Here is a 144,179-nt window from a genome sequence, read left to right on the forward strand (position 1 = left end):
TGGTCAGAGAGACTGCCCCGCAGATGAGAGACGATCAAACAACCTTTTTAAATATTATGATTAAAGTCGTCCATAATAAAAGATGTGTGGGAAAAAAAATGAAAAGTCAATCTCCTCATGTGTTTATAACCCTGAATTGATAACGAGGGATTATCCAGGTATTAACAGGAAGTCTTGGTAAAAGTGCATGTCCTTACACGCAGCGTGTTGCTTTTGATAAATAAAGCCTGCTGCTGCCCATGTGGGATTTTACCATCACTGCTACTGGCAGTAACACCAGACTCCCAAGTCAATGCTTTCCGCTTCTGTTGCTTGGAATGAGGATTTTATTACACATTATGCAGCTTAATGAGGTGAGAGATTAAGACGTTGCCCTCTCATTGCAAAGGCTGTATTTGAAAATGACTCTGCTCTGCGGCTATACCTCTCACGCCATTGTTTGGGGTGAGAGTGATGGAGCGCTTGGTGATTACTCTGCAAATCTTTAATTTGGATGTAATTTCTAGCTGTGGAATTTGGAGTTAGCAGACAAGGATTTCTGTTGGCCTCTATGGTCGGCCAGACAGTTTTCATTTGATTTAAATCAGGGGTTATTGCATGATGTAATTATACTATGATGATCTGCTGCTACTTTCAAAACAATCTGTATTCAACCTTGTTGTAGTGCTAGAAGAGTTTTCCTCTAAAATGGCATGTCCCATATAAAAGCTTTCCTTTGGTTTATTGATGTATTCTTCTTCTGTTGAACAAAAACAATAATATCACCGAAGCCATGTTACGATCTTGAAGATTTCAAAAAAGTAACACCTAATTTTTCGATAATATTTATGGCCTTTCCCAGACCATTCTCACTCCCAAGTTATGAAATAAGGCAGCTTGGTCAAATACAAATAGACTCTCCATCTTTGAATAAAAGAGATGCCAATCATGTTGAAATATGAGTTTTAATAATGGTCCCACGGACTGTCCTTTCACTGTTTTTCCTTCACATTGGAACGGTGCAGTGCAGAAGGGTTTCACAGAGCTGTGGCTGCAGACGGAAGAAAACCATTTATTTCAGCTTCTATATTAACCTGGGAGGTAAAGGCCTCTGCCTCCACAGGTCAGGAGGCTATCCAGTGTCTGTGTTGCATCACAGCGCTGCAGGGTTGTTATGGGTGGGAGGTATCGATCGGGGTGGGTGTATAGGCAACTAGTTCACAACCGAGATGCTGTAATTCTCCAATCTTGATCCGCATGCTCTCTGTAGAGGGCCTCCGGGTTTAAAGTGTGAAGGCTGGAGGTCTGAGTGTCTTGGAGGAGTGGGGGGAGCATGACACTTCCTCGGGTGAGAGGTTGACTCTTGATCTTTCTGGCAGTCTGAAGAGTGACCTTTTAGATTATCTGCTAGAGCTGCCGTCTTTTGTGTAAAGCAAGGGTAGCGTTTGACCTTATAAACTATCGCAGTGATTACGTGTTATTAAATGTTTGCAGCCCTTGTGAGTGAACCACATATGTTTAGATTTATGGAATTCCCAAAGGGTCAACTGGAAATGTAAAGGTTTGGAGAGAATACTCTACATGTATGTTTACTCAAAGGATATTCATAAATCTACTGTTTGGACCAACCAGCAAGGCCAGAATCAGCGACCTGACTTACAAACACTGCTTGTTACGGGGTTTGAGAAGCTTATCCCGCAGGATTCTCGCTGCCATTCTGCAGCACGCCGGCTGGAGGCCGTATTTAGCAGCAGACGCTGACATGCTTGACCTCTGCCAGCGAGACACACAAGCTGGATTACCTGGTGATACGCTCCCGATTCTCTAATCCCAGATCTGTCTCGCAAAGATTAGCACTGAGGAAATCAACCACATGCAAGTCTAAGAAGTGACACGCCTTAACTGCCACCCCGCTGTTTGTTCATATTATTTACTTCTTGAACCGCACTCAAACTAGCTCTTAGTAAATAGCTACTGGAGCCAGAGGCTTTAAAATATTCATTGAGCTATTTCCAGCTTCCCTAAACATTGCACTCATTAGATAATGATTTTCCCCACAAGCAAGGGGAAGGAGGGAAGTTGTTTGTCGGGTTTCATCAGAACAATAACACCACGAATATGTTGTTTTTAAATCGACGCTTCAGTTGGTTCAGTTTGATCTATGCCCGGACAGTATATCTTACTTTAGAGTAACTTTAGAAAATATTCATTTGGCATTTTCACATATACGTACAAATTTAGAACTGTACATCTTTGTTGAGTAAGGCTGAGATAAGACTACCCAATTTTTCTTCCCTTTGAAATGTTTGCCTTGAGATGATAACTGTGATGAAGCCATTATTTTTTGCCATGACTTGGCAGAGGGACATAGCAGACGGCACATTGAACCCTGACAAATCAAAGTCTTTTATGACATGTACAAAGGTGATGGTGATGGCCGCACCTGCTGCCACAGAGCTGATTTAAATGTCAGTAACCCCTCTGCCCAGACCTTGGTTCTCTTCATAGTTTGCACTTAATAGTTCATTTTTACCTCATAGAGTTGTTTGACCTTCTGACCTTATGCATGTTGCACATACAGATAAATGATGACACTTTTGTTTTTTAGTGGATATATTATTGGCAGTATATTTAAAAAAGGAAAAGGAAGTGTTGCATTGTCTTGCCGTTTTCTTAAATACCACTCAGTCGTGGTTTATGTGTTGATTTTGCTTGTGACACATGTTCCATGAATTTAGAGTGTTCTTTGGAGTTATAGAACATACGTAATGAGGGCAGCCTCAACACACTGTGTGGGAGATGAGAACTAAAGCGGGACCCGAACAGATGAAGAAGCTTGAAACAATTGTGAACAGTCTCACTTCTCAGTGGGAGAGCATCTTGTTGCTCCAAGATTATGTAGCCTCACTCTCAAAGGAAAAGACTGAAGTATTGTGCCAAAGCAGCCATGAGTGAAGGAGAAAGGGATTCTTTGTGCAGTTGCAGTTACATTGCAGATTTTAAACCATGGCTGATCTGCACAGCAAATGTTTCAGCGTGAAGAAAACATTTTTTAAAAGATAACTTTTGTGCATGACGTTCTCTTGGAGTCAGACCTTTCCTCAAAATGCTAATCGTCTTCGCTAAATGAAGACAAAGAGGTATTGCTTTATTGTTTAAATATGTGTATGTTTTTTTCATAAAAAAAGGCTTCTATTTAGTAAAAATGCTCTTTTCTCTGCATTTAGTGTAATTGCATGTTGACACAATTAGGTTTCTAATCCGCTGAGCACTCTGTCTCATGCAAACAGCCTACAAATGGTAGTAATATTGGCTACACGTCAGGAGAGCCATATATCCCAGTTACATTTGTATTTTTACTCATGTGTTTGAGGTGATACAGGGCTGATCTTGCTGATCTTGATTCGGCAGGTGTCGAGGGGTTAACCTCGGGTACAGAACGACTCTCACACTTATAGCTCTTTCACAGACGCAGTGGTGTGCAAGTGAAAGGTGTTAATTAGCAGGCGTGTGAAACATACGTTTATGGAGGAGCAAGGATGTGTTCTATAGTTGTCTTTGATGGGCAGTCATTATGTCTGACATCTCAACTTCTTTCATAGCTTCAATGTACTCTTGACATCCGTTATTACAGTCAGAGCTCATTATGTTTACCGGCTGCAACAGCGCGTGGCTGGTATTGTTTTTACCTTGTGCGTCTGTGCGCACGTCATCGTGGGTGTCAGTGCGGTCCTGGAGACACCTACTGTAACTACCACGGAAGCGTGAGTAGTTTGTATGTGTGTCCGTCTCTCTGTATGTCCGTGGACAGAATTTGTCACCGCGATAGTGTTACAACTTTTGCAAGATGCAGTCACGACATCTTACAGGTGAGTTTCTGAGATCAACAAGTTAAAAGATTGGTGTGGTACAGACAGCTAGCAGCGAGCGACCTGAGACGACACCCACTTGTAAGTTAAAGCCCTCAATTGCACATAAATTCAAGCCTTAATGCAATTTAAACAGGTGAGTTGTATAAAAAGTAATCCCCCGTACAGATATCAGGAAAAGGGATATGAGCTACGGACACCAAGACCGTTTTCAGACCAGACTGTAAACATGTTTATTTCTGATGATAAGTGGGGATTGACTCGCTTTTGGAGGCAGCCTCAGACCCACCATGTGAAAAGAACGCCTGTCTCGGTTGGTAATGAGTCTTGATTGTTTGGGCCAAACCCTTTGTGTTCTGTGAATATAGACGTCTACAGTATGTCCCACTTACTTGCTGCTTATTTCTGTTCAAGGTCATGTGTGTGCTGGATTCTACCCCACCAAGCAGCAGACAAAATATCTCTGTACAAACACAAGGTAACCTAGTTCTTTTACTGGTACGATGTGTACCCCAAATGAGGCAGGCTGGATTTATATGAACACAGAGGCAGAGCTGCTCTGTTGGTGGAAATAACCTAATTAGTTGAGTTTGCTATTCAACAAATTTGAAAGCAGGAACTCTCGTAAACATATTAATTAGAATATAAATGTGTATTTTTTCTGTTCAATCATGACTTACGGCAGCAGTGGGTCCAACAGCAAACTTAATAGCTATTTCTACAGTCAGTTCTTATTCCTCTTTAGTGTTTTTACATTCGGCTTCGGTCCAACATTCTTAAGTCAGAACATTGTGGCTCTTCAAAATGTAACACTGTATATAAGTAAAACTCCAGTCTGCTGAGAGTATTCCAGTGTGAGATTCCGCATGATCACATCCTGTCACCGTTTTCCCTCTGTGGCCCCTGTAGTCCTGGAGTTGAGTGACGCAGGTGTCTCTACAGTTCCTCCCCTTCATGTGAATGACATCTGACAGTGTCGATTTCCTCCGAACGGCGTGGCTCGGGCTGCAGGCACCTTTCTGCTCGTCTCGTCTGCAGCAAATCCCTTCCAGACATTTAGGGTGGTGTCGCGGTAGCAAACACGCTTGTCACTTCGTGTCTCATCAAATGCCGTTGACTCAGCATAATGAGAGGATCTCTTAAAGCCACTACCGAAATGTAACTTGTATCCATGCCAGTGATGCCTTCGAACTGACTGTGTTTGAGCGGGTGTAAGGGATATTGAAAATGGTCTACCTACCAGCGTTCATATTAGTTTGTTGCTGTGTGTTGGGACACAAGCAGAGGCAGAGGCTGACTGGGACTTCAGCGGTAAAAGGACATTATTCGAATTGGTCCCTCGAATGTAATTTTAAGAAGGAATTGCAAATTCAACTGTCACTAAACATTACCTTGATTTTGTAATGGTGCACAACATCCACTCAAAGCTTGGATGTTGCATCAGAGTGCTTATAGCAAGGGGAACGTACCCTATTCTGTAATAAATGTGAAGAAAACTACTACTCTCTGCATGCTCTCCCTTCTAAAACGAGGTATGTTTTATTGTAATGATTGACAGGATACAGTATAGTAAGTGTTGGATATCCTTGCCTAACATCGGCCGTATTCTATATTGTTTAACCATGAGTTAAAGCATGTTTCATGAGCAATTAAATGCTCTATAATGTTAGCTGCCGTATGAGATGTAAGTCACTAAGCTTATATATCTATAGAGTAGGGTTAAGGGTTAAGAAAGAGCATAGCCTTGTAAAGCTGATCTGCAGACAGAGCCTTTGGCGGACACTGCCTGCCAGAGAGTGAAACCTTTTGACCCATGACTTTCAACCAGCCGTAAATCCATCTATAAATATTGCTGGACCTTTTTCTCACATGGGTCCCTGAAGATCTTTCTTCCTCCCAACTTAAAGTCTGAAAGATGTAGGACGACATTTTAAACACTTATGGTCCGGCATAACATCCTAAATATCGTGTTCTTTGAATCGACGCATGCAATACCAATTAGTTAAGTCTTTTTTTTTGTATTATGTTGATTGAATAAGAGTACAGTTGAGAAGCAAAAGGAAATGAGGAGAGGATCATCTGAATCAACACAGCCTCTAACTGATTCTACTATCTAGTGTCTATGCAGGCACATTGCTGAGCATATTTAAATCACAACTAGCTACATTTATGCACTTAGACATCTTAATTTGATATTGTAGGTGGCAGAACCATTTTACACTTGCAGTCCCCAATTACATAAAGTGTCGGTGTTAGTTAAAAGATTGATCTTTAATAAAATTCTATTACTGTATTAATACTCCAACCAAATCTCAATAACTAAAGAACTCGACATCTTCGCTATATTCTAAGTATGTTACAAACAGCCACATTTTTATCAACTTATGCATAAATGGTTACTTTATTGACTTAATTGACCCTTCGCTTAGTCTCGCCCCTCAAATGCAGACTGGCCAATCACAGCGTAGCATCGGCTAGCTCAGAATCATTTCAGATTTTTCTTCATTCTCAGGCTGTGAATAAAAGTCATGGTTAAACGTTGGGTAATGTTCTTTAATGAGACTGATTAAATAATGAGGAAATAAAAAATTGTAATAAAACACAGATGTTGTTTAGGTGATGTATAACTCCATCTTGTTTAATGTGCAACCTCTGCAGTTCTAAAAGTGTAAATCTGTCACCTTCATCCCTCTGAGTTCATGATTTGGATGTCTGATTCAATCCTCACACACAATCCTCTTAAACAAACAGAAATGCTCTTTTCCACCCTGCTCATTGGTCAGCACTAACCCCTGTGCTGTTATAGAAGTGCAGCGTCAATTTAAGCAATCAGTGAGTTATGACAGAGCTTTTCACACACACAGTAATGCGCGTGTGGAGTCACCTCTCGTGCATGTGCATTCCAACAATGTGGAGTCAATTATTCATGGTTATCCAATGATATTGGCTGTAACACGAGGTTGTTGACCCGAGAAGACGTAATGAATCTGTGTTTCCAGCCCTAACTTCTAGTGCGGCATCCTTCCTAATGCATCACATGTTGACCATCATCCGCCATGCAGTCTCTCATCCGGCTATTATTATGGATGATTCAATGCCTTGTGGTCTCTGTGCCTGCCCTGATATTAAAGTTCCGACTTGGATTTCACACGCTGCTGCAGTGCTCGGACCCAGTATTGATCACATCAATGATTCAAAGGGCAAAGTGAGTCACCAGCAGCCATGCAATGACAATAACAAGTAAACATACAATTACTAATATTATTTATATTTAGGGAGCCATTGTATTTCCATTTGGAGCTGTCAGCAATGACAAAATAACTATAGCCTATACTGTCTTACTTCCCCTCGTCTCTCGGTTAAAGTTTTTTTTGAATGGGTTTTTCGTGCCTGAAACATAGTCTGTAGCGCTTTAACATTTTGTTCTGCGATATTAAATACATTAGTAAATGTGTCTTAAGAAAGGCGCATGCTAACAAGTGGCTAAATGAGACTGCAAACCGGGCAGACTTCTTAAAAAAAAGTAAGCTTTTTACAGGTGGCGATTGCATTCACGCTTAAATCATAAGAGGGAAGTTGATTTAAGAAGATTATCTTCCTGAACAAAAAGTGTGAATGTTATGAATGCTTGTTTGCCACAGAGCTTATTTTCTGCAATAATCCAAAATCCAAGTGAAAAATCCAATTGGCTTACAAAAACACAATACAATCTCTGCAGCGCTCTTATGAAATTGGATATAGTTAAGATTGTGAAGCTGTGACACAAAGTGTTGCTTACATTTTTGGTCTTTTACAAGGTCCTTTATTGCCGTCTTTGGACCACTGCGTCTTTGTGCAAAGAAACAATGACATGAAAAAAGGATACACAATTAGGACAATGCCAATAAGAGATCAGTGACACCCTCATGAGAGACTGATTCATATGTAATTTTGCATTGTAATATCCATATAATTAGTTAGTTTTTTAATCTTTATAATGCAAAACAGGTTGGCTAAGCGTGCATGCTCTTTTATAATAACGTTATGTAACGGTTTAATGAATAACAGAAACACAATAACAAGAACAGAGTCATTAATAAAACAGAAAACAGGCAATAAACAAGGTACAAGCTCATGGAAAGCATCACAGTTAGGTGGAGAAACGATCTTCAAGTTACAGATCAAATATGTTTCATTGCATAAAATATTTTCTGTACATTCAATTGATAAAACATTTAATAATTTCTTGGCTAATCAAGTGAATTAGCTGCCAAATGAAGGTGCTTATGTTACCATAAAACATTAAATATATACGTACAAAAACTATGAATCTAGGACATTTTGTCAAAAAAGCACATAAATTGCCATGTGCCACCCTAAACTTTATGGAATTTGATTACATTTTTTTTGTGAGTGTCTCAGTGGGAACCAAAACTCTTTGAGTCAGCCCTGATTGGTTACTGTGTCTGTAAATGAGATCTCTATGCATGGGAGGACAGAGATCCTCTGGGCGCTGCCAGAGGCGGGAACACACAGCGGTGGAGAGTTTTCAACATTAACCTGCAAAACACAAATACTTTGTGACATATCCTCATAATCGTATCATCCGAATGCAAATGTGCCATTATCCTCCCTCCTGTAACCACGACTACAAGAAAGCATGTCGTCCCCACCTGCAATGTTGCACATGCTTCACACAACAGTGCATATCTAATGGTGTATACCTCACCATGTGAAATGTTGAATAATTCATTCACGGCTACATTTCGGTCTTGTCAGAAAGAAACCATAACTGAAGCGGGTAAGTTTTTCAAAAAGAATCAATGGGTCAGGGTTTTGGATAGCATGTTACAGAAATAACAATGTGACCTTTCAATCGGAGTAAGAGCCAGGCTTTGATGCTGTATATTATATTATTGTATAAGTATTCCTTTGGCATTAGTGGGAAGCATTTTAGTGTTGCATGGTGGAGCTCCTACTGTTGGAAAGGAGAGCTAAAAGAGAAGATGGCGCACGGCATATCATGGGGGTATGGACACCAAGACAAAGTAAGAATATTTCACCCGAAAGTGATTGTTGAACGTGCCATTCCAAAATGATGCGTTCACATGCCAGCAGGGAAGTCTTTCAACAACACTTTTGGATCCTGTCTGCAGGGATTAGCTTCCATTCAGCCACGAGTTAAAGTTAGTGAGGTCAGTCACTGCTGTCGGGCCATAAGGTCTTCCTTGCCGCCTGCGTTCCAGTTCATCCCAAACGTGTTTGAGGGAGTTGAGGTTAACGTTCTATGTAAGCCAGTGAGGTTGGACGCACACTCTTGTCTACATTATATGCTATATCATTGGAATGAAGGGGATAAGGGTGTCCACTTATTTGGGCCATAATTGTCAAATTAATGTATTTAAGAAAAGGTACAATAGTTCACTTTTGAAGTAGCATGAAAGTACCTCAAAATTGTATTTAGCACAGCACTTGTGGATATGATTTCAGTTCTCATGTAAATGTCAGCATCTCCTTTCCCATTCCTATTCCTGCAGCCACCACGGTAATTGTAGATCTTCACATGTCGATATTTTACTCCACTGATTGAAGCTTCATAAGATACGAAAAAGCTCCCACTCCCACCAGCCTTCCTGGAGTACAATATCTGCTGTTCTTTCACAGCTGAAAAAAAGTCATCAAGGTTGCCATAGTATTTCTGAAGTAAGGATGACGGTATCCTACAGAGAGACAACTCTGTTAAACCTGTGATGGGAATGTGTGTGCTGGAGCCGATTTATTACTGTGCATTATAAAAGGTTTTAAAGGACATAATAAATGGTCCATAGATGACTGAAGAACCAACACTTTAGTAAATGCACAATGTATCTTTGACAAACAAATACTCATCATGAATCACTTATATGTGATCTATCTGTGCATAGTACTTTAGGACTGCAGACTAGTTTTCATTGCTTATTCAAGCCATTCATGATGCAACACATGCAAAATATTGGCCTCTTACTAAAATGAGTAAAACATAAATGTGATTTTCTTATTTGTCAGTTTATTACTCTATTAAATTGAATTACTTTGGTTATTGGAGTGTTGCTTCGACAAAACAAGCAATTTGAAGGTGCCACCTTTTTGTTGGGCATTTTTCCTAAAAATAATGTTTTTGTGGCATTTAATGCTTTCGGCTGTTACATTTTCAGGAAAACATAATTGCTGAATGGATTATGTTCACTGGCAATGTTTCTCTCTAGTCCACAAAGTGCTATGTTCTTGTACCACACAGAGTTCATAAGGAGTCTGTGCTGGTGAACAAATGGTGGGCATATGGCATATGTATGTAGAACTACTGAATGGAGCGCTGACTACAGCGGGGCAGGTCTTTTGTTGGTAGCTAGTTAGCTGTTAGCTGCCGGTGGGAGTCCTACGGTGTGTTTGGCTGACGGAACTATACACACAGCAGGACTGGTAGTTTTTCTTTGGTCAGTTGTTCAAGATGTCATATTTCCAATTACACAGCTATTACTTCGTGTCAGATATGATTTGCAGTTACTTTCAGTTACTCCAACGGTTTCACTCTTTCCCTTCTGTGTTTGAGCTGGATGTAAATAAGCTGTGTGTAAACTTCCCCCTGTGTAAAACAGATTGACTCTTGACATTCTCCCCCTCCTTCCCAACAGGCACTGCCTGTGTTTGTATTGTAAATCAGATCTTGTGAATTCATAATTACTCCGAGCATAAAACGTGGGTTGGGAATATGAAAAACCCTCGTCTTTTAAAGACCATAAAATATATTCATCTGCTGTTTTCGTTCACGTATCTGGTTACAAAAGCTGTCAGTTTACTATTCAAAACTATATGCTCACCAATATCTGCATCACAGTAAATTTCATAAAATGTTAACTGTATAGAAATACAGTGTTCATATCTCACTGTAACTATTGCATAAACCAATGTGCATTAGAGAGACTACTTCCTGTTGGGAGGCTGTATATTCTTCAGCAGGACCTTTCGGGCTGCATGTTTTCAGAGTTGGCAGCAAATACAACAATTTGTTTGATTCCTGAGCAGCAAGTTGTGTTGGCAGGGTAAGTGCTCAGGGGTAACCGTACCACAGTATTCTGTACTGAGGAAAGAGTATATGTTTTTTTAATGGCGGTGTGCGGTGTAACCTTGATGCTCGTCAGCCGTATCTGAATTAGAAGTGTTGCGGGAGGCAAACAAATGTCCAGTCCTACCCTGCTGATGTGTGTCTCCCAGCTCCAGCAGAGTCCGCTGCCTCCACCATTTGTCTGTGTCCACAGACATTCCCGTGCACACACCCACCCGAACCAGCAGCTTGAAATGAGATTCACTCAAGTGCGTAATCCCTCAGTTCTGCTTAGCTGTGATTAATTGACCAAATATCTCTTATATATGGAGGGTTTACAGAACCAGTTTGCACCATTTATAAAAGAGAAGGAAAAAAAAGACACTGGCTATTCTGTACGCAGCAAACAAATATGTCCTGATGCAAGTTAAAAAGCTCGTAAACTTGTCCGCAGAACACATTGTAATCTCAGTGTAACGTTAAAAGCTCTCCAGCAATTAGCCCCCCTGGCAAAATGATCCACTGACCTGTCGTTAAAAACACGTCAAGGAAATAGACATCCTGCAGAGAAATGGCTCTTTGGATCGATACCCGAGTAACCCTTGTGCAGCTTGTCGTTAGGGAGAGGCGTTTGTGCTTACAGACTTTCACACTCATACACTGTATGTGCAAGAAGGCTCTCCTGGCCCTCATTAATAACAAACCCTCGGTGAAATCTATGCACTTTGCACAAATGTCACATTGGTTTGCAGCCTGTTTGCTACTATTTTACTGTTATTTTTTCCTAGAAAATTGTTTCGAAATTCATACACCATGTTTTAAAACGAACAGCATCAAGCATGAGATGCTGTTTCAGCAAGTAAAGACACGTGCACAGGTGAGAGTTTTTAAGGTGATATTGTCAGGTTATTGAACCGACAGCTATTACTGCAAGCTCCCTATATGGGATGTTTCCGCTGTGACACATGCATCTCCGCATTGTTAGTGAATGATGTCCAGAGTCTGCTAAGCCTTCCTCGATTGGCATACAGAACAGGAAGGAGCTGGGGCTCACATACCTAATGTGAGATTCTAGGCACTTGGAAATCTCTCTTTTGAAATAAACAGTCTATGCCTCACTTGTGTGCAGGTAACCACAGGCGAGAAATGTTCAAAATCCAGAACCAATCAAAACTCTTGCACAGTGGCTGGCAGAATACTGATTGAGACTTCCCAGACGGTGAGGATACAGCTTGCATCATTAGTCAGAGAAACACACCCCAACCTTGCTCTTCCAATAAAATATGGTATTATTTTTAATTTGTCAGGACTCTCACCAAGGGGGCTCCTGTTTGTGTCCTGTGTGAAACCTAAAGTAAACATTGAGTTTACGCTTGTTATGTAGAGGCGCTTGTTATTTATAGTTGTGGTGTCACGCTATTTCGTTGCTGTGCCGTTATTTTGTTACTATATTAACACAAACCATGACCTTCTTTCTAACCTAAAATAACAAATTGTTTCATAACCTCAACCAAGCGGTATTGTGCGTTTCTGCAAGCGTGATACGAGGCTGACATGACACGTATTCAAGAAATGTGTTTTTGCTTTTCAACGTTATCCTGTGGTTTGCAATGTTTTTGCAAAACACAATGGCAAACCCTGAACAGAACATGCCCATCTACCACTAACAGTCCCATTTGGCAGTAATGTAACATCTACATTTCAGGAAGTGTGATCTATTTTTTTCTGTCAGTGACAAAAATGAAAAATACCGATCTACAGTTTCAAGTAGAGTCATTACTTATAATTTAATATACTGAGCACGTCCACTTTAGAGCCCGTTTGAAGCTGTATGCCAACTCTGGATGTGGACCAGAGACACAGTTGTGTTGGCAGGAAGAACTGGGCCTGGATGATAGATGAAGCTGGAGGCAGTATGCTGAGTAGCCTCTGACGTCTTCGAGACCCCTGCCTCTCCATGTCCACTTCCCTCTCCCTCTCATCCCACTGCTCGCCTCCTCGTCTCTGATGCCTAATCTGTCTCCTCAGCAAGCACACTCTTTAGTTTATAGACCTTCACCCCCTCCCCTCCCCTCCTCCACTTGTCCATGACGCATCACCTTCCATTCTCTTCATGTCTCCTCTGCAGCCTAATTGATGAGTGAACACTAACAAGTTACCCTCCCTCCATCTCTCCATCGTGTCCTGGGTTCTCTCTCTCTCTCTCTCTCTCTCTCTCTTGTGCTGTCCATCTCCTCATCCTACACCCACGCCCATCGCTTTCACTGCTCTGTTCATTATTCATTAAGTTTCCCTTTGGATCCAGAGAGAGCAAAAGCACGGCTGAATTCATGGGCAGACTCAACAGCCGGCCCAAGGGTACCTGAGCAAAATTTGTGTGTGTGTGTGTGTGTGTGGAAAAGAGAGTGGAGGAGTGGGAGGTAGAACGAGACGGTTTGACTGATTGACAAACAGACCAATTGATTGACAGAAATGAATAGAGAGGAAAAAGAAAGAGTGAAAGTCAAAGCATAAGAGTGTTCTACCCAAAAAAAGAAAAAATAGAGCAGCCAGGCTGAGAAGTGTTCGTAGCAGGATGTGATTGTATTTTGAAACCCCAAAAAATGCAAGCAAGTGCAACTATACGGAGAAGTATACAGGAGGTCTCAAGGTTGAAAATGGTCGGAGACTTAGAATCTGAATGTGTTTCAAAAGCAGCTTTCTGTGGACGAGTGGATAAGTGAGGCATATCTGAGTTTGTGCGATTAAAGGGCAGAACAGGTTATCTTAGTTGTGTTGGATTTTGTTATTATTCTGTAAAGGGGATAAAGGAGGGGTTATGTTGACATCATGAAGTCAGCCATCCCACACACGGAGAAAATGACACTGAACACATTAGAACGGTATTTTTCTCTTCATGTCCTCATCCATTGTTTTGATTTGTAAAAAGTATGGAAGCTGAAAAGAGAACACACGTTAGTGGATGTCATGGCAGCAGTGTGGGAGCAGCTGCACACATTTGTTTTACATTCAATGGCATTATCCTGTACTCCAGAATATGCAGTGTATTTACAATGTGCAGCAAAGCCAAGCTGCTGTGACAAAAGAAGGAATGCCTTACGTATAGGGTATAGAGGTTTACTTCTGCACCTCAAAGGCAACAGCCAACTACTGATGCACCCTGTTGTCTGTAGACAGAAGCTATGTATTGTGGGCAGAGGTGTACATTTAATGGGATGAGTGGTTGTAAGGATACAGGATACTGACAGTCTGTCCATTGTTTCAGCCCATTAAAAGCCCACAATGTTCTTCTTAACTATTGAAAAGCTACACACTTTCTTTCTTAGGCAAGGCCATACAAGCTAATTAAACTCCATGAATCGTCAGAATATTTTTCCCAAAATCCACTGCTTCGATGTTGACCTCACTCTCCTAACTCTTCTGCACTAACTGGAGTAATTGGTAGCCGTGCTTTGCTGATGGCGCTATCGAGATTCTGGGGGATGAAAGTAACTCTCAACTCTTGATGATTGCCAAATCTCAAGCAGAAAGCCTAAACGACTCTTCATGTTTTCTTTATGAAATATTGGACTGCTAGACTGTTTATGTCTGAAAACCGCCAAGGACGTCAGCTGACATTACGGTCTTTCAAGGGTTGAAGCAGTTGCAAAGCGAGAGTGAAGGTACTGTGTGGAAATGACTGGACGACTGAGAGAACTGAGTCATGGAGCCAATGAGCTAGATTGTATTGTGTGAGCATGTTGGTCCCCGTCGTAGCCTTTTAATTGTAATGAGACCATTTTTCTTTTGAAACTATGTCCTCACTTACAAGAACAAAGTACAGGCCGCGGGCATTCAGAGGATGTATGGCTTTCCAAGATATATTGACAATAAGAGGAAGCGCTCACCATCCAAACGCAGGAAAATACAATTCTTGCAGAAACCTCCAAATGTGAAAAGTTTTGATGCCAAATCACAGCACATTATGTTTTTTATGATGTTCCTACAGGTCTTTCGGCAATTTTTATCAATTCTCTATGGTCGAAAAAGGTTAAATTTGCCACCAAATCTGTGTTATAAATGGTATCAATGCAAACAACAATTTATAAGCCCCTGAAAAATGCACCCAGGTCCGGGGTACTCAGTCAGAATATCGGTGAAATCTACTTAGCGGAGGTATTATTTTCCATAGGCATACTAGTCGCTTGCTTTGACATAACCACTGTGGTAATAAAGTTGAGCTTGGAGGTAATGAACGGAAGTATTTTGCCCGTGGTGAAGTTAAAAGTTAGTATGGCAAAAAACGTACACAATTTGAGCTGCAATGGCAGAGTGGTGCTTTTCCTGTAGGCTCTCCTCTGCTCGTGCTCGTTGACTCCAGGGAAGTGAGGAAATGTTCGGGTTATCCAGCATTCATGCGGCATTAGCGGGCTATATTCAGCAGCCAAAGTGGACTGCAGTCAATGAGTCGCTGTCTTCCCGCCGCGGATGACATGTTGGACTGCAGAGCCCTGAAGCTCTGCCCCTGAGGCTACACAGAGTCTCTGCTTTTGTTGTTTTGTGAAGACATGTTCAATAACAATAAATGTATTGTTATTGAACATGTCTTGTGTCCAAATTGCACCAAATTCGACAAAGCACCTCATGGGCCCCCCCAGCAATACAAACACCAAGTTCTATGCAATGCTATAAAGGTATTACTAAATAGTTGCCTATGTTTTCTAACTGTTTTAATGCTTTTGTTAACATTTCACATAGATGTTGACCATATGAAGTCAGAGAGACATGACATCGTGAATCTTGAATGCAATACGTCACAAAAACTATTTCTTCATTTTGATCTTACGCTGAGGTTTTGGCATGGGAGTTTTAAACACTTATTTCCTGTTTAAAAAAAAAGATATAATAAATCAGTGCAACATTTAGTCTGCAGCCCCCACAAGTCTGGCCAGAGTTTGAGCCAGCATGGGTGCAGTTTTCTTGATCGCTGAAGCTCTCTATCCTACTGGGACAGTCTAGGAAGGTAGGCTGTGTCTGGCACTAGGTGTGTGCGTGTGTTTGTGTGTAAGAAAATAAGACGGGGAGAACGTATCGCTTCCTGATCACTATCTTATATAATCACGTGTTAACAGAGTAGCAGAGGATGAGAGGGAGATAATGGAGAGAGAGGTAGTGGGGGAGGCACGGGGAGGCCGGTCCGAGCCTGATAGCTACGGATTGATGTGAAAACCGACCAATCGGATGCCTCCCTCGGCCTGAGCCGCCGCAGTAGCCGGGCAGGATTGGAGGATGCTTCGGAGGAGAGATGCCCACACACACATACACACGCACACTCGCACGGAAGGAGAGGGAGAGTATCGGCTCTCCGCAAGCCGTGCAGTCAAGCTCTGCTCTGGAGAGGATGGCAGCATTACTTTGCAACTGAAGGAGAGAGAAATGAGGAACAAACTCAAACTCGTGCATCTTTTTCGCCGTTAATCAGTTGCCATGCGTGTTCACGCGGACAGGTAAGAGAGACAAATAAGTTTGTGTGGCTTTGAGCTGTTATCTGTATTAGAGTGTAAGTTTTGCCTTTGCACCTGTGCGCGTGACAGAGGCGCGGGCGTGTGCCCCCGCCTATAGCCCTAATGCGTTGCGGTTGACAGAGCTGGCAAATGAATAGGAGTATTGTGCGCGAGGGAGCATGTGCGCGCGCTCGTAAGCAGCGAGTTTGACTGTGTGCGTATTTGCAAATACATTTTTGGCAAAGAGCAGAAAGAAGCAGAAGAGCGCGCACTTTTCTCGCACTCATTTTTCCGGCTACAAGGAGTGGACGTGGCTCTCGCCTCAATTTTTACTCCCTGGGGTGTCGTTGCGCACAGCGCCTCGGTGGAGTTATGAATGATAGACAGGCTTCCGTAACAGAGTGGGAGTTGGAGGCTATCCGATTCTCTCCAATACGTGTGCCGCACCAGTGTAGCCAGACTGACATTTACGCGCACTGCAGGAAACAGGAGTCCACTCTGACTGCAGCCTCTCTAGAAGTCGAGCTCTCTCTCCGCGCCAGATCCCATCTTTTACTGGGAGAAACACATAAAGACGCCTCAGTCATCTGAATGCCCTGACAGTCGTGTGTGTGTGTGTGTGTGTGTGTGCGTGTGTGCGTGTGTGTGTGTGTGTAGAGAAAGATGCGTGAGCCAAGTGCCAGATGCTTGGCTGTCCCTGTTAATGTTGCATTGATTGGCTTCTGGTGAGCTGCATGGTTGCCAATCTTCAGCACTGCATCTTTTTCTTTCTTTTTTTTTGCAAGGTGATCACCTCTCTGATGTGTTTGCAAATGTTTGGGGAAAATATGGTGTCATGTCATTGCAGTTGGGCTACAGTCTGTTGGGAGAAAAAAAAAAAGCTGTGGATTGATGTGTTTCCCGTATTCCCATTTCCCATAATGATATTGATGCAGATAACATGCGAATGTTATGTACATGTATGATCAGAACCACTGTGCTGAGGGAGAAGTTTTAATGATTTGTTTTTTCTTTAGATGGGCCCTGGGGACATAATATAGCAGTTTCTATTTAACCATGAGGACGGGGCTAGGGCTACAATAAATTCATATTTTCATGATCACTTCACTCCGTTAATTATCCCGCTGATAATTGGTTAATTTCTTGCTCTATACCATCGGAAATTAGTAAAACATGTCCATCACTAGAATCCATTTGCAATCATGCAAACCGAAGAAATTCAGATAACCCCTACATTTGAGAAGCTTTTATCCAGCAACGGTTGACATTTTTGCTCATTAATCATTGGCGATTGTGCAACAGAATGGCATACAATATGTAATCACAAAGACTTCTGTGGCTTGCACTGAAGGCAACAGACTCAGAAGGCCCCCTGCCGCATCTTCCGAACCTTTCAGTGGTACTTCATTCCCACGTAAAAGCTATTATCACTCACTTTTCCCGCATTTGAGATGTGCAGGGCAAGACTTACTGTAACAGGAGCGCTACATAACAGCTCACCTAAACTTTGAATTAACCATCGCAACAGCTGACACATCAACAGAGAGAAGTCATGTAAAATGTGGAATTTAAAGCCACCACGCAGTAAATGTTCAGTTCTATGGAAGCAAAATGAAGCAGCTGACCGAGTTCCGAAGAAGCCTTTTAGTTGGTGCTTGAATTTGAGATTAACTGGTCATACAATTGGTCGATTTAATCTGGCAAGTGGAACACTCTGGAATTGCATGGCAACATATGAAAAGCATAGCCTGCCAGCTGCACTGGCTGTAAGTAATGATTTGTTACATACATACAGCATACGTTTACAATGATACAACTCTACTCAGAGAGAAATCCTGCACCTAACTGGTCATTTTGACCTGAATGTTTGATTTTCTGGATAACCAGCTAATCTAATGTTTAATTGGCTCCACAGTGAGGCGGGTTTCCTCAACAACACATACAAAATGCTTGTTGTCCCTGCAATGACCGGACCAAATGATCATTTAACCTATTGTTAGTCTATCCCACTACACTAGACCAACACCTGTGTGAAAGCCATTCTAAAGCGAACTGCAAATGTTCTGAGAGGACAAAGGTGGCCTCACTACCCTTTATTAGATACTCTTTGTTGATATAATAGTATGTGTTTCTCCAGCCCGTGGGTGTTTCCTTGTTTGAAAAGGGCACCAAGCTAATTACACCATTATTAACCTAACTGAAGACAAGCAACGTAGGGAAATGTCTGTTTTACTTACGGGCAAACTCCAGTGTTTGAATATCAAACTGTGTGTGATGTCGACATCATGATAACTGCATGAAGCTCACTTACGTTGATCACTCAAATCCCCCATTTGATGCCTGTTACACAAACTCTACCCCTGAAGAAGTGTTGTGAACTCAAGTGTGAACAATTGTGCAATAATCAGTCACTGACGACAGCGTGCCTGCAGCAGAGCAGACATTTTAAACAGTGTGTGTTGCTCAACATGGTGGCAAGGTGCAAACCATCAAATAATTACGTCAAACTTTACTCAATTTAAGATCGCACATTAATGATTGTTTACTCACTCACTGCTGCTGTTTGGATTCTGAATAAGGAAGTAATGGTATCAGATTTTCACAGTACAATTATTCAAGGATGAGAACAGAACATTTTAGATAACTGAAGCATGTTAGTTTACCTGCTAACAGCACTATGACATGTTAAAATAACTAGCTTAAAATAATCAGCTTTTTAAAATAATGTCCTATAATTACTAACAATTAACACATAGTGAAGGTTCATCACAGACTGGTCCTGTCTGCACATTTCCTCCCAATACCATAGATAAGCAAATGTACATGCATGATAACTATCAATTTTGATACCCCGGTATGCCGTGATACCAGTAAAACCTAATTATGAAAAGCCAATTTTGGGCTGTTTATCCTGGCCACGATAATTGCGATTCACAATATTAACCCCGGAAAGTAATAAATCATAAGGTCCTCTTGCATAAATGGAATTATCCTGATAATGGAAATTCACCATTATCGACTCATTGTGAGTGTATTTGATGGCAATCCGCGGTAAAATTCTTTATCTTCCCATCCCTACATGGGTTCATATATACATGAATATATACATTAAAATCACTTTCCCGTGACTCTGGAGGGGTCTAAGAAAAAAGACCTGATGATGTCATCAGGCTTATTTTCCATCTTGCCTTCGGCTTGGTGACTAATAGAAATCCTCTGTTGCAAACTGGAGGTGTGGAGTGGAGAAAGGCTTTAACAAAAGATTCTATGAAGTTGCGTTATGGGAATTGCATGTAGGACCCAGTATTTTTGGAGACGGATCCATACATGGGATTAAATGCCAGGGCACACTGTATCTGCATCTGATGCTTGGATTTCTCTCACACGTAACATCACGGAAGTGGAATTTTAAGTAGCGGCAGCACGTACTTACCTTTTCTCTCGATCATGCCAAATCAATCCTAAGAGCGAGAGCAAGATGCATCAAGAGTTCACGGTCCACCCAGAAACGATTCACCCCAGGTGGCTACAGTGTGATGGCCGCCATAGTGTTTACAATGATATCGCCAGCAGACAGGAGAAAGAACTGCAGATTATTGTTCCAAGAGCACAGTCGAAGGGCCATTCAAAAGATGAATCATGCCTTCCTCCAAACATTAACAGTCTCTTTGCAGATAGTGAACAAAGAATGGTCATTCACCGTCTCTGCCTGCCAACCAAGACTGACAATGTAGGGGCTTTCTGCAAGTAAGAATTATAGCTTTGACAAGTTAAGTGATTGGTCTTGTCAGCGATGCAATCTGCTTCTAAATCCAGGGTGCGACAAGGTAAAAATAATCCCTTGCTTTTAATGCTGCAGTGTGATGTTATTGTCTGGTTTACTAAAATAAATAACGGATGAGCTTTGACATTTGGTTTCTTATCAGACATGCTTCCTTTTTGGGAATGCATAGGCCGTTTTACAGCCGACGTCATCAACAATGTGAGTGTGTATGTTGGCAGCCCCAGCCATCCAGACGAGTTAGCAACATTTAAACATTGAAATAAAACTGTTGCCAGCATCAAAATGTCAGATTTTTGTGTTTTCTACAGAATTCCGACAAGATCATGACCGTTTTCGAGCAACAAGTGTTTCAGTTTAAAGAGTGACCGTGTTAACTGGTGAGTCTCAGCCGAATGCGTCTGTGGTTGCTTGTAGTAATGGCAGCAGATGGAAACATGAATCAAGTATGAAAGTATCCTCATTAAAGCCTTCAATAAATTGAAAACACATTCTCATCTGTGTTCATTATCGACCCCAACCATTTACGTAACTAGCTAAGAGCAACAACGGACACATTTGGCTGAAAGTCACCAATTAAACCGCAACACCGGCAGCATCTATGGCTACATAATGTTAACCACGTTGACTCCCACTGGACTGAACAAAGATGCTCCCGTTTGTAGAACCCATTTTGATCTAGCATCTTGTGACTTGTATGCTTCTACTTTCTCGCCGGTGTAACATCAGGCGCTAGGTCTCTCCACCAAGTACATGTATATATCTGGTCACTAAATATTGGGCCACTTGCTAATGTATTCTCCCCACTCACTAAAATCAAACAGGTCTGGAAAGTCAGTTTGTTTATGTTGTTTATAATGTTAACCTATTACATGTACTTCCAAACTGTGTGCGAAAACCTAATGTACGCAAAAACAAAAACAAAGGCGTTTGAACGTTAAGTGAAAGCTTTGGTCATCGGACCATCATCGGCACGACTTACAGACCATGTGCTTCTGGAGACTTAAATAGGCCTTAAACAATGCAAGCAATGGCCAGTCTTGTGACAGGTGGTAAGAGACAGAAGGTGTTCTCCATGAACTCATCAGCTAGGTAGGTGTGATCAAAAGATTTGGTGCTAATCATGCAGAAAGGGAGAACACCTTGGATGCATTTGGCTTCTCTTACTTTGGGGAAAACAAAAGTCATCCAGGAAAAGAGTTTTTATTTCTTAATGGAAACCAAAAGATTGACTCATCAATAGCACCGGGAGGAGAAAACATCAGGGTCCTGTACCTTTAACTCACCATTTCTGGCCTGCTGTCATCTAGCTTGTCCTTTTTTAAAATTTATTTAGACTTTCATTTCTTACTGTGGGACACAGAGCAGTCTGCCTCATGCTGACATTATTGCACTGTGAGTTTCGTCAGTATGGCTGAAAGCAACATTAGAATGATTCATCTGCTGCTCTCACCGTCAGTGACGAATAGGCAGCAAAGCGTTTCCTTAAAGAACACTCAGCAGAGTGAGAGGAAGTCTGAGTTTGATCGTGACAGAGCACATTTATGTGATTTTGACCTCAGGAAAACTAACGATAAAGTTGTCCCTAATTGGCAAAATGAAATGCTTTTGAGGATTTGAATGTGTCACAAGCGTTCATTTTTTTGGCAGCCTTTCATTATATGATTATGATATTCTATTTGTGTTTTTTCAAGACAGGTTAGATTTATCCAAAAACATCATTCCTGCTAAGTGGACGCTAATAATATCTATTTGCGCTCCTCCTAACTTCCAGAAGGGTACAGGCAGTGAAACAGCTAGCATCACAATGTCCTACGCGTCAGCAAAGTTTCCAACACATTGCTGTTTGAGGATTTAGATGTGAATTACATAAAAATACAAACCAAGCGATTAAACTCTGCTGGATGCTTGATTTAAATGTATAAAATAAAAGTGTGATGTAGCATAAAAAATGTGTGATGCACTTAAAACGTCTTTGCAAACCATGAAAACGGAGTCATTTGATTGCCAATATGCTGCATGAATAGTTAATGTACTATTCAGGGTTTGGATTTCCATTTCACATTTGCAAATGTTTGCTCAGAGACTTTCCCTTTTTAAACAGCTCTTAAGGATGAACTGTCATTATGTAATCTCTGCTCGTTTCTGCCTGGGATGCTCGGGGCTGTCTCCAAGTATTTTATTTTGTTCTCCGCTCAAAAGCATCAGGGTTGTGGGTTTGCCTTCGGTCACGTTCGGGAGGTTTCAGCTTCTTAAAGGGAAAGCCTGTGTTTTATTCACCTGGGCACATTCTTTCTCATACCTATCCCCTATTGATTTATATTTTAACCTTAAGGCATTTCACAAACGCTTTTATACTCGGCAGTGAGCACATAATATAGCGGTAGATATTCGGCAACTTGCTGAAGGAGAGCTCAGCAGAATGTAAGCATGTTGGTCGAAAAGACTGAGATTCAATTTCAGGTGACGAGGCAGTTTCCACTAGATTCCAAAATGGTACAAAAAAATAAACGGAAGAAAGTAAGCCATAGTGTGCAACATATTTCAAAGTACGGGACTAAAACAAATTACTTGTCCATACATAATAATCTCAATGAGAAAGTAAAATGTAATTTCTCTTTATTTTTTGTGGAATTGAATGGGTCGTGTTGAGATAATGTAGAATCTTGAAGTGAAACCCTGCAGTGTTTTTCACATTGTTCCCATTCAGGGCTGCAAAGTATCACCTCAACTGCCTGAAAATATTATCTTGAAATGGACTCTAACTGAAAAACCGTGTAGTGTCGTGATGGAGAGAAAAGGGGAGTCACGTCAGTTGGTCATCTGTCTCGGGACAATGGGAAAGCCTGATGTGTGGCGCTGATAAAACATTTGTGTGCTGTGCAGCCTGTCAGACCCGCTCACCTTTCACATCCAACGCTGGGACGTTGAAATGTGAGAGAGATGTTAATTGGACCGGCGCTTTGTGAGAGCGAGAGTGGGATGGGGGAGCTGGACAGGGCGTCCCTACTGAATCACTGATCTGAGGTGGATCAGAGGCGAGCCACGGGGGATGGGGGTGCGGGGGAAAACTGGAATTCTAATGCTGCTTGAATACGAAGACGAGAACGTATGCCTTGGCTTCTATTTTAATACATGCATACAATATTGCTCAAGGATTGGAAAATATCGCCTAATTCCTCCTGTCAGTCAACACTGACTACTCTGTCGCTACCTTTTTTGCGGTGGTGTGTGAGCAGATTTTCTTAGGACCGTCTCCAGAACTGTGCTTGAACCATTCACTTTGTAGCAACATCTGCCCGCTCCCTCGCCCACGAGGACTGTGCTTGTAAGCTAGTTGCCAAACCGTCAAAGCGTCAGACAGCTCTCCATGTGTTGAAATGAATCTGAATGCTCCTAAAGTTGAGGACCAATTTCAAGCTTAACATCCAGCTATTACCAGAAAAGTTGTATAAAAAAGTGACTGAACATAAATAGTGACTCACCAATTAAACAAAGGGTAAGGCTTCAAGTTGACTTTATGACAAACTGCTTTACACCATTAACGAAACGTATCTGTCCAATCTGCCAAATAAATCTCTCAAAGTAACACAGTGAAAGAAAAAGAGCAACACAATGAACTAAACGCACACCCATCTACAGACTCATAATAACATGACATATCCAGGACCACATTTTGCCACTCACATTGTAAAAACAATACCAGTGAAACGATATCAGAATCAAGGAAACCCTGTTGGTGATTTAGAGAAAGAGGAAACAAAGGGGTGAGAGGAAGTCATCATTCCTATTTTGCCCACAAATGTGCTCTTTAAATTGATGATTTCCCTTGTTTTTTCATGTTACTGCACTCGATTTAACTTTTAACAGCCTTTCTAATGATGTAAAAAGAAAAAAAAATGTCAGCGTGAAAGCTCTAGTGTGCTGCCAGCCCACATAACATACTGCACACCTCCCTCCTCACACCGACCCTCCGACTCTGCAGTCTACATCACCAGCTTATTCTTTGTTTGGATGGCGAGGCGGCGTAGTTCTCTGTTGCGGCTCCTGACACCCCCCCACGAGTCTCCGCGGGAACTTGAAAAGCAGTGTGGCGAGCATCTGCGAAACCCCCCCAAATCTCTCGCACTTCACCCTCTCATGAGGGAATCTACCTGGCAGCGAGAAAGCAAGCTTATCTGTGTATGAAATGCTAATGCGAATAGCCCCAGCCCTCCATCGTGGATGAGAACACATGGGGCTCTCTCCTCGTAAATCCCACCTGCTCTGTGTGTTTTAGCATGTTGGGAAACGGCGAAGTCTGCCAAACCCCGGTAGCCTCAACCTGAATTTAGACTTCTCAGACATAAAGCGAAGCAAGTGCTGTAGGGGATATGAATATATTTCCTCGCTGAATCCTACCTTGTGTCTATTTCTCTTGTTCTATTTGGCAGAGGATGACTTGAATCCCAAAAGCATTAGACGCTCATCCAGGTAGGGCTGAAATGATTAGCCAATTCATTGATAAGTCGACTGTCGGAGGGGAATTTTTTATCAAGCCAATATCCGAAACAATAAATTGGTTTATTAGTAAAAACAATAAACAAATGAATCAATAAATAATAAATAATCATGAGCCCTGCAGCAAAGCATTTGTCATGTGCATAATGCTGATGGAACCTTGTCTGGATGTTGTGCAGCAGTGGTTGCAGTGGGAGAAGAGCGAGATGATGATGATGGTGGTGCGCGCTGAAAAACTGTGTTTTTTTCCCTGCAGTGGCCAGCAGATGGGGGCTGTCTGCTCCATCCTGGCACTCGGCTGTACGATTAGAGCTCAAGAATCCGGCCATTAAACATACGACAGATGGGACATTTTCCATCTTCCACCCAGCTCTCATTAAGCAGCCAAACAACATATAGTTGGGTTGACGAGTGCAGACATGTTTCCTAATTTGACACCAGCTGAAAAAAAAGCCTCTCGAAAGATCTCCTCCTTCACAGATATAATTACGGTTGTTTAACTTGGCATGTAAACACGAAGGGACAAAACCATCAGAGGCCTCCCGCTCTCATCTCGGCCGAGCCGTGCGAGGAGTGGTGCGTTTGGGTTTGAGGTAATCAAAGCCGAGGGTTAGGACAGATGGTGTTTGGAGGGTAGTGTAGTGGAAGGACAAGTCGCTGTTGACTCTGGGAGACATGGTGGGAGGGGGTGACTGACACACCATCCAGCCCACATGACTCAGTGGAGTCATTACTGCAATGGGCCTAATTACCTTCAGGCCTAATCTGTGGTTGAAAACCTGCTGCTTATTGCGTTTAATTACCCACAAGTGTTGGAAAAAGATTGAAATGCAAGGTTGGAGCATTTGTTTTGTTTTGTTTATACTTTTGTATGTGCATGAGGGAGAGAAAATAGATGCAGGGATTGTTACAACATGTCATATTTCCAAGCTTCAGATGGCTAATTGCAGCGTCACTGTCGCCCTATACTTCCTGGACTGTTTACACGGAGGGCTTTTACTGTCCTCGTGCTCTACAGGACGAGTGTGTTTGACAGCCAATTTATTTTCTTTCTGTTTCTTTCACAGCTTACACCTTCATTTAAGATGTAACCCAGACAGATTTACTATCTGTAGCCTGGAAACTAAATTACTCTTAGCCGTGTCACGATTATCAGATGATTTTAAGGTTGTCTTCTGATGACCATCTGTAATGTGATCTCGGAGGCGATAGCCTTTTTGCTCTCAACATGGACTGTTTACCTGAATTCAACCAAAACCTGTTTGGATGTGATTGGTCAACGCTACTCAGACTACAATAAATCATCCGACACCACAATCTTTTTCGGTCTGCTTATGAATGTAGAATCTGTATAAAGAGATTATATTCTGGCAGGTGTTGAAATATGTGCTGAAAAAATAACCAATCATCTCAATTTTGTGGAAAATCCTCAAATTGCTGGGATTGGGCTTAATAGGCGGAAGGTTAGGGAAGTTGTGACCATGCCATGTCGGAATGCTCCAGCAGAGAAACTGTGATATTCCAGACAGCTTACATCTGTTCTGTGGCTATGTGGACAAAACCCTCATCACATCAAGCTAATTTGCAAAAAAAAAAGCATGATGTAAAATGCTGACGTGTCTCACAAACCCTAAGCTAGACCAGAGTGGAAAAAAGCTCCGAGGCAGTTATTGTAGAACAACAAACCACGAAACCAATTCATTCAGCCATGATCCACGGTGTGTTTTCTAGTAAGATGACACTGTGGAAATACTACAGTCTGCTTGGCTAAACCCCTGAATCCTTGGCACGTCTCTCCAGCCTATTTGTTTCCTCCAGTTCCGTTGAACCTCCAGGGTGTGCCGCACACACAGAGGATTGCCCCGCTTGTGAAGCTGATCAGACTAATTTGCATCCTTTCACAAACAATGAATCTTTTGGCAAAATCTTTTGTTTTTACAACGTGTAAAGATCAATCAAATATGCGAGTCATGATTGCAGTTTGTTTTCTGACGTCACTTTTGTTAATTAATTAATTTTCAAAGTAAATTCGGTAATGCATGCAGTCCACGAGTTCCACATCTGAGGTATACGACAGGTATAGCTGCTTTTGTGTTTGATGGGCTGTAACATAGAATTATTTTTGATGTGACTAATAAGAGCCAAACCAAGATGGTAGTTTTACCAAATTTACCAAGTCTCAAATTACTCTGAGACTCTACTGTGTCTTACACTACACAGCTCTGGTATATATTTAGGTTTGCACACTGGCATCTGCAAATAACTCTTAAGTCAAAGTATTTCCTCATAGGAGTATGTTATATGGATCAAATACACGTACGGTATTGTTTTGTCAGTGTTTATACTTGGCTAATCCTGAAACACACCAGGAAATGGGAGGTGCTTCCATCACATTCATGCAGAAATCATATAGACATCACATGTTTTCCATAAAGCAATCTTGCTCTTTGATTGGCAACATTGCCCGCAATATCAAAATACATCTAGAGAAATAACAGCCACCAACATTTGATCTGAGAAAAAACTATACTGCCTCAACTCACTGTTGGTATTGTTGTGTCACCCAAACCTTCACATTGACACAGTTGCCTTTAAGTCCAATGCAGTCAGATCCTGTGGCCTTTCCCTCTTACAGTACATTCAGTGTAAAGCTACACGTCATAAGCAATGACATCTTATTATTGGTTTTAGACAAGATGCTAGTGCACATACTGCATCGATTGGTGCAGAGGATGTGTTTTGGCTCGCCTTCCATTTTGCAGGTTCATGGAGAGCTCCTTTCTGTTCAGCAGAAACAACAAAGAAGAAATAAATAAATTCATGCTCAGGCCTGAGGAACATTTCACAGCAGCGTTACAGTCTGACTTCACATAAGCACATTGCTGTGTCACTAATTTCCTCCTGTGCCGTTTGTATCTGCCTGTACTTACTTTAGCCCTCTTGTTTATTTACAGCCGCTTAGTAAAACACTGCCTAAGATCACAGGCAGCATACAGGTGCTGTAAATGGGCGGGGAATGTTTGTACTTGTTCCTCTCATAGGTGAGGTGAAAAGTCAAGAGTGTCTTTCGCTGTGGTCTATCTCTGCCCGGCCCTCTTTTGTTGTGAGGACAGAACAGTGCTTCAGTAATATGTGTTGTGACCCGCCCTAGTCTTCTGCTATCTGGTGTTTGACACCGGCAGAAGGCTGATGCTGTGAAATCGAATGCAGTGGGCGAGCTCTCAGCGGGGAGCCCAAAATATTAGCTATTAGCGGCAGGCGACAGATGCCTGTTCTCTGGATTGAGGTGTATCTCTGTTGCTCTCCCATTGCCTGTCTCTCTCATCGCTGTTTTTTCATTATACTTTATCTTTCTGCCATTTTAAGCGTTCGGTCTCCTGCGGGGTCATTAGTGGTTTGGGTTACATGCAAGAGCTGTGGGCTGTACTCCGGCTAAGGTGTTACTCAGCTGTTTTCGTGACCAGTTGATTCCCTGTTATTGTGTTTTTCTGTTTACATGAATAAATAAGGAGACAGAGACGGAGTATTTCTGTCTGCCTATGGTGTCCTAGCCACATGTCGAACAGTTCACCAGCAAAACAATATGAAGTATGAAAGGTTCAACATACAGTAGCAGTGGGGGTGACGGGAAGAGGGCAGAAAGAGGAAAGATGCTGGCAAGGGATCTCCGGGAAAAATCTCAAAAGCTGGTTATAGGTGTTCTTCTGAAAATGTGCAAATGAACGGACACGTGATAGATCATGTGGTGTAACCTTTCTCAAAGATATTGAATAGTTCAGTACATACAAAACCTGTACGGTGGGTTCTGGGAGACAAATGATCCGGCAGCTCTGCAGTGGAAGTCATGAGTTGCATCAAATTAACATTTTCATAATTGATTAGTTTATATTGAGGAGTTGATTAATCATTTAGTTATTGAAATATAAAAACAAAGTCAGAATTGTACTTCAAGAGTTCCCACAGCACAACATCTTTGAATTGATTGCTTTTGACGGATCAGCAGTCCGTGAAAGCAAAGGTGTGTGATTGATGACTGATGACTTGCGACAATGATGAAAAACAATGACTATAAAAGAGACACAAGTTTGACCGTCCCTCAATATTGAATCTATGAAAACGCGTCACAAACATATTGTTTCAGTTTGAAAAAAGATTGATTTTAAAAACAACTGGGCACAGTAGTTTTTAGAAAACATTGCACAAACAGCAGTAAATAGTGCATATGTTGGACTGTTTCAAGCAGCGGATTAATTCACATGCGGTGCTGAAACACATACGGGCCATTGTGTGGCATGTCATCGGATGAAACGACGTGGGCTGTGAACACACAGAAGACAGAAACAGAATTGCATGTGCGTGTAAACAGAGCCAGTTTTGCATGCATCCTGCCAAAATCTCTGTGGCTGCCGCTGTGCATAACCCATCCTGTTAAACGCTGCACATTATTAAACATGCCATGAGCAGAAGGCCACACAAAACAATATCATCATCATAGGAATGGAGGAATTATTTCCAATGACAGAGCCAGATGCTGTTGGTTTCGTGGCTCCCTGTCATTTATTTTGCTCTTGCTTAGAATCAGCATGATAATCAGAAAATGAAGAGACTGACAGGAGAGAGCCCCAGCAGGTGAAAGTGAAAGCACTCATTCTGACAGAGTCTGACTCACTCACACACGACTGTCTCAGCGATGCGTCGACTGTGGGAAGATTTGCTAGAGTGTGGTTCAATCGGGATGTTATTGAATCACACTGAACCAAGAAGGAACAAAAAACAACCTTAAAATCTCTCTCTGAAACAGCTTCTGGAAAGAACTCCATCAGTATTCTTTGCAGGGCTTGATATCCTTTTCTCCGTTATTGGAAGAGAGCAGGGGAAGCAGGATTTGGGCGTTGCTCTACCTATGCAGATGAGAATCTTTTCCCAGATTACACGTGTTTAGTGTGCGGCTGAGTATTTATCCTCAGCTCCTTTAATCCAAGTCGATGTGGAACAGACTTTGCCTTCCCTTTCACTGTCGGGGCTGGCAGTAGGAATTAGCCGTTACAGCCACTGCACTTAGTCAACATCACCAACAACGATAGTCGAGCTGCGCAATTTGCATGTAGAGATGTTTGAAACATGGGGATTAGTCAGGGGTTCTAAGCAAATCTTAATCCATATGCATGTAAAAAAAAATATTTATATTCATAAAAAACTTCAGTGGTTATCCTTCAAAGTGTGTGCCAGTCATAAGTTGCATTAATGTCTCGTTTTAGCGCTGTGCTCTAATGTTGTCACATGCATTGTGGGAGATAGAGAGTAGCAGCCTTTGAAGTCTGTCAGCTCCTATATCCCATTTAATATCAACATATGTTTATCCGCTCGATAATCCCGACAAAGCTGCTATTCTACTGGAACACACAATGTTGGACCAGCTGTCCTGCTTTAAGTCAGTTGTTGAGACTTTGGTGTATCTTATTATTATTATCATAACTTATATATAACTTCTTTTTACTTTTTTGTAATTGTTTTACGGTGTTTCACTTAATGCATGCAGTTTCATTTAGAAGGATTTTCCCATTTTTGTGACAACTTGGTGGGATTACTGCGTAGCACGTCGGTGAAAGTTATTTTACCAAAACTCAAAGAGTTCCACACCAGCCTCCACTTCCAGGGTCATCGGCCCATTTGTATAAAGTTGTTCACAATGGACAGAACTCCTGCCTCTGGGTACCTCTGGCTGGACAGATCTTCCCACGCTTTGATTAAAAATCGGAAAACAAACAACAGCAGTTCTGTGTTTATCAAATTTAGTGTTATTTCAAATGTACTTTGCAGTGGGTACATGCAGTGGTATGATATCTGTTGACCATGTCAACCTGTTCTCACTTCAAACTCATCAATACTGCAGCTCTGTCAGTGCCCGTCGGTGTCTTGTACTGAGACACAGAGGCACCCTTTAGTGTCTGTATGAGATGCTCCAGGCCTTCAACTAACTTCATTATAAACCCATCAGCGTTATTATTAAAGGGTCAGAGCAACTGTTGTAGTATAGGCTATACAGTGTGCAATGACAGGTGGGACAAACAGACCCAGGGCTTTCACCGAGGAGACTGCTGTTCATGTTCTATGTGAAACTAGAAGTCAACATTGATTTATTTAGACTCGTAAGTCATTAGTCACATGACTCCTTAGTCATGCTAGTCATGTGAGTTGTTAGTCAGTCCTGTTCAACATCAACCACACTCTTTTCATAAACCTAACTTCCCATGAAGACGTGCATTGAAAGGTCATTCTTGCCACGTCCAAAACGGACGCAAGAAGGGTACGTAGAGCATCGCAGTATAAAGACTAGCGACACTTACCAAGCGTCGGTATGTGACGAACTGGGAGTGAGAATGTGTTGACCAACAGGGTTGAAAGCTCCAGAGAGAGCTAGCTAAGTCGACCCTGAGAATATTTTGTCACACAGCAGGTGTACAATGGGGTGTTTTAATGTAATCACCAGAGCCTGGCAGAGCTGGCGATGTCAGCAAGAATGCTTTTTGTCTCGTTTGCAAATTGAGCATTCTGCCCCCCCCCCCCCGCGTTCTCCCGGTGCAAGCTCGAACTTGACGCACTCCGTTTGAGAGACGCCTCGTATCTCACTGTATAGAACCCTAAATGAGATTCCGGAATCGGTTATTTGCTTTAGTTGTGGCATCAAAAAAGGTCATCTCAGAACAGCAAGGTCAAACTCTGCAGTGAGCAGCGAGGACCCATTTCATGCTTCAGCAGCATTTAAATAATGTATCTAACTTTAAAATCCACCCCAAGACGAGATGATTCTCAATAATATCTCCTCTTTAAAGAACACAGAGTTGCACATGCAGGTGTAATGCACATTCTTGTCAAGAGATTAGCAGAGCCTCACTGGAATGCTTCGTAAGAAATTCAACAAACCTTGCAGTTATTTTTTTTACTGCTTCAAGGCCATCTTCAATATATAGTTTTGATATAAAAAAAGAACAGTTTCTCTTTGTCTTTTCCATTCCCTCTTAAGAATCCCTCTCTGCCTTTCTTCTGAGTGGCCTGATGTCTCTCATTATCATAGCAAATGTATTTCTTCCTGCCACACTTATTATTCACCGCGCTGAGAAACAGTAAGCCCCACAGAAAGCCTTGGTTGTGTTAAAACAGTCGAATCAAACCTTCTCTCCAATGTTTTTTAACTAAGCCTACTCATCCTGCTCTGCTCTGATACGCGACTTTGACCTCACAGGGCGGTATCACTCACCACACGTCGCTCTGACCTCATAGGCACGGACAGATTTTTAATAGCACTGTAACTCCTCAAGTCTAAACTAGTTTGTATCATCTGCATAATGGCACAAATAGCCGGCAGAGTCTTTGTTGCCTGTTTGTATTTTTTCACAGTCGACCAGTTTGAAGAGCATGTCCTCATCTGTAAGGATTTATGAGTTTCAATTTAATTGGAGGGAATTAGTGGACATTTAGCTTCTAATATCCATCAAATTAATCTCTAACTCTGTGTTTCTCTTCCCCCTCCTCTCTCTCGCAGGAAATCCAGAATGGGTTCCGGGATTAACCTCTGCACTTGGTAGAGCGACCCAGAAGTTCACGTCCGTTTGCACAGCATCTCACAGCCTGGGAAATTCCATAATGTAAATGTATCTTGGCCTTTTTTCTTTTCATTAAACCTTCAGCTTTGGGCCATGAACCTTAGAGGATCTACCCGGACTGCTATTTCCTCAATTTGGATTTAGATTCTTCTTTTGCTGGGACTACTCCACGGGCCTGCAGCGGTGGCTAGTTGTGGCGGCTGCCGCGGCGGGAGCGGGAGGACCTTACAACTTTGGAACACGGGGATAACTTTGCAAAAGCACGCGCCACCATGAGGATATCTACCACCTCCTGCCTCTGTCCCTTTCTGGTCTGCCTCTGTTTCATCCAGAGGTGCTGCGGGACGAGCCACCACGGCCCCGCCAAAGTGCCCTCCAAGAACCAGACCAAACTGGCCAACGGGGAGACGGAGGTGCACCACAGGCCGAAGCGAGGCTGGATCTGGAACCAGTTCTTTGTTTTAGAAGAACACTTGGGACCAGAAGCACAGTATGTGGGAAAGGTAGGATTGTTCTTTTTATTGAAAAAAAAATCATTTTATCCCAGGGAACTGGTTTTTGAACATCTCACTTGGCATTTTCCTCTCCCCTCTTGTTTATTGAGGAATAGGTTACAGCAGGACAAAGCTGTTCGATTGAGGTAGATTGCCACGTCGGCATTGTACGCGCGCTTTTTTTATCTTCTGATGTGGAAATTCAGCGCTCATTTGTGAAGGTGTGTAGGTGTTTGTCAGTACAATGTTGGACTGATTTCCTCTCATGATAATGTCCAAAAAAGGTTTTATTATCTGTAATTAGGGAGTGGCTCTCTGCATGTCTGCCACTCTCTACATCAAGCTATCTCTGAACTGGAATATCAGATTTGCTCTCTCTGTGGGAATTGAACCCAGATTTGATCTCTTGTTGGAACATGAACCACCACAGTTGGAAATCGGGCAGTTCTGCAATGGGGACATAGTAATCGGGGGCCCCTCATAGCTAGAACATTTTATGAATGGAATTTCAGAGTGACCGATGTGCCTTACAGAGGAAACGATAGTGGTGGGTATTCTTTCTGCTTGTGCATGGCCCGGTTGTTGGTGGTGACTTTTCTGTTAGCTCCACAATAAGCCACAGGGAGCTGGTTAAGTCCTCTGCTTGCAGATTGCCTGCCCTTATCTCCTGAAATGTTAAAATGTGTTTCTCCACTGCAGTGATCATTATTCTAGGCACTCAGGCATACACTAATCCCCTCAACTGCACTCAGAGAGAAAGAGAATGAGAAAGGCAGAACGCTCCTCTGACTGCACATATGTCTGTATTTCAACAACGGGTGCCATTTGGAAGGGAAAATAGAAGAAAAGAGGGATGACATGCTTGGAAAAAAAGGTGAAAGGAAAAAAAAAAAAAACAACAGTAAATATCGCTTTCCAATACTGTTTATTGAAAAAAACCTGGGGTTTTAATCACAAATGTCCTTGCGAAGCAGGGAAGAAAGGTTATTTATTGGTGAAACATGTTTTAGGTAATATTATTTGACGGATGAATGAACCATAAAATCCCACAGTGCCAACAAAAAGAATCCCTCAGCATTCACGAGGCATTGTGTCCCCAGTGTCAGACAATAGCAAAGAGATTTGCAGCATATTCAAAGGTTCATTTTGTCGATGCGCTAACTGCACCGAGACGTGGTTACTCACTTACACGTTAGATTCGTCCGCTGCCTTAAAGTTCATGATTGTTTGGTTGGCTCATAGTGCTAGTTCTACTCCTACCTTAAGGCTGTTGTTTTTCTGTGTGTGTGTGTGTGAGTGTGTGTGTGGCAGGTGCCGCTGATGAAAGCAAAACAAACAAACAGCTAATCCTGGATGATGATAAAGCACTGAGAAGACACATAAACATTATTAAGGAATCAATTTGACATGCATGTTTAAAGAGATGAGGTCTCCAGATGGTTAGCACAAAAAAACCATTTAATTATGTGGGTTGGGACTTGAGTGCAGTGTCCTAATGTGGCCAGGAGACAGAATGACCCTTAATTAGATGAAGACAGGAGAGGAGGATTAACGCATTCAGCACGTACAGCGCTGTATTGTGTGTTTTTTTTCTCTCCCCCTCCTTCCCTTGCTTGATTAAAAACTCTGGACATTAGCGAGCAGCAAATGAGCAGTTCCACTCGGGAATTGCCAACACAGTCTCTGTCGGTTATTGCTCTCATTGAAAAATGGGACGTTTTGAAACAGACGTTTTGCACGCAGAAATTCTAATAATCGTGTGGTCAACATACAACGCAGACGTGTGCTCAGAAACCTGCACGGTCAAACATCACACAAGCATGCCGTTATGTAAGACTCGGCCTTGGCAGTTGGTGATGTTATGTGTGCTTTTTCTTCTAGTCTCACATAAAGGACAGCATAGAGTGACTTCTGTGAATAAGTGAAGCAGCCAGTCTGTCAAGAACAGTTTTAATCCCCTTGAGGTATCCCATAATCCCCAGTGACACCTTTCTGGGGAGGCTGAAGCATTTTGGGGAAATGACAGCTTTGTGCATGAGTGAGGCGCAAATGCTTGCTTGGGGACAGGGCTTGTCCAGATACGAGACAGGAGACAACCCGTTCTCCCAATGGGAGGTGTGAATGTCTCCACGTCAATCTCCTCAGCGTGGGGCCTTGAAGTTGTCGGGCAGGTTACGGTCTGCATGGTAATTTCTCGAAGACTTTGCAAATCCCCAGACCCTGAATGATGTGTGTTGCGGTGAACGGTCTGATGCAACTTGGTTTGAGGACATGGTGCTTTTATGATGAAAAATATCAGTCAGGTATCCTTGAATTGATCCATGTTTGCCCACTGCTAAAATATACAGTAAATAAAGTGAGATTTGACGTAACCCCCCGGTCGTATCTTGTGTTCATTTGCAGGGCAGAGTAGCAACCTCTAAGAAAGGTGCCTAAATGTTTTATTCATACATCTAAAAATGGATTGTGCTGTGACAGAATCAGGCAACTGTCTTGTTGTATGTACAGTAATAGCTCAACAGTGGAAAGAAAAAAAAAAAGCGAGGTCTTAACATAAAAAAAATTGCTTTTCACGCACTCTTTGCAATGCAGGAAACGAATGCATGCAGATTGGAATGTTTTCAGTATTAAACCAGTGAGGTGTTACATGAAATAACAAGGAACATTTCACGGTCGATGTCACATTATTAGTATGCAGAGTTGGAAAGAGAAACATCCTGAAAATGGCAGATATAATACTCATCAACCACGGATACATTTTTCTGACACTGAGGCATGTACACATGAGTGTGGAGGTGGGTCTATGTCTCTATGTGTAGCAGGGCTTCAACTAAAGGTTTTTATGCCTCAACGACAGCTGCAACCGGAGACATTGCGTTTGTTGGTTGTCCATCCATTCGTCTGTCCCCGTCTTGAGAAAACAATAGCTTAGGAACAGCTTGAGGGAATTTCTTCAAATTTGGCATGAAAATACACTTAGACTCAAGGATGAAGGGATTAGAATTTGGTGGTGAAAGATCTTGGTCATTGTGACATTTTGCACAGACAAGGACGTTAACTGCTTGGTGGGGGATGCAGACAACCGCTTGGCGGCAATAATATTATTTATTTTTTATTATTGAGCACTAGACAGACTGTATAGCTGGACAGTTCCAAAATATGTGAAAGTAACCAGCTATTTAGTTGATACATCTTCTCGCACAGTGCCCAGATTCTGGTCTACCCGGGTTTTATCTATCCGTCAGTCCTAAACTCAAAGATATTCTACTTCCTTCATTTCATTGTCTGCTGTCTGGATCGCAGGTGATTTCGGTTAACTTTTACAAATGTGATCTGTAGGCTTTAGCTTCTATCTTTATATTTTACCTGCTGCTGAATCTGTTTGACATCCTGGATTTGTCCTTCAAACTCATACTGTAGACCCTTCCATCTGTTTCTCTCTGAAATCGCTTTCTTTAAAAAAAAAGAATGGATAATATCTATGCAGGGACTGTAGTTAGTGACAGTGTGGGCTCCATGGTAGCTCTGACAGTTGAGGAAGTACCAGCGGGAGGCGGGGCTTAGCAAAGGGTCAATCGTACACTCGGTGCATGCACCAACATGTACATTCAGTACGAGTTGTGTGTGTGTGTGCACTCATGATTCATTGATTTTTCGAGGCAATTTGGATCAACAGTCTCTGTTTGGGGAGGCTCTTTATTATCTGGTCAGGCATTGAAATGCATCTGCTGTGCCGTGTGCTTGATACAGTCACACTTTCACCAAAAAAATGATGGTGAACAAATTAAGCGAACCCAGTGAACAGTTCCGCTTCCATGGAGTCACCAACTGCAGAAAATAACACTTGAAGAGTCTGCTGTCTATGCAGGCATGCTTAATATATCCTAAGTGCATTCCCCTGTCCTCTGGCTGAGACGTTCAAACGTATTAGCACCATTTAGACACTTGAGGCTAAAGCCATTTGCCCTCACTCGCTGCCAGAACACGAGGCAGAAACTTTCTCGAGCTGATCTGCTGACGGTTTCATTTCTGTCTCGTACCAAATATCACATTTTTAGCAGCAGTTAGAGAGAGAGCCACTAAATGAGTGTCAGAGTTGCTTCCGGGACTCTAATAATCTCATTACTGTACATCGAGAAGTCAACCATCCTTCTGGGAAGACAACGATTCATTCTGTTTCTCCCCGCAGATGTCAGAATAGAGGACAACTATCGGGGCGGATTCTCCGTGATGTGCATCGGTAGCACGTCTTCGTCACACCCCTCATCACTGTCTCTTGATGTATGGTCATTAGGCGGGCCCTCCATCATCAGGGCTTACTGTGACTGTTACAAATCAATCGAAGAGAAGGGGGGCGCTCGGAGGAGTTGATTGGGAGGGACCACGGTCAAAATGTGGTGATAATCAGACAATCAAGCACGCCCACATAGAAAGTGATTAAGTCCTCTTGAGTGAAGTATAAGAAGAGCCGAGATTTAATCAAAAATGAACCCCCCCCCCCCCCCCCTTCACTAATTGCAAATATGAAGCCAAGGCACGGATCATCAGCTAGGGAGCGCAGCCTGCTTATTTCTCCTCCCCCCCCCACCACCACCACCACCATCATGCACATTGTTGATGGAATAAATGCCCAAACAACCTGACTCCCACCTTCAACTCCCGTTTCTGCATCAGCAAGGCTTTCAACATCAAAGCGATGCAGTTTTAATGAATCTCTCCAAAAGCAACATGAAGTAAATGTTACGGCTGTTTGTCCAGTGCTAGCCTGATTACTAGAGCTGTGAAATCACGACAAAGAGCACGCAGATAAAACAAAGATGCTGCGCTGGCTGTAGGGCTGCGCAATGAATCGATTATTAATCATGAGTTCGGCTTCCGACGATCAAATCAAGTAATCGGCTGCGATGTAAATGCATCTAAACTTCGCGGCATATCAAATCAAGAGCTTCCTAACTAACAGCCAGCCACCGAGGGGCGACCGAGAGGTTTTGGCTTCACTTTCAGGGAGCCGTCATGCTGCTGCGCACCACTATGCAGCTGCAGTCCAGAGTAGAAGACTAGTAACAGATAGCTGAAGAAAACATTTTAAAGTCTTATCTTGATGCAAATATTTGTACATCTGCAGGAATGTAGCACAACACGAAAGTGAAAGCATTGCTCTGTTTTTTTAAATGTAAGTGCAATATCAAGATATAATGATCCTAAAAACATTGATCAAAATAATTAGGATTCATCATTCTGGCCCTAGCAGGCAGTGATGCATGAACTGGGTGCGTCTTAGTTGAACTCGCTGGAAAATGATTTATAAATCAGCTGGATGCAGCTACCCTGGTTGTACTTTCACATATGTTATGTGTTTAGCCTGGTATAGAATTTGATCCTGGATTTCATCTAATTAATCGTCACATCCAGAGTTTCATGTCGTTCTCCTTGTTTGCCTTCTTGTTCTCTACCCTACAGTTCATAATGACTGCGAATAACAGCAGCAAAGCGATGCCCTTTTGTACAAGCAGATAGCCAAACAAGGCTGGCTTGGCACATACATTATGTGGATCTGTACACTGAATAAGACCAAGACATTATCAGTGGCATTCACCAAATCCAACCAGGCACATACATTATCAGGATTTGCACGATGGAAAAGGACAAAAGCTGTTTCAGAAGAGAAAAGACGCGTAGGAGCAAAATAGACAGGTCGAGCTCAACAGAGCCTTCCCTCAGCCGGGGCAATGCAATTGTGAACATTGTGTTACATGTCATGTACTCCTTTTCCAAAAGAAGTTGATATATTCCATGCTTCATTCAACTTACATGGAAAGATTGAGTTTTTTTGACTCAACCTTAAATGGGACATGAGTTATTTATGTATGTTTAAATTGCAGCATTTTTGGCCAGTCAGCAGAGAAATTGGCAGGAATAGAGTAATTGGCTACTGGAGATCTAAACCACGGTCATCGTGCACGATGTTCTATTGGTCCCAGAAATGGAGCATTTGCTTCTTCTTTTATCTCACCAGGTTTTTCTGTGGTGGTCGGGCATCATTATAGCAGTTTTGTGCAAATCCATTCATCAATGTTTGTAAGTTATTATGTTGGTTGTAAGGTAGGACTAACTAGCTGCTGGCTAACAGGGCTACGGATCACAAAAGTCACGGTTCAGATTGGATCACGGATTGGATCAGAAGAAGAAAACAAAAGAGCGCCAACTATTACTTTTAGAGATGCCATGATCGCGTCTTTTCAGCCAGCAACAAATGGAGAAACAAACCAATGTGATTCCAGTATTAGATCCAGCTCTACTTGTAAAAAATCTGCTTGTAAAACTGCTGTTGTAGTGGCAGATATCTGTCAGGTTAGGAGGGCTTTGTTCCCCTTTTCTCCCCTTAAGTGACTGAGACACCGTACAAGCGGTACGACGGAGTCAAAAGTACGCTGTTTGACTGCGAGCACCAATTAGCTTGTGAACACAAACAATTCATGAGTATGCACAGCCCAAACAGTGGAAACATGCAACTTGTTGACAAAAGAAAGTGAAGATCCACTCTCTCTCTCGGGTTGCTCCTCTGGGCATATGATGAAATTATAAGTGAGGTTCTCCTTGAGATGGGAGTGTCTTTCGCCGGCGGCTTCGGAGCCCCAGACTCCGTTGATCTTTTTAAACTCCTCAGAAATGCATTGCCAGCTGCCAGCCGCCAGCCGCATGCCAGTCGTCTCTTCCACTAGTCTTTAATAAAGTCGGCCGTAGAGACAGAGAGATAAACGCAATCCCTTGTTTTGATGACCTGCGGAGGAAAAGGATTCATCTACAGCACCGCGAGTCTTTGTAGGAAGACCACAAGACAACAGATGGCAGAGGTCTGAATTTCACCTCTCTCGTCTCCCCGGACTTCACTGATCCGTCTGTATGAGATATTTCCATTCATTTCCATTCATTATATATTGCATGCACTAGACATCACTGCCATTTTCCCCCTCTCTCGTCCAGATTGCCACACATAAATCGGAGGCATGTTGAGCTCATTTCAGCCTTTTTACACTAATTACATAAAAGGCGAGTTGTCATGAAATTTTCTGTGTGATCAAAATGAATGAAGCATGAATAAAATAGCCCAGCGCTGTAGTCGAAAAGGCAGTATAGCAGCACCCTCTGCAGAGAAATGGAGCCTTGTTTGTCTTTTCTTTTTTTGTTAATCATGTGACAGAGCTTTGCCCCGAGCCCAGTTTTGTACAATCAGCTTTGACTAAGAAGGGGAGTATGTGAAATACAAACTGAACTAAACGGCAATGAGGGAGGTCTCTGTCCAGAGGAACTCAAACAGTCTTTTCTTTGCGTCTCACAGATGGTTAGTAAGCCAACTTAAAGCCAGGAGATAAACAGTATCAGTGTAAGATCTATCAATAGTGGTTGTTATATATATATTTTTTTTTTTGGGTCTCAATGATGCAGTTAACTTTAATTATTTGAATTTACTTTACTGTTCCAATAGAAATTAACAGTGAACAATTTTACCTGATTGATCAACGTAATACTGATCCTTTTTAACTTACCATAGAAACCCTTTATACCCCAAAGGTTGTAAGTTTAATTCATGTGATAGATTCAAATATTTGTGTTTCGCTGGAAATCAAAACAAGGATTTGATAGAAACTTATTATTATTTTCTTATTCTGATGATATGTTACATATTGAAGAATAAAGATGAATTCATACAGTGTGTAGGACACATCTGTCATGAGTACACAATGGACCATGATGGGGGTATTTTGGGAGGTGAGGGTGATTTTTATAGCAATCAAGACCACCTAACATACCGAGAACACCTGGAAATAGTCCCATTCAATCCTTATCGCTCGTTTGGGATTTGAATGTTGAGCATCCTCTTATTGTCTTATTGTCTCCCAGCTGGCCCGACGCTGCTGTACTTTTAGCTTGTGATGTTTGTGTAATGGCCCGCAACCTGTTGACACCTTTATCACCTATAGATTTTGGAAGGCAGTAGTCGCCATATGCATCATTGGTTTGCACTTCAACGAGCATGATTCATTGGCTCCTGCAAAGGAAGTCAATGGCTAAATTAGCACTCTGACTGGAGGCGACATTACATTTATGAGCTGGAGTTGTGGAGTGCTGCTGGACAGAAGTGGATCTGTCCTTGTAGTAGTTATAGAAGTGGTCCGTCTGGTTCCGTCTGCTGCATTTAAATGATATAAATTGATGATCAAACTAGAGTCAGTACTGCAATCTACTGTTTGAAAATGTCTACCTATAAAGAGTGCAGAAATGAGCCAAACAATGTCAACAAAGTAATTGTTCCCGTCCACACTGCCTCCGATGTGTAAACGTAGTTGGATTTCTTGCTGCGGAGGTTGTGTTTCATATTAGTACAATCTAGCAACTGATTAACTACCTGATTCAACAGCATCTTTGACTCCTTATCTAATTACAGGCCTGGTATTTACCACGGGAAGTACAGGCGGCTCTCATCAAGAGTCAGGTCTACAATCGACAGCGGCTTTCTAATTAGTAAGTTAATTGCTCGTCCAGGTTTTGATGAGATGTGGCCTCAGGATCTCCGCCGTTCTACTTGTTAAATAACTTGTGTCTGTTTATGGTTCAGCATTTATACAAGTAGTACTGCATTTCTATCTCTGTGGTTGTACTCACACGTCATGCTCGATTTCAGGCAAATATGAATTTTGGTTTCCTGCTAGAACGTTTATTTGCTTTAAAGTAAAAAAAATAAAAGAATCATTTTTCTCATGCTGTTGGTCTGAATATACCTGTTTTCACCCTCTGTCTCTTTAAGCCCCCCATCACAAATAAGGCCAGTCTGCTCTGATGGGCTTGTGAGAAAGATCGTGTGCACCTCTGTAAAGGTTATCTTATTTCAGTTTGTGGGTTGGTAGGCACTCCATAAACCTAACTGTGTGTGCACAAGCACTGAAAAAGTGGGTTTTCCATGATATGCCCCCTTTAAAAGGTGTACTCTGGGGAGTTTCAACCACAAATGGTGCTGTAAAGCAGGTCCTCATATCAAATAATTTACCAGCATATGAGGACACTCATGCATACACAATGCTGCCATATGCAGAGAGTGGTAACAGTTGGTGGGAGCACTGCACTTTAAAAGGTAGCTGTGCTCCAATAAAAGAGTAGAAGAAGAAGAATGCCAGCTAATGTACACTGTTCCAAAAGTTACAAATACGATTCTAATGAACCTGAATGTGACAAATGGAGAGCCAAATCTGATTGGCTTGTTAAATCAAATGTTTTCTGATCTAGACAGCCAGTAAAAAATAAAAACAATTCCCCAGTTTGTAGGTTGTGAGGCACTTTAGACACTCAAATGTACTTGCACATGATGTGTCCCCTTTAATCGATTGGAAAATACACGCAGGTTGGTTTAACTGGGCTTCGGCGTCAATAAGGTAACACTGAACATGTGTCCTGATGCACTTTGCAGGTATACGGGCTGTTCATGTCGTATGTATCTCCCGGCAGAGATCTCCGATGGACATCCAGTAGAGGAATTAGCAGTGCTGAACTAGTAAATCATTATGTAACGGACAATTAATCAATGAATCCGTCAATAATGCGAAGTTGAATGACCTTAATAAAATTGAACAGTATGACGATTGATCGTTTCTAAATCTGGGTCACTGCCAAAGTAGGCGGTCTTTTCTCAGCTCTGGTCTGTACTCCAAAACAATTTAGCTGTGTCCTAATTCAGGGACTGCAGCAGTTAAATGTGTTTACAACTAAATCAATGCAGCTGGTTGGCGAGTTATTTTTGCCAGCTTTGAGGGGGACCTTATATAAATCCTTATGTAGAGCTGGGCGATATGGCAAACCAATTCTTCCTGATATATATACTTTTGTTCTCGTCAGTTGATATCACTATACTCTTCAAGATTCACTGTAACTTATACTTCCTAAGTCGTATATCCAGAATCTAGTCAGATAAGCAAATTATACAAAAAGAAAGTTCTTATTCAATCTTGTCTAAACCCTGAGATATTGACAGCCAGGGTCAGTTATGTGCTTCTGTAATGTTACAGTTTGTTGAATGGTGATGTTTCATGCGATGAACTTAGGCTTAGTTAATGTCCATACATCATCGTCTAAGTTTCATGTCAGACATGAAGCAGCCTAGCCTTGCTTGGGGGTGTTTCATCTTCGACGCCAAACGGGGCTATACTTTACCAAAGTGTCACTGATGTGTTGCTGCCTCATTATTCCACAACAGCTCCTTACATTTAAGGATTTTGTGAATGTTGAGTTGTCGCTGGCACGGCACAGAATGCAGTGAAAGCAGCCGCCTGCCAAAACCCAACAACCCACAACAACCCGTCACGATCGCTTTCACTTTCATGAAGGATGCCAGAGAGTTGGCATTTGTGCGCCGTCGGAATAATCGCGAAAATGTAGTTTCCGTCTGGAAAAATTCACATGAACGCCCCCTCAAGTCGGAACAACAACTCCAGAACAGCTAATGTGTTGGTCTAGCAATAAATTGCAACACATCTTCTCTGTGGCGTCCATGTTGTTTCCACATTCTGACGTGAAGCTCATGAACACACCGAAGTTGAAAGAGTGACTTTACTACTCAGGAAATTGTCCGCCCTCTCTGAGTGCCATTCTATTGTTATAACAAATCGCCTCTAAATTGTTCCACTGGCAGTGAGTTTGTGCCCAGCGCCGACCTGCGGCTTTTCAATCCGTGCTCGCCGTCTTTCCAAAAGTGTTTGGTTAGCCTACTGCTGGCAAACAACAAACTCTGCTGCAGCTGACTGTCTGATATTGAGTGCTGCAGATTGTGTGGCGGACATTCATTTCTTGCCAAAATCCCCCAAGTAATATGACTTGATGTATCATGATGTTCAGTCTGTTTCCAACAACATGGACAGCAGGTCAAACAAGCTATGCAGATAACTAACTGTTTAACACACACAGTGCCTATAAACTGTGCAGCTGTGCTGGATGGAGTTAGTTTTAGGCCCTAATATTCTATTCATTTAAAAGAAAACTAATCTTAGGGTTTTCAAAGTTTTCATCAACATTCATAAATGTTTCTCCTGCACTTTTAAATAATAATAATACATGTATAATTGCTATACATGATGGTGTGTTTCTCATGTCTTTGGTGCGTTGATGGGAGGAGAACATGAAGCAATGACGGTTTTAGATGAACTAATCTATCATCTCCAGCGTCTAACTATCCAACTTTTGCTACCAAATAGCTTTTCTTTCTCTGATGTGATTCGTTTCAAGTACATTATCAAGCAATGGAACTTATCAACGGTATATTGGAGTTTCTTATTCTCCTATTGAAGACATTTTCTGTTACAATTGTATCTTGTTTGGTTTAGATCTCACTGCTGATACATCCCTAATCAGATGTATCAGCAGTGAGATCACAGAATACTAATTATTCCCCATCAAAGACAACGCAGAAGTTACATGCGTTTGCTGAATGATAGGTTGAGTAGGCCTGTAACAATAACGACCTCATCGACTCATCATACGGTATATGGACATGACCTCGATATTGCCTGTTGTGTTTACATGCATGTTTGTTTACATAAGATGTGATTTATCTTGATAAGGACATATTATAATTTTCGCCAGTAGAGTCAGAGCACATCCCTTTTGATTGGTTGTGACTGCTGGTCCTATTTATCTGCGTAATTATTCTTCTTCTTTTTTTAACTACTCAACTTGAAATATCTTTTTTAATCTGTTTATTATTTGTTTTGACAGCTGCACCTACAGATCAGGTTTGTTTCTGTTGTTGTTGTGATAACTCGCATATAAAAGTGCTGAGCTCTGCTATATCTGACAGATGTTGCTAATTGGCATCAAACAGACAATGACCCACCTAGTAATTGTGACTTTATCACTTCAAAGTCCGTTTTCATGACATTATATATGGTGTTGTTATTTTGTCTCTCCTTTACATTTTGGTATTTTGCAAACAGGTTTTCTATAATATCCATTCTTATCCAGAATGTGAATGTATGTATGTGTATATATAATAATGTGTGGGAGAGTAACAAACAGGGCATGAATTATTCATTGTCTGTGTGTGTGTGTGTGTGTGTGTCTTATATTCTCCAAAGACATGCATTAATCTTGTTTGCGGCGAAACTGACTTGGAATTCAAAGGTTGTGTTCACAGTTCATTGATGAGAAGTATGATATACAAAACCACCACCAGTACCACCAGTTTATGAAACGTTGCCGATGCATAATGGAAACGGATTGTTCTGTTATGTTCAGCTGTGACACTTCCCCGAGGAAAAAAAGGCAACAAAAAAAGCGTCTTTCATTCTGAACATGTTTTATTCATGGCTGAGATCAAGTTCTTTAAATGATGATGTTACTGGTTTGGAAATTCAGTGGTATTGTAAAATATATTTCTAAAGTCTAAAACTACAAACCCAGCTGAGCAGTTGGCATGAAAGTCTTCATCCTCTTGGTATCAATTATGGCTGAAAAGTCTTCCCTTATTCCCCCTTCTACTCCCGCCTTTAACAGTCTTGTAGGGATTTCACCCAAAGATGAATTTCTTCAGCAATGCTTGGGTACAGTCGAGGCTGAGCGGGAATTTGTAATAATGTTGGGAGTTGTCTGAATCTAAAACGTGGGCCGTGGACCACCATGCAGTGCATATAAAGCACATGCTTTTAAATGGCCTTGGTAAAGTGTAGTACTTCAGACGTGAATCATAGAACCCATTTTAAGTAATCTTGAAAATGTCAAGTAGAAGTGAAAAATGCCCAACACTATTTCCAAGATCCAAAGCTAACAATTGACTTGCTTTTCTCCATCCAATACCCAACATTTATTTAATATACATTGATATAAAACAGAGAAATATAGAAAATCCTCTCATTTCAGAGGATGAAATTAGATAATATGTAGTGTTTCTTTCTTGAAAAATGATTAACTACTTACCAGCATTGACAGTTATGTGTTAATTGACTAATCAATTATAATCATTCAATCATTTCTGCACTAATTTGGGCATCACAGTGGTCCTTCTCATGGATTTATCCTGCAGATATTCTACAGCATTGTACTGTGGATATTGTGAATCATATTTTGAAACCGTGAATCACAAACCATACTATCGGAAGGGATTTTGGCAATGCTCTATTCTCTGTATTCACACACCCTGTGTCTGGTTTGCCTTGCAGCTTCACTCAAACTCAGATAAAGGCGATGGATCTGTCCGGTACATTCTGAGCGGGGACGGAGCTGGGAATATATTTATCATCGACGAAGTGACAGGAGATATTCATGCCACTAAGAGTCTGGATCGCGAGAGGAAAGCACATTATGTCCTGCATGCACAAGCCTTGGACCGCAACACAGAGGAGGCGCTGGAACCAAAGTCGGAATTCATCATCAAAGTACAAGACATCAATGACAATGCACCCAAATTTCCAGATGGACCCTTTGTAGCGACGGTGCCTGAGATGTCTGAACTGGGTGAGTAGTGCTACAACATAAACTGGACTAACACATGATTATCTGCAGCAGTGAGTGTTGAATGGGTTGAGAGATGAGAATAAATGTCTAAACCTGAGTGTTTTTTTTAGTTGGGTTTTAGATTCTTCATGTTTATAATCCCTCTCATCCATGCGGTAAAAATAAATTACATTTCATTCACAGTCATGACCAAGTATTGCTCCATGATGTCTCACTCCAACATGTTATGACCCAGTGCAGCATTCTGGTTTGTTCTCTCTGTGATGTTCTGCAGAATGTTTGATCTCTTGTAAGCCAGCCGAGTCCTCTTTTTCATCTTTGTTTGCTGGTTGCTGTGATGGTTTCCCGGGTGGGCAGGTCTTTATAAAGCACTCAATAGTGCTTCCACAGCAATCCCCACCATCGGGGCGGTGGAGTCCTCCGCATCATGGAGGAAAGAAAAGCCTCTATACCTCCTCTGAGACAGCTGCTCCTGCCCAGAATCATGTGGCAAACATCTATGTTTTGCTGTTTTATTCGCATTATGTTTTGTCTTTTTGCACGGGCAAAACCCCCACCCCCTCTTTTCTCAGTCCAGTGGATTCTGCCTCTCAGCACAATAGCTCAAAAATATGGTGCTCAGAAATTTCACAGCACTCCTTCAAAACATATGTAGGTTGTGGCCAAACATAAACGGTGGCCAAGCTGCTGTCAGAGCGATTTTCTTTCTAAAGCACTATAAGGTAGTGAATCTGTGGTGCTGACACTTTGTTGAAAACATTCCATTTATATCTGTCCGTCGAAAATCATTCCTTCAGCTGCTGAAAAGAAGTAGAAGTACTTCTAAGTAGAGTGTCTGTATGTATATATGTCTGTATGTCGGTTTTCTTGTTGGATTTTGCACCCATATGACGCGTATACGTGAGCGTCCGTAGGGGATGCCGCTCTGTCATAGCAGGTGTATTTCTCAGGACCAAAGGAAGCTCAGGGTTGAGTGTGAAATTGTTTGGATGAGAGGTTCTCGAGAAAGCTGCAAGCAGCAAATACCGTGGGCCCGTTTACGAACAGGACCGTTTTTCTCTTCTGAACGGGCACTGCACTAGTGTGAAAAAAAAAAAATACCTCCAAAGAGAAAAATGAATAGAATCATCAGCTTCTTGCAGCGAGAAGATGGAAATGTGCAAAACTGATTAAATATGCTAACCCCAATAGACCTGTGGACGCCCTCTGTATAAACAGTCAATATCTCCCTGGTTGCCTTCATGAATATTCAGGAACAGACAGGCCTGACACACATACTACTTTGCCAGTCAGTATGTTGGTACCTAAATTGGATGTGTCAAGTACATGTCCTAATCTCTGCTGAGAGAGCTGCACTGCGCAGTATGTTCTGATGCTTGGTATTTGGACTCATATTTATTGGCACGTACTGATAAAGATGCTGTTGCTATTGTAAGACAACAAAAAAAGTCCACCATAAAATGCTCGTTAGATAAATCAGTTGCTGTAATCTTTATCTCTGAATGAGTGCATAATAAGGTGATGAGAATACACTCACAGCCCTGATCTGTGTATCGGCATCCTTCGTTTAGCCCTAACGAGACTACTCATTTCTAAAGTTTCAGCGCTCGCTGGAAACTTCATCATCTATTGCACAAAAAGAATCAATCACCATTGATGACCCAAGGGAGGAAATCAAGGACTGTGAAGGGGAAAATAATTAGCCCTTTTTTTGCCGCCCCCTCTTTTGCTCGTGCCCATTAAAGTAATTCCTCGTTGATTCGGCATCTGCGGCATCAAATCGGCTGTAACAATCAACTGTCCTCGCACTCCAAAGCACTAATCCCCCTAGCGTTCGTCAATACCGGCGCTCCCAAGTGCAGGAAGGGGCTGTCTGGGAGTGTGGCAACTAATTGGCCGTGATGTTCTTTTCTTCCTGTCTAAATTGATTGGCTGGGCAGGTGCCAGGTAGTCCGACGTTACCGTTTCATACCTCCGATTCAATGGTGCAATAATATTTTTTTAGAGTGCCAGATGAAAGGAGTATCATCTTCCAACTGCTGTATATCTCCCAGTTGAGATGTCTCTAAATGGACGTACTGGAGATGGTATCGCTTTCCTGTCGACCATTTCACTTCTGGGAAAATCACTGGTTAATAGTGGTTAGAAAACTCAGACAGATGTGACTGCTTGTTTAGATGAGTTATAATTAAATGAGTGTTATTGTAACCTCTGTTTGGAAATTGAGCCGAATAGCACACACATGTAAGCGTCAAACCCTTTTATAAACCAAACAAAATGCATTCAGGGTTGCATACTGAACTCGTACTTTTGATTTATTTTCAGCGTTCTGTCTCTCTAAGGTGTTGTTTCCGGTAAATGTTGCTATCCGTCATAAAACACAGATCAATTGTTGTTTTTGAATCAGTTTCCTTCCTGAAAAAACACACTTGGCTGTGTATTGTATTTGTTACCCCATTAAGGTGACATATTACTTCCACCCATTAAGTCTCAACAACATCTTGCTTTTTTTCATTTCATGTAAGTGGGGATGAAGGCAATAGCACAAGACCTCTGACTCACACTTAGGGAGGATGAAGGGAACCTTGTGGTTGTAATCCACCTTCAGACACCAACCTTGATCTTTTAAAAGTACATTAAGTCTTGCGTTCGCAGCAATGAGTCCAGCGAGGTCTGTAGATGTTGAAACCCAAAGGAGGTGATGAAAGTAGAGGTAAAAACGGGAAAACAGTACGTGACTGGGTTCATAATGGATAGGATGATCTGTATACGTTGAACTGAATACAAGTTTCACATTTTTTCTAGCATGGTGTATTTCTGATTATCCTCAACTTTGTTCCAGCCTATTTTTCATTCCCAGGGCGTCAAAAACCAACACTTTGTCACATCTGATATCATAGCTCAAGGCACCCTTTACTGCTATATGAGACGCACCGAGCTTCTAAGCAACAGTGCCAACCCATCCACATCATTCTTAGACGCTCAGAAAGAATTCTCAGAATTCTTGTACTTAACTTACGTAGTTATTTTAAGCCCAACCATGATGTTTTTCCTAAATGTATCGAAGTGTTTTTGTTTGAATTCACAATGTTGACCACGTGTTTGCGACTGGAGTGGAGCGTCGGCTGTTCTTACTGCGGGATGCCATTACTTACATTTTCTAAAAGAGCCGCCATTTTAAAAATAATCAAGGTGCAATGCAAAGCGGAGGATACTGTACATCTGAAACCGTCAATAGATGATGCTTCTCTGTCTTCAAAGCAGCCTCGCGTCCAACAATGTCATATATCCTTGAGGACTTCAGGACTTAACTATCAAAAATAATCCATTTTTTTCAATTTAGGGGTACCACCTGGAAAAGTGGTTTGGTTTTAAAGAGATAAAACCAACAACTGAAACAAAATCCTACACACTGGACCTTTAAGTGGGATGAGTCCTAGTTTTGAAAACTTGCTCAGCACTTACAGAGATTTACAGAGAGCACTTACAGACTCCTGCTTACAAGGCGGACTAAACAAGGCCTGTTGGTCCTGTTGGTTGTCCCTCTGTTAGAACCGTTAAGAGTAGCTGTATTGGTAAGTGTTTCTCACTCTCCAGGACACTTCTAACAGGACTAAAAAGCTACTGTGGAAACCTGACCTGTTGGTGAGTTTTACTGTGTTCGTGCAACTGATTTTTCAAAATGAATGTTCAGCAAACACGTGCACACTGACTCTTGAGTGTTCACTCTGTATCAGGAGTCAGACCTTTTAATGCTGCACTCGTTACCTTAATAGTTCCAGATACATAGTGAGACTCCAGCACTCGGGTTGAAGTGCATTGTGAACGATAGAAAGCACATTGTAGAGTCTTTTAAGAGTGCTTTATGCAACGATATGAATATGTGATCTGTGATGAAGTTATAAGACCATTCTGCAGTCAGATTCATCGCCATGCTATGTAGAAATATTAATCATACAAGGTCACAGATGAGCATTGTATTTACTCAAGCCATTAACACAGGTCAATTCAAGGTTCATCAATTAAATCATGTACTCACTAATATGTTTTCTTAGCCGGATGATTTGGAACAGCTTCCAAAGCCATTCCACGATTGATTGAGTCAAAATATTACGAGTGCAATTTGTGCAGCACGGCTGACAGACATTTAGAGTGCCCGAGCATACTGTGGAGAACACGGCTCATTATGGGTGGCATTTCACTCGCTCCTTCAGGTTTCCAAGAAAGAAAAACACTCACATCTGTTGGTTTAGTGGTTTTTCACTTGTATAATTGAGTTTTATTCCCAGAGGAAAAGAATAATGCAACTATCCACAAGATCTACAGGCCTTACTATGTATCATGTCATACTGTGATTCATACATATTCTCATGCATCATATAAGCTTGTAGTGCAATTGCAATGCACTCATCATGCAATTATGATGGGTTAATGAAGCCTGTAATGCTGTTTGAGCAACACTTCAACTGTTAAATTGAACCACAGTGGCTTTCACGCAGGATATTTTTAAATAACTGTTAATAATGACCTTCCCTCCAAGTTTTGATATCATTTGTCTTTGTTTTTGTCATCTTATACAATGAAAAATGCTTGAAAACTAAGTAGAGAGCTTGTACTCATATTCCCCATTCCCTAAGGTTTGACAGCTGAAAAATACAATGTGACGTGACTCACACCCAATGCAGTCTGCTTTTGTGCTGGTGAATAAGTGAATACACATTGAATTACATTATATATACAATTAATTTATCATATTGTTTCTGACTTATTTTGTGTTTACATAATGGCAACCTGTTAACTTGGTGGCTAACCACAATATCTGCCCAGATAACTTCAACTTCATTTGTTTAGAGAGGTTTTCTGCAGTTGGCAACATATCATGAAATATTGTGTTAGTATTTTCTCCAGCTAAATCAGAATGTTTGTTAGTTTGCTAGTTTGCTAGCTGTTTCTTTGGGTTAAATGAGGTGTTCCTCTAAAGGCTACAACCCAGCATTTAAGCATCTCTCTCTTTGTAGTCCTGTGTGCTCATGAACCATTTTTCCTTCGGCCGAGGGGGTGAACGAGAGTCTCGTTAAAAGAGAGTCTGGAGCAGCAGCTCTCGGATGTTAACTGGCTCTCGAGCAGAACTGTGCATTCACCATACTTAAGCAACGTTTCGAATTCAGTCCTGCTTGCGAATCCAGTTAACCGCTAAGAGTTGTTTGATTGGTTCGTGAATCTAAACATCACTTCTAAAAAGGTACCAGACATGGTTGCGAGTTGATTTTCAGCACAGAGCCAACAACTCACATCAAAACGCTTCCGTTAACATTTGTAAACCTGTACAAGAGACAGGAAATACCAGGAAATAATCTTGCTGTGTTCTCTTTTTTTTAGGCACTTCTGTGTTGCAAATCACAGCATCTGATGCAGACGACCCCACCTATGGAAACAGTGCCAGAATAGTCTACAGTATTCTACAAGGACAGCCATATTTCTCCGTCGACCCCAAAACAGGTGTGGTATTGCTGCATGCTTGGGTGCGCATGCTATTTCAAGCCTGGTAACTATAACAACAAATGGATGTCATAACTTAGTTATAATCTCTGTTGTTGATCTCCTAAAGAGATGCGTATGTCACGCAGTGAAATATGTGCACCGTGCTCCTCTTTCTGTGAATCTCCTGTTCTGTTATTGCAGCACGTCTGACGCCATAAAAGCTAAAGCATCCACAGTAGAGTTATGGACTACTTGCACGACTGCTATATTGTTGAACACGCAAACCGCTCTTTGTGGGCCATAACTAACTCCTCGGGGGTCAAAGAAGACATTTGTAGAGATGCCTTCAGAAAGCCATTGTTTGCAACCTTTTTAAAAGGAGGGAAAAAAAAAAAACGGCTGCAGTGCTCAGTGTTTTAAAATTCCATCCTTTGTCTGAAAGGCTGGAATCTATGAAATCTTTATAAACCCTCTAAAGTGCGAGACATATAACTTTTATATGATGTGAAAAGTGTGTTGTGAGTGTGTGCGTGTCTGTTTATTTCGGATCCCTCTTTGTCTTCCAAACGAGTGCGTGCGTGCACGTTTGTATCTGAAGTCTTGCTGCTGCTGCTGCTGGTTAAACTGAACAACGATCCACTTGTTCCAGACTGCAATGAATCAATTCATACAACTACTGGCCCCTTTGAGACTATACCGCCCATGTAAAACATGAATTCTTTGCTGAATGAGCAACACAAATGAATTGCTGAATATTTTGACTTCACCTCGAGGGAAAACGGCGGTGCGGTGGGGATTGATGGAGCAATTTCACAGCGGCGTCGTGAGGCAGAAGCAATGCCAACTTTTTGAATGAAAACCGGGCTCTCTCACAACAGCTCATACATTGTTCCGTCAAATATTTCAGCTGAAATCTATTTTATATCACGTTTTGACTGTAAAAATGATTATCCTGCGGTAATTTCCTCTCCATTTCCCATATGTACTGGGCTGTTGGACACATCAGATGGCTTGTTTTGCTCGAGCTGACTCGGCATCTTGTCTGCATTGTAATTCAGCGCGGGGCGTGCAGAGGAGTAGGAGGGTGATCGAAAGGCCTAGCCAGCTGCACTCTCTGCAGCACATGTATTCATTTATACAAGTCGTCGGTTGTTTTTGCCGCTGGCAATCCACCCTCCTCCCTTAAATTAGGACAAGGAACTCCAGCGGTCAGTGGGAAATGTGCACATGGTGGAAGCTGCACTCGCATGTGATCTGTAATATGCTAAGCCCGAGTCTTAGAGTAGTTGTGTTGGCATGCTGCCACGTTTGAGTGCCACACTGGGGAGCCGAAGCTGCTCCTGCACATGTCTCACAGCGCTCCCACCTCCTTATATCCACATGTACCTGGCTCCCACCTCGATTAAACTGAAAAGACATCATCTTGGGGAATTCATATATTATTAGCAGGATTAAACACAGACGACAGATGCATGCAAACACACACACACGGACAAACCCACCTCTTTTCATTTGACCTTGGTCTGGTGGCCTGTGACAGATTTGTACAAGACCCACGAGGTAGAAGGAGAAATCGTTTAAGGACAGAGGGTAATGATAGCAGTTGGCCTGCACATATGGTGCTGAAGAAATCCCCAAAGGACCATCTCAGGCTTGAACCAAATCCTCAGCAAGCCACAAAGTGAACAATTTTACCTTTTTCTTCCCCCTGGCTTAGTGGGTTTTGATAACATCATCTCATACCTACCAGCAACTGAAATGGCCGAGAAATGGCCGAGACACAGTTACAGAAGATCTCCCTTTTCAACCTTAACAGGACTTATTAAACGCCTACTTATGCAAGATCCATATCATTTGGTCTAAGGTTATTATTAGATAGTGAAGACTTGCAATATGATAAACCGTGTTCATCAAGACAAAAGCTGCGAAATATCATCATTATATTTTGCGAAGCACTTTGTATCGCTACACGATACATCGTTTCAGCATCGACATTGCGATGTGCACATGTGCAATAGTCACATTGCAGGACGTGCAATGTTGGCAAATAACTCAAACAGATAATGCTTTTTTGCTGCTTGACACGAAAGGAAAACTCGCACGGTTCTCATTTTCAACAGCTATTATTAAAGTCCTGGGCGAGTCGCTGGATGGTGGTTTAGGCTCTGCATCTCCTTCTCCACAGCTCTTCTCCATGTGTTTCTTGGTCGGCCTCTTTTTCTTTTCCCTTCTGGTGTCCAATGTAATATCAGCAGGTTCTTTTCTCAACACATGTCCTATCCATCTCCATCTCCTTCTTCTCTTGTTGCTATTTGTTCATACAGTTCTTCATTTGAAATGGCGTTTGGCCTGAAAGTGTGAAGTATTCGCCTTAAACTCTTGGTGTGGAGGGTTGATAGTCTGTCGAGATCTTGTGTGGATAAAACACAGCTCTGATACAATTTGAGTTTGGTCTTGATGGTGTCCTGCTGTGATACAATATATGTTATTTAGTACTTTGAAAGCATTCCTTGCCTTATTAAGACGGTTCTTGATGTTGTTATCTGTGCCCCCATTGTGTCTGACAGCGCTGCCCAAATATGTGAACTCGTCAGTTTTGGGGAGATCTTCTCCGTTGACCTGAATTGCTGAGGGATTTTGAATGTTCAGAGTCATCACTTCTGTTTTCTTTTTGCTGATCTTCAGGCCAATCCTCTGAACAAAACCACTGATCACTGATTATTAAAGCCTAGTTTCATATAATGAACCATATACATGTTTACAGCTCTCAGCGGGTGGGGTCCGGGTCTGACCCCTGTCCCACATTGATGCTTTTTACAAATAAAATGCAGCCCTAAAGCACATAGTTTGCGCATCATCTCACACCAATATTCAACCAAACCAAAGGCAAATTATATTAGACATTCCGAATTTAAAGTTGGATAACGAAGGCAGACATGCTAATTGCTCAGTGCAAAAATAACTGAGTTCATACTTCCTAACTGACTAATTAACTCGGAGAGCAGCATTAAGGTGGCTTCTCGTCTCCGCTGGAAATGAGATTCAATCATGGATGTAAAATTGTAATTGATGCATCTAAGGTGGTGTCATGCCGCATGCAAACAAGGAGAGATAGGGATTTCGGATTAGATTTACTTGGCTGAAGAAATAAATGAGCATGACACAGACTTTGTAAATACAGAAATGTAACTGATAATGATGGAAGGCCTGAGGGGGGAGATGTGGGCAGAAGAACACAAATGTGTCAGCTTTGCACTGCGTTATAATAATTTGACATTATTCGCAGTTCTTTTTCATGAATAATCTCTTCCAAACTGTAAATAGAATGACAGAGTTGTCTGCAAGTATGTGTGATTGACATTTGGATAGCTAATGGCAATATGAGGTGCAATTCCAATGATTCACTGTGTCACTACACATTATGTGGTGCTGGGAGAGATTTACACTTCTATCTTAACCGCTCCAGTGTACCAGTGGTGAGTGTGGCTGGCCACTGGTCTTGTTCATTGAATTAATGAAAAAGTAATTTATTCATGAAGAGAGTAAGTAAAAAAGAACAAATGCCAAAATATAAGGCTGAGGAAAAAAACTCTGCATTTAAATGAAGTAGCTGTTTACTATGTCACGATTTATTTACTAAACCAATATTCCAGCAATGAGCGTTAAGTGTGTTTGATCTATCAAAGCAATTAGATCATTAAATCATAAACAGTATGTACGCCACACAATGTAGACGTAAATATTACGCTCAAAAATGTCAAAAAACACCAACACAAACCTCTTAAATCAAGGGTAGATTTGTGCAAATGTATAATAAGATGGTGTCTATAGCATTATAAGCACAGCTATGTTATTTAGAGGTGTGTCTACATTAATCACATGTTTACTTGTGAAGCACAGAGACTCTGCAGGCTTCCAGTCCGACTGCACGCTACAGCTACTGATGATCACACATTCAAAAAGAGTGGAGACCTTAATCAGTGAACCAGGTGCAGTGTTTGTGGCAGGAGTGGAAACTTCCAGACGCATACTTCAATACCATTTGCTCCCCCTTTCTACCTGGAGTTACTGCATATGGAGGCAGCCGCTTGGTCCAGTTTTATTTATATTCATCACCAATAAATGGATTTAGAGGAAGACATTTGGGGAAATAAGGTTATTCATTCTGTTGCCAAGAGCTCGATGAGAAGATTGAGAACCCTCTCATGTTTGTATGCTCGATACGAAGCTAGAGCCAGCAGGTGATTAGCGTAGTGTAGCAGAACGACCGGAAACAGGTGGAAACAGCTGGCTTTGCTCTGTCCAAAGGCTAAAACAAATGTCTGCCAGCAAAGTGAATAGGTGGATGTCCCAAAATGTCAAACTGTTCCGTTACATCGTTAACATGTGTTGCATTTTGCAAAGAAGCTAGATGTCGAATGAGGTTTGCTACAGGAGGGAGTTTCCAAGAACAGCAACCCGTTCTCCCAACTCCCAACATCATCAATAACCGCAGCTTGGTCGGTGCCCCTCGGCGTCCGATACCGATCCACGGAGGCGCCCTTTAGCATCTGTATGTGACGCACCAGGCTTTCAACTAACTCCATGCACCTCATTATTAGACACTCAGAGCAAGTGACATGACACAACATGCGCGATAGTCTGTTTTGGCCAGTTGGGTTGGGTGGTCGATGGGACAAACAAACACTGGACTTATAACCCGAAGGCGCTGCTTACGTCAGTTAATAGTAATGTGACTGATTAGTCCCATTGTTGCATGAACATAACTTCCTTCGAAAAGTTACTTTGCATGAAAAGGGCATCTATTGAAGCTTTGTCCCTGATCCAACATCCAACTGTTGCTAGAGGGGTACCTTTTTGAAGCTTGAAGCTAGTTTGAAGCTTAGGGCCGCTGACCCAGCCGTGGTATTTGACGAGTCTGCAGTGAGAACGTGTTGACAACAGCTACAAATCCTGACAAGTTATCCTTTAAGAAGGACCCTGAACACCCTACCTGCTGCTTGTGCTGTGACTTGTCTGGGGATTTTGGTCAATAACAAGAGCGGATACACAAGGACAACGGGGTATTAGACAGACTGACTGAACCTCTGTCTGCTCACTGAGTGTAAATCCCACAGTATAACAGTTACACATGGTGGCTGGATGTACATTTGACAGGTTCACTTTTTAATAGCGCTTACATTTTTTTTGTCTGACAGCTCTTACAATATTAACTAGTTAGCTAAGTGACATGCTAACTGTGTTATGAGCATCCGCTGCAATGGATTAACTTGATCACATGGTTTGCAAATCTCAAAACTGCAAGCCGGCAGTTATAATAAGCACCTTCCATATCTCAGCAAAAGTACACCTTAGACTGGCTGCATTTATCCTTTTTATTGTCGGGTCGTAACTCCTGTCTTTCCCATCACTACCGTGCATCTGTCACTTGCCCGCAGAGACATTAGGGTTTTCCCTCTCGAGTCTCATCGTCGAATGCTCTCACCAACCCCACCTCGCACCGGCACTGGCTCACACACAAAGACACGCGACACCGCAGAACCCCTAAGTCCCTTTTGCATTCTAAATAGGCTAATTTCTCTGCTGATCTGGGATTTTGGAGTGTTCGAGTTTATTGAAGGAGCTGACACAGATCAAGACATTTGTGGTTCATGGATTAAGCCTTACCTCTGGTATAAATCAAGGAATACAGTGCCACTTTTGCAATCAGTGTAGACTCTTGAGCAGACCAACCAATTATTCTCGATCAGATATGTACTCCGATACATAAGTAAAAAGAAGAGGTTTCCTGTTATGATTTCTGAGATTTTTATAGCTGCTGTTGTTCGTGTTATCTACTATTTCTCCAGGAATGCTGTCAGAGTGCAGGGCACGCAGGGATAACATCGTATTGGATGAGCCAAAAAAGATTCCTGAAGCTGGAGATTGAAGAGTGCTTGAGTAATCTCCTATAATCCTTTTTGTTCACCCAGGAGATTGTCCTCCTTTAGAAGTTTGCAGCCAGACAAAGAGGTGGATCGCGCGATGGTATCAACTCTAATAGACTGGGGAGGTTGAGGAAAAGGCTAGCCACCTCACTGTGTCAAATGGGCCCAGGTTCAAGGAAGTCAGCTCTTTCTCAATTATTTTCTAAATGAACTCACAAGCTCCATAGAGATTTAGCGAAGACTATCTGAGGTATTACGGTTCAGAAGTGGTCAGGAAAGGTAGTTCAGGGGTGTGATCCTCATGTCAAAGTACTGGCATACCTCTCAGATACCAAAGAATACCCTTGTGGCATTTTCTATAGTGTTAAAGAATTTAATTCAAGACTGAATGCAGTTCAGTGATCAGTTCAGTGATGAGTTTGTCATGTAGCTGCATTGCATGAGCTGTGAATGTGTTACTCACAAATCTCTCCTCCTGTTGAGTGCTTGCTTCTGTTTTCTTTATTTGTCTGAAACAGCAGAGCTTCTCATTTGGTTGTTTGACGACAAATGATTGACAGGAGATCATCCCCATTGGTGTGGGCAACAGTAGAATTCCCAGAGCCCAGAGAAGAAGACCTCATACTTTTAGTGTGTGCTCATCGTTCCTAAATCTGGCGCAGTGAAATATTGCTCAGGAGCGCTGCGCCTTCACGAGTAAAGGCGTAATAAGAGACTCGAAAGGTCAGATCATCTGTCTTCCTGTTGTTTAATGGAAAGTGTGGCCACTCGCCAAGGTCTGGTGTGTCTCAAGGACCCCAGGTTAAGTAATGCTAAGACTCCAGTTAATAACAGAGGGCTTCAAATAGAGTCTGCAGAGCTCGCATCATTACAGGGAAGTGGCTGCGAGCACTTTGATTAGTTTAAAAACCACGGAAAGAAGGGGATCCATGCTGAGAGCTGACATTTAAGACATTTAAAAACAAGAAATAACAGCTTGGCTCAAAAAAAAAAGAGAAGTTCTTGGGCTCTGTTTCCTGGAACTGTTTTAATACATATGTGGATTTTTTGCAGTGAAAATCTCTATGACAGTACATGTTTTATTATTGTCTCATCACATTTAGATTTTTATTTGTGATAAGGCAGTTTTGTAGGGTCCAATAAAAGCTTTTGGGATGACCCAATCAAGTACTCTTCTCCCTCGATCCCGATCAGGGTCATGTAATGTTGAGTATCTGCCGATGCTCCTGACTCGATACTTGTATTTTCCTAAATAATACAGCTGCAGAGTGCACACTTCAAGAACATTGAAGTTATTCAAATCAATCCAATGCATGTGCTTAACAACTGAATAGCTCTGCATTGCATTAATCTGTTCCGTCAACTCAGTCCGAGTTCAGACAGATGATGTCATGTTCTCGTTAGCATTTGAAAGGCAGAATGTACCAAAGTATTATTCGCCGTCAACGCACACGTCAGTCCTCTCCCATTTAATTAAGCTAATCACTCAACGAGAACTAGAGTTACAATATATAATCACTATCATTACTTTTCAAGGAAGAACCGATATGAATGCTGTGAAATATATTTTTGATATCGTGTCAGAGAAGAATCTACCTGGCAGTCAAAGTAAATGAATTTGCTTTGATGTCTCCTGGAATAAAGCCCTGCGACACATTAGTGTCTGCGTAGCTTGCTGCCCCACTTAACGGTTGTTCTTTTGCAAGCAGAACTAAGACGCATTAAATCACACCACACGAGGAGTAGACGCTATCAGAGCTGCTGCACAAAACGCACTGAATCACCACAATATGTTTGAAAGTACCTCACAAAGAAAGTGGCTTAATCTTGTTTTGCTTTATCTCCCAACATCCAACAATTCGCACATCTGTGTAGCCTTAAAGAGGAATCTGAGGACGTGCAGTATACTGATGTCATACATTGAAAACCCCTTTTTTTTTAACCGGCAGATTCTGTCTATTTTTTATGGAAAAGAAGTCGACAAGCATCAGCCACTAGAGGAATATGAACAAGAGGAATCGATAAGTTAGAGTTTAACCACACCACTGTGGATGCAGAAGTGGAGAGTCTATTCACAACTCATTCATGAGAGCGCCATCACCATCTCAGGGTCATTTTGTAAAGGTTACATTGTGAAGATTACGAAATAATCGGACAGTAGGTCACCTCTCAAATGCAAATTTCACCGGAACTTTAACTCCTACAACAACTTCTGCTCATATAACTGTTCTTTTATTTATATTGCCTGTGATAGTTAGATTTTACTATTTCATTCTGGTCTATGAAGCTTTATCATAATTCCCTTTTTTGTTGATTTGCTGCTGATCGGTTCAGGTTCACAAGTCTACGGGACCTCAGCAGCAGCAGCTCAGTGTGACAGATGATGTGTGACCTAAGATCCCCTGGATCTTAATACCGTTGGCTGCCTTGCTCCTTGACCCACTTTTAATGATTTTTCTGCCTTAGTCCAGTGGATTAATTCTGTCTAGAGAGCCTTGAACAAACAAAGAGGAAATGTACCTATTGTATAATGCAGCTATAGGTGACTCTTTGGTAAAATTAGGAAATCATGAAACTGCATTAATTCACTCAAAAATGTTTTTTTCATTCTGTGAAATTCAAGTTTTAAGGTTTAAACTGGGAACCGAGCACTGACAGAATATTTGGTATGAATGATAATTGTCATCTGAGTCGGTTAACGATGTAGTTCAAATGCATTTTTGCTGTTGTGATTTCCACTCCCAACATGAAGCAACAGAAATCCATTTACTGTCGTGATCAACATCGTCCCTTTTCCTGCCAGGTCTCACTGCTCCCTGTCAGCCACTATGTATTATTGAAGGGTTCACAAGTACAATGGTTGCCGGGGGGGTCTTGTCTCTAGGGAAAAGCGAGATGTCCGAGGAACACTGATGTTTCTGGTAGAACATATTAAATCAGGCCCCATGTGGTGATGTGGTTTCAGGAGCTAAGATGGCAAATTAACCCTCCAGCACAGATATAGACACAAACGGAAAACTAACACAGACAGACGTGATAAGACTCCACACAAAGACACACACACACAGACAAAAAATGTGTGCAATACATGCATTATATTCTATAAATCACCTACACAAACAAAATACTCCGCATGACTTTTTGGCTTATTTCTGTTGTTGCAATTTACCTGTGTACAGAATCTCTCTGTAGCGGGCAGAGGGGCAGTCATATATCACTGAGTTAGCATTGTGAAAGTTCATGGTTGCGTTTGCTCCGTTATTGTTGTAATGAACGTGATCGAGGTTGTGCCTTAGAAAGTTGCATTCTGCCCCGATCCAAGGTTGCATAGTCATTTCCAATGTAATGAAAAGTGAGGAAGGACTAACCTTCACAATAAAAGAAGCACAGTTTCATGGTGTTAGTCTTTAAAGGAAAGTGTGATACGGTGCTGTACCGGTAGTCCATAACTGAAAGAATATACTAGGACAATGATTGTAACATCTTGACAATAGCAACAGTGGTATCTTCACTCTCTCAACAGTGATCTCTTTTTGCGTTGTCATCCCGAAATTGATTTTTATTTTCGTCCGTTTTACTTTGCCAGTGTTGTTTTTATTCTCAAAATACCCAACTATATATATTCTGTGGTGGCACATGTATCTTTATGAGTTGGTGTTAACTGCAACCTGATTATTAAAATGTCCGGTGCCATTGGAGAGCTCATCCGTCCCTATTTTAGCTCAAATGTGTTTCTCTCCATCTGTTCAGGAATCATCAGGACTGCCTTATCTGAAATGGACCGGGAAGCCAGAGAACACTACACCGTTGTTATCCAAGCCAAAGACATGGCGGGCCAGGTCGGAGGCCTCTCCGGCTCCACCACCATCAACATCACTCTGACAGACGTCAACGACAACCCGCCCATGTTTCCCCAAAGTGCGTATTCATTGTTACCTGAAAACAACAAACAAAAAGCAGGACAAACTTTATTATTTTGCAGAACAATCAGTAGAAAACCACAGTTAAGTGAATAATGATTAGGTTGGCAAGACGCTAAATTGTCTTTGGCCATAGCTTCTTTTTGGAAACTCTACCGCAAACTAGCCACAAGGCTAATATAGCAAAATAACCAATGGTAAAGTTAATGTGTTACTATGAACCTACATATACAGTATATACACAACTTATGTTACATTAAATGGAGTAGCTTTGGTGGGAAATTGGAAAAACATTTTAAGCAGAGGACCTCCATTACAGAGGCCTGAGGCAGAACCTGAACAGCAAGAGTTGTGTGTTGTATTTCCCTTGTGAAAGTGGACGAGAAGACATGCTATTTTTAAAATCACTCACGCGATACATCTGCACACAAGACAACCAGATTATTGCTGTTTTTGCTGCTTGAATGAAAATAAGAAACATCAACTGTTCAGTATTTGCAGGGACAAGATTCCTTTAATTATAATTTATTCATGCGTGCAACGATTAACCATATATCAATCCAAGAGGGTCTTAGAGAGCAGATCATGGATTATTGAAGCTTCCCCTCATAGACCTCTTTAGCATTCCTCACTGTGATGTATTATACTTCATTACTGTGTCACTCAGTAGTCTAATATTGCAGTTAAATGTTTCCATAATTAGCTGTATTAGACTAGCATTTATCAAAACCCTTTGTTTTGCAGTCTGAATTTCCTCCATTTTAATAATGAATATAAGTAATGATAAAGTTGTGATATGTTGTCTTTGAAAGTGCCCCATCAAGCACAATCACCCAGGACTTGGAGATTTTCATTTTGTGCTGCAGTGAAGACCATCAACATTGTCTGAATTATCATCCACGATGATCCACTCTATTGCAGTACGACAGCATGCACCTCTGTTTAGCATTTAATGTCATTTGAGGCACTGCAGACTATCTGTAATGACATTCCCTCAGGAACAAATGGTGACAGAATCAAACTGCTTAGCTAAGCCCTGTTAGAAGGACATTCAGACAATGATGTGGGGCTAGTCAGCTTCTGTTTTTAAATATATATATATATCTTTTTATTTTTTTTCCCATCTCTAAATGGGTACGCATTAATGTTTATCCACAGAAAATTACCAGCTGTACGTCCCTGAATCAGCTCAAGTAGGGAAACCGGTGGGGAAGATCAAAGCCAATGATGAGGACCTTGGCATCAATGCAGACATCAAGTACAACATCATTAACTCAGAGGGGGCCAACACGTTCTCCATAGCCACGGAAAGGGACACGAGAGAGGGCATCATCAGCCTCAAAAAGGTAAGAACATGATTCCTGCGACACAGAAATGTGAACCCTCTGGAAAATATATGAAGAAAGAGCCCTGTGTAGCAGTCTTACTTTAACACTGACTTAAAGGGGACATATCACACTAATTTCCAGGTTCATACTTGTATTTTGGGTTTTAATTAGAGCATGTTTACATGCTTTGATGTTCAAAAAACACATTCTTTTTCTTATACTGTTTGCCTGAATATACCTGCATTCACGCTCTGTCGGAAAGGCTCCGTTTTAATGCCTGTCTCTTTAAGACCTTAAACCTTCCTGAAACAAGCCCAGTCTACTCTGATTGGCTTCCGGGAAAATATGGTGTACCTTTGCAAAGGTTGTCTTTTTGCAGTTTGTGGGTTTGTGGGCACTGAGGATACCCAACTGTATGTGCGCAAGAAAAAAAAGTGTGTTCCATGATATTCCCCCTTTAAAAGGTGTATTCTGGAGAGTTTTTGACCATAAGTGCTACCATAAAACAGGTCCTCATATCAAATAATTAACCAGCATATGAGGACACTCATGCATACACAAAGCTGCCATATGCAGAGAGTGGTAACAGTTGTAGTGGTAACAATGCCTTTCCCCCCGACAGCCTCTGAACTACGAGAGAAAGAAGACCTACACTATCCACATCGAGGGCACCAATACACATGTGGATCCTCGTTTTTCCTATCTTGGCTCTTTCAAAGACACTGCCACCCTTAAAATCACCGTTGGGGATGTGGACGAAGCCCCAGTCTTTTCTATAGACCATTACATCATGGACGTATATGAGAACTCTCCTAGTGGCACAGAGGTGGGCGTTGTAACGGCTCGAGACCCTGACAGCAGGAACAGTCCTGTCAGGTAAGACTCTTTAACTCCTACAATCTGCTGAGAAGATTACAAATATTCAGAGGCAGAGCAGCTCTGTAGGCATACTGTCTTATTAGTTGTGCACCAATGGATATAATTGAAGATCTACCGTTTCTCGTGTTAAGAAATGTCAGACAAGCCCACTGCAAGAGCAAAGGGTAAGAGTGGAGGTTACTTATATTATGAGGCTTATTTTGAGGCTCAATGCTCTTGCAGATGTGACTGGCAGCCAATGTAGTCCTCTCACTTTGTCAACTAATTAGTTGCCAAATCTTTTTTTAGAAACCAGTCTTATGAAGTCCCATAAAGAACGGTTACCATATCTACTTAAATAGTTGGTAAAGCGTACGTTTGCCTCGCAAGATTGCTGATGAGAATCAAGACCATTTTTTGCCAAATTGCTCACAGCTTCATTGGGAATTACTTGCTTATGTATTCATGTATTCATCTCTTGATCAGAGTTTCTTCTCTGGCATTCAGGTTTACCAGTGAGATATCTTTTGCTGCAAAAAAAGTGAGGTGCTGTAGATCCGCCCCTCGAGGTTTAGGTCTAACTAATACAATTATTTCTGCCTCCAAGAAATGTTTGTCTAACTAAAACCCCAATTTGCATGTCATATCTCTGCCCCATATAATTGTACTTTTTTGTGGATGAGCATTTGAAGCTATGACACTGTAGTTTGCACATGTATATGTCAAAATGCACTCATCATGCATGTTCAACATGCAGTGGCCTGTGGTTTTTTGTCTTTAAGCACCATATGACAATTCTGATTCAGGCAAATTGAGGATTTTTCAGATGGCTTTGAACCACCACTACAGAGCATAATGTTAAATAGATGTACTGCATTTTCTTTAGTAGCCCCTTGTTTGTTCCTTTAATGTTCCACATACCCTCTAAAAATCAACAACATGCATTGTGTATCCTTCTCTTTTCTTTGCATCATCGTTAGTTATTTTGTCTGCTAGTCTGTAGAGTAACCCGAAGCGGTACAACTGCTTCCTACATTAGTATGCACTCTAAACACATGCTTGTGAGCTGTTGAAACAGATTGATACTACCCTGAGGCAGGGGGCTAATCCTAGGTTTTTAGCTCTGCAAGGTACCTTTGCTCTGTGACATTGCACTCAAGCAGCTCTGCACTGCTTGTATTCATTTGAATTCCCTCTTTAGCGTAAATGATGGAGTATCTGTAAACATGGACGTCCTCATGAGATTAGCTCTTGCTGATATATCGTTAAGACACAATTATATGTTATAGGATCACAGGAAAAAGCTTTGCCATAGGCTGCAGAGCCCAGGGGTGTTCTTAGCAGCGTTAAGCACAGTGACTCATGACCATGCTACCATCCTCCCTGTTTTGGACAGGCGAGCTCTGGGGTCCTTGATGACTGATGTTCAATTTTAAATGTGAGGACGACATGGGGGAAAAGATATTCTTAGGAATCTTAAGACTGTGAATGATTTGCTGGAACAAGAAGATAATCTGCATATGAAAGAGTTCCCTTGCTCTCCGTGTGGGATACGTCCTCCTCGACCATTCCTGAGTTACATCGCTCCCAACGTTCACCAAATAGAGACAAAGGCAGTATTTCCACGACAGCCACTTGAACCTAGAGAAGAAGAAGAAAGCTTTACAACTGTGCCACTGCTCCCTGTGTTGACATCAGAATGCAGGAGGGATCTGGCTCCCTTTGATCGTCAGAAGTCCGCCCATGCGTGCAATGAAATAAACATGTTGTTGAAGTGACATTTTAAATGTTGGTCTAAAATTGACATCTAAATAGCCAAAGAACTCCTTGATGGCTCATTACCTCTGGTTGACATTCTCATCAGAGCAGTCGTGAAAACATCTTGGTTGGCCTGGTTTCTTTTAAGTCAGCCTTCTATTAACTTATCATGCATTTTCCTTTAAGTGGAAACAGCTGTAATATCATAACTGAGGAAAGTTGTGCATTTTGAAAATATGAAGATGAAATGCAAAGAATTGGAAATACCCCGGCGTCACTGCTGTTTGCAACAGTTGCAGCACTTTTTCAATAACAGGTTTGAATAGAGTTGCGTAGGCAGAGAACCACCTACTGGGATGCTTTTGAACCAGAGCAGCGTCTGGCAGTCTGTCTGAGCTAAGTTGTTGTACAGCCAGAGCTACTCTAAGCTATTTTATTGAGTTTCCTGTGGGTGAAATGCTCTGACTGACTTTTAGTTTCCTCTGGTAAACAGCTATGCGTTGTGTACTTTATATGTCGGGCTTTTTGTGTGAAAGGATGAACGTAAACAGTGGATCTGGTCTGCGCTGCCTTTGTAAATGTTAAAAGGAGTACAAAACGTTGCTGTCCCAGTTTGGACTACGGAGCCTCCGGGTTGTTGTACACTAGTGTACGTCCTGAATACTCACAACCTGATTTGTTGTTGCCTTTATTCACGGTGCGAAAGCTCAGAAAAATCCACCTGGCTCTGAAAAGGCAGCTTTTTTTGTTACGTTATTTTGGCATTCTATGTGAAAGTACTTAGTACTAAAGCAATAGTTCGAAAAATACATTGGTGTGCCAATTAATGGCACAAAAAAGCCCACCCCTGATGTGTAAGGGCATTAAAGAGAAAGTCCACCTGAACACAAATATTAATGATTCCAAGTTTAACATTTTAACCTTAAAATGACAAAGAGATGGAGGCTAAAACATGCTACTCCAGTGAACACTTGTACAAGAGTACAAATAGTTTGTTATATTTCCGTCTTACACACCTCTTAACTGCAGGTTAGATTGACCAGTCAGCTTGTTTGATGCGAGGGCTGCATGGCGTGTTGAGAATTGTAAAAGGTACCAAAAAGTTGCTTTTCCTATTTGTGTCCAGCTAACAAGTTTGTTTTTGTGTTGTGTATGAAGCATTACCACCTCGCTGGGCTGCAGTACTGGAGGCTTTTAGTCCTGTTGATGTTCAGTGCACTCCAAGGCTACAATGAAAACAAAACAAATATTGTATTTCAGTTTGAATTCTTTATACTGTATTTCCCAGAATGCCAGAGTAAGGGGCTATTAGCTACGGAAGAAATGTTTGATTCAGGGCATCTGATGCCAAAAGCTGACGTTAACTGAAGAAAAGAAAAGATATTTCTGGAAAGTAATCATTACACGATACAACACATCTTGTACTTGTTCTAGTTTCCTACAGAAATAGGAAAATAAATCACTAAATAATCTTACTTTAAAACAAGTACGTTTCATCACCAGAAGCAGTAATTAAAGTGTTGTTGTTTTTTTCCCCTACAAGCCAAAAAAAAACAAGTTTTTCATCTTGACAAAGCAAATGCTTAGCACCTAAACTCTCTTACTGCTGGAAAGCCTTCACGCTCTTATGAGCCTGAGCTTTTAATAAATCATGACAGCATTTCTACTGAGGCTGCTGGGTACACTTGTAAGCAATCCAAGCTAAAAAGAAAATAGTTTATTATTTCAAATAAATGCAATCCTGGCATTAATACCCCTATACCATTTCCGTCTCTCATGCCAATTGAAAATTGTCGACTTAACTATATTACACAGGAGAATGAGTGAATGCCGGATTAAAGGTGTAAATAGGTCATTAGGAGATAAATTAGGGAATACACAGTCAATGCTCATTTCGTGCTTGAACTCATGAGGGGAGCAGCTGAGCCCATTTCTGCTTTGTATGCCACAGGCTGCTCTGCTTCTAGTTGGATAACAGCGTTGCTAGAAAGCCATTACAACAGTGCAAACACTGCCAGCAGAACATCGCCTTTTGTCATTATTAAAAATTGAAGATAATTGCTCTTGACTTAGAAATATGTATTTTCGGAACATTATTTCAAGACCTAGAGTCCATTTAAAAGCAGCGGGAATTATTCTCTCCGTGTGCTGCAGGACTTTGAGAAATTAAAGCAGCGTAAGAACATCCCCCTTCGACTTGTGCTGTGTCTGCACTTTATTCATTTCACTGCACGCTTTTGGTCTTCTGGATCTCTTGTCCTCAATGTAAGGTTTTGTTTTCTGGTTTGATATACATTTAGTAAAGTAAGTGAATATGTGATTTCTAAGGCCTCAGTGCAATTGGTAAACTAAAGCCATGGGTTAAAGAACCTGCACCGGAGGCATTTAACCAAGTACTATTGGACTTAAAGGGGCCCTCCACCACAGTCCTCTGTGGCTCTAAAGTGGGTCAAAAGACCTGAAGAAGTTATTGTTCAAAGTGGGCATAAAGCAGTTGTAAAGGTACACGTAATCGCTGTTGCAACTGCATCACAGTTACTGTATGATTCAATGTGAAGCAGTGCAGTCAAATCAATGGTACATATTGTATAAAACTAAATAAAAATATAGTAAAAAACACAACTTCTCAAGCATTGTAGCTCAGTCTAACCTGAAAATCTTGAAATATTTCAACCAGTAAATCAAGAAAAATCTGCGTACTGGAGACCACCACCTGCCTACACTGAAATCTTGATGACCTCTTGTGTTTACTTTTAAAGAATGCTTCTGGAGTGGATACATACGATCATGTTTTCCTTTCCTAATAGGTACATCCTGGACAGCAAAGAGGAAGGACTGAGGTACTTCAGAATCGATGAAAGCAGTGGACTTATACGGACGACGCAGCCTCTGGACAGAGAAGACATAGCTTGGCACAACATCACTGTGATGGCCTCGGAGGTTGGTAGGTACCCCGGTTGCTTTCCATAAACACAATGTTTACAACGTGATGCCGCGTCTGTTTGCTCTCGTGTGAGTGTTCATGAGTGAGCAGACGATGGTTTTCCTGAATGTCTTGCCATGTCGACATGCTTCTTCTTACTCCCTGTTGAACAAACAGATTTATTTTTTCATTTTGCATAGTTTAGGAAAGTCTTGAGACTTGGAAAAAGGTTCTGGTTCTTCCCTTAGTGCTTTTATGAAATCCCAATTTGAATGTAATTGTAGACACAATTTCATCATGTTTAGAGGATCTGTATCTTTGAATAATCTATATATTTTGGAATTAAAAATTGCTGTGCATACCTTCTAACATATACATATTTAAAAATCCAGGATATGCAGTATGTTTGACACCTTCGGGCACTGCAGTAAACGCACAAATTGCTATTATCCAGTTGCCTAAAAGAAGCAGTTAAAATAGATTGCTCTTGCTTCCCACACTCATCTTGTTTAGCCCCGAGCTAATGGAAGACATTGTAAATCATTATCAGAATTGCATTGAAAATGGGTGAGCTTTGTGCTACGACAGCATGATTTAAAGACTAGAAAGTCAAAAGCAATGATAGGTGCTATAGTTCTACCCAGAGGCTTTTTTGTCCACCTTCCCCACAAGATAACAAGACACCCTGAGGGGATCGTAGAGTCAGAGCAGTCCGGCTTCAAAATCATAGTGTGTAAAATTGGAGTCAAAATCAATATCAACAAAAGGAGCGATCCATAGAAAGGAATGGCTTAATGAATCTCCACTGCACACTGTTCCGCTACCAACATAATAAAACCACCAGCACAGTTTAGATATTCCCTGCACTGGTTTGATCAAACTCACTTCGACAGGAAACCGTGTTAACGGACACACATCCACTGCAGGACCCTCGTAGGCGAATTCACAAAGACTGGATTGCGGCCGCTGATAGGACCATGTGTTGTGCATCACTCACCGCAAAATATATTGCGCTAGTGATATAACGTCACGCTCTCAGTTTTGCAGCTGATTGCAATTGCCCATGTCGCCTTCGCGGCAAGTACACAATGGCAGAACAATGGCAGAACAATGGCAGAGAGAAGAAGAAAAAGGCATTTTTTAGGGCCTGGCCGACGAGGCAATCCTCAAAACTTCAGACAAGGAATGTAAACGTGACAGAGAGATTCAATTAATGTGCTTCAGTTAACGGAATGTTTTTGTAAAGAGGCTAATTTGCATAACAAAATTAGACAATTTTGGGGCAAAAGTATTAAATACGGAGCAGCATGGAATTCCATTTTGATTGGCAGCAAAGTTAAGGATGCATTTCACCCTTCCTTTTTGTCTTACTTGTGCAGGTTTAGTGTTTGAGGGGCGAATCACTAAATGATTGAGAGGCTTTTTCAGTCGTTCCACATTTGGAAAGAATGCAGAAAAACAAGGGGCATAAGCGTTCGAACCCTTACAACTGCAATAACTGCTGTTGCCTGCAGCTATTCAGCTAACCAGTTCAGTGTCTCTACTTTCTTTTTGCTCATTCCTCTGACTCTAACTAGTCTGCTAAATTGTATGTAAGGATCACAGTGAAGAGACAAAAAGCATGGTGCAGTTCAGTGCACTTTTCCTATACTTGTCCCGTTTTTTGGAGCTGCAAGATGTTTCAATAGCATTTTGAACACTAATACTCTGTGAAGGTATTTAAACACAGCCCAATAACAGATGAGTTAGTAGCTAAAGTAACAATTAAAGTCTGGAGAAAACAAGGATGAAGGAGTTAATTTGCATATTGATTAGAATGTATACAAATTCCATTAGTGTATTTTTCTTATAATTAACTCCAAAATCAAATTAGTCCCAATTGTTTCAATGTCCTTCTCTACATTGAAAATTAATTAAATCAATGCAGGCCCGGCTAAATTCAACAATTGTTATCGGGTGACTTGGGTAATTTGTAATCACAATTAGGCAAATGTCTTGCCGACCGACAGAGGTGCTGCATGCTAATGGTTCTTTATCTCCTCTCCTTAGTATTCAGGGATACAGTTACAGGCCAAGACATTGTCAGAAATGGAACAATACATTTATACAACTCTGAATGAGCAAGGACACACAGTGTTACCTTCTGATGTAGATCGACTGTAGGGAATGAGTGAATTAAAAGTATGAATATGTGACTGAATTGTATTGTTGATTTATTGGTGCAATGTGAGACCTTCAGGCGCTGAAAATATACCACCTATGGAAAATGTTATGCAAAAGATAAAGCAAACAGAAGCTAGAGGAAAATCAGGGGAAACCTTTACCACGCCGAGGGGCAAATTCAAGGATTGTGCAGCTTTTGCAAATAAGACAAAAAGAAACCGTGTGAGTCTCAAATGGCAAAATGCATCCTTAACTGCACTGCCAAGCACAACTTGCCTGCTCCTGTGCTATATGCACGTATTTATTTCAGGTAATATTCATAAATTTGGCGCAAAATCCCCCTCCTTTCTATGAAAATGAGTCTTGTTGCAAAAACAGTTCAGCGCTGATAGCCAACCGCTTTTACAGTGATATTATTTGCGTCTTCAGTGGGTTGGTGGCAACTGAAGCGCATGAAGGGTGTCTGCTCACCGTCATTGATTTTGGGAAGCAGTGACAGTTGTGTCATAACAAATTTATGAATAAAGCTCCCTTACATGTAATTTTTGGAAATAGTAGCGAAAAAAAAGAGATTTGAATAATGACTGTAGCTACTCTGCTGTGCTCCGTGCGTTAATGCGCACATCATCTCTCTGAACACCCACATCGTCTCCGCTGCCGTGGGACCGCTGCAGGTATTTTATAAACTCAAAAAATGTCTCAAACAACTCTTAAATAACAAAAAGTATTTAATCATCTTCTCATTAATGATGTATTATTTCACCCAGCGACGCAGAGGTGCATATGGGCACAAATGCAGAAGATAACTCAAAGTAGGCTGAAGCCTCCTATGAGGCTGAGTCTCACCCCTCCCAGCCGACTCGTCGGCCTCAAGGGCATTTATACTTCATTGTATTCAAACGCAGAATAACCTAAACATTTCTCTCCCACTTCTAGGAGCACTTTCGCTTGACATTACTGCCCTCGTGGCACTGCAATGCTTTACGGATATAAGTGTCCACCGCATGGCATATACCGCAATAAAAACCGTAATCCAAGAGTGCAAATCATAATTCAAACTACATTCACGTACCTCAGTGAATTAGTGGGCTATTTTGTTGCCATTAAGGCTGCCACTTTATGTTAAAATGAAGGAAGGTAGGTCGTTTGATTTACATGCCTCATGAGTTGCTCATGCAGCGCAAGGGGCAAATAATGCATCACAACCCAGCACACCAACTGGGACACGAAAATGCTGCATGAAGACGATCAGATGTGCTTTAATATACAAAATTGCCTTCTGCAACGTTGCGTCCCTCAGTTATTTTATAGTGGCAGAGTCTAAGACAAAACCCATAAGCAGCCTAAGAAGAAGAGCACAGCGTGTCCCAGTTTGGAATCGCAGTGTCGATGCTCTACTTTGTCATTAAGGCTTACATTTGACTTTCATCTTCTTTGTCGCTTGTTCTCTCCCTCTGCTACAGACAACCCCAGCCTTCTCAGCCACGTTCCCGTTACAGTCCAGGTGCTGGACGTGAACGACAATCCGCCAGAAATAGCCACAGACGAGGAGGTCATCGTGTGCGAGAGCTCAAGGCCGGGACAGGTGAGCGTCTCTGATTCGCCTAGAAAAATATGCTCCACCTATCTCTGGTCTCTTTCTCGCCCTCTATCCGCTCGCACGTTCACATCTCTCTACACCGCTCGCACGCCTCAAAGTTCCACCTCGGATGCACTGACTACATGCATTCTGCACTCAGCTATTGTTTCCCTCAGCAGTTTTGGGTGGCTCACTGAGAGCTGAGCAGTAAGCATTGGGGGAGAGCTGCTCGATCATCCCTCATTCAAAATGAGTATCTCAGCGGCAAACCATGACAGCTCTAAATCGAAGCTCATTCCAACTTGTTCTCAGTAGTCTTTGACTCATTCAAATTAAGAAGGTTTTTGAGATATAGAGCAATCCGCAGCATGGAAATGGCTGAAAGGGCAGTTCGGCAAAGGATGATGGAGTAAAGAGCGGGAAGACACAACTAAATACATTTTTAATAGTTTTTAGCCAGTGGAAGAAACGTTTGAATTAAGGTTTGCATTAAATTTGAATTAAGGCTGCGTTACAGCCTCAGGGTTTCTCGGCGCAGGGGATTAAGTGGGGATGATTGTAATGTGTCGAATGAGACAGTGGCACACCAACATTCAAATGACAACTTATGTGAAAGAAAAGAGCTGCTCATTAATGTTTTGGATCCAAATTTTCATACCATATATTTCCTATTGGTTGGCAGGTGTCCATCAAAACACCTCGTTCCAATTAAGAGTTAAATCTCTGCAGTAAATCAGGGCTCAAGATATATTAAACTGTGGGCAGCCATAGCAACAGGACTCCAGTAAAATGGAACTATTAATTAATTAAATGACCTCTAACACAGCTTCCCTTCGTCTTTGATTGCCGGCCTCGGCGATACACATGAACACACTCCAGGGTGCTCTGTTATCGATTGTGGCTAAGTGGATAGCAGGGCCGTCTTTCAATCAGAGGGTCGGCGGTTCGAACCCCGCCTCCGGCTCTGCTAGTCGCATGTCGATGTGTCCTTGAGCAAGACACTTAACCCCGAAATTGCTCCCGTAGCTGTGCCTACGGTGTAGAAATGTGATAGACTCTGAATTGTAAGTCGCTTTGGATAAAAGCGTCTGCTAAATGACTGTAATGTAATGTAATGTAATGAAATTAACACACATCATTATTATCATTATAAGGCCATCATTATAAATCCACATAAACATAGCTTCAGTGTTTAAAGCAACTCTAACCTTATACGTATAACTTGCAGGGGTATAATGATTTACAATATTCACATTCTGACTTAATTCAGATTCTAAAAATTTGGAAATCAAGGTTCAAGATTTGTCAACATTGAGATTGACGTGTTTGCAGGTAAATGATGAAAAGAACTGATTTAGGGTCAGATTTGTTGATCTATTCAGCCAGACCTTTGATGCATAATGGATGATGGAAACACACTCGTTCTTACATTATTCTGTTTCAGTTGTATATTTGTATTCTATTTTATTATTAATCTAGTTTTTATTTTACGCTGTTTTACTACTGTTACTGTTATCAAAGTGTTATCATTTTATTCTTCTGAGTGCATTGTTGTTTTCACTTTCCACACTTGTTCCGTCTTTATCTCCCGCTTCTCAGTAACCTGTGAAGCACTTTTAAATGCACTGACCTATATGTGAGAGGAGGAATCAACAACTACAGCCCTGTACCGCTCAACAGTTTGCAACTGTTAATTACTTAATGCAAATACTAGATGTGTGCTACAGCACGTTTACACCCACCACCAGCAGCCAGACGAGCTCACACGTTTCTTAAGACATCTGTTATCATTGTCCTCTAAACCTAAAATTTGCATTATGGAAAACCACTTTGCACCCACTCAGGAAACAATCATGTGGTGATGTTTCCTCAGGCAGCCATTTACAAGCAAACAGACAATTGCATTGCTTACTCTGGTTTTCTAGACGTCCCGCTATCCTGGTTTTTAAGACTAATCAAGTGGCAGTTAGCTGCTATTTCACATTGATGGAAAACAAATTGATCACAACTTAACTTTGTCGCCAGTATTACCTGAAAGATAGAGAACTCTGACCTTCTCAGACACAAAGCTCCCACCAGTGGCACCACGTCAACCTTCGACATCCACATAAGGAACCTCAAGCACCCAACAAAGCACATCCTGATACTGCACAGTTAAAGTCAGAGGCTTGTGCGAGTACACCAGGAGCACAACCACAAGGCCACTTGGTGTTCTTTGAGGGAACAAAGGCCAAATACCAGCGCAGCAAGGCCATCAAATATAACAATGACTTCACGTCCATGGAAGAAATGCATTTAACTTAAAAGGTTATGGATGATTTTGTTTTTAATACTAAAATTCAGTTTATTCCACATATCAGATTTCTAAAATATATTTACAAATGACCAATATTTGCAAGTTGTTTATTGTTGTTATTTACTACTTTATTGTGCTGTAGCCGCCTGAAAGTCCAGATATGAAAGATTCCAGTTCGTAAGAACACATTCATCCTCCTAATTATATACTTCATATACAGTGCGTGTGCAACAGGGGTGAATGCTTGCATTTCTTCTCCTAGAGATTAGCGGATTAGCTTCTGAGATGCACTGTGGCTCGTCTGGTTTGTCTATAGAACTTGAACATAATTACAATAATCTTATATACACACTAGAGGTACATACATGAAATGTGACCTTTTGCATTTAATCCATCCAGCAGTAGGCTGCTGTAAAGCATCCAAGGAGCAACTTGGGGTTCAGTGTCTCTTTCAAGGACACTACGACATGCAGACAGTAGGAGCTGGGGATCGATCTTTGAGGTGCTAGAGCAGGTCGTGTTTTGTGTTGAAAGGACAACCCTCTCTACCCACAGAGCGGCTGTGATCAGCTCCAGCGGCACACGTTAAACTGTCATAAATTGCCCGGTTTTCCTGTGGTTCACACCAGGCTCAGAATCTCAACAAAAGACACTTGGTGTCTACAAACAGTATTGACAGGAAAGAGGCAGAGGAGCAGGCGGGGCATCAAGGCCACTGGCCGATGGGCATACGTTTTTCAGAAGGACATCAGGACCACGGCGCCGGTGACATTCCTGTCCTGAGCACAACACCCCCCCAAATCTCACATTGCAGATAAGAACTCCCTGTGGTGACAGAGCCATCGGGTCGTTTTTCTCTCAAGGCCATCTCTCTACCTGCTCTCACTGTGTCTTTTACCAATTAGGTGGAGCAAGCTGACAAAAGTGGCAGTGAGGTTGCCCTGAGAGTGTTTAGGTAGGAGGAGAAAATGTTGCAAGACCAGTTGTCTGTAGGTCAGAGGAACTGGACTCTGACGAATTATGATCAACCAATCATAAGACATGCATGATAAACTACATCAGCTCCTTGTCCTGCCTGTAACTAGAGCGAAAGATGATTCTGCCGAATGGTGCAGCGACTGATTGAATGCGTGTTGTCTTCTGAACAACAGGTGATCCAGACCGTCACAGCGGTGGATAAGGACGACTTTGCCAACGGACAGCGGTTTTCCTTCGCTTTGCCGAGCCTGCTACCAGTTAATCCCAACTTCACCCTGAAGGACAACGAAGGTAATTAAAGTGATCGATATTGTTTGTTTGCATTTCTTATGAGTATTGCACACCGCCTTCGGGGCAGGACTCCATCCTCATTGGTCACATTCTAAAGTCCAATAAGCCGTACGGATTTCCTCATACCGAGGAGGCGCGATGAAAATATGCGTTATGTCAACCTGGGGCCACCAGGATCTCCTCTGAGTCGGTTCTCATAAAACACAAGAGCAATGGAGGTTTGGCATGTTTGCGCATCATGTTGTCAAATGGATAAACCGCTCTAGCATCCCCCCCCACCCTCTTTCCCCTCCTCCATCTCAGTCTCAGGTGAATTCTGAGCGCCGGGGTCGGTCTGCAATCACAGGGCTTTTTAAAAGCTCTCAGCCCGAAGATCTCACAGTTGCCCACTGAGAGGGGGAGTTCACTGCACTCCAGATGAATCTCTGCGCCATGAGAGAGGCAAGAAAACAGAGAGGAAGAGAGATCACAAAAATCAATGTGATAATAGGAGATAAGTCTGTTTAGCCCCTGGTCCAGTTGCTTCCCACCACAAGCCACAAGCCTTGCCTACATTGAGTTACAGTGGAAAGTTTTGCTGCGTTCATGTAAGTGGCACTTAGAGACATCCCTCACCTCCTGCCCACCTCCGCTCCTGAGGGGTGGATGAATCAAACAAAGCAGGCTTTTAGATTGAAAACGTAGAACTAGTTGGATCAGCAGTTTGCTTCTGTTTTACACACGTTAAACCTGGTCGAGCAGCTCTGAAGAAGTGGAAGTGTGATGATATTTGTCGGGTGTAGATGATGAAATATTAAGTATAATATTTTTCTGTTATTATACTCATTACCTACTGCAGAAGCCCTCGTTCCCCGTGGGGAATTGAAAAAATGAGAACGCCGCGCTGTTATTTTAACACCTCTTTTTGGGTGTGACTTTTTTTGTAAATGTGAAAAAAATAGGAATTTTTCCTCGCTTTGTCACTTCGTCTGTCTAGAATGTTCCTGAGAAACATGAGGAGGAACACCTCCACTGTTGCCTGCAAAACATTTTCTCGCTGATTTGCCGTATGCCGTGTTCACAGAATCACAGTGTGGACTTGAAGGAACACGAATAGATGCCAATACCGAAAAAGAAGACACTCAACCAACAACAATTGCCACAGTGATGAAGTCATTCGGTGCTTCTGTTGCCCCCTCTTTCATTCTTTAGAATTAATAATAGATTTTAACATAATAAATTGCAGAACTCGCGATCCCGGCAGGTTTTTTGATGGCAGCTTCTGCTCGGATCTTCCAGGACAAATATGTGGGACCAGAGTCCATTGATCAGTGTCTTGCAAAGGTCCGCTTGGTTCATGAAAACCAGGGCACCCTCCTGGAGCCAGGCCTTCCAGACAAGCGCCTGGTGGTCAGGTTATACATTTTGGACAGGTTGGGCCGGTCTACTTTGAGTGCACGGAGCAAATACAACTCTTAAAACAGATTTTCAACCCAAATACCGGCATTTGAAAACGTTCCCCACTCTTGCAGAGTGATTCTCTCAAAAGCTGTTGGATTTATTTCAGCGTAGTCATCTGCAGCAAAATATTCCCAAAGCAATTCTGGAAGGAAAGCCTTCTTTCTTGAAGGATTGATCGCAGTTTCTTGGTTCATGCTGTTTGAGTAATGGTGCTTTTCAATTTGGATTTAGCTCCTGCTGCATAACATCCCACAGGATCTTGGTTTTTTTTTGTTTTCTTTCCTCATCTGTGATGTAATCCCGTGTGGGATGGGCCGATTATGTATCACGACATGGAAATAAGAAACGATTCATATTAAAATAATTTGTCAGTGAGAAGTGTGAAGAAAAGAGAACTTTATGAAGGCCATGGTGTTAAAGATGATGATCCCTCTGGAATAAAAAGGTCATGTCACTTACAGATCCTGAGATAATTATGTTTCCTCCCACGGCTTCCTTTCTTTAACCAGGAAAGCTGTTAAAGAGCATGATCTGATTCAGACGGTTAGTTGACCAGATGAAAGGGAGGCGGCTGCCCAGTAAAGCCTCCAACTTGTTCTGTTGACCACAGAGTAGCTGCACTGGAGCAGTTCAATGCCTTGATCAAGTGCACTCTTTAACCTAACTTTCCTGGACATTTTTCTTGTTTCTGCCCGACAGAGACAGTATTACAGCATTTAGCCTATTTGCTACATGTCTGACTTGTTGGGCTGTGTAATTTGCTTGCCTACTCATGTCTTGCATGTATAATTCCTTGTCCACCTAGAATGGTTCATATCACTTTTTTTTCCCCTTTTAATTCCTCTTGGCTCATCCGCACTTTCGAAACACCAAACTCCCTCTTAATGTTAAGCCGCTGAACTCCTGAGTTCTCACTACTTCAGTCATCTTCAGTCCCTTGGATCCTGCATTTGAACTCCCACTCAACAGAGGTGTCGGAGTCATGCTGCGTCCTACAGCCGCTGTGTATTAGAAGTTATTTGCTGTCTTCACAATATCCGGGTGAGAGAGAGAGAGAGGCACAATGCACCATGCTGTCGACTGCTGTGTCTGATAATTAAAGTAAGCCCTTCGCACTCCAAGCAGCTTCTTTCATTGCTGTTGCAGCCGACCAACTGTTGGTAGCTGCTCCGTGCCAGCCCCTAATACCTCCCTCTGTTGTTGTGCAACTGACGAAAATCCCTCTCAGTCACTCACACAACTAACTCTCTCATGACCTCCTTTCCTCCTCACTTACAGATTGCTCACAATGGATCTTAATGAAAGTTGGATTACTTTTTTTTTGTGACTCTGTGTGCATTTTCTTGCTGTAGGAAAAAAAAGGATTTAGTTTAAAACACTCCGATATGTTTAACGAGGACCATTTTTTTCTTTGTTAACTAACAAATTGATTCCTCATTTAATTCAGGTAATTTAACAATCACGACTTTTAAAAGAAACCATTAACTAAAGCATCATTTGCAGGAAGCTATTTTCCGCACTTCCAACCATATCAGATGTGTTAAAAGCTAACATCTTGTTATAATTGGTGCTTTTCCTACAAAGACCTGTAACAGCTCCAGCTGTTTAGCAGAGTCAGATCAATATAGCCGTCGAGTGTCAATTCTGAGCTAAAAGAAGAAAAGACAGATTCAGTCCTTCGATTTAGATCACGGCCTTTCTCTTCATGTGATCTTTGTTTGCGGAGATGACGCCAAGGCTCCCGAGTAGTCTTGAAGATGCGTTGATGCATTTGAAGTGCTGGATGTGCTACGTTAAACGCAGGTCAAACTCCTACAGCATATTAGGCACCATTAAAGCTGCAAAACAAGGGGGGTGCTTCTGCTCAGCTGCTCCAGGAAAGCACTTTGTGACAAACCTGTTCTGTTAAAAGCCTTTTAAATATATTCAACTTGACTATGCCTACTTTACAACGAATGCTGCTTTGATCTCGTTATCTGTCACATTGAGATGACATTTGCTTCTAAAAAGGCAATTAAACGGAGGCTATGATCTCTAAATGAGCCAAGTAGATCAATTGATATCTGAAGGCATCTTCCTCCAGTGTGCATACAGAGGAACTTATAATATCACAGTTAATCAGCTGTGTTAAAAGAAGCGCTGCCAAGACATGGATATGCGGGACGTTTAATTAGCTTTTATGTCATTCAACCTTCACATGCAATGGGTGGTGTACTTCTTGATTCCCAAACACCCATTATCTGCTGAAGCAGCATCATTTGTGCAAAGAGGGCAGAGCAGCTTGTCTCGTGCTGCTTTTGTCAAACGTTGAAGAACAAACAGCTGGCAATTGTCAGAATTTCACATATATGATAAGCTCTCCTCTTATTATTCAAGCAAAGGTCAGATATTTCTCTAATTACTGTTTATGATTTTAAGTTAAACCTATATAAATTGTATTCACGTGTGTGCAGTAAAGCCTCGGCAGCCGTTGTGAAGCCATTTGTTCCTGCGTAACAGAGCAGCATAATAGGACTCTGCAGCCCTCTTTTAATTGTTACTGCAGAAATGTACAGGCCGACCCCGAATTAACTCAAATGCACAAAACACAACCTTATGGAACAACCGTGTCATGCTGTGACAGTGTGAATATGCTGTAAAACAATGCAGTGGGCAAACAAAGTGTTTTTATTTAAAAAAGCAGCCCGTCACTGCCGGCATGTTTTGTTAAGTTAAGCCTTACTGAGTCGGACTAATCCGTATTGAACGCAGGGGCTTCTTTTAAAGGAGATTGTTATGTTTGTCTCTTGATCTGCTGTTTGTAATTTTCTGCATGAAAGGCCTTTTTATTTCGGCACACAATGATATTAATGTTTGAACAACACTGAGCCGTTAATCAATATTCAGAGCCGTCTTATAATAATACCTAGACTTATGACGGTATATGTATTTGCCCTGTTCTGTGTGGTATCAACCAACTTATGTATAACTTATGTATTATCAATGTTATTATTCTACTGTATATAATTAGTCTAATACAGACTTGCAAACTACATCTTTAGCTAGAAAGCTTGGTCAGTATGATAGTGGGTAACTCTTGGCTAGCAGGTGCTGATCTTGGGCGGTTCTGTAATAGTTTCTGTCACCACTACACTCAGTCAACAGCCAGTTTCAACTTTGAAACAGGATTTAGGGAAAAGTTAGTGCTTTAGAGCTGCAAAGATCGACTGGTCAGTTAGCCATCCCCAAACATTAACGACACCACCTTTAGAATTTGGTCTGCCCCAAAATAGTGCCATTCCGTCGTGCTCCGACTGGCAGCTGGAGAGAAGATTCGTGCTGAATCCCGTAAGCGGCACCTACACACACACCCACCAAAGTTCACAAGGAATCCAGCTAAGTGCATGCGTAGGCAAGTGTGAAGTCCGTAGAGACGTGGTTGCATCGCGTGTCCATTGTCGATATATATTTTTGGTTGTCTGTTTTACAGTGAGTCAGCTCCTCAACAAAGATATCTGCATTCACTATATAGCAAATGTCTTAAATCTCAATGTAATTGGGCATTTTATTCTATCAATTCATACTGTAACTCAGATATTTTATGTTTCTACATGCACGTTCCTCAGGGTAAAGTTTAAATGTCACTAAAGTTTAGTGACAACAGATACATACTCCATACAGATAGTATTCCTCTAAAATTGTCACATTTTTGCATTTCCGACAACTTTTTTATCTGCTGCTGTGAAATCTCACTGAACTTTATACCTTGAGATGGAGAGACACGAATCCATGTGTGAATGCATGCAAGTGCATTGGGAAAAGTAAAAAATAAAACATGAACCATGAACATATTACGAATATTAATATATATCTTTTTATATGTGATAGAAACCAGATAAAAAAGGAAAATTGCTTGCTAGTGATGTGCAAAATAGCACAGATCTAAATGTTCAGGATAATTCCCAACGAAGTGTGAAATGCTCTTTAAAGCATACGTTCCCTCACTTCCTGGGCGGTCACCTGGCGCCGCGGGTAACGTCACGTAGCGAGAGCTGTCACAACAAACGGTTAGCCTGTTGCTGTGCTAACTCCTGCAGTCTCTCCTCACATGTGGGCACCACGTGGCTGCTGATGGTCCATCTCACTGCGGCGTTAATCAGCGAACACTGCAGCTCTACCCGCTCCCACCTGCGACGAAGAGGCGGTTTAGTGTGAAGTTTGCATGACATAATTGATGTGCACTTCCTCGCTGTGGTCTGTACAAGGACCCGCGCTGCCTCGGGTCTGTGTGAAAGCAGTGACAGCCGACTCCACACGTATACATGGCTTGTTTGTCTCTCTCTGTCTCAGCCTCTCGTCTTCTCTGCTCTCTTTGGCACTTTCTCACACACACACACACACACACACACCCTCCTCCGTTCACCCCACTCTCCTCTCCCCATCTCTCTTCCTTGTTATTTGCATCTCTCACATTCCACTCTCTCACCACCACCCCCCCCCCCCCCCCACCACCACCCACCCATCTGCTTGCTGATACGGTGATACTGCGAGTCTGACTTAATAAAGCTTGAAGTACGTGTTGTCATTCCAGCTGTCGATCATTGTAATTATTCATAGATGGAGCAGAGATTGGAGTGGGAGGCGAGGTCTCTGAGCAGCAGTGCGAAAGTACAGCACGACGGAGGTGTTTTCGCTGGATGGAAAGGGAAAAGGTTACCCTGTGCACGATTCAGCATTTTTTCGGAAGTTATATATCAACGTGTCATATGCAAGTTTCTAGTGAGTCAGTCATGGGAAGCGCAAGTTAGTCATCCAGGTTCCTTGAATCACCTAGGCATACGTTTCAATTAACAGGGATGATTTGAATTCTGTGCTGTGTTAGTGCTCGATGTAGTCCATCAGGCTAAAGCTATTTGGACGCCCTGCAGATACAGACTGCTGATCTCCTGCTGAGATAACCCCTTTCAAAAGAGCGTACACGTAGCAGTGAGCGTTGCATGTTAGATTCTTAAACGGTAAACCCTCAGTCCAGCCCGGCGTGTGAAGTGGTGGTGTGATGGCCTACGTGTTGGTGTAAGCTACTTAGCAAGTGTTGAACGATCCTAACATGTGCAAAATGAGCTTAGTCTGTGCTGTTATAAAAAGGAAAGAACTGAGCAGGGGCTATTTTTGTGCAGGTTAAATAATGAACATCCTTAGCTAATGTTGGAAAAGAGACATTTTAAAATCAGCAGATCTTTTTGCAGCTTTGTTAGTTGTTAGTTGCTCGAGGAAGAGCGACGTTCTTTAAAGCTATTTCGACATAGTGGCCAAACAATGAAATAACAACTTCCGGTTCCATCACATGACGCCATTGGGCCCAAAAAGACTATTTCCCACAGACGTACAGTGGAAAAGAGACGTGAGACTGTGAGATGCTCCAGGCTTCCAAGAACTCCGTTGTAAATCCATATGCGTCATTATCAGACGCTCAGAGGGACCTAGTATGCAACGTAGGGGAGAGACTTGACACCGAGTCAAATGAAGGCATGTCAACCTAACCGAGTAGTTTTGGTGCCTAAACCTAACCGCTACCGTTTCACAACGTTAGCCAGCGCAACCCTTTAGCATCAAGATGTTATGCAAATGGCATAACGCTGGGGGCTTCTGCCATAGCAGCAAAATATACAGTAAGTAGGTATGAGATCATGTTATATAGCTACATGATACATAAGTAGTTCCTGCAGTTGTAAAGTAGTTCCTGAAATCAACTGTTAGAATATTAAATCCCCATCTTTTACTTTGTAATATCAGTAAAGTAAATATCTTCTAACGTTCTCCTCAATTGAAATGGCCTCTTTTCAAGCTCCAAAAAATAAATTCCGTCTTTGATTCATTTATATTGCTGTTTGTGTACAAACACAGATTTGAGTTCCAGGTGCACTGAATGAGTAGTCAGCTGTTCTCCCGTATCCTGTTGGCATTGGTCATGTCTGTGGTTTGTCCTTGAAGAAAGTTTCTCTGCTGGCACTCATGTGGTGCTGGTGAACAAAACAGTCTACGGTGGAAGTGGTTTGAATCGGTGGGCAACTGGACGATATATATGCCACCAGGTGGCTAATGGCAGCTGTGTTGTTACCCCTGTTCCTGAACATACAGAAGCTCGATATGCTCCTCACTGTTGGATGTTTTTTTTTAGCATATACACAATTAATATACATAAATATGTATTGAGACCCTTATTTATACAATCTCTCTGTAGTTCCACAATGTACTGATGTCAAAATACATTTGGCTGTTTCAATACAGCTACAGCAGTATGTAGGACATTGGAAAGTAGAGTGCTGTGCAGACATCCCAACATAAACACATGTAAACAAGAATCCCTGTGGTGGCATACATTCATTCTGAAGGAATCAGAACATTTTTCATCGAGAATATTGATATGAGCTCAAGCCAATTAGAGTTGTTTCATCACATTCATTGCTGTGGTTCTGTCATTCAGGGGTTAAAGTGAACACCCGGGAGAGAGTACAGACATAACAAGTAACACAACCGGCCCCTGTGTTGCAGCTGTGTACTCATTTGCTTCCTCCTCTTTTCATCGTACCTTCCCCTCGACGTCCCTCTTGTTTGCTTTTACTTCTCTACAAATTCAGCCCTTTTTATTTCTGTTTATCTACACGACAAGTTTCATTAACAGACGTGTTTCTGCAGAGGCCAAGGTGAACTGCTGTTTTCCAGCACATTTAAATAGTAAACGAACACCTTTGATAATAATTAGCCTCGGCACACATGGAAGCCACAGTCAGACACGGGAAGAAATCCACCAGCTTGAGATACTTCAAAAGCAAAAGATCCAATTCAAAATGGAATATATTGTGGGTTGGATTTTGTTATTTTTTCACCCTTAACCCTAAATGTCTGTCTCTATAAATAGGTAATTGCAGGCTTCGCTGAGAAGACAAAGCAAACCATCAATTAGTCTTTTTAGCCAAGGGGTCTAATTATCCTAAACAAGTTGTTTTCTTTTCATTTTAGACAGCACAGCCAGCATCATTGCCAGGCGGCGGCGTTTCAACCACCTGACCCAGGATCTGTATGAACTGCCCATTATGGTGTGGGACGGCGGGGAGCCGTCGTTGAGCGGCACCAGCACCCTGACCCTGCGGGTGTGCCCGTGCCAGAGCCACGGGAGGATCCGGATGTGCCAAGGCGAGGCGTTCCTCTCCTCGGCGGGTCTCAGCACGGGGGCTCTGATAGCCATCCTGCTGTGCATCGTCATCCTGCTGGGTAAGTTGGAAAAGCCGCTGCAGGGACTGCAGCAGGGGGGAGCCGCCCGGGGGCAAATATCCTGAGGGCATGGACGGAGGAGATGAACCATAGAGAAGGGCGGAAGGGTCTGACAAGGGCAGAGGAGGAGAGAGGGATGAAAAGACACGCGAGGACACAGGTAGAATGAAGAATGAGGGTAGAACAAGTTGAAGAGGGCAGAGGTGGAAGAAAGAGAAAAGCTTGTGAAGGACAGAAGAGAAGGAGGACACAGAGGAGGCTGGAGGAGAGGTGACTAGAAAGAAGATGGGAAGGACAAAGATGAGTGGAATGGAGATTGCAGGGTCAGTATGATTCAGAGAGGAGTTGTTTTCAACAAAAAAATACTGAGAGAAAAAACCTACAGTGGTCGGGGAGTCGGCCGTGAATCCTAGAGCAGCTTGGATTCATGTGCAGGCAGGCAGCTCCAATCAGAAACTCACATTAGACCTGAATCACATCTGTTGAAATTCAATTAAAATCTGCTCTTTTGCAATTCAACTGAATCTTCTTCCCCGTCGCTCCCTGCCCGGCACATGTTTGTCATCGCATAGTTGTGACTAGAGGGCGTGGAGCAACGTGGTGACAGCCGACACAGATGCCGCTGTACGTCGAGTTCATGTGTGACGGACATGAATATATGATTCCATCAGAAATACTGTGGAAAAAAATAAACGGGGTGGCATCCATGTTGCCAGCTCGTTGCGGCAGCCGGAGCACACGTCCCTGAATCGATGAATGTGCGTGCCTTGTTGCTATAGCAACCAGTATATTTGCAGCAACAGCTATTATGATTATATATAAACTTGCGAATTTGATCTCGGACACTTTAAAGTTGGGACGGTCGGCTTTACGGGTGGAAAACGTCTGGAAGGTGGCGCAAAATCCAAGATCAAAGAAACCAAAGTCAACAAACCTTCCTGTCAAATTACACTGAGAGACGTCGCGCACTAATTTCTTCCTCTGCAAACCACACTGCAGGAGGACATGATTGCACAAAACTGTCTAATAACACGGCTTCACCGTCGCCGCTCTCCCCTCCTCTCCTCGGTGATTGTCTGTGGACGTTAGTGCGTGAAGGTTATGCATATTCATACTGCCTGTCTTCCTCCTCTACGCCAAAGCCTCTGGCTGAGGCGAACAAAAGGCCATCACCACTGTTTGGAACGAACGCTTGAGTGAGAGACACACGCTGAATCCCTAATCATCAGCACACGGCAGATACTAGAGAGAGCGAGAGAGAGAGAGTAATAGAAACAGGGAGAGACAGATCACCTATTTTTTTTTTGTGTGTGTTGCATTTTAGATTCACACTTTCCAGTTACAAGGGAAGTGTCTCACACATAGCTCAGCTGCTGGACAGAGGTCTGGTAACCCGTCACCTCAAGAGATAAGAGATTGTCAGTTGGTCGTGTTCAAAATACATCAGATTCAAATAGTGATCTAAGGTTGTGGTTACACTTGTCTCGTCTTTTGTAATGAGATGCACCAGATCGTGTTCAAAGGAGCGGCTATAAAACGGTGGATAAACACATTCCTCATTTGTTTTTGCTGCATGCTCTTCCTCCTTGCAGTCTTAGTCGACTTGATGTTATTGATGAATAGCCGCTAACAAAGCTCCGCTGATTCAAGACAGATTGACTTAAAATATTGTAATTGTGACTTTTCAGTGTTTACCTTGTGTTATTTAAGTTTGGCTCTCCTTGAACTGAGGTTTGTGCCTCGGGAAGTTCAAATGGAATGGCCTCTTGTTTGGATTAGAGACATCCTTTGACGATACACTCCTCCATAACCAGGATAAATGCAGCATAAATGAGACTCCTGCAACGGCTTCTGCTGCAGCAAATCGGTATCTGTAGACTGAGATAATGCCCCAGATGCTATAAGTGGTGTACCGAGCAACAGCTAGACCTCAACTGGCCTTGGCGAGGCAAATTAAATGACCTGAATGGACCATTGAGGGAGCATTAATGTAGAGAGTGTAATATAGTGTGTACAGTGGATGGGAATATTCAAATAAAAGTAGATTATGAACTGTGGAAAGTGCAGTTTAATATACAAGAGGCTGGTAAATAATAAAAGGTGCATTAACTGAGTCTTTATATTCAGGCCGTTTACCTCCAAACAGTGAGGTATTGAACTGTACATAGTGGGAGGAGGAAGTGGACAAAGACTTTGCAGCACGAGAAGAACGCAATTCTTTATTTCCTAGTTCTGCTCACTGCGATTGACCCAGCTCACACTGCACGTGCTCACATCCTGCATTGTGTAATTGGTCGCTTTAAACAAGCCGAGCGATAAACACCGTCCCAGACAAATTGCGTTTTCACCCTCTCTAACCCCAATCGGGCAGTGCCAGTGCACCAGGTGGAGTGAAGAGAATTTGTTTTGTTTCTTACGTCGATTAATCACGTGCAGGTTTCATTAAAACCACAGGCAAGGAACCGCACTGAACAATGAAATATATGTAGATAGATAAATCTGCGCATAATTACTTAAGTCATACGGGGTGTCTTAGGGTACAGTCAAACAAATTGTAGTCCATAATGGAAAAGTGTACTTTGTTGCATTTTACATTTAGTTTCCTATTATAACCAAGTTCAACTCAATCAGGGCTTGAGAAAAAAAGCCCCGTGGCCTCACAGGTAGGTCAGGAGTTGCAGTGATCTGCCCTGCAGTTAAACTATTAAAACGAAATAGCTGTAAAAGTATGAATCCAGACTACGTTAATTCATTTTATTATTAACATAACTGCTGGCTATCTGTGTGCTCATACCTAGGGCTGGATTATCAGATGGACAAAGAGGGCATATGCCCTGTGGTCACAGAACTTATTAACTTCCCTATTTGGTTAAAGGTACGCTGATTAATTGTATCTTTCTTGGGGAAAATATGCACCAATACTGCACAAAATCATTAGAAATTGAAAGATAGTCATTGTGACATCACCCGTTGGTTTGTGGACTGCCGTACTGAAGCCTTGAGTTCGACGTTTTGGCCGTTGCCATCTTGGATTACGGCCGCCGCCATCTTGGCTTTTTGCAACCAATGAATGGAAGTGACCATATTTGGACAGCGGAGGACTGACGTGGAGACACCATACACGGCTCGATTAGGGTAGCGACTGGTCAATCTCAACGTGGCCCCGCCCTAAAGCATACTCCGACTTCATCTGTCCATGATTAGCCTCATGAATGGGGGTATTTCTTTCACTGTAGTTGGTTTAGGTTCCTTAGTTGTGTCAAAACTAGGGCAAGTTTTTGCATTATCAATCTTGTCTGGTCCACTCATGCAGTACTACCAGAGTTTGTGTGGGATTATTCTCACCTGAAGGTGAACTGAAGGAGTAAAGGCTTCAGTGTTGGACTAAACAGCTGAAGCTTGGTGTCAATGCACCTTTAATCTAAGTCTGCTCTGAAGCTTACTTCTTCTCTTTGATATCGCTTTATAGTCTGTTTAATATGCCATAGTCACCACAATATATATATTTATATAGAAAATGTAATGCTTGAGTGAATACAGTAGATTAGCCAAATGCTTCATTGCATCCTTGACATTATAAAAATCTGAAACTTCCCCCTTCTCTTAATCCACCACCTTGTATGGAGTACTCGCTATAGGGAGTCTCATCCCGAGAGGCTGATCTCACACAGTAGGGTGTTGCTGGTTAGATAAAAATAGCACATTTATAACGGTTTGATGTGGAGCGCCAAGATGCCGAAAACATTCAAATCACCTTCTGCTAATAATCAATGCAATGTGATGATGATGGTGGAGCAACGATGCCTCAGCAGGAGCACTGATCTAGCTTGCTCGTCTCTCTTAATGCAGCATAATGAACTCCTTTAAGATATCGCACTACTCTACAAATGCACTTCCCTCGCTAACGCCATTTTATTAAACAGATGTTAGTGTTAACATCTTGCAGAGAGGTCATCATTAACCCAGAGAAGTATCAGTGTCATTAGTTGTGGGAACAAGTTCCAAGCTGTAGCATGTCATCAAATATTACTCGGCTTCACGACTTCATGAACAGTTGGAAGAGATATTTCACTCTGTAAGCTACTTATCTGCTATATGTTATATTTTCTTTAATGTGGCACAACCGGCGCATTCTTTCTATCGCCGGTTTCACATTTAACTAAAAGATAATTACACGAGACGTACCTCCATATGCTGACACACGCTTGCTTTATACTTACAGGCTGTTTTGCATTTTGGCTGGATGCGAGTTTTAAATTTGCTCAGCAGATGATGATAATGTGTACACTGTCATCATCTCCAACAGCTTGCATTCAGACAATCATCACAGCCAATGCTAATGTCGGCTAATGCGTATTATTGATTTACAACTCTTCAGCGCTTGGTTAGTTTTATTGTCCTGATGTAAAATCGGATAAATATTCACATTGTGTTCATTCGGTTGGCTGTTTATGAAAACACGGCTGATCACTGTAACCACATTGAGCTGATCTGTGTTATGGGATGTTCTTCTGCTGAGCGGTTTGTATATTGAATTGTTGGGAAAAGCAATTTTCTTTCTGTCCGACTTTTGTCGACAACTATTAAATAAGTCAGTTTATACTCATATTTCTTGTTAAATGTTTTTGTTTTTGCGTCTCATCATCAGCACTTCCCTTTCTCTTAAATGTAAGCATTAATACAAAGTTCCTTTTCTGTTTTGCAGTCATCGTGGTTCTCTTCATCACACTGAGGCGGAGCAAGAAAGAGCCCCTTATTATCTCCGAGGAGGACATCCGAGAGAACGTGGTCACCTACGATGACGAGGGCGGAGGCGAGGAGGACACCGAGGCCTTCGACATCATCGCCCTCCGCAACCCGGCCGCCGCCGAGGAGCTCAAGTTCCGACGGGACATTCGCCCGGATTCGAGAAAACACTGCGCCCGGCCCCGCAGCCGCCGGACTGCGTCGGTGGAGCTGGACGAGGTGGACGTGCACGAGTTCATCAAGCAGAGACTGGTGGAGGCCGACATGGACACCAGCGGGCCGCCCTACGACTCCCTCCAGACCTACGCTTACGAGGGGCAGGGCTCACCCACGGGATCCATCAGCCCTTTAGACACTCCCGCCACGCAATCAGAGCAGGATTATAACTACCTGGACAACTGGGGGCCCGAGTTCCAGAAACTGGCAGAACTCTACGCAGAGGCAGACTCGGATGCGACGACCTAGTCTGTGATTTCACTGCTGTTCAAACCAAATCAGTTTGAAGTCCGTTTTTTCAAATTTCCAGTGAACAATATAAACAGAGATGCTTTCAAACTGTCCCCGTGGTTTATAGCTGTTGAACTAAAATGACTACGCTACAATTATTTTGTTTGTTTTGTTTTTCTTTTCATTCCGTCACTTTGGATCATGGGTAAGTGTTTAATCAGATTTTGAGATGGAAGAACGACATTTTGGGGAAAAGGGAAAATGATATTTTCCTTGGTGTATATTTTTTATTGCTCAATAAAGTCCTGAAATCCATATGAGTGGATATGTGAAAAAAAAAATTTGTACATTTGTCTTCTTCATCCAAGAATGGATATAGCGTACAGCACGCAGTCAAGATGATCATGGTGGGAGGCATCGCCAAAGGTGTTTATGGTTCACTAAGCAGAGGGTGACGCTCAGCCATCCACATACACAATAATGACACCTACAGTGTTGCAATGTGTTTTGTGTCATTTCTTCCATGTTGACATTATCTATGAAACACACATTGAATTCAGCCATATTTCTTAACATATGCACATTTTTCCAAGCTTCTGTAACTGAAGGGAGGCAAGGTAACTTTAGCATTACATACTGTACATCAGCTAAAGCGACCAGTGGGTATGATATGAAATCTTTTAGCTCATACGTTAACCTGTGATCCTTTCAAAACATTTTTGCTCCCCACAAAAACAGCAGACTTTTCTGGAGCCACAGAACCAGGAAATGCAGCCCTTGGTGTCCCGAAGTTTCCCCAGGATCTCCTCATGGTCAGCTTTCCAATTCATTAGGTGTCTGTGGGTTCCCTTTATAGGAGCCACTCTCTGTGCATCGGTTCATTAAATTGTCTGTGCGTGATGCTTTTTGCAATGGGACCGCTGAGGGATGTATACGTACACACTCTTAACAAGGTTACAGAGGAATTTGTGTGCACCTCTATACCAAACAGATTAGTGCATCAGACTTTACCAGGAAGTAGCACACTTATTGTCTTACTGTAATGGCTAAGTTAAGCTACCTTCACACCGCAAGCCATTAAAATGTGGATTATATCACATTACATCACGTATCAGATTCCAGTGTGAACTGCTCACGGTCCTGAACTGACCCCCCATGCACGAAGTCAGCGTTTACGGTTTCATTTATAGGGTGATGTGCAGTAGAAGCAGGTGAATTTGTGAGCAGGACAAGGATAAAGAGAGCTACGTATGTATTTATGGCTTGTTGTTCTGCAATTTCTGTTCGGAGGTTTGTGCAGATGCAGAGTCTAAGCCAGGAATGGTGTGATCGTAATGTGAATGGCTTCACAGCGGAATTTAAGAGATCGGATTGATTTGTGCTGTTCAGACTGTTCTAAAAAAACAACAACAGATGAGCCACATATGCACAAAAATAAATCTGATTTGAGCCACTTTTGCAGTGTTTGTTAAATCACTTGTTTCATTGATGTTAAAACTGCATTTACTGATTTGGAACGAGCTGAAACACAAAACTGATATTTTGTCTCGTCTTGATATGACAAACATGTTAACAAACGGTTCCCCATTTACACATATTGGAGATTCAGAGCAACATAACTAATTTGAAGTCATGTCTCTTGCATACTGTATGTCAGGCCAATGTCCAAGCTCTTTGTTAGAAAAATATTACTCGACACCGGGTGTAAAAATCATTAAACAGGCATTTATTCTTGCAAGAAGGAAACAGAGTTGAAACACAAACAGGTTATGCGTCAAGTTGCTGCTCAAAGGTCTGTCTCTGGGTATCTGATATATATACTGAGGATAACACACAAGTGCGTTGGAACACAATGATTTGCATAAAGTCTGGACATCGTTTGGACCCGTTTCCTTGATAATTCGTTCTGTTTACGGTCATCTTATCCTAATCACAAGACGTCATGGTTGCAAATCAGCCTGCGTAAATACTGACATGCTCAACTGATGTATTATCCCCTCTTTGACGCCAGGTCACAAGTAGTTAGTAGCCTAAGACAACCAGCTGAAATACTGATTTAAGAAAGATAGCTGTGATACCTAATCAAAAAAACAGCTGAGACAGTTTGTGTGAAAAGAGTTTCACACAAAGTTTCACACGAGGGCACAGACCTTATGGAGGCACAGCACATTCTTTAGTTTTCCCAACACTCTTTTAGCTCTGTTTTGGTCTCCACCAACTCCTGATTGAACTGTGTGACTTTTTAGCTCCTAAATGATCGACTATGTTTACAAGCTAGTTGCTAGCTTTGTTTGCCCTCCATGTCGTCCTGTGAAGGTAGCACCCAGTGGGTTTTCAAAACTTTTTCACTAAAAACAGCAAAGTTTTAGGTCGTAATAAAAAAACAATGTGCTGAAAGATGCTATAAAGCGCAGGTGACATTATGTGGTTTCAAGACCTTTTTCGCATACAGAAAAGATGATCCATTGTTAATATATACTGTAGTTGAAGTATGGCTTTATCCATAAGAGATCTTGTCTGAGATGTCCCATTTAAAGTACCATCAGTGACATCTTTGATAATACTTTGACATCAAATGGAAGGAACATCACCTTCCTTTACATCCATTAGGGAACAAAGAATGATCTCACATTCATTACGCAATACTTCTATGAGACAAGAAAACTAAAACTTCAAAGTGCTGTCATTTTCTCAACGGGGAGCTAAAGTAGCCAGTTCACCAACAAAATGGTACGATTTGCTCTCATTTTGTGCTATTAAGGATTTTTTAAAAACGAGGCCACGTCTGGGAAGTTCAGCAGCTGCCACGAATGGTGAATGTCATTTTGCAACTAGACTCCCCAGTTCTCTGAGTAACAATGTGCTGGGGCAGTAACACCAGCACTAACGTACAGGACTTGTATCACTTGTATGCTGCTTTTGTGCAGGGTGATTAGTTATCTTCAACCGGCCCTGACTGACTCCTCCGTCCTGTCATGCTCTTGTTCAGCGTTGGTTTGCGTCAGAAACGCGGACGATGGTCGTAAGAAAGACGAAGTGAAGATGATGAATATTTTACAACCTCCACTTGTACCTCCCGACATAACAACCGTCTTCTCTACATAACAATCCTCCGTCTCATTCCTCCTTCCTCGTTTTCTTGCTCATTAATTCCTTCTGCTCGCAGAATGACTGTGTTTTTCTCTTTTTCACGATTGGATCGAAAACAGCAGAGAAATTCGTTCCAACATTTGTGAGGAGCCCGAGGGCCGGCCCACGGCAAAGGTCGTATAAGGCAGCCAAAGGCAAGCAAGGAAGTTCTCATACTGGAATTCAGGAGTTATTTCTTTGCTTCCGTTTCTATTTGAGGTTTTGTGTATTTGCATTTTTAAAGTGCATGGATTATGTTAGATTTGAACCTCAATTAATGAATCATCAGATGAATGCAGCAGCAATCATTCAAACTCTCAGAATCTATCGTCCATCTGCCTCAGTATTTAGTCCCCGGTCTTCACAAAGTAAGTCTCTCTTAGTGTGGCTGTCAAGGGAAACATCAACTTTCTAATGACTCCCAGGCTCCTAAAGTGTCTCTTTTTCCTACGGCAACAAATATTCGAGTACATGCCCTGGAGGGCTGTGTGTGTAAACACGTGGAAACTGGGCAGTTTTGGACAAAGCGAGCCTTACTTTGGGAGATGGATAGCTGCCTCCATACAGGACAGTGCTCTAAACCAGTGATTCTCAAAGTGGGGTCAGGGGACCCCCGGGGTTTATTACAAAAAGCCTCACAGTTCAACAGATAATATTTAGATCTTTAAATATATAATGTAATTGTTCATAGATTACGTTCTCATCTATAACTCTTAGAATCTGCAAATGTGTTGAATTTATGTCTAATTTATTTCTAATACATTTATTACAATGTACGAAATAGGCTACATCAAATTATTATAGGGGACATTCATGAAGGGGTTGTGAACTGCTGCATGGACAAACCCAAGTAATGTCAAGACATTATCTTAAAGGACCCGTGTAGGATATAGGGGGGGGGGGGGGGGGGGATCTATTGGCAGAAATTGAAAATAATATTAATAACTATCTTTGTCTTTAGTTGGTTGCAATGTGCAACCTCACTGCTGGATGCCGTTAAATCCTGCAAACCGGACCTTTACGTCTTGAGCACTTGTGGAATGTGGCATCACTCACCCCGGATGTTATTGAAAAAACAAAAATGATCAACAGATCAATCAATCATTTAATTAATCAGTATTATCCGGGCTAATTTTCTTAAGTATTATATAAAGTTTCTGTATTTTTAATAGGTTTTTTTTTTGTTAGCTTTTTTTTAATAATCCATCCTCAAGTATCCAACAGTAATTTCAATATTGTAGCTCATCATTTTATAAACCCAGCATGACTTTTATACAGCTGATGGTGTTCAAGTCAATAAACAGCCCTGCAGCAGGAAGCCATTAACTACCTCCAACTGATTTAGTTGCACGATTATTTAATTTGACTATGTGTAAGTAAGCATCCTATGTTATGTGAAGGCACTGAATTTGACCCCGAATGGACACCGCGGTCTGTCGACTACACTGCGTCAGACTAATGACATGAAATCAACATAATTTCCTCAGCCGATGAGGTGGCGTTCTATTGTACAGAGCATGTTCTTATCATCATCTATAGGCATGCAATCTGTAGAAGATAAATCTAAAGCTTTTTTAAAAAGAGGGAAAGAAGGAGATTTTTCATCAAAGACTGAAAAAACTAATCTCGACGCAATTAGTGACTTGTTGTTAGGTATTAAGCATACGTTAGACTCAAAGAAGAGGTTTCAGCTGAGAAACAAACTCAAATATTAATTAATTTAAAAAGTGGTGTAAAGTTTCCAGAGTGCCAAATTGCGCTTTTGTACAGAAAATGAATGGGGAGATAAGTGTTAAGACACCGAGAGGGGTTTACATGGATTAAACCGTCACTCCCTGAATAAAGATGTCTTCCTTTTAGAGCCACAATCTATCAAAGCTCTGCCCATATGTTTCCCAGATAAGGCGAGGGGTAATATCTCACAGGCGCGTGAGGATACGTGTTGGGGAAATGGCTCCCGAGGTTTTATCTTTTGTCAAAAGAACCAGAATGGATTATCTAAGAAAACACCAGCACCGTTGCAAGTGGTGATGGCTCTTATGATGTTTTACTGCCTCCTTCACCCTTAACACCCTCATATCTTTTAGATGAGCAGCCATGCATCATACAGTAGACTTTGTTTACAGAACATGCTTGCATACTAAAAACAGCTTTAATTGCACTTTGCATATCAGGTCAAGGATGGATGTGCATTCGTGTGTCTGAGTGCCTGAAAGGTAAGGGTGTGTGTGTGTTTTCCACTTTTTTTTTGTTTTTCAGTGGGTTGTGTAAGCTAAGACCTCAGGGCCGGCAGAGCCAGCCGGTGCTTCTTTTCATACTGTTTGAGGTCAGAGGCTTCTAAGAAGGTTTGAAGCTTTCACATAGAGTATGATTTAATGGTGGAGAGCTTTGCATATTATAAATGCTCATGACTCTGGAGTATGTGAAGGTGAATTGGAAATAAAAGATCAAAGAGACTAAAAATCCTTTCAAATTCAAGCGCGCGATCATTAAAGTTGTTTTACCCCAAAGTTTAGGGGGCTGCAGAGGTTTGTTTTCTGTTGGAAAAGTTCTTTGTAGAAGTTGGAATTTCAACTTTAAGATGCAAGATGGCTTCATCAGTGCCACATCTTCTTACACTGATGTGTATGACGGCTGAGAGGCCATAATGGAGGAACTGTAAGCCTGTGAATCCAGGCTTTGAAAACGAGTCCATTTAGAAAGCACAATTACATAATTCTGATTGCTGGAGTTTGTACATGCCTCCACTGCTTCCACAGGAAAGGGGAAATAAGGCTACCAATGTGCTGATTAGCATTTGTCTCCCCAACACGTCACCTCTGTGGTAATACATAAATTCCAAAGACATGAGAGAATAAACAATGAAAAATTTGAAAATCATGGTTCAAAGCAGCACCATTCAGTGAGATAGCTGACCTACATAGCCTTGAAAAGTTATGCAGGGGAGGAGTGGGGACAGGCTGCAGCAGACTTTCCTCCCCAGCGTGTGACTAATATAAAGCTACATCATGAAATTGAAACCTCTTCATGAATATGAGACGGCTCCATGTGCTGTTTAATGCACATGGAATGAACCACAAGTTCTCTGTCTCAACACATGATACAGTCATTAAGTTAGCTAGAATTAGTACATTGCATTTGCCTAAAGAATTGTATTAATTTATTTTAGAAAACTTTATAAGTTAAATGAAGAGTGGACATCCTTTTCACCCATTTTGTCTTTTTTGATGTTTGCCTTGAATAATTTCCCAACATACTTATGCAGTGTTAAAGATAACAAGCTATGCCAAAGCAGCCTAGAAATTCCGTCTTAGCATGTTTCACATTCACCATTTTCCTTCATTGAAGCTTGAAAACTGTCTGGTGTCTTGCTGCACAGAGACGGCTGCAGACCACCGTGCCCCTCCTCTGATACGCAGCAAGTCTTTTAATCTGAGTTCGAGGACTTTTCAGCATGAAGGTAACATCTTCAAAGATTCATGTTTCACCCACTCTAGTTACCGTCCCTCACCCTACGGGTGCCCGGGAGATTTGTTAAGGTTGCATCGAGTGCCTTCACACCCACCAACACTGCCAGCCTGTTCTGATGCAGCACTGAGCCCAAAGCAACATAGCTGAGGGTTGAACCACGTGGCGGTGGAGTGTTTTTATTCTCCCAGGCACAGTTAGTTATTATACATTGGCTTGACCATGGTCCCCAAGATACATCCAACAAGAAAGCTTTGCCAGTCAGAGCTTCCAACTCTCTTCATACATGTGTTACGACTTTGGTACAAGTTTACACTCACTGTCCTGAGAATGAGTTTTCTTTCACACAGCTTTATGCCTCAGGGGATGGTGTGCCACTGCTGAAAAGGCAACACATTCAGATACCTGAGTCCTTACACCAACATTTGGGTTTAATGCACTAATTAGTCCCTGATGTGGATTTCTCCTCGCATAAGCGCTCCAATTGAAATTGAAAAGTTCAAACTTCGATTCATCTACACAAACAGAGGACCTTCTATTGCTTCTCAGCAGTGAAGTGTTGTTTTCTCATTGAAGAAGTAGTTTGGAAACTGTTGAGGATGCAGTTAGCTAATATTTTCTTCTTACTACCTGAATTATGATGCGCTTTGTTAATTTATAGACTGACTTTTGACCCCTGCTGTGTCACTATATATACGTGTATTGAAGCATTAAAGATTAAGTCTACTAATGACTAAATTCCCTCCCCACATTAACATTTTATTTTGACGAGAATTTCCAAAATCTTATCCGATACCCTTTAAGTGTAGTTCTGGAGTTACTCCATGAGTTTATAAGATAGAGCATGCTAGATATGAAAATTGCCAATACACGTGTGATGGCAGCTACACATAATTTTCAAAGCTCTTCGCCAACAAGAGTGTGGTGATATCTCCCCTACTGTCAACAACCCCATAAACAAAACAAATGATTACTGCGGATAAATTACGAACATTCACAATTCATCTCGGTGCTGCGGTACTGCCCGCTGTTCTGACAGTCGGAAGTCATAACCGTTTAAATGATTGAGTGTGAAATAAGCCGCATGCACTGCACACATGGCATTACTAATGGAACAGTATTCCCAGTGCTCAGCGGGTAGAATCATGCTTTACTGCACTGATTTCAAATGAGGAGTGTTCTTAACTTGATACTGATAATTTGGCTTGATTCAATTAAACATCTGTGATGGGAGGTTCCCACTACATACCCACAAGCCATCTCCTTAAAAGCAACACCAGATAAAATGTTAACCAACATACTGAATAAATAATGTACGCAGGGAATCATGCAAAAAAAAAAGAGAAGAAGATTTAGGCAGTAGGTAATCTGTGACATCACTCCAACGTTTCTGAAAGTCGTTTTGAAGCCTGGGGTTCAGCCAGGAATTACTTATTTGAAAGAAAGAATTACTAATCTGCACGCTGGCGTGATGAAAGAAAAAATGACCTGCTGGGCTCCATACTCTTATGCCCCACAGGCAGTAACATATCAAGACTTTATCAAATATGAATAACGCCCAAACCGAGCAAAATAACGCCTCATCTAAGGAAAACATGGTATGAGATTTAGGTTTACAGCTTATAGCGTACTCACTATATCTTGTGATTCCACTCCATCAATATATTCTGAGGCAACAAACAGGAAGAATTGTTGCCAATTTGATCCATCACCTCAGTGTTCAACATAAAAATACTCCAAATCAGAATACATTTCCAAGCCAGTCAATTCACAAGTATAACATCGCTGTAGAAACCTTGTCTCTCTATATTTTGTCTCTTTTCTTTTTTCCTTCCATAAATTAAAACCATTGGTGATCCTTTACCTCCGTCTTTGGGTTTTACAAATGTTCAACCGATGCAAAGCATCAAAAGGAGACTGTGACTAGACCTCGTAACTCCGTTGGATATTCAAAACCTCATAGCTCTTGAGTGAAGTGATGAGGCAGTTTCATCCGACCCTGCCTGGGGCAGTGTTTCACAATGAACTGAGGATTCAACTCGGCGGGTCAGGGACCGCCACTAGGTGTGGGAGGATCCCCTCGTGGGACTCTAGAGCGGCTTGGAACAGCACGTGGTGAGGTGGTTAGCCGCTCCGGCTGTGAGCTTTGCAGCAGCCCTCATCCAGACCGGGGAACTGGACTTAGTGCGGGGAGAGAGGGTGAGCTATGATGTTATAGTTTTCTATAGATGGAACCGTTTGCTGAAGCGACTATCAAAGCTTGCTAGCTAAAGTAATGCACTTACTGCCTCAGATGCGACCGTTCTAATCAATAACGGACCAAACACAGATCTCGACATTCGCGACATGCAAGTATCTGACCATAGCCCCAAACAGCTGAGCCACAAGGACGCCTGTGCACGCTAGGAAACACAGGGGAGACCCTCTTTCAATGTCGACCACGAACGAGCTGCACCACAACATCAAGGCAGGAGACGACGGATAGCATGGAATCCACGAGAAGGAAGTCCTCCTTGAATTCCAGCCTAGTTGAGATATGAAAAAAAAGAAGAACTAATTAAAAAAAGGTTTGATCATCAGCCCATTTATCTCCAGTGAGAGAAGCAAGGATGGCACAATCTCCAGTGTTCATCATTGACAGGTTTGCTTGGATGCCAGGTGTACTCATTTGTCTTTGAAATAATTGGAAATTAAGAGGATAATGAGGTCTTTGGGGAGACACTGATGAGTGTTTCTGACATTCAGCTGAATGAGGGACAGAATATATACCCCACTTTGATTTGCCTTCACAAGAGACAAAACCGGTGAGTTTCCTCAAGCTGATGCTTGTGAAAGGAGAGCACTGCGGCATTTCACATGTGATAACAGATTATAACTGAACGGTCAAGTAATTCAGTGCTCTGTAATGTTGGATGTGAATGGAATAGCTTCTCTTTTATCAGGCCTGGTTGGAACAAAATTGGTTGATGTAAAAACATCAGTAATCATTTGTATTTCCTTTTGCCTTTCTAAATCTGCGTTGAAGTATGACATTTCCCACATCAAGGTGCAGATGCTTGTGAAACGGTAGAACAGAGGCTGCTCCTCCTGCTGCGTTCCTGTCCTACCAGCTAGTTAACAGTTAATTGCCTTCACCTGGTGTCCCGAGTGCAAATCAGCCACAGATGAGAACATAAACCAAAAGGCCCCTGAGCCTTGCAGCTTGTCGGTCTTTAAGGGTGGAAACGCACCAATTGCTTTGAGGAGGGTGGAGCCAGCAGCTCATCGTATGTGCAGTAGCATAATACATAAACTAGTATGGGATATCTGGCTGCGACAAGGCCAGATATTGCAAATTAATACTTTAAAAAAAAGGAAATGTGACCTGCAAGGGACAGGAAAAGTCAGCTATCAATTCTCAATTAATTATCTATTGAAAATAATTACAAAATCTTTTTTTTATCTTCCTTAAAACTCCATAGATGCAGCTCCTACACTGGTGTGCTTTGTTTGTGCACAACAACGGCAGAAACCGCAGTAATCTGCATTTGGTTTGACAGTTTCTGGCGGCCTCAGTGCAGATGTGTCTCCATCCGAATGCTACTTTTCCTCTTGACAGGAAAATTACAGGTGGAACTAATCAAATACATAATTTCTCCACTTCATTTCAAGTGTCCCAGTAAGCCATGCCAGTGAGCAGCAGGGAGGCACAGCAGTGGAGAGCTAGTATAAGGTCATCTTTAATGTCATAAATTACAACTGAGCTTCTGTTGTGTCAAAAATGCTGCTGTAAAAACAAAAAAAAGGAGAAATACATTTCTAAAACATTAGAGTATGTTAGCACATCATTAGCTTATATGCTATGCCAGCTACGGTAAGTACACTGAATGTATTCACATTTTTACAGCAAGTTTTGTTCCTTCATTTCATTGATTTCTATCTTAATCGCCAGGCGATGTGATGGTTCACACTGTGTATTGTAGGCTTTATCTTTATCTGTTGAACCTTAAAATGATTTATCATTTATCATTAAATATATAATCAGGGATTGGAGTTATTTAGTGACAGTGTGGCCTCCATGGCAGCTCAAAACATTTGACGGAGTAGCAGCGGCTACTTCGTGGCTTAGTGAAGGGTCAATTATATGCTACCGGAGGGGCTAATTACAGAAATTAAACAAATTGTGGATGGTGATGAAAAGATCAGTAAACTCTTTTCAAAGTAAAATTCAATATTGTGTCGTTCATAAAGTTAATTGATTTCTTGTATACTAATTATACAGCCAGTATATATGTTTACCGTATAGTAGTATGGGATTAAGGCAGGGCTATTGGCAACCACCATGCAACAACACTGTTTGTGCAAGAACACAGTGTTCCATATAATGTCTGTTATTTGTAGAGTTGAGAAGAGCAGCAGGGGCATGAAGAGTGATCTGTGAGAACCTGCTGGGGGTAACAACATGCCATAGGTAATGCAAAGGACCTTTTTTCATCGCTGTTTGCATCTCATGATTATGTATAATTGCGTTGGGTTCTTGTGATTATCCCACATTATTATGGATCTGGAGATAATAAAGTCTAGGGATGTCCGTGCTTCGCGTGACATTTGCGTGCTACCATCCAACAGCACTCGCACGCTCCGTGAGCTTGATACCTGCTAACTCCGAAATGAGCAAGAACCTCACGAGATGAAAGCATAACATATACAGAGATTAAGAAGAAATGGGCTATTGTTGAAAAGCTTTGAATTTTTTTTTCATATGGCTTTTTCTTCTTTTGCCTGAGGCCTCCGTCATGGGAACATCACACAAACAATGCTCTCACATCTACTTCAAGTGCTCATCTCTCAGAATATTTAACAAAAACTTACAAAGAAAGAAACTAAAAACAATGTTCAAAAATAAACAGACTTGGTCAAGGAATTATTAGCTTTAAGGGAGATTCCCCCGCGGAGAACAAGGCAAGATCATTTCCATTTGCATGTGTGTTGTGTGAGGAACACACAACACATGTCCTGACACTACAATTCCACCTCTGGGAAATGTCTGCAACCCACGTGTGTAGATGACATATTGTCATATATGGCAGTGTTGAATCTTGGCTGAGCTACTCAAAAGCTAATATATGGAGCCTGCAAGGCGACTGCCTCGTAGCACAGTCCTGCAGCTCACAAGGCTAATCTCCAAGGGAAGTATATTTAGAGACGGAATAAACAAATAAATGAAACCCGGCTATACAACACTTTTATTATCATTCCCACTGAATTGTATTCCCCGAGTGATGACAGTGTTTGCGACCAAAAGAAAAAAGGTGCGAAATAAACAAGTAGCCGACTGATGATAAGAGCAGCCTAAGTCTCCAGATTGTCTTTGATATTTTCTCCCCAAAAAAATTACATTTCTCAGAGTGCAACTGCTTCAATGTGACCGTTTAACTTTTGAGTCTTTGAAAATGTGAATAAGGACCGTTAGAAGGGTTGGCTCTACGCTCATTAAACACGGCAAAGTTTGCAGCAAAATGGAAAAAGAAGAATTTAAACGTATTATTAACCTTTGGGGACAATATATAGAACAACTTACAGCTCCACAACTCCACCACCTCCTGTTTCTTTCTCTGCTAATTTGATTGCTTCAGTATTTGATAAAATGCACCATATAAACACAATACATATTGAAATAATAAAGGCTTTAAAACAACATTTTCCTTATGGGCTTCAAGACAAAGTGATGCGTTAAGGCCTTTATCATTTCAGTATGTCGGTGGTAAATGTACCCTCAACGGCTCCCTTGATATCTGTGCTTTTTCCTCATGTTCAGCAAAACGTGTTCATTTACAATTGTTACATGCAGTCTTTTTTAAAATAAACTTCCATCTTAACAGAAAACCGAAAACACAAGTCACAAGACTAAAAACTCAACGTTTCAGTTGAAACAACTATGACAGTTACCGAACAAAGAAATCGACGTTGTGACTTCTGGCTACACCCAGTACACAAACAGCAGTCTCCTCGACGAAAGTCTGATGTTTGACCCACCAATCCACACTGACCTTCTCTCTATGAGGAGTTTGTTGATCTTTATACTTCCTAGGTAGTGATTACGTGGATTACACACGAATTGTGTCACGGGAGTTCAGGATCAGGACCCAACAGCAACCACAGGACTCAGAATACGGTACAGATGATAGAACTGGCTGTGTGGAGCCCGTGGTCCGACACAGGATTGCATGACGGATCGACGGTGTGATGTCCCGCGGATCGACACAGGAGGGCGGGCAGATCGAAGGTGTGATTCCCGCGGATCGACACCGGAGGGCGGGCAGATCGACGGTGTGATTCCCGCGGATCGACACCGGAGGGCGGGCAGATCGACGGTGTGATTCCCGCGGATCGACACCGGAGGGCGGGCAGATCGACGGTGTGATTCCCGCGGATCGACACCGAGAGGGCAGGCAGATCAATGGTGTGATTCCCGCGGATCGACACAGGAGGGCCGGCAGATCGACGGTGTGATGTCCCGTGGATCGACACCGTAGGGCACTCAGATTAACAGGTACACTCTACACCCGTAGCAGAGAGCAGAGAGATTAACACAGGAATTGTCAACGGGAATTTACGGACGGCGGTAGCGGAATACCAAGGCAAAAGATGGTACGGACTGACAACCCAGGACCAGGGTTGAAAAACTTGTCCCAGAGAGGCACTCGTTTTGGCAGCAAAGTATTTGTTTAAAGCAAGCATGTAGAAAAAGCCCTGAGACATGCAGGACTGATGAAAAGCTGCCAGAAAAAGTTAATCTATGTAACTCATCTAGCTGTCTTTCAGTGGATTTCAAACTGCGTGATTGCTGGACTGATAAACATCATCCCTGGTCTGATTACTTCATTAGGAAGCTAAGTCATTTCCTCTGCTGCATGATACCTCAACTGCAGAACGGAGAGGCCTCTCACTCAGAATCCTTCACAGCTCTACGTGTCTGAGAAACTAATCGCTCATCGAGCCTCATCAAAAATACGCACCGAGGCAGTGCATTCAGTTCCATTCAAAGACTAAATTGAGGCGGAATGAGTCTGAATATGAGCACAAACTGAAATACCACCTCAAAGTCTTGAAATATGATTGGGCCATGTCTCTGTAGCACTTCCAGTGAACCTGTTTTGGCTGCGTCGCCTTCATCAGTTTCATTCAGTGGAGAAAAACAGATGTTCAGTATCACCAACAGGGAAACACCTGGTTTGTGGAGAAGTCTATCCACCATTTTAAGGATGAAATGTGTTGCATTCATCTCAGAGAGTAGAATCAAGCCAATGTGAGCCAACTGAAGATAAAACATCTTGCAAGATACAAGAAACTGTTCGGTCTGTGAAAGTTATTTCTTTCTAAATATTGACAATCAAATACATTTATTGCCTGAACTCACCGATGCTCTGGCCAAATAGGAGCCAGTCCCTGCAGCCAGGGCCTAGAGGAGCGGATGCTGTTATGGCAGCAGATTAATGCCCATGAGTTTTGAATGAGCTGTCCAAGAATAATAAATGTGTGTAATGCTTGGGCGTCCACATACTTTTGGCAATGTCGTATACCTGACGCTTGTAAAATCTCCTTGAAATATGTTTAAACCCTCTGAAAATCATTAAAATCATTTTAATACCTGCTAAAATGCCTTAGAATATATTACAGCCTGTTAGAGAATAATCACGCGGGCTGCCAACTCACACAGGGCAAATAAAACATCCCCAGCATGCACCTGAGTTACCAATAAACTGAGCCCTGGGCTTCATATGACTCCTCACAGCAGGCTGAATCCATACCATGTTTTTTTTGCTCTATAATGATCCCCAACTGGGTTTTATTTTTTACACATCTTATCATGACTGATCACAGTATTGAGATGAGTATATTTATGTTTTTCTCATCTTTTCGGTGACATGTCAGTTCCTTAGGAATATTGACACACTTCCCCGTTGGCTGAGAACATGAAGAATTGACTCATTTATTACTGCCAACATTCATTAAGCAAGACCGGTAGCGTTCTATGCCTTGCCATCTGTGCTATGAAAATAACGTCCACATTTCACAGCTGGTGTTCAGTGGTGACAGCTATACTGTAAGTATGGTTGGGTGAACGCATCAGAGAAACAAACAAACCAAGAAAACACAAAACCTCTATTTCATCTACAACAGAGTAGAAACATTCCGGAGAAGCTTTATATAGGGCTGCAAAGCTGGATATACATCAGTGCACTCAGCTTCTACTGTTGTGTTTCCTCAGTCGTCCATCGTTAGTGCACATCAGGAAGATCCTTTTTTTTTTTTTTCGAGTGGGTACTTTAAAAACACAAATCCTGGTTTGACTTCCATCCAAAAGAATGTCCTTATTGTATATAATCGTACTGTAGTTTACTTTGGATTAAAATGTAACTCCGTGATTTGTTGGGGGTTCTCGCCTCCATTCGAATGCTTCAGACTAGCCAAACTGCACCTGGTTTAGAAAATGAAAATGAAAGTTGTGAATTGAATCAAAACAACTTTAGGTTTGGGCAGCACAACTATATATATATATATTTCCTCCCTGAGATGACACCAATAGAGGACGGGGAAAACTGTGATGCCCATGAATGTTTCCAGAAAACCAAGGAGGTCAAATGCCCAGCTCTACCTCAACTGTTACTTGTCCATTCCTTGTAATCTGTCTTTTTGTATCTCCTTTGTAACTAATCAAAGGTGTAATCACATCTATGCCTATGCACATAAAAAAAAAAAAAAACAATAAGAAAAACCTCTACAATCCTAACACATTGGGACTACACTTGTACCTTGAGATGAGGATCCTTGTAGAAGCTTTTAGTTACGGGTTCTGCAGCAGTTTCCTGTGGAAGTCAGTAAGAAGTCACTGATCGTAAGTCACTCTGATGATTGATGTTAAAGCCTGAGATCTACTATTTATCTTATCCAATGGCTGTTTCTGTGAATGACAGACCTACAGTACATTAATGCAAAATAGTGTTTTATATCCTAAGCTCTGACACTAAACTCTTTCCCGCTGACTGTATTAAACCTGACCCTTACATTCCATCATACCTCTTTGAAGCCATCAAAGCTTGGCGAAGTCCAGAAATATTACCATATGTGCAAAAAAAATAAAAAAAATGGATCCAATAATGACTACAGAAAGAAATAACTTATGTTGAGTTCAAACACAGTGGCATGGTAACGACTTCAAGCTACCCTCGAAAGCACTAATGTGTTCAAATACCCATGGGCCCTCATTGCAGCAAGATTGAAAATACCAGCAGTGACTCTTAGCCCAGCACTTCAATAGAAAAAGGCCTTTGGTCACACTTTGTGACATGTAGCATCGTAATGGTGCTGTTATGATGAGAGCTATGGGAGGAGCACATTTGAGCCCCTGTTGCCAGACTCATCTTTGCATGACAGATCACCTACAGCCACGAGTTTCCTATGAAAAATATGGATCATGCTGCTAAAAGAACCCTGTTCACAAACACACAAATAATCCACTCAGTTAACTATTTATGCTGGCTATACAGAAACACATCATACAACCTACATGCATAATATATTTGTAATTCCGCCCACGTGAGTGTTGTCAATGAAACATTGCTCAATAAAGAAGGTTACGATGTTGTAACCTTAGTTCTGTGAACCTTATTCACCTGGTAACCTTTAGTTTGGTGATTAGCTGGTCTAGATGTTCAGGGTAAAACAATTTGGATGTCTTTTTATGACATAAGCATCGTTATAAATTTAAAAGAAAGCCCCGTCTTGCTCAATGAAATTATGTGCATACATGCTCCAAAGTGAATGTTACCCAAGTGTGCTGGATGTTATTGAACTCGACTTGCCATTTAAAAAAATGAAGAAAAAACTAAACAAAGCAATAGCTTTGTGTCAGATTGCAAAACAATGGCCGACAATACACTTGGCAGCACAGGCCGTATTACGCGGGAATGGTAACAAACTGACAATAGCGATGGGTTGAGTTATGTGAATCCAAACCCCCATAATGCGCTCATAACAGCTTGGTTTGCCAACACTACAATACGGCAGCATGTGAATCCACTCTGCTCATAACACACATTTGGACATGCATGCAAACACCACCAAGACAAAAACAAGGAAGGAGATCTGTCAGTTTTTTTGTAGATTGTTTTCATGCTATCGTTATTTATGTCCGAGGACAGAGGTTTTCACACTCCATTATTTCCAACAGGCTGTTCAATTTCTGCAGGCCGTGCAACTGCAGCGATCAGGTGGCCACATTGTAGTGTATTTATGTGTGATTGTGGAACACGATGCCTCATTAGACCTTTAGTGCCCTGGCTCGCCTCAGTCCCATCCAAACACAATAGCCCATCTTATTATATCTATCTCTCGCCCACCTGACCACTCCATGGAGAGCCCTGGCAGCCATAGTCAAGCTGTTGGAGATCATGGGGGACTGGGACCTTTTGTACATTGTAACATCTGCACACTGGCTGTCTGTGACGAGGTCTGGTGCTGTGATCTCATCCAAAACAGCTTTTTTTTTTTTCTGTCTCACCTGCCTCCCTGAACTCTCTCTGCTCTCTCTTTCCCTCTCATGTCCCTGCTTCATTTTTTGCCTTACTCTCAACAACCATAGATGGGCTATATATATAACCACTGCCACTGACCTTAGTTGAAATTACTCAACATTATCATTTCTTTCCCACAGACCATCTCTATATAGTCCCTCTGGGTTTTGCAGGCTCTTATTTTTGCCTCTTTGCTTTTCTCCCCCAATTCACTGCCGGACCTGCTGTCTGGAAATACCCTCCTCTTCTACCCTCCCCTCTGCAAGTGTGTCTCTCATCTCCTAAGTACTTCCTCCCTCCCTCTCTCTAACACACACACATACACTCCTCTGTCTCCTCCATCACCCTGCCTGCGAAGCTAAAGCTGCCTGGCTCCCCACCTGCACAGTGCTGGGAGATTGCTGACTTACAGTACAGTATATTCTGCCATGGAATGCAGCATGGGCAGATACTTTTATACAAAAATGGAAAAAGGCAGTAACAGTATTACACCTTTTTTCTATGTGACAACCTTAAGTGATGGAACAACTGTAAAGATATCAGGCTATCATGCATGTCTGTGTCATCTGGTATGCTATTGAACAGCTTGTGGTAATCAACTAATCCTTCAGCAAAACTAAACTGCATCCTTTTATTGGTGTAGATATTTTTTTATGATTAAAATAAGTCAATAAAAAGTGCCAAATGAAAAATTGAAAGGAAAGGATTTTAAGGTTATAAGACAGACATCTGATGTAGATCACCTACTCATGACTGGAAAGACGACACAACGAAATCCGCTAAGGTCAGAGATAGTTTTGATAAATGTGTTCTTAATTGGTGTGAGCACCACAGAAGGTAAATTACAGCAAAGAGCGCAGACACTCCATCACGCTTAGCTGAAGTTACGGAGGCTGCGATCACATTTGTTGTGACACACCCCCGCCGACAACAACCTGCAACCGGTCAGGATGACTGATTACCAAGATAGACCCGGCAACTTGTGAATCCTTAGATTGTTTTTACTCAATACTTTTAGTCATAATTAATGAGAGTGAATCACATCAAGCCAAATTTAAATAAGAACAGAAGCCACAAAAGCTATAGACAGCAATGGTATTATGATGCGTGCAATTCTACAACATGCTCTAAGTGATATCATGTCCGTGGTGGATGGAATGTAGATCGTTTTATTGTGTCAATTAACCTTCACCTGAGTCTACTGTCTCCTCCACTTGGATCCTCATCTAGACTGCTGTTTAGAAGTATCACCACACTTACATGGGGTTATTAACAAGAGAACACTGTTTTTTTCTTTATTTCACACTGTAAAGTGTCACTGAGCTTTCAGCTACGTGAACACAATCACATAATTAGTGAGAGTGCGACCTGATACTGATGTCAGGGCTGACTGTTATCGTCAAGTAGATTTCAGCTTGTTTACACTTGAGCTGCTTCATCATCAACCAGAACATATAATAGCGAGGCTTTCCTGTGGAATCCATGTCATGTGAACACTCTTAGCTGCCTGGCATCCCACTTTTTCAGCACACACTCTTATGATTAATGAGTCATTCTCTCCGTGGGGCCATCTGCAGCTCATGTCAACGACACTGACTGCGTGTGCTCTCGCTCCATCACACATTACCCCCGTCTACGCTGGCCGCACAGTCCAAACATCACAGTCCAGCGGATGAACTCGTCTGTGGTAGATTGAAGGGGGGGGGTTGTTAGAAAAACACACCACTCCCACATGCAAGGGCCCAAATTAATACGATTAAGCATGAATAGTGTGAGAACAAAGCTCTATCCATCTCACTTTCTTCGGTCTGGTAATGGCACCTAGTGTCGGGCAGTAATGGCCTCTCTCTGCTACGCAAGGAGCAGTCACATACTAATGAATGCTGCCATTTGCATGCACAAGCAGCTTCGGAGGGTCTATCAAAGCAAATTGATTTATCTGGAATGAACGTAACCCCACCAGTGACTGGGTTTTGTAAATAAACCATTATCCATCTAAGGAATAATTACATCGTTAATGTCAGCATGTTGCAGGGCCTTTCTGGCCCCGTCTAGACAGCTACCTGAGCCTGATAAACTTAGCATACCTTATAATGTGCACAGACTGGTGGTTGTAGAGGTTACTGTGCCGGAAATTAGTCAAGCGTTCTACTCCTGGATAACAAGGATAGGTTATGGGGGAGGTGTAGAAATGATGCTTCCATGGCTTTTCTAGTTTATACAAATATCCAAGCTGACAGAGCTTGGATATGGACTTTATTATGGGATGATACCTTTTTCTTTTTGTATTGTACACACTGCCCAATTTAGTTTGATTGACATCAAAAGTACTGTAAAGCACACATTATATTATGTTGATTTTGTGTTTACTATCCTGCCTGTTTGAAACTCAGTGCTTTTATTGTGAAGGAATTTTGTAAGTGCATTTTTGGATCATAAATTAATTATAAATAAGGTTTCACTATGTATATGATATGCACATACCAGTGTAACTTTGGTGGAAGGCATAGTATACTAAAAATGGTCAATTGTAGTGTTTGTATAAAAGAAAAGCAGTACCATTGTGTGTAAAAGAGACTGGGCAGGCAGCAGTGAGAGACGTTTACACGGGTGGCCTTCACGTATTACCATGCAGGGAACTATAGCAAACACAGCCTCCAGATCACATGCACAGGGTGAGAAACTGTCTGTGTGTGATGGAACCGCTCCTTTGAACTACGGATTTTCTTTTCTCTCTTAGTCAGGCAGAGACAAAATATGGCCCCGGATGTGTTCAGACAGGCTGGGGATTATACATGAGTTCGGTTACATTTTTCCTGACTTTTGAAACAACAACATATTTTGCAGCCAAGTCAGCAACAACTGACGGCATCATTCACTTGGACTGGGAGATGTAGTCGTACATAATCTCTTATTCTGTGTTCTGTATTCCACTGACGGGGGAGAAAGGAGAATGGTGATGATTGAATAGGAGGACAAGAAGGCAAAAAGGAGGATAAAGAAAATAATTGACAGAACTGTCCAACAGACATCAGCCTCTGAAGTCCAGAATCCAATGCAGCCACTGCTTTTTATTCGTATTGTGTGACATGCAATATCCAGCAACCTGGCCCATCATATGTTTGCTTTCTTTCCATTGACACTTTTTCTCGCCTTGAACAGATACAGAATACAACGTGCTCTCTGGGATTTGTTCATTTCATTTAACATCACACATTCCTATATGGAAAAATCCCAAGGTGGGATTTATTTTTGACATCACATACAGCAACTCGTCCAATTAAATTTTACTTCCAGTAAATGCATTACGAGAAAATGTTATCCCTTTCTTTATCCAGCATTATCCGTAAGAGGATTTGCTGAGTTCCGCCCTGTTTCATACAAGCGAAGAGCTAACGGTGTTCATCCAGATGCCCTCCCAGATGCTATCGTAAGCCTTTAGCTTCTCAACAACCCCTTGGTGGATAAACCTGTGTGAAACCTGTCTGAGTGAGGATGAAGAAGCGTGTGGTGATGGCCTGGTGTTTACATGTGTTAGCAGGCGTTACTGATGAATGAATGACTCATCGCATCGTGAGGTAAGTGTCAAAGCGAGGGAACGCAGCAGGCAGAGAGGAGCCTGACTGCACTACGTCGATGGCGTGTTAATCAGCAAGCAACCACACAGTCGGTGTGTTTAGAGGTCTCACCAATAATTTGATATTTCCAGCTTTGATCGTTGGTATATTCTGACTACCACCGCTGTAAATGTCCTCGTCATACTGCTGACGTTGTGAATGTGTGTTGGTTTTAAGGAGGCAGAAGAAAGACGTTTCTCTTCTTTTCTTTTAGTACTATTCCTTACTTTGCTGGCAATGTAATTAGATCGCTGCATGATATGAAATTGTTATCCATAATGCACCTACCATTTCTCCACGCTTGTGATGTGTTATTCAATTCCTGTCCTTGGTCTCTTTGTTGTGCCCGGAGGTCATTTTCCAACTGTCAAATTAACCATTTGCCTCTTTGAGCCAATACACTGAACATTGCCGTCTCTTTTCCCCGTTGCAGGTACAATTTGGCAGCGTTTTTGATTTCGGCAGTGGTCATGCAAATTCCTGCAATTAAATAAATATCCAGGAAACATTCCCTGGAGGTGTTACTTATTGTCTCTTTATACAATTGCTGTTTTGGTATAACGTCGTCATTGTTGCTGGTTTTGTGCTCGTGATGAAAGACGTGTTGGATATAGTTTCCACGTACCACCATTAACGCTGTTCATCACACATTCAATTCCATTGACTTCAGCGTGATACACTGGCACATACACATCTCTATTCATCGTGCTGATGGTGTTCCTGCGAAGGCTTTGATGAGCAAGAGCAAAACACATCTATATAAAAGGCAGCACAAAAGAAAAAGAAAAAGGCCTACAAGCAGCGGAGAACAGAGATTATGGGTCAGAATCAGAATCCTAGCAGGAAATTAAAAAAACAAGTATGCAAAGCATGCCGCATGATGTTGTCTGTGGGAAATGAAGTGAGGGGAAGAGCACGTGCACACTGCCTTTGTGTTATAAACAAAGTGATAATACCCTGGTTGTGCTTCACCTGTATTTAATGTCTGTGCAGGGAGCCAGATATGCTAATGTGACACGTATGTGAGGAGTATGAACAATTGCTCAGCCAAGCCCTTCTCCCTTGGGGAGTGTGTGCTGCAGAGTGGTAGTCCTAGGTTTTGCAAACAGTTCTGCAGCCAGGGTGCAGTGAGCATTCTGAAATAGTGGGTGATTAAATGCAAAAAAACGGGATTAGCGCAGTGCACTCCATTCCTTGTTCTCCATGTGATTCTGACAACACGATATGGGCCTGCTAAAGCCGGGGATAAAGAGAACCGCTGTGTAGCACTGCAGTGTAGATTACATAGGATTAGGACACACACACACACACACTTTTGCAAATAATTACCGCCCACTACTCTCAATAGATTCCTCAAGGTTTTTGTCACTGCACCTTATTGTATATATCACACAAGTGCTATTCAGTAACTGTGTGTTCTGACAGGAGAAAATGGCAATAATGGTAGAACACTTTTATGCTGAGGCTGCACTATCACAGCTGCAGCCGGGCTGTGTTGCTCGATCTATAGAAAAGCACACTCCATCCTTTTTTCCCTTCTTTCCATCACGTTGAGCACTAAATTACCTTCACATACTGCAGATGAGGACAAGAGTAATTATAGGTTTATATAGGTATTATGTGCTCGCTGTGGTGGACCATGACTTTCCACCAGTGATGACTTGACCAGTGTTCTCTTGACACACATATCAAAACTGACAAAGTCAGTAGTTATTATTTGTGAATAACAATGGTAAATTCGAACAATTCCTAACACCGATGGAGTCGGGGGGAGGGTGCTTGGAGCCCACATGTTCGAAAGAAACACGGAGAGAACGCCCTTTAAGATGCCCCTACGGTAGATGAAACATTATAAAGTGTCTTCCGGGATGCCATTTCACTAGAGAAAAATGAGATGCAATGGTTGCTCTTAAATGGAGAAAAATGTATCATATCGGCTGCCTTACATGCTAGTGCCCCACCACATGCAGTTGGTGTTTTAAAAAGAAATTCCGCCACTGATTTCTCCTGTTGTTTTTTGTCCGCCTTCTTCTATTTCACAGTCAATAGCTCGGGCTGCCACATTATGTCCAGTCTCACCTGTATTCCTCAAGACTGGAGATGCAATGATGGCTGCCATATTAGGAAAGCTCTAATAGGCGGGATAGTGATGCAGACCGCCCCAACTCATGAGGGAGTAACCGTGAATGTATGGCTATGAAAGGTGGATTTCTTCCCAGTGTGAAGTAATGTGCAGGGGAGAGGTTTGAAGTCATCAAAGCATATAATCAGTAATCAAAAGCCATGCTGGCTGTAATAGCCTTTGCCTGCTGGTAGATTGAATTGGAATGTGCTATAATGACTGGGTTTTGAAAGCCTTTCACAGTGCTTAATCACCTTGGATAATTAAGACTACAGTACTTCAATGTACAGACAGATATTCCACTGGTTGCAGCTGAGACATAAAAATTAATGAAAAATAGCAATAGTTGCTTTGCCTATGGATGCATTCATAATGGATAATTATACTGCATGTACATTGCTCATAAAAAGGCATTCTTTTCCCTTTGGACTTTTTCCACGTGTTACAAACTTCCAGAGTGTATTATTGAATTTATTTTCCGCCGTATGCAAAGTTTTGCATGAATAACTCAGCAGGAGATCCATTATAGCACATGTCCGGTACATACTGGCTGGGAACAGCGTGCAGAGGATAATTACTGACTATCATCTCCATTTGGCATGTACCATGTGCATACATCTTGCCCTGTCACTCATGGAGTTGGCAGCAATCATATTTAATTGTTTTGTCATGCTGTTTAAGTTATAATTGTAGGCTATGCATGCAATCCGACATGGCACTCTTGTTTGAGATCACTGTACCAAAGGAAATCAAGAGAAATTTAAAATAGGAATATGAAATTATTCGTGCATGAGGTCCATTGTTTACAAAGACTTTCTAAACAGTAGATGAGTCCGAAAATAAGTGTTTGCGAGAGCTTGTTCCTTGTTGATGGCAGGAAAAATGAATCATTAATTAATTAGTCACTGGCACATAAATGTGCTGTTATTTCTGTCTAAATTATTAGCCAGCTTTTTTTTTTTTTTGTGCGTAATCATCTTTAGCTGGGCTTTCAAGTGACATAACACATGTGCCCTCAAGTTCAAAATGCTGTCTTGGGCCACAGGACGTCTTCAGCTCGCCGGCAGCAGTGACGGCGAAGAGCTCACTGTGTTTCCAAACTCGGCTGTTTCAACACAGTTTGTTTTTGTCGCTGTGTTCGACATGTAACTCATCATTTCAGAGCTTTGAGTGGTACTTTGCAGCACTCTGGTGTTGGGTCTATATAATTTGATCAAAGTAAACAAAATGGACCATTTTTGCGTAATGATGTGCTTTGTTGCTGCACTTTTTAAATTAGGGCCTGCGGCATTATCATGGAATTGCTATAGATTTCCATCACCCATTCTATTATGTGCTTCCCGGAATCAACAGATTACAAACTGACACCGTACTGAGAACACACTGGTGGTGTGGCTCTATAGATATGCGTCCGTCTGTCCACTACTTGCTCCAGACTAAAATCTATACATCAATATAACTAAAGAATAGATTGTCATGAAATTTGTACAAACACTCATGGTTTATTATTATCAAACCAATTTTTGTGTTCCTTCTTGTTCCGTTTGCGACGTTTTTCCTAAACCCAACTAAACCTAACATTCCTTTTGTTGCATAAACCTATTGTTGGTTTTGTTTCCTAAACCTAAATTGTTTCTGTGGCACCGACACATATTTTTTACACATTGTGCCATCACCGCCATCGCCATGCGCTGTTAAGAGGTCGTTGTCAGTTCAGCTGCACAACAATTTCCCTCGAGATGAATAAAGGTCTATCTCGTCTTCTCTTGCTACAACTTTAGCTCCACCAATACGTCGACATGTGTGGTTTTAAGTGAATGAAATAATTGCCATGAATTTCAGACGATCACATCCTCCCTCAGGATGAGCAGTAATATCTTTGGTGACCTCACACCACTTCATATAGTGCCATCATCATCAATAATACAAGATCATCAAATATCATTTATTTATGAACAAAAACCTGCAAAACCAACGACCTCAGCCCCATTAGTACTTTGCGTTTAGTCAAGCATGGTAACATGCAAAACCAAGACAGTTAACACGGTATAACTAATACATGCTGAACATGAGCATGTTAGAAAAAGCTTTTCCTAGCAAGTGTTTTTCTACGAGTTCGGTCCCTCTCACACCACCTCACTGTCCCTGCAGATCAGGCAGCTACAATTTAAATTCCGCAAATGTGATTCATAACACTATAGGCAAACACTTAGTGTGCATCCTCGGCTTCTCTGTAGGAATTGGAAAATATCTGACAAAGAAACTTCAGCCCCTGGTGACTCAAGGTCAATCTAAAACAGGCTGAGCGGTACTTTCTGGAGGGCAATACCACAGTGCTCTTTCCAATAAAAAGCTTGAATTAAAAACCCATTCAGGTGGCCACAATTGCATCCTCCCACGTTATCAGCTGTCGGATGTGATGGGTGACCCTGGGGTCATCGCCCTGGCCACAGAGACCATCGATTCTGCTGTCGCGGTGGTCAGCAGAGGGAAGGCAGCGTTCTGCCTGCCTGCTGCTGTGTTTATTGCCATTGCATCCCTCAGGAGAGCTTTAATGAGCTATGTGGACAGTAAAGCTGTAATATGCACACACACACACACACACACACACACACACACACACACACACACACACACACACACACACACACACACACACACACACACACACACACACACACACACACACACACACACACACACACACACACACACACACACACACATATGAAAGCATTGACTACCGGGGAATGGAGATCATACTGTGTGAGTCACCAGAGAGAAGAAATCCTTTGTAAGCATTGGGTAATGAAGCTGTGGCAGAGATCAAGTCGAGAGGCAGAGAGGCTAACGGTAAGTCTCTAGAATCCATAAAATCAGGGCCGTTGAACGCAGTCCTTTGTTTGTTTGGTGGGTTGGATGTTGGAACTGGGTGTGTTTAGAAACTTTTATATGGGGGGGACCAGACTGGGGACACATTCGTGAAATTAGTAAAAATGTGTGAAGGCTTATTTAACCTGGATCTGGCAATAATAAACTGTATATTATTAATCGTCAAAATGGACGCAGACATGTAAAAGGTCCATCAACCCAATCAACAGGGGAGCATATTACCCAGATTGACTCTTTCTGGTTATTTTGTCTTTTTGTCATCATTTTGTATCTCTTTCTGATTGTCATGCATCTTTTTGTATCTCTTTTGTCTGTTCGTCATCTTTGTAACAGGTTTGTGTCTCATTGTAGTTGTTTTGCATCTCTTTTGAGTTGTTTTGCAACTCATTGTAGTAGTTTTGTTTCTCTTGTGGTCACTTTGCATCTCTATGTAGTTGTTTTTTGTCTTTTTCTGGTCTTTTGTGTCTCTTTGTAGTTTTTTTGATTGACCTACAAATGAGAATTGTTAACAGTCTCTGCCCATTAGGCCCGTTCACTAATAAACCAGGTACCTTTCACCTCCTGACTCTGGGGGTGGTTGCACCAAAGGGGGGATATCAGATGGGGGGATTCAATTTACATCTGAGCCTCTTTAGTTGTGTTTTCAGTCAACACTTTTGTAATGAAAACTGCCCACTAGACATCATCTCTCACTAATCAGACATTCAGCCGTGGGCGGACAAAACAACACAAGACTTTTATAGTGTACTATTTTTCAAACCAGACTGCAGTTGGACCTCAAACATTATACATAATGACATGGTGCTGAAAACAGTACGAAGAAGAAGCATCTCAAACTGTTACATACATATATAGGAGAATGAAAGTTCTTCTCCAGACACATTTCAAGACATAAAAACAAAAAAGGTTACTTACTACATGACAAAATCTTAAAAAGCACATTCACTTCTTCCCCCTCATTGAATCACAAACACATCAATAACTTATATTTGGGGTGAGCATTACGCAGATGAAAACAGCCCATACATCAGTCTTAAAAGTGAAGCTCAAACATCCAATCCAAACACACAATATATATATATTTATTTATTGAGCTTCTAACTATTGTCACACACATGCTACATCACAATCCTTTGGTTGGTCTGCTTTGTGTTCACACTGCAAATTCACCAGGGTTTGCTTGGAAGCAGCCCGGCATTACTTTCAGTGTTTTTGCTCGGTCTTCAACAGAATTTGAAGTACAGCTTTATCATCACCAGCCAACAAACCAAACCAAAAGAGCACACGCACCAGTTCATCCACACCAAACAGCTTAGGTGTGAAAGCAACCGGAGAGATCTTAACGAGAACTGGCTTCATCATCGATTTCAAATTCACAGCTGCAGATCATGGCGACTAATAGCTTGGAATATTACCCGGCGCTAGCACGCTCGCAGATTGATAATACATGGTATGATATAGTTGCATCAGATATAGCATATTGCTAAATGAGAGAAATGCTCCGACGTTCATCATGTTCAGTCTCAGACTGCTCTTTGCTTTGAGTGCAGTGTGGTTACAGCCCAGGCTGAAGTACAGTACGGGCTCTAATCAGGATGCCTTCAACACTGCCAATGTTGAACCCGCAGACAGATGCAACCACGGAAGCTAATTGGAAGAGAAACAGGTGTTTCATTCAAACAATTTAAACACGGAAGTTAAGTTAATTGGAATACAATCAAGGACGGAAACAGCAAAGTGGAGATAGGAGCAGTGTGCCAAATACGTTTATTAGAAAACACTTGAGCTCTATAAAAAAGGGTTATTTTGGTGGATTTGGGTGCCTGCCATAATAATTAACCAATTAAGCATGTCTGAATAATTGATGTGCTGTGTTTCTTAGCTTTGGTTAATTCCTTCACATGAATTAACAAGCATTGGGCTTTCATGTGAGTCATGCGCACGCTCCTTTAGAGAGGCAGCGAGCTGGCCAGATTGAGATGTTTTGATGTGGAAGTTGTCGGGGTTAATTCATTCATCGGAGGGATCAGTCTCTCGCATCATGTTTAAATGGCTTTAGAAGGAAACAAAAGGTACAAGTAGCTGATGTTAACAGGGCCGCAGAACAATAAAACGGTTTGTTGTGAGGGATTTGTATCACCAGTTAAAACTGATAGAAAAGATGAGGACATACTGACGTTTCATGGTTCAAACCTTTTTGATAGACTGTCGGTATTCACATAAAAATGCATAAAGCTTTAACAGAATTCTTAATGGAGAATTTAAAAAATCAATAGCTTTTTGTGTTCATCTCTTAAATTCAAAATATATAAACTGAAACAAACAAACAAACATGTCTGATTATTCTGCCTAATTTGTTTCCACAATTATGTCCACTATTATGCTGCCTATTCTCCGTTTTAAACCTTGCTTCTCTTAACCCGAATCATGCGCAAAATATTCTCACCACAAAATGGCATAACTAGAAACCATGATGAGACTGACAGTGAGCAGCAGCAGCGCTACCACAGAGACGGTATGAAGACTGAACTGCTGACAGTCGACAACACGTGCTCCATTTTCCCACCATGCTGCAAGGAATCGCACTGCGGGCTGTTTTTGTTGGATTCTGTTGCCTATATGGCACTGTTTGTGTGACAACGGGGGTTTGAAAAATGTTCAAATGGAAACTGACAGGACTGATCCTGGAAGATGACAAAAAGAGGGCCGACTATGAGACAATATATATCATTTGCTGTTGTTATAATTTCTAAAAATGGTAGCTAGTTAGCACTCCAACCACTTCAGACTGTTTGCCTCCTGCTTTGGCACATTTGACAGAAAAGTGGAGACACTTTGGCAGATGAACAGGACAAGGGGGATATTAGCAGCAGGCATACACTCACTTCACTGTTGTACTGGTGTGAGAGCTTGCCTGTGACCATGCTTATTGTAATGTTTAGGCACGGTGGGGCAGGCTGAGTAGAGTTAGTGCACAGATGCAACACATCCTCACTCGTCAAATTTTGCCTTCATTTTAAAGATACAGTGCACCACACATTAACGTGCTGCTAAATTTGTGTATTCCAGGAGACTCTTCTCTCGAGGCAAATCGACTGTGTTCTCCATCGACGTTCTACTCCAACGGTGTGCGACGCTGTACAAAAAGAGTGAAGTAAGAACTCCTTTTGAGATTGTACAGAAGTAATTAAAACTTTTAGGTCAAGTAAAGTATTACTATACGTTTTTGCACATTTTCTTCTTCACTTGCCCGTGGATTAGTCCAGAATGAAGAATGTAAAAGAATGGCAGGACAAACTGTGCATGTCTGCAAATGAATTAGCAAGAGAAATTTGAATTCATCAACCCTCTTTTTGTTGCAAAACGTATCCTTCTGTATAATTCCAGCAGTTTTTTCACAAAACTCTTTCCTGCAAGTGACTCATCGTATTCAAATTGCACCCACACATAAGCTCTGTCTGAGTTTATGCTCATTATATTCAATGTTTTTGAGACTGGGCTGCTTGTGAAATTAGGTTTCAGGGATAAACAATAATCAAAGTAAGTACGAGAAAAAAATCAATGTCTGGAGTAAAAAAATACTTGTTTACGTGAGTTAGCAGGCTAGTGAGCCGAAGAAGTCCAATGGTCTCTTATCTGCTAACAAAAGCCGCGTCGCTAACAGCCAGAAGATCAGCAGATCGGTCGGAGGTCATGGGGTGTGTCGTCATTGCCGGCCCACCAAAACAAGTATTACTGCTAAGTGTGTGAGGTATCATCCCCTGTGCTAAATACATTAACTCTGTGGGTAGAAGTGCCATGCTCACATCTGCAATGCAACCTCCTATAATAACCTTCTAATTAAAAAACGGCATGCACAATTAGAGCTCAAAATTCATGATCCAATAAAGTCACAGGGCAAAGGACACATATATTACCCACATTAGAGTAATTATGATGATGAGAACAGGCCAGCATTTTAATACAGCAACGATGGCAGCGCATTAATAAAAGAGATGATGTATTCTAACGCGTCCCCACATGGGTGGGTAGAGTGCATGCTATCGTGCTTGGTTTTGTTTCCTCCTCACAGTAAACACAACACAATCAAAGCTGTGATGATGTGAAAGTACAAAATATAAAGTCAAATATTGGTCAAAACAACTCAGCGGAGCGGGCAAATTCAAGAGGAAAACATCTCAATCGGATTGATATAGCATGGGCGATGAAGGGAAGGCTGGGGCAGGAGTTTGTTTGGTGAGGTAACCCGGGAAATTCATCGTTTCCTGCTTTCAGAGAAAACCAGACGAGGCTAACACAACATGTCCAATTGGGCGAACACAAACTATTCATCTTGAATAGATTTAGTGCGAGGGAATTGGCAGCAGGTATGTGATCTCACAGAAATTGCTTTGTTTTGAGGGTGTATTTCCCACTGGCTTACACGCCGCTGCCCATGCTTGATTTGTCCGGCATCAAAGTGGGAGATTTTCCCTGAATTGAAAAACGGTACGGCTGATTTAAAATAAAACATCTATCGTACTGAAATGAAGCAGACATGCATCGGTTTACTTTTGTTAGCCCCTGTTTGTTTTCATTTTAAAAAGGCCAAAATAGTGCACACAGTCACAGCAGCAGGAAATCCTAATGTGTATGATCTTCTACAGCTTTGACTTGAGTGGCCATTTACAAGCTCATTGTCACATTTGAAGCTCCTTGTTTTGGTTCCCCTGGATTGATTTGATATTAAACAGAGTTATGCAGTGATGTGCAGCCTGTACACACATCACAATATTAATCAGGCTGGTGAAATCACATTCATATTATACCAATGTTTAAACTCAACAATAAAGTGAGATCATTTAGATCTAAAAGTGTCACTGACCCACTTGCTCTCCCTGCAATAACCCAAACCCTGCTCCTGATTCTTTCTCTCCATACAGTCCAAATCAAGTGAATATCTTTCAAAGCAACCTTTTTTTAGTCCAATATTTGGGCTGTTTGGGAGTATCGACATTATGCTAATTCACAAACAGACTAAAGGCCACTGTTAACTTTTTAATGTCCGTCAAGTAGTATTCTATCATAATACTCCCAAAGATCTCAGTGTACAGTTTAGAGACCTATTGTGTGTAATTCCAGGAGGCACAGAGGAAAGGGCTAAGATTGATCACAATTAGGCGGTGCAGTCCAATGTAAACCATGTATGCCCAATTTTGGAGATGTGTATTGTTTCAGGCAAAGTATTATTTTTTGAGTTTGCCCTGACATTGAACACACCACAATTTTCCTTCGAGATACATGGTTTTCACAGGACAGTGACGCCTTCAAATGTATAAAGGGGTGGAGTACTGTAATGGCCCTGTCAGTGCTATGAGTTTATTCAATACATTCTATACTCTGGTGTGTATGTAGTATAGAATGAAACATGCCTTTTCTTCTCCTAATCAGACTCCTATAAACGGTAACTGCATACATGTTTATTGTATAGCTTGAACAATACAAAGGCAGCATGAACCGATACGGTAAATGTGAAATTGTATTGAAGTTACTGTGCTGTAAAAGATGCTTAACTGAAAAGAAAAGCCTTTGTTCACTGTCCATGAATCATGTAACCTAAATGTATATGTTGTGTTAGTTAACTACTGCTCTTAAACATGCATGTAATACCAAACCAGTTGAGTGAAACTAAAATATATAATACTTTTGTTTATGGCTTTCTCTGGACAAGAAAAACAATAACTTGCTCGTATTAAGGAAACAGTCTGCATGTTTCCCAATAGAGATGTCTTTGGGTATTTGCTGCGTGCATTCAAACATAACTCTCCATAACTCAACTGACTTTAAACATACGTTCTGCGCTTATTTTTCTGTTTTGAAATAACTATTTATTTTAATCTCATTCATTTGATTCCCAATTTCACACGTTGCCTTGTTATTGTGGAACACACTCTCTCTAATGCCTTTATTATAATAATGTAAACAGCATTATGTAAACCACTTGTGTAAACAGAGCCCCTTGGAAATGTCTGCTGTGGAACTTATCGTTGACTATAATTACATTTAGATCACATTTTAACCTGAAGACAGGCACACTAACGCGTCTAATACCTGTGACACTCACATTTCCTTGTGTTGTCTTGAAATAAATGATAGTGCAAATCTTGATCAACAAGTCAGATCCTCACAATACCACACCAGCTAATTCTACACATACATATTTTCAGTGTCTGGTTATCTTCAGGCAAGAATGTCTTCTTGAAAGTCTAACCCTGACTTGCAAAGATATTGTGTGGGTGTCTTTCTTCTGTCAATGCATTTACTCTATGACTTCGTCAATATAAAATATGGATAACATGTTCCCCTCAGTAGGAGATAAATCATTGCATACCACTCACTATGTCTCAGTTTTTGGCTTATGAGAATCTTTCGCTCAAGATACAGAGGGATCACAAACAACATAAGGGACTCAGGAAAAGACTGACAGAAAGCAAAGTCCACTAGAGCTATGTAATGGTTATGCATCCCACTGTCAGTGAGAGTTGCTGGGAGGAGAGGATGAGAGACGACTGTGTAGCTAAGCAAGAAAAGAAACACCGATACCATAAACATGAGTAACAGAGCATGAGCAATTTACCAAAAGGTCAAATCTGACCAAATTACAGTTACATTTAGTTCAATTTAAGAGGAGCTTGTGCAATATAATATCTCAAGACCTTAGTTTGCTTAATTTGCGAGGACAAACAGGACAGAGACAGCAGCTTGAATCAGTGATCCGGTTAAACAAACTCTAAAAATTGGATAGATGAAGGTTGGCTCATTTGAACATCCTTGCTTACAGTTTTTTTGTTTTTGTTTTTTCAAATTGCTTACGCACTTAAATCACGCACGAAGCTATAATTACTGAAACATTCAGAGAGAAAAACCTCCCTAAAACTCTGAACTCATTTCTGCTACTTGTGTGTTTGTGTGAATTTACGGATGAGAACTAAGACTTTCTTTGGGGGACCGATAAATACACTCGAAAGGATTTCTCAGAAGCATGTTTTTATTCTCTCCTCGAAATGGCAACAGACAAGCGTTGGCAATTGGTAGCCTACTGCTGTTGGTGCCGCTAGCGATCATTTACTTTATAATGATAAGTTCAAGCAAAAACTTATTCTTTGATTTGTCATGTATCCATAGTACAAATAACTGATGCTGTGAGATAACTTGGATAATCTACTGTCCGAGATAGTGAGGACTGGGTGCTGTTCTATGGTTGTGGATGGTAATGTCTTTGGAGGCTGAATACTTCTTGTTTTACACATTAACCTACTGTCCACGGACAGACACGAACGTTGACGAAGGGGGTTTGAGCTATGTTCCGGAGGCATAGCCCATAGCCTACATCAGGGTTGGACTGATGAATCAATAATCAGGCACCAGATGAGCTCCAACATTGAGAGGAAAGATAGACTTTGACTGCACTGTCTACACTTAGCCGAGTCATTAACGTCTTTTTGTGTGATCACGCTCCATTGAAGGATGCAACAAGTCCTCTGACCGAAATTATAAAATGGGTGCTTGTCACTGCATTTAAAAATGATTATATGCGAGTTTTCTAAACTTCTGATTGTCTTTCTGACCTTGTCTCTTGTTGACGTGACCAGCGGTTTGAGAGAAAGGTAAGAGAAATGCCTTTGACAACAGTCCTTATTTGCACATTCACATTATGTGGGGTGCTTGGCAAGAAGACAATAGTCAAAGTAATCACCATGATGTGGCATTGGCCATGGTTATATATCTGTTGGTCTCAAAAAAACCAAGACTACCGGAATACAAAATATCTGTCAATAGTAAAGGTCACTTCACAATCCTGAGATCCTTCAATTACTCGTCACAGCCCAGGCTCAGTGAGCTCGGCAAAAGAAGGAGACCACACAAGATTTTGAATTTCTTTTTTATTTGAAACTAAGACAAAAACGTCAAAAAGGAATCTGCCATAAGTCAGTAGTGTTTGAAATGCTGAATATATATATATGTGTGTAGGCAAAACACAGAAGAAACCCAATCCAAAAAATGTTATTTAGATTAATTTAGCTGACGTAACGCCACCCTGTTTGACACTGTATCAACTTTACTAACATTATGCATTTACAGCAGTCCACACTTGAATAATAAATGACCCTTAGTGCACAGAGCCCAAGCTGTCCAGATCCTCATTCCACTGCGATGAAACCCCAGACATGTGACTTAATGTCAGCTAATACCTGTAAGATAATTTCCCTAATGGCAGGTTACCTCGTCGCTGTAGATGCCCAACAGAGAAATGTGCCCCGTCTCTCAGCATGCTCTGTGCGCAGTAACGACATTCTGATGTTGAGGTGTGAGTAAAAACAGCTCCAACACAGACTTTCCTCCTTTTTTTTAACAGGGAAACATGCAGCCTGGGGCCTTAGACCTTGTTATTTTGACAGAACTAAATCAAATTTTGCTGGTGTGAGTGTGCAAGATGACTTTCAAAGCCACAAATCAGATATTTCTTTCCTTGTATATGGCGAGCAAGAGTAGCAAATGATTCTGTCTTTCAGCACCATGCCTATAGAAAAAAACATTTCCACAAAACATCAAATTCCCACTGCACTCAGGACTCTTGGAAATAATATCTCAAATGATCGGTCTCTGACAAGGTCAAAGTGGTCGGTGCGTTCAATACCAAATGAAGGGAAATACTTAAAAAGGATCACATTTCACCCTCCACCTCCCCTGGCACTGTGGTTCCGTGTCTTCCTTTCAGCCGCCTGGTTGGAGCGGAAGAACTGACTGAGTTTGAAATAGTCATCTCAGAAACAGATAATGGGAAACCCATGGGAGTCCTGCCGAAGCCCGGAGACAATGCAGTCTACGCCTCAAAAGTCAACCTTTAGTGAAAATGCACATATGCTGTTCTCTTTTATCTTTTCAGCCGAGCTCTGAGGCCATCGAAGAGACGGGAACAGAGAGGAGACACTCGTACACTTTTGGAACTCACCTTGCAAGAAAATCTTGGAGGCAACTGTGCAGAAGGCCGGAATATTTTATAGAAATCAAAGATGACAAAGAGATACGCTGATATTTTAAAGTACGAGTCACCCTGAATAACTAAAGCATCTAAAACTCATGGTCACGCTCCCGACTCGCTTTATTGTTTGATGTATAATTTCCTGTTTTCCCTTGGTAGCTGGCCAAATTTGAATTAGATTATCCAACAGAGATATTTCTCCTTCAAAATCAATGTTTCGTCCGTCTAAACCATGAACTGTACATGACAGATTCTTTGCACTCGCAATTTGTAACCTGCAAATACAGGGCAATATCTACTATGATAAAATAGGAAGATACATTAATTCATTGGCAAATTATCTTCAACAGGCAACAGTGCAATGCGAACATGATAAGTTGGATTTAGTCACAAATACACAGCAGTGTCAATGAGTTGTTTGGTTGGAAAGAACTTCACAAAATAAACACTGCAAATTGACAGTCCTTACTGATTGTATTAACCTTTTAAGATTTAAAATAATCAAAGTGTTGGCCTAACCTCAAATGGAAGACAATGTTCATTTGGAAAATTTGGACAAATCCAATAATGCATAGAAAATAGTGGTTTCCATAGTGGGAATCTAAACAGTAACTTGACACAGGAGGTGATACAGTTAAGATCACAAACACCTAGATTGACAGCAGCATGTTGAACTAGCATATTGATTTGTGATTAATTCCCTGGTGGGTGTGGGAGAAGGAGTGGATATGTTTAAGCTTAGCTGATTAAATGATGCAAGCTAAAGGAACGTTCTGCCTTCTTGTTGCGAATTAAAGCAGGAGGGGGATAATTCGTCAATGAAGTCGTCTTCCTGACTGAACCCTCACTAAGCCTGCTATAACGGTGTAAGGGCATTCAGGGGGCGGATTTTCCTTTTGACTTTAGCACTAAGATGGTGTTCTTATCCGGAGTGAATTACAATCGGAGAGAGCAGATTTGTCTTACTCAAGAGCTCTGCTGATGATTGACTGGCAATGGGCCTTCCTGGCTGCTACATACATTGAACCCTGCGACCTTTCGCTGACGAGATGGTCTCTCTGAACGCTGAAGCACCCTGCAGAGTGAGGTAAAGCAGCGGGCCTTACAGCCAAACCGCTTAATTCAACCTTCATATTATTCCCACCCTTCACACATGAAGGGTGGTTCATCGTGAGGCTCGTCGTGCCACTGGCTCGCTCATTTTGTTTTCTCAGGGACCCTTACGCCCCCTCAGCACCACCAACCACCTCCACATTGTTTTTGCACTGTGACCAGCCGGATAATTCAACATTCATGACTTATTCATCGCATAAACAAACACAATTCCAAACAGCTGCTCAAACACTCCCTGCTCAAACTCCCTTTGCAGTCCCCACTGCTCACTTAATTGGTAATCTGAGCTCCAAGTGTCATTTGGTCAAGCTCAAGATTCAAATCTACAATTAGCCTATGACTGTGTGCGGTGGATATCATTGCTCCCGCTGTCGTGAGACATGATAGGACTCCACAGATCTCCGCCAGCAAGGTCAGGGTGACGTTCCGACACTCTCTCGCTCTTTACACGGCAATACCTGGTGGCAGCCGAATACCAACTGAAGCTTTCCAGCCGTCTCCCTGGCATGAAAAAGAGATGTAATTGTTTACTCTGCGTGCACAGTCGACTAGCTAGGGGGGCTTATCCTTATTATGTAGCGAGTGTTACAGCAGAGACACAGAGAGGAAGAGAGGCCTGTTTGCCACGGCTCCCCAGAGGGAGCACTATTCAACGGCAGCCTGATGGATGCTCATGCTTTTGTTCTCAGGGTTTTCCACAGGCTAACAGCGACACTTCTCCACGGCCTAGCTGGCATCTGCATTTATGAGACCGCAGCTCTCTCTCTCCCTCTTCTTTAAATAAAATAATATGATACCTAGCAGACTTTTCCAACTTCAAGAGTAGAAGCCGCCCGCGCGTGGCATTTTAATCTGTGATTTGAGATGTAATTTGTGGTTAGTTTGAGTACTAAAAAGTTTTATGGGGGACATTTTTATGTTCTTTGTGCTGGAAGGAATGCGTGTTTGCCAGCTTCTCTTAATCATAAAATCATAATATAGCAGCTCTCATGCTCTTAAGCTTGTGCAGTCCAAAGGTATTTGGACAGAGATACATTTGGTGTTGTTTTGGCACTTTGCTCTTCTATATTGTCTTTACAATTTATAATTTAAGTGCTGACTATATTATTATTATTTTAGGGGTTTTAGGGAAACAAAAGGCAGAGAACAGCATTAAACAATGTTTATTCAATATCTGGTTGTAAATGATTCCAGGTAATAACTGTCTGAAGTCTACAACTCCTAGACATCTGCTAATGTTAAGCATCTTCCTTGGTGATGCACAGGCGAAACCTCCACTTCTAAAAAGGGAAGGCCAATGTGGAAGTGCCTTAAACTGGTATTCTTTCTAACGGCCATCCGTGGGCGGCGACTCTGGTCGTAAAAATAAATTAAACTGTATAAAAGTCGATGAATGTGTCAATTGTCTCAATCACTAGTTTCAAGTCTTCTTTATTATAGCACGCTGTTAATTTGGTAAATGATGGTCCCATTTGGAGTCAAATAGACCATTAAGAAGGGTACGCTTTAGGGCAAAATTGTAACATTTCTGTTGCCTAAAAATGTCCTAATCAGCGTTTGGTTGTACATAGCTCCACCCTCTCACTGCTGGTTCCAAGAAACAAAGATTGCAACGGCCATTAACTAAGAATGCCAAACTCGAGACTTCAATACCATAGTCTGCAAACCAATGGGTGAGGTCCAGGGGACTACGGCCACCTCTTATACAGAGTCTTTTCTCCAACGGGTGTTTTCATCTTATTGGTGATTGCCAGACATTTGTCAATCCACTGATGATGCACCTAGTAAGGATCTTCCATTGTTCGATCTGTTCTGCTCCAAACATAGCCTCAGCAAGTCATCAGAGCAGAGAGTAAAACACTCGAGAGTGGAGTCTTGGTTATGAATGATGCAATTCCTCCAGCAGCTTCAGCCCTAACCTGTTACAAGTGAACGTGTACACCTGACAAAGTAGTTTTTGTATTTCATCACTTTTTAATGAAATATGGATGTAGCTGTTATCTATAACAGATAAGGATATCATACAGCGTGTACTGTATATTAGCGAGTCAGATTAATCGATAGGCAGGGAAGAGTGAAGGCCAGATTTGACCAAAAATATTTCATTAGGTCTGAAAAATTGGTTGCACTATCAAGATCAGTATTGACAGATTAGAAAATCTGATAGCTTGACTTTGACATTTACCAATGATTTCTCCTATTTCTAGTCTTCAGAAAATACAATTTGACCTTTAAATACTCAATTGAAGCTGCAAAAAAGGATAAAATCAGTCATGTGTTGAGCAAAAGAATGGGATATGACAGCTTGTTAGAAAGGAGAACATCATTAGTTCCTGGTGTCACATCAGACAGATTTGTCCACGGCCCGATAGCCCCGCTGTTAGAAAGGCAATATCACTGAACAGATGACACCACATTATAGCAGCACATAGGAGAAATTAATTAACATGATCTTATTGTCATCTCTGAAAGTAGGAAAAGAGAAGAACATTAAGACCGCCTCAGATCGGTAACTCACTGATAAAGTACCCTTTAAATGCCTCGGAATCCCTGAATCTCCACTGCCATTTCACAAATGGTGTCGTTTGTCCGACGCGCCACGTATGACAGATGCAGCGCAGGGCTGCACCGGGTTTGGTGTGTTACGGCCATCAGAGAGTCAATTGTGACATTTAACAAGTCATTGCGTAACCCGCATCTCGGGTTCATCTACCGCACAGATGTTTCACAGCACAGGCAATATATGCAGATGACACTCAAAGAAAAAGAAATCACAGTTAAGAAAGATGCAAATGATTACTATCAAATGGCGGCTCGGCACCGACGTGAGAGAGGGATCCATGCTCCCTTGGATTTCAAATGCCAACAGCATGCATCTTTCACTGCTTATAACAGAATGAGGGCAGCAGTGCTTTCAACAGTTCCCTTCCTAGATGGAGCCCTGCTGTGGCAACATGCTGGCGTCTGTCTGCGTGTGTTGTTTTTTATGCCCCTCCAAGTCGAATGTGCTGACTACCGGCTCAGGAAAAGAAGATATGAACCAGTTGAATAGGGTCATGTGAATTGGTTGGGCAAGTGAGGCATCCACTACTTTTGACAGGACTTTTTTCTGACTTTGTGAAAGACTTTATTCCAATCAAGAAAAAAAGCATTGAGAGCGTAAAGAGTTCTTAAGGTAAAAGAAAGTTTAGGGGTGTAATTGCACGCTTGAGCCATACAGTAATACACCCACAATAGGCCTTTCTCACAGCTGCCATTTTGACTTGTCAAAGTATGAAAAGTGCAGGTGTTACTAATAACACGAACGATGGCTATTTGAGTGACCCATTGTGAGTGAGAGTGAGCCAGAACGTACCTGGATCCTGAAATCAAAGCAGCTAAATGGAATTCTTCCATCGTGAATTTACATAAGCTTTTCTTACTGTGACATGTCAAAATGTCCTCCATGACAAAAGTTCTATGGGCTCTAAACAATGTTCATGGTGAGTGACGGATAGGCTAAGCCAAAGATTTGGATGGATCTGACTGTCATTTCTGATGATTTGGATTTAACGTCAATCGCACACTATGATGCCTGCTGATAGCAGCAGAAATTGGAACAGATTTTAAAGTGATGATAGCAACAAGATTTTTTGGCTCACATAGGTAGTAAAGGGTTGAAAGCTCACAACCAGCCAAGTCCGAAACAAGCACAGGACTTTCACCAAGGAGACCACTGTCGTGTTCTGTGTGAACCAATGAGGACTTTTATTTAGTAGTAGTTTTGCTTCATGATTTTAGTTACAGTATTATTGCAACCCAAACCATGATATGTTCTTTAGTCGGAAAAGTTGCGTAAGTAAGGGGTAGATAGCGTGTCATAGTTTGAAGGCCACTGACCAAGCAAGGCTTTCTGTAGCATGTAGTAAGTTCTATGCACACATGTGCTCTCTCTAAAAATGTCAGCGTACGCGGATGAGAGGTTGAACCCGCAGATTCCTAACGGCCCTGAACAATGTGTAACAACTTCTTAACTTAAAACCTGTACAGTACAAATGCTTTCAGAGTGAAATCCTTCATATCCTTTGAGTTTTTTGCTCGACTTGAATACATGAAATACTGACAGCACAGGGAGCAAGGTATCCCAACTATGCTTATCTCAGGCTTCAGTACCGCCGCTCACTGCCTCTCAACATCCCAGGCTCCGGCTAACAAGCAGGACGAGCTGGCAATCCTTATTAGCTTTAGGTTGGATATTGCTGAGGCTCTGTGACGTGTTCCACCAAAGACAGTCTATTTTAAAAGTTCTGAAATCTGCTTTACACTGGCAGACCTTCCTCTGAACTCCACTGAACACACAGAGATCTGCCAATTGTTTATTCAAATGGAAGACTGGATAACCCGGCTTCTGCACAGACCGAAATGTTCATCTTAAGAAGTCGCTGAGATTTCTGTGGATAAGAGAAAGACCCAAGGCTCTCGAGGAATCTATTTAAAAGCCTTTATTCCATTCGGTTTGCAATTATTATAAGTTAAAATCCCGAAAATACCATCGAGACTTTTGTATTAGATTGTGCATTGGATCTGTTTGCCACATAATTACCAAAGGATTTGACCTGATCTAATCAGATTGTTCTTTTTTCAGATTTCACCCTGGAAATAATACACACATACATTTAAAAATAAAGTAAAATACACACTTTAACTGCAAACAAGCTCATACCTGTCATGTTACTTGTTCAGATTAACATTTCTGGACACATGAGTCAGTAATGATGTTCTGGTCAAGAAATGTATACTTCAGTCCCAGGCCCTTCAGCTGCCAGCCGTGGGAAATGCTCTTGCTTATCCTGGTGAAGTACTTGTTGACATTGCATGCCGGGGCCAATGCTTCAGCTCAGCGGATATTTGGCCACACCGAGGGAGTGTGCAACTGAATCCAGGAGTTGGCAGCGGGGATATTTGGAGACTTCAGCTACTGTAGGCTTATATGACATAAGCTGTAATCGCACAGGACCAATTAGGGAATACCTGGGATCATGCGGTGACTTCTAATGACTGTTGAGATTGCTGGAGGTTTTAATCCAGTACAAATCCACTGTGCTTGTAATTTCAGCCCGAGTTGCCTCGTGTATTTTGGCAAAGACAAATGTCTCCTGAACAGAACTCTTTTTTGCACCTTGCTGCAGTCTTTGTAAATGGAGGCACTTGAAGAATTGCACTGGATTACCCTATCGCCCAGTGTTTCACAAAACACAAAGGTTGGGGAGTAATTCATTAATCAAATGAGATCTCTACATAGTACCAGTCTCTTGCTACTAGTCCTAAAGTCACTGTTATGGTAGCCTGCTCTTGCATATAACATTTGTAATACCTCAACAAAACAAGTCATGAGAAGCGTGACATTGCCGACCTGAATTTCACCTGGGAAGGACAAAAGATGCAAGGTTTTAAGCGGGTGATGGAGAAAACCATCTGAGCTCAGTCTCTCCTTTGACATGAAGTTTCTCATCCCAATCCTAGTCTGACATGCTGACTCTTAGGTATTGCAGGTGACAGCAGCTCAGTGCCTAGATAAATGAAAAGTAAGTCCTGGAAAAAACCGATATGAAACTGTACCCAAAATCTGCACCTGTGGCACATTTCAGATGCCAACATTATACTGCGGAAGTCCTGAGCAGCTCAGAGGTAAAAAAAAAAAAAAAAGGAACATGAATTAGAACCTGGATGTTTCTGACTTATTCAGAAAATCCCCCAAGTACATTAAGGGAAAAAATATATATATCTGACACAGCATCATGTCGTCTGTCAAGCCAATAAAAAGAGGACGACGCTGATGCTGGTGCTAGCTTCTGGAACGGAGAATCAGCTCCGGATCTGCAGCTGATCCTAGTCTGCTACGTGTGCCAGACACGCCAGCAACATTACAACCATGTTCTTCAGTCCTGATTCAATGTATTGTAGATTCGATTTTACAGTCTGGGTTGACTGACTGGGTGTCTGCAGTGACCACCGCACCAGCAATCTGTGATGATTTCAAGGTTTAACTGCAATGTAATGATTTAGTTATGAGAAACATCTTGCATGCCATATTGAGGTTATATTTAGCTCAGAAAGGGATCTATCTTTATCTTTTACCTGTTGCACTGATGAATCAGTTTGACATTATGGATGTGTCCTTCAAATGCATATTGTAGACCCTTCTCTAATCGCTAATATTTCTACAGGGCATCAGTGTTAGCGGTTAGCAGCCAGTTGCCAATCAGAGGCAGAGTAGCGGCGGTTCTTCATGCAAGGCATGCTGGGAAGGTCGCAGAACGGATCGGGTACTGACAGGGAGTGCTGTTACTGAAAGTGTGGGCTTCGTGGTAGCTCTGACAGCTTGAAGGAGTGGCAGCAGGGGGCGGGACTTAGCGAAGGGTCGATTATGGAAAGAAAACATTGTTGTATATCTGGCAACCTGATTGCTTTAATGTACTAGTTATTTGAAGATGCTGTCTTTATGCATGCTGTTGGCCAGGAAATACAAACGAGGTTTCACAGCATGCCTGTCGGAGAGTTTGTCAGCGATAGCTAATGTTCGGCTGCAGCGCTGTTTCACACTCCTCCACACAGTGCCAGCAACCTGCTGAGCAATCTACTGAGCTGAATTCACCTCAGCAAATTATGCATTCATTTAGGGAGAGCTTATCTCAATATGACCACAACTGTGGCTATCACGTCGTAAGAACAATAAACAGATACCGTATGGAGATGTACTGTCATGTCTAGGATCATTTTTCAACACCGTTACACCTACAGGGCTCTGCCACCCACACGTCTGGGCTGGTCATCAATTACAGCTAAGCATTGATTATAAGCATGTCATCATGCTGCATAAGAAGTCCCTGAAGGCAGGTGTTTATAGGCTATGTCAATGGGTCTTGCAGATTTTGCTTGCTTCAAAAAAGGGACAGTGCACCCCAAAATGAAAAAATGCATATTTCTCCTCTTACCTTCCTCTGGAGCACCACAAGCAGAGTGCCATTTATTACCATTATATTCGAGGGGAAGGCAGATATCTCCAAAACGAGGGAACTCACACAAACACAATCAAGATAAATAGCACTTTAGGTAAAAGGAATACAATTTAGATTTTAGTGTGACCTGTCTCTTTAAAAGAAAAGAAAAAAAAGTTTTAATCACGTTGCCACTTGAGATCAGATGGTTTGTATGGCCATGAAGTTATGGCTTAAAATTGGTTGTGTAAGATGTATGTACTGTCAAGGAGTCGTTGGCTGATTTGAATCCCTCAGGATCCAATTTGGCACCACACGTGCAGATCACAACTGTGACTGATGCATCTTTTTTTTTTTTACATCAGATTTTACATCAGATCTGTGCCGCAGGTGACATTACACATCCGAATTGGGACTCTTTTAATCACAGCATGGGTGTAGACATTAGTTTACACTGTCGCACTCAGCATGGAGACAAAACAACAGCTGCATTCATCCATTTTGGTGCAAGAACAAACCAGTGAAGCTACTTGGAAACTGCCTGTCCTCCAGCGATGGAAGGTCCTGGCTCCAAGTGGACCAGAGCAGGCCTCAAACCAAAGGCAGCATAACCAAAGACACTGTGATAAACACGCTACCAGCTGTTATGCAAGCTCTGGCAGTATGCTTATGGAGACTGACTTATGGAAAGAAAGAAAGGCAAATATAGGACAAAAACCGACAAAATACTTATGTGACAACATGTTGAAGGGTTAAAACGGCACATAGAAGGCCAAGATAAACCCTGATGAACTACGAGCTTGCATGAGACTAAATGATGAGCACGAACTGCCCCTACTTTGCTAGAAAGTCCCTATCTTAGAAATGTGTGTTTTTGAATGTGAATTCATTTTATGGATCCACAGTTTGACTCTTTTTTTTTCGGTTGTGTGTGTTTTTAGAATAACTGTCTTTATCTCGGGCTCACAGTGTATTTTCAGTGAAGGTTTGCTGTGTTGAAAATACAATTTTCAATCTTGAATCTTCAAACGTGGGTTGAGAGCATTAGTATGCATTGGCATTAGCAGCAGGCATTAGCATGCATTTCATCATGCCAGACTGTCATATAAACTGATTTCTAATTGAAAAGAAAGAAAAGATTTCTCTCTCTCGGTTTCTCTCTTTGCTGGTGGAAAATCGACACCGGGAGAAAGCAGCTTTTATGTCTCTGTAATTGTGACTTGTTTGGAAGGGCAAAATGTTTACCCTGAATGAATTTAGTTTGGATGTTATTTGCTTTCTGTTATGCCAGCTTCTCAATGGTACAAGCCCTGCGGGATTCTGGTGAATATTTCAGTAAGAAATTCCTGTGCTGGTCTGTCTCTGAGCTTCACAATGAATACAAATCAACAAAGTGTGAGATCCTGCTGTCTACTAAACTTAGGACATTTTTTCTTTCAAAAGGACAGTGTGCCGTCCATCTGCTCTGTCATCAGCAACCTCACTGTTCTGTTGATAATAAGTTCAGGCAAAAAACTCCTTTTTTGTCAGTTGCAGCACTTAAAATGCAATATGTTATTCTGTGTTGCTCCTCTGTCACAACGACCATGGAGCCCACACCGTCACTAACTGCACTCACTGCATTAATATATGCAGAACACTGTTCCCGTAAAGCCAGGTAGATCTTTATTCATTGTTGCAAAAGAAGCATGTGTATACATTCAGTATACCTTCGGTAGCTAGCGTAGCATGGAAGTGCTAATGCTATTAAATGATGTGTTAATGCACTCTGCTAATGTTAGCTCCACAGGCTCTGAGTAACAAGTATCACTATTACACCTTTAACCATATAGCTATAAATCCACAAAACTAGCCTGAAAATGAAATAAATGAGTCTATGCAGAAGGTTGTCAAACCCTGTTTGGAGCTGAACCTATGCTACACTATGATTAGACAGTCTGTTAGTTGGACGGGACTTAGCAAAGTGTTCAGTGTAGATGGTAAAAAGAAAAAACTCCAACATAGACGCAGATTGACTAACACACTTCCACTGCATTCAATAGGCCTGTCATCTCCTCCCTAAACATGCTCCTCCAACATTTTACATTTTGAATGTGTGCACTTATACTGCATTTACCAAAAAATACATTTTCCACTGAAAAGCACATTTTTCCCTTTTTGTAGGTAGTTCCTGCATTTGAGGCCCTGATATGTTCGAGAGTATGAATTGGATAAGTGTGATATAAGCTCCATTTCAGCTCTTTCAGCAGCGCAAGGAAGCAGATAACTGATGAGAGTGAAGCCCCGTTCTATCTGCTGGGGTCACATTGCCTCATTAATTGCTTATGAATTATCGCTCTACATATGTGAAACAGCTGGGGGGCCATTACGATTTGGTTGGAAATAATACCCTAAAGAGCTCAGCGCTGCGTTGGAGTTGCGTGTACGTGTGTGGGGATGTCTATCAGCTGTGTTGGAGGTAGTTTTTTTTTTTTCTCCACAAACAAAATGAAATCCAAAATGTTTCCCTCCTCTCTCTTATCGGTGAACACAACAAGGCAGGTGACTCATTAACATTCCCTGGCCACTGCGGGATTAAGAGCTTTGCAGGTTAGAAAACGTGCCATAATCAAATTATTTAAATGACCCTTGGCTTCGACCTTCATAGCACCATTTTGGAGACAATTACACCGAGCAAGTTGCGCCCGAAACCATTTCATATCAGAGGGGGAGGGAGAGCAAGAAAGAACAGGAAAATGGTGAGGGAGGCGAGGGAAGCAAAAAGATAGCGAACACAAAACGCCTAAATAGGGAGTTAATTAAAATTGTTCCTTCAAAGATGTATTTCTTCCCCCAGTGGTAGATAAGGCGAGTCCTCACGCTGTGAAAAGGGAATATGATATCTTTTTGGTTTATTGCCCCCACAGCAGGCTCGCTGTGACCCTGCAAACTTGAAACTTGGAAGATGAATGCATCCTCCAGAGATTTTCCTCCTTTTATTCACCTTTACGATTTCCCCTCGTGCATGTTTATTGTGCGCCGTATCGTCGGCATCAGAGAGAGTCTGCATGCGGCTCTGAGTGAAAACAACAAGGACCAAGCGGCAGGATTTCCTCTGAACACTTGGAGGTGTTGCTCTTAATCAGGCACGCAGAGCCCCTCTCATCAGGTGGAAGCACAGGCAGGAAGCTGTCCTGTGCGACCACAGCGATTCCGTTTGTTGCAACACAAACTATTTTTCTCTTTAATCATGCATCTCTTCATCTGTCCACATCTTTTAGAGCCAATTACCATAATAGGTGTGTGTGTGTGTGTGTACATTTCATCATTTCTGTGCGGCACTCATATGCCGGCCTCCAGGTAAGTAGCGTTGGGCTTAGTGGGGGGAGCTAGCGTGGGCCTCCATCGCCAGACATGATAAATATTGACTTAGTCATACTTTTTCTTCTGCAGAGTTAATTAAAGTGTGGACTGTTTATTTTTCTGCCGCTGCCAACTTGAATTTGATGGCCTATATTAATCAACACCCACCATGCCTTTCTGTGTGAATGAGAGCCACCCTCACCCCTCTTCAATGGGAAATAACTGTATTTGTGTCTGGGTTTGTTTGGCAGTAATTGTGCCAGTGTTTTAGATGTTCAGGGAGAGGATATATTTTTGCAAAGTGGTATTTCTGTTGGAAGTACTCATTTATTTTACATTTAAGATTTAGATTTAAGATTAGAAATAGGATGTCCTGTCACGTTAGGCTAAAGTTAACATTGTGTATCATGCCAGCCTACGCACTAAATATTTAGACACTTACAATTACCCCACTGGAGAAAACTGATGATTTATTGTTGTATATCTTTGAAATATGTCTATATAAATGATCCACCCCCACACTTGCGGCCTTGGGAGACATTCAGGCTGCTCATTATTCTACAGTTGGACTGAAGATTTAATAAGTGAAATCGGGCTCATTGTTTGATACAACAAAGCACAGGGCTTTAAGGATCTTTACAGAACGCATGTCCATTGGAAAATAAGTGTTTATCTTTAATAACAGTGAGTTGTGACCTGCATCACACCAGACAATGTGAATCAAGATCAGAAGAACAAAATATAACTTATATTGCTTATTAATTAACTGCGGGGTCAGTTTTTTATTAAATGAGATGTCTAAACAAACTGTACTTTCTTATTATTAGTTGTTTTAATGGTTAAAAATGAAATCAGACCACAAGATTGCATTTCTTTATGAAGCCGAAGGAGATGGAGTTGAAGCTTGGAAAAGCTAATACACAAATGATGCAGGTATAGAGACTGGAAACACATGGAGACATGGATTTATGCTTCTTCTTTTTTTAATGAGATGATTTAATAATGTTTTAAGAAGATCTGTATTCATGAGCGGATAACCCTGTACTGTGTGTGTTTGTTGTGGGGATGATTTGGATGTCAAATTCCTCAGGTGCCCTCTTGTGCATAAAAGGTGTCTGCTAAATGCGCCCTCTTTGTTCTTCGCACACGTTGAGACAGGAAGGTGAGAGCCTGACACAAGCGAGTCATTTAACCCTACAAATTAGCATTAATATAAAATGAATGCGGCAGGCTGCTCTGTGTTGCTACGGTAGAAAACCAGTGGAGTTGATAAGGAGCGGCATTCAAACAAAGCTTGAAGTCACACTAGACAGCCGAACAAGGCGCTTTGTTTCGGGATCATCAAACTGCACTTCTTCGCGTCTGTGTTTGTTGTTGCTGGGTAATTGAGTTGCACTGCTGTCACGGTGTGACTCATCAGTGGCTCATTATTCCAGCTGCTGCCAGAGGAAGAGGGAACAACATCAGCTATGTTCAAGTGCGGTCATTATAATGGCGGCGTACCTGGAGTCCTACAAGGGAAAACATCTCCAGACCCTGTCAGGAAGACAGCCACTCTCGAGTCATAAATGATGCACTCGTGCATCTAAGAAATTCATCAAAAACACGATGCTACGCTCGCTCTTTTACATTTATAATTCAGAGTGTTTTATTTTTTTTAAATACTCCTGAGACATTATTGCCTTGTGCCATTTTGCATCCCAAACCACATCCTACTTTAAAATACACCACACATTGGCTGCATATTGAAGCACAGAAAATCAATATATCAAGAGGCATTTGTGGTGAAAAAGCCCTTGAATAAATCTGTGTGATGCAGGAACTTACTCTGGTAAATGCCGGAATCCCATGAAATAATCTATTAGCAGTTTTAAATATCGCTGTAGCATCATAACACCAGAGCATGCATCTCTCTTGAGCATATACAGTAAGTGGGGCGTGTCTTGTTTAGCACCATTCAGACATGCATCTGAATGTGAATGTCAGCAATCTCCCAGAATTACCCTCATCTCCACAGCTCAAGAGTGTGCACAAAGTTATCGTCTAAATACAGGAATATGCATGTTTTATTAATAAAATGTATACCGTGTGCTCTACCCAGATATTACTTTAAATTAAGATTAGTTTAGTATTCTTTTGTGGAAATCAAACTGTAAAAATATGGTGAGCTTATTTTAGGGAAACAAGAATCTTTATGTCATTTCATGTCGGATGAGTATCTTTTTTTGAAAATATGTAATATTTGAAAGATCTTTTTGTATTTGCTTTTTATTCCTTTCATTGCAAGTTCATTCTTGACCTTAGAATAAGGTCTTGTGATCCAGGTCTTGATAGTTGCCCATCTTTGATAGAACATTATGTTCTCTTGGAGTAGTTGCTTTTACCATGCAGCACATGTTGGCCCATCTCCATCCTCCAACAGTTACAGTCTACATTACAGTAGCATCTCTACCACTCGCATCCTCATCCCCTTTAGTCATGCGTCACAGTCTTCCCTCTGCAGAATGATTCATTTTTCATTTGATCTGGACTCTGGAAAACGGAGTTAAATCCCCAGAGAGTTTGCTGTCTGTCCCTTCAGAAAACTCCACTTCGCTTCCGGCGGACGTCTCAACGGCGCTGCAGCCAGTTTCCAGCATGGTTAATTTATACTGTAGATCACAATTGGGGACTAAGTGCTGGATGAGTGATGCCTCCTATCAGATTCTTTGTCAGCGGCCATCAGCACTTTATTTTCTGATGTTCTATGTGCAGTTATCTTGTTTGATGTGGAGGGATGCGGGTGGGGGCGTTCATGAAAGGTTCTGTCCCTGGAGTCAATGATCAGATAGCTAGATGCAGAGATAATGGAAGGAAACAATTGAGATTAATCTGAGACTGCTGGACAAGATGTGTGATTCATACAACACTCTGACTCATGTCTCACGTCCTTTTTTTGCCAACGTTAATATGACACAAAAGTCAAATTGCCTCTTTTGTAAGGATACAGCAGTAATGGTCAGAAAAAATCTAAAAGAAATCCTTTAGCAGCTGCTGGCGGGGGGAACGTTTAATGTTTGCCTCTGCAAATGTGCCAGTCCCCAAATGATATGCAGCCGCCAGACACTTAGATCACTCATACAATAACACCATCAAACATTCAATCATGCTTGAATCTATTTTTAATATTGAATGTCAGAGTTATGATAAAGAGCGACTGGGATCTCCATTTGTGGCGCAGACTGCCAAGCACTTCAGGTAATGGATATAAAAGTCTTCACAGGGGAAATATGCCCACATCTAAAAAGCCCATACAAAAGTCTCTCTCCCTCTCCCTCTCTTATTCTTTTCTCTCAATGCATTAATAATGGCATTACTCATACGGAGCCAGAAAAGAAATCCACATACGGTACAAGGCTCCACCCAGAAGTGATGATCGTCTCACCCCTCCTGTAGGATCCCTTGCCTCTGGCCATGTTCCTCCTGAGACAGGCAGCCAGCCACCTGTAGGATTTCTGCCTTGATCAACTGCAGGACAGGCCCCTTTGATACACACCACCCCCCCACACTGACAATACCATCTGGCATAGAATCCCTGAGAGACATAAAGAGAGGTGGAGAGGTGCAGGAAGAATTGCCTTTATTAACTTGATGCTGGCAAAAAGCGAAGTTTGTGTTGTTCATGTTGATCCGGCAGCTAAATAAGATAATGAGCGTGATCATTCCAGTAGCAGGGGAGAAACTGGACGCTGGCCAGTCAGGGCATGTTCATTTGTCTGGCATGCAACAGCCCATTAGAGAAAGAGAGCTACTATCCTGCACGACTTCTCTGTCTGAGGCTTCTCTCAGCACATACTGCCTGCCCATTAGAGAGAGACCTGCAGAACAATAATAAGTCTTATTTACCACTCCCCGCTGCCTTCTCAGTCGGTAGTGATCAAGAGGTGTTTAATTAAAGGGTGACAAACAAGGTCCAGAAAAAGATCAAATCCCAGACCTGCAAGGAGAGAAAGGAGAAAGAAGTCAAACTCTTTCCATTGCACGGCATTGGCTCCGCTCAGATGCCTCGGTTCAAACCACGTGCAAAGAGGAAGAGGAGGCGAAGTCACTTTACTAAATCCCAATAAGCCTGACATGCCCTGAGAAAAGCACCAGGTCATCAAAATAACAGCTTCAGCTAAAGAGTGCACTCCCTGAATTGAGCAATTGAGAATTCAGGTTCAAATTTAACCAAGTTTGATGAAAAGATTAATATCAGTCGGCGAGACAGAGAATAAACGTGTTTCCCAAATGTTGCCACCGTACTACTTCAATGTTGCCAAATAAAAACCACGGATTTAAGAGTACATGATCAGAAATATCTATCATCGCTCCAAATTGGGGCTTACCTGGGACTTTGTTTGAAGAGTCTTGTGAAAGAGTCCTGTGTTTTCGGCCTCATCTGACTTGTCATTGCATTTGCAGATCTCAAAAATGAACTTGGCGACATTGTAATTACTGCTGATATGATTAATGGCCAAACCAATCCAAGTTATTACAAATCAGAACTATCCTTTTACATGCTAATTTTATCTCGACTCCAAAGAGATATATATGCCAGATTATCCCCTCGCAGAGGCGTGAGAAGGGGGATAAAACGGAGCTTTCCAGCAGGATCGGTGGTGTCTTACTCTGTGACCTCAATGTGAGGACGACCCTGCGATGTGGAGAAGGAAACAGACTGCGGAATAGAATGAAACAGACAGGAAGTGAGACCTCGGATAGAGTGAGAGAGGATATAGAAGAGAGCGGGTGGAGGGACAAGGAATTAAGAGCTGTGCGATCAAAGTCATAGGCCAGCAGCATGTAGGTCATCTGCTTGCACTTTTGGGTTACTTTGAAAAACATTTCGAGGAAATGAGAAGGAGATGGGAAATAAAGAGACAGAGAGAGGGAGGAAGTGATGGGATGAGGTGTATGCAGGTGACAAGCTGCCACGGGGAGAGAGGAACAAGGCTCCGGCGATGCTCCGCAGGGTGAGAGGCCTCGTCTGACACAGCAGCAGCGATATGGGAACTGACAGGATGAGGAGGGAGGGGGGGGAGGGTCGGTTGTAATAAAAAGGGAGGGAAAGGATCCCTGCTGAGGATGAGTGCAACATCTCTGACATGACACTTCCAAAAGCTAATTTAGCGCTTCTGAGAGATGATGTGTCGGGCTTTTTGCACCTCGCTGTGCTGCTTCGTATGCAGACACTGATATAATTACACTTCCATAAAAAAGGACAGCTCCAAGCCTGCAGGATTTCTTTTTTTTGGGGGGGGGGGGGCGGGGGCATTTGTGTAATCTTTTGTGTTGAAAGCTTTTTAAACACAGGCCTGTCAACACTGCATTTTACACTTGATTATACTGTGGTTGGAGCACACTTTGTGGGTATTGTTGCATCCACAGTTGATGTTCGAAGTATTAGTTTTTTTGCTCACAGTGATGTTTTCCAGCGACTTAGCCAGGCTTTTCTGTCAGACGCCGACTCCAGACGGCGACAATATTTCATCAATGGATCACAAATTAAGGGAGTTTGTTAATCAGACACTTGGCTTAAGTGTGACGGGAAAATACGTATCCTCATACCTAGTTCTTCATTTTATTATTAACTCTTTTTCTACTGTTCAACGTCACCTTGAATCTGTGGATGTGGCGTGTTCCCAGGGGGAGGCGGGGTGCAGGATGCAGGGTAATGAATCGGACCCCGGGGGTCATGGCGACACCGTCACCTCTTCTCATGCCCGGTAATGAGCCGAGGTCAACGGAGAGGTGGTGGCGGGTGAAAAACCCGGAGAAACATCACCACACTGCAACACTGCCGCTCCTCAGCAAACCTCATTAACTGGGCTTTAAACGCACGCCTTACCGAGAGGACCGGGATTGAGCCCACTTTAATTAGTATAGCTATTAGCGCTCTGCACTGAGCTCGCCTGCTTCTGTCAATTACTTGTGACATACGCAAGGAACTTTGGTTTGATCATCAAAATCCTCTGCAAACTTACTTACTTTTCTGTCATAAGTTTGTTTTTCATTTTCATTTTATCTCCAGGTGGTTGAGAGGCAAAAAATAAAGCTGAAAAAGATAATGATCAACAAAAGGGATTAGCTCCTGTAATTTAATTAGATTTATTTAAATGAAACATTCATTGTTAGGAAATAAAATGAAACAAAAGCATTTCTTCTCAATGTGTAAGCCAGGTAGGCCACCTTCAAGGACAGGTGTCCTTGAAGGTGAAAGGAGAAATATCAGACAAATTTTTCCAAGCATGCTTTTTGTATTTGTCCATGAACTGAGCATTTTAATACTTTTATAATAGCTCTTAGACCATAAAATAAATACAATGTAGGCAGGCCTCCCCATCACCACTGCTACCATTGAGCGTCATCTACAAATACAAGAGTGGAGCTGATCAGTATCCAGAAAAAGTGCATTGGTGCTCAGCGAATGAACCTGGCTTACATTAAATAAAAATGTTGGTTTTGTTGCGGAACTAGGAGGTCCTCCATAAGACGCTGTTGAGGGAGACTACATGCTTTCGGAGTCTGACACTTGCTGTACAGCTCAAACTACAACACATTTTCTTCGTCAGAGACTGTTGTATTGCTGACTTGGGGGTTACAAACCACTCAGAACTCCCCATGGCAGCTGGTGAGGTCTGCGACATGTGCAGAAGTTCATGATATTCAATGGAACACAGGAAATAAGTCAATGTGTTCTCCACCCTCCTTCCACACACCGTCTTGGACTTGTCTCAAAAGTGCTTCAACGAAACCACCTCTTCTTTTTGCGTACAATAAAATCAAACACGTTTAGAGAAAAAAAAAACAGTTGTAGCATCTGGGACAGCTCACAACACGGTAAAGATGTGTCCTGGATCTTGCCACACAAGATGAAATATTGTGATGAGTGCAGATTAAGTTTGCACTAGGCTTCGGCTGTTGAGGGCTTCTCTAATCATACAGCTGTTATGCGGATCATTTTACACCAGACAGCTGTTTAACTGACTAACCTAAATGTGATCTAAACGTACAAAATGCAGCAAAAAATATCACTATTATCAGAATTAAGTTTCACGTTGCTGCTCCATCGGTGCCCTTTGGAAGCCAACGCCACGCTGCTGGAAGACCCAGGCCGTATTGCTGGGCCCGCTCGAGGGAAGGAAGGAACGGGAGAACCAGAACCAGGACTGCACGGAGCAGACGGTCAGACCCTGGAAAGACTTCAACACAAAATGAAAGATCCCCGTCGTAGCTTTTAACATTCACGTCCATTCTCTCCTTTCTTGGTGAGAGATCATTACTTTACAACTATACAGTTCTCCTTTTGAGTATTGCTAAATATCACTTTTGCTTCCACTCAAAATGTGAAAGATATTACTCTCTGAGGAGTCAATGATGTCTCTTGGGAAATACCTGAAGTGTTTAGAACAGCAAATAAAAAAATCTGTTGTAAAGTCACTTCAGAGCAGCACTGTAACATAAGAGGAAAAAGAGGAGCCCCAGCAGATTTTTTAAGACTTTCACCATTCTGTCCTTTACCTTAAAAGCCTCATTGATAGATAATGTTATTCTACCACCCGGCTTCAGTATGAAAAGTGGCACCGGGAACACAGGAGACCACATTCCTCACGCCTTTCTTCTTCTCTAGCTGCACATTTATTCACAGATGGAGTTAAATTATGCAGCACAAACTGTCTGGATATAATTTTCTCTCTCTCTCTCTCCGTCTGTGTGTGTGTGTGTGTGTGATGGGGGAGCAAGTCACACTTTGCAGCGGGGCTCAAAAATCGTCTTTGAAATGTATTTGACACAGTGATAAACTACATTTACCACACCATCTCCTGTTAAGAAGAAATCTGTGAGCACATAGAGATGAGTTGTGCCAAACAACCTCTGTCCGTCTCTTCCTCGTCATGCTTGCGCGAGTGTTTTCCAGATTAGCTGATTATTATGAGCCAACATGACACAATATACTTCCTCATTTTTTAAATAGTGACACAGGAGGAAACCATCAGAAGAGCCACACACTGTACGTTTGAAATTTAAACCACTTTGATATGGATTTCAATCACATGCTTATATTCCCCCCCCCCCCCCCTCCTATCAATAAAAGCCTTGCCAGAGGACAGTACGAGGCCTCAGATAGGCTCTGAATAAGCACGAGAGCGTTCCACACCGCTGGAAAGTTGAAGAACTGCAAAAAGACAGGCCGATTATCTCCTAAATGTCACGTTTCCCTGAATTAGTCCCCGCTGTGACTCTTTTACCCTGCGATGGCTACTGATAAC

The 144,179-nt window shown here is 41.8% G+C and overlaps 1 protein-coding gene across 1 annotated transcript; it reads left to right on the forward strand.

Moving 5' to 3' along the window:
- The first annotated feature begins 32,548 nt into the window (after positions 1–32,548).
- Positions 32,549–89,668, forward strand: LOC142937401 (cadherin-18). The gene is made up of 11 exons (XM_076080298.1): positions 32,549–32,779; positions 45,970–46,264; positions 51,644–51,763; positions 61,423–61,590; positions 62,751–62,938; positions 63,543–63,796; positions 68,344–68,480; positions 72,086–72,207; positions 75,649–75,766; positions 84,206–84,457; positions 89,163–89,668. Exons 1-11 carry the CDS (start codon positions 32,549–32,551, stop codon positions 89,666–89,668), a joined length of 2,391 nt encoding a protein of 796 aa, XP_075936413.1.
- The last annotated feature ends 54,511 nt before the right edge of the window (positions 89,669–144,179 follow it).

Source organism: Anarhichas minor, unplaced genomic scaffold (assembly GCF_050575085.1).
Source record: "Anarhichas minor isolate MPS153535 unplaced genomic scaffold, ASM5057508v1 ptg000074l, whole genome shotgun sequence".
Lineage (NCBI taxonomy): Eukaryota > Metazoa > Chordata > Actinopteri > Perciformes > Anarhichadidae > Anarhichas > Anarhichas minor.

Excerpts from the sequence above, each read along its gene's own strand:
- LOC142937401 (XM_076080298.1), top strand. The coding sequence starts at position 32,549 with ATGAGGATATCTACCACCTCCTGCCTCTGTCCCTTTCTGGTCTGCCTC. Across the intron at positions 51,764-61,422 it reads CTCCGTCGACCCCAAAACAG|GAATCATCAGGACTGCCTTA; the intron begins GTGTGGTATTGC and ends CCATCTGTTCAG. Across the intron at positions 62,939-63,542 it reads GCATCATCAGCCTCAAAAAG|CCTCTGAACTACGAGAGAAA; the intron begins GTAAGAACATGA and ends TCCCCCCGACAG.